This window comes from Macrotis lagotis, chromosome 4, assembly GCF_037893015.1.
Source record: "Macrotis lagotis isolate mMagLag1 chromosome 4, bilby.v1.9.chrom.fasta, whole genome shotgun sequence".
NCBI classification, from domain to species: domain Eukaryota; kingdom Metazoa; phylum Chordata; class Mammalia; order Peramelemorphia; family Peramelidae; genus Macrotis; species Macrotis lagotis.
The window spans coordinates 107,443,057-107,587,235 of NC_133661.1; the positions used below are offsets into that span (position 1 = coordinate 107,443,057).

The following is a 144,179-nucleotide window of genomic DNA, read 5'->3' on the forward strand; positions in this document are numbered from 1 at the left end:
ATGTGGCCCTGGAAATTTTTTACTTTGATGACTTGTTCAATTTCTTTTTCTGAGATCAAGCTATTTAGATATTTAATTTCCTCTTCTTTTAATCTGGACAATATATATTTTTATAAATATTCATCCATTTCACTTGGATCATCAAATCAAAACTTGGGCAAAAACTCCAAATCATTATTTTAATTTTTCTCCTCATTGGTAGAATTCACCTTTTTAATTTTTGATACTCGTAATTTTGTTTTGTTCTTTCTTGTTATTTAATCAGTTTAACCAAATGTTTATCTATTTTATTTTTTCATAAAGTATTTCTTAATTTTATTTATTAGTTCAATAGTTTTCTTACTTTTAATTTTATTATTTTCTCCTTTGATTTTCAGAATTTCTAACTTGGTATTTATTTGGGGATATTTAATTTGTTCCTTCTGCAGTTTTTTTAATTGCATGCCCAATTCATTGAACTCCTCTTTCTCCATTTTGTTCATGTATGCATTTAGAGATATAATATTTCCCCTAAGATCTGCTTTTGTTATATTCCACAAGTTTTCTTTGTATGTCATCTCCTTATTGTCATTGACTTGGATGAAATTATTTGTTATTTATATGCTTTGCTGTTTGACCCACTCATTCTTTAAAGTTAGGTTATTTAGTTTCCAATTATTTTAGATCTATCTCTCCATGCCCTTTATTGCATGTGATTTCCATTGCATCATGAGCTGAACAGTATGCATTTAATATTTTTGCCTTTTTTTTAGTTTTTTGCAAGGTAAATGGGGTTAAGTGGCTTGCCCAAGGTCACACAACTAAGTAATTATTAAGAATCTGAGGCTGGATTTGAACTCAGGTACTCCTGACTCCCAGACTGATGCTCTATCCACTGTGCCACCTAGCCACCCCTATTTTTGCCTTTTTGCACTTGATTTTGAGGTTTATTTAATGACCTAACACATGGTCAGTTTTGTGTATGTTCCTTGATATGTTGAGGAAAAGATAGAGTCCTTTCTATTACTATTCACTTTTCAACAGAGGTCATCATATCTAACTCTTCTAACATTCTAGTCACCTCCTTAACAACCTCCTTGTTTATTTTGTGGTTAGATTTATCTAATTCTGAGAAAGGAAGGTTGAGGCCCCCCCCACCAGTATAGTTTGATGTCTGTGTCTTCTTGTAACTCATTTAAGTTCTCCTCTAAGAATTTGGATGCAATACCACTTGGTACACACACACACACACACACACACACACACACACACACACACACACACACACAAATATTTGTGTGTGTGTGTGTATGTATGTTTAGTATTGAAATTACTTCATTATCTTTGGTAACTTTTAGGAAGATGTAGTTTCCTTCCTTATCTGTTTTAATGAGATTAACTTTTGATTTTGGCTTTGTCTGAGATAAGAGTTGATACCCCTTATTTTTCACTTCAGTTGAAGAATAATATGTTCTACTTCAATCTTTTATCTTTACTCTGTGTATCTCTCTACTTTAGATATGTTTCTTGTAAATACCATGTGGAATTCTGGTTTTTAATCTACTCTGCTATCCACTTCCATTTTATGGGAGAGTTCTTCTCATTCATTTTCACAGTTATAATTACTATCTCTTTATTAACATCCATGCTATCTCCCCTCCATTTGTACTATTTTTTCTCCCTTCAACTTTTACCTTCTTACCATTTTGCTTCTGAATACTGCCTCCCTCAACATGCCCCCCTTCTATAAGTCACTCTCCCTTTTCTTCTCTCCTTTTCCTCCTTCTGTCATTCCTTCTTCCATTCCCACCTTTCCTCTCCTAATACTTGAGTGTATTATTATTCCCTCTTTAAGCCAAAACTGATGAGAATAAGATTCCTTCTTTCCCTATGATACAAAAGGTTATTTGTACCTTTTCATGTGGTATAATTTACCCCATATTGTCTCTCCCTTCTTCCCCCTTGAGTACACCCCTCCCTTTTTAATGTATTAATTTTTTTAAATCATTCTGTCAGAATCAACTTATGTCCTTATCTTCAGCCTAAGTATACTACCTCTAAATAGAGTTACAATTCTCAAGAGTTATGAGGTAGAGATGCAATCAAGTTTAATATTATTGAACAGCAGTCTTTTTCTTTTCTCCTGTTTACCTTTTCATGTGTTTAAATATCATATTCTCTGTTCAACTCTGGTCTTTTCATCAGGAAAGTTTGGAAGTCACCTATTTCATTAAATATCCATCTTTTCAGTTTTGCTGGATAGGTGATTCTTGGTTATAATCCAAACTCCCTTGTCCTCTGGAATATCATATTCCAGGCCCTTCAATCCTTTAATTTGATACAGATAGGTTCTGTGTAGTTCTCATTGTAACTTCTCAGTATTGCTTCTTTCTAGATGTTTACAGAATTTTCTACATGATCTGATAATTCTGAAGTAGACTACAGTATTCCTTGGCATTTTCATTTTGGAATCTCTTCCAGGAGATGATGGGTAGATTCTTTCAATGACTATTTTACCCTCTGCCTCCAAGATGTAAGGGCAGGTCTCCTTGATGATTTCCTGAAGAAAGGTTTCTAGGCTCTTTTCTTGGCCATGGCTTTCTAGTAGCTCAGTTATTCTTAAATGATCTCTCTTGGATCTTTTTTCCAGTTCATTTGCTTTGCATTTTCTTTTTTTTTTTAATTTTTAAAATTGTTTAACTGATTCTTGGTTTCTCATGATATCACTAACTTCTGTTAGACCCATCCTATTTCTCAAATAGAAATTTTCTTTAATTAGCTTTTGCATCTCCTTTTCCATTTTAAAAGAATTGTTACCTTTTTTCTAATTGCCCAATTATATTTTAAAAGGATTTTTCTTCTGTCCTTTTTGTTGCAAGATATTAATTTCCTCTTACATTTCTTTACCCAATTTTTCTATTTGACTTTAAAATCCTTTCTGAGATATTCTAAGATTAATTCATTTTTTTCCTTCATAGCTTCACATGTAACCTTTCTGCTCTCCTTTTCTGAGCTTGTGTTTTGTCCATCCATATCTCCCAGGTAACTTGCTTTTCTCTTACCTTCCTTGTTCCTTTTGAGATTTGTTACCTATACCAAAGTTCTTGTGTTTGAGAAGGGACTTGCTCAGGGTTCTTTAGTCTTTGAGAACACTAGAGACTTACTAACTGGCCTTCAATGTTAGGAATTCTAGATGTTTGTTCAGGGAACTGATTGATAAGTATTGCCTGAGGTTCTCTAATGCCATTTGTGCTGGAGATGTCAGTCTCCCCTTCTCTGGGTCTTGGGCAGGGTGGGAACACCAGGAGATCTCACTGCATTGTCAGCACTGGGGAAGTCTGTAACCCTGGGTCATTGGGAAAGGTGGGACAGCTTGGGTTGTCTTGGGGCTATTTGTGCTAGGATACCAGGCCCTCCTCTCAATTAGGAATGCCAGAGGTTCATTGTCAGGATTGATTATTCAAACCTGCCTTGTTTGGGGTCTGAATGGGGGGTCCTGGGCACTGGTACTGGTGTTTTTCCAGTACACTGGAGATGTCCACTGAACAGTCAAGTTGTAAACCCAAAGCTTCTGCTCCCACAGGAGAAGGTCTCAGGTTAAGTCACTACCTGGCTCACCCTGTCACAGTATGCTGGGTTTTTGTTTTTTGCCCTGGGAATATCCAAAATCCAGACCTTGCTGGAAGATGTTTCACTCTGATATTTTGTGTATTCTGTGACTCCAAAATCTGTTCAGAGGCTTAATCAATTCTGGTTCTGAGGGAAATTCAGTAGATCCTAACAGAGATCTTAATTTCTCTTTGCCATCTTGACCGGAAGTCTAGGAATAAACTTTTGAGGGAAATATCAGAAATAAATAAAAGAGTTTGTCATTTTGTTGTATTGATAGGAAATCTAGGTCTATTAAATAGCTACATAAATATTATTTTGTATTTGAACTGGATCCATTTTTTGGGACATCATCTCCAGTTAGAAGAATTAAAGGAAGGAGAGAAAAAACAGGGGAGGGGAGGGGAAAAAATTGGGGACAAGGAGAAAGAGCAGGAAATGGAGGTAGAAAGAGAGGAAAGGAGGGAAGGAGGAAAAAAGAGAAGGAAGGGGAAAAATAAAGGGATGGAGAGAATGGGAGGGAGGAGGGTAGAGTCATCACAAAGGGAACTTTGAAAGTAGAGTCACAGAAAACAAGGGAGAAGAGACTATTGAGAAGGAAGAAATAATTAACAATTTCAAATGAGGCCTGAGGAAATAACTTAGCTGACAAAGAGATTACTTGTGGCTTTGGAGAAGTTACAGAAGATCAATAGGCATCTAAATCAAACTGCAAAAAGTTGGGGAGATCCATGGTTAGCGAGAAATCATACAAACAGCATGATTATAGAATTTGTTATTATAGAATTATAGTAATGACTATACATCTTAGGAATATCACAATGAAAGAGAGTTGGGCAAAGGGATGTTCATGTCTACTTATTTTTTTTAGGTGAGACCAAATATACACTGAAATAAGAATGATTATGAAGCTGAGTTATAAGACCTCACTGATGAGTCAGAGTCATAGATATTGAGTTGTAAAAAATTTAAAGGTCATTTTAGTTGAGGCAGTTTATGAATAGAAATACCCCCATTCTCTTCAGGGCAAGGATAGGTGAGCTTGTTTGTAAACTGAGCAGAATGAGGCAGAAACAGACAAAGAGATGGATGAAATGCATATAAGAAATGGGTTGATTGATGGAACAAATTTCTGGAGAAACAAATTATGAGAATTAGGATCAATAAAAAGGTTGGTCTTAGCTTTTTTTTAGTAATTGCAGGAAATGAGGAAAAACAAAGATATTAAGAAGTTTAGAGCTGTGGAGGTTGAACTTTTAAAAAGAGTTCATATTGGATGACCATACATATTATAATAAAATGCAATGAGACAAAGTCTGATGACAAAAAGGGTCAAGGCAGAACAGACTACTACCAGGACTAGTAAATTAGAGATGAATATATTCATTGCCTACAGAAGGAATGAAATAGCAATTTCTTAGACTCAGAAAAGTGACATTGTCCTCAACAGTCAAGATATTCAGTCCCTTCAGTTTGCAAATAGTTGACTGAAGTGTAGAAACTCAATGCAATGGAACTAGTTAACTTCAGATGGCAGTGTTTAGGATTCCAGCCCTTCCATTTATTTGTCTAATGTTCTTTCTGCTCAAAGCTAGAAGAGAACCAATAAGAGCTAAAAATGAGAAGCTATTGTTCCAAAGCTTTTGGTTTGCATTCATTGTATTGATATATAGTGAATATGTAGCTTTTCATGCAGAGGAGTTACATGGACTATCTACTCTATAGGCATGCTACATGTTTATAACTGGTCATTCAATGATTTTGTATTTAATAAGTTTTTCCTGTTAGATGGAATTATTTAGAACATTTTTCCATCATAGAATAGAGCTAATATAAATGTATAAGTACTTGTACATATAAGATATTTGGGGCAGCCTCTTGTGGCCTTTACTTTGTGATGCATAATTTATGAGAAATAGGTGGTACAAGACCATTAAATAGCTGATGGTACATCCTTCCCTGGAAGACAAGGGATCTCTGAGTCTATGATATTCTTTTCTCAGTGTAAATCAATTTTGGTGTTTTTCCCTGATGAATCCATTGTCAGAGTGAGCTGAAAGACACAAAAGTCCATCTCCCAGTTCTGAAGGCTGGCAAGGAATGGTGGAACAAGAGAACTCCAGCATAGTTAATGACACTACAGGTTGTGGAGTCTTTTCAGTACTTTCCAGAGGGACTTCTACATTTATTCCCCTAAAACCCAGAATTTTGCTCCTAATTTCTGTTACTCTCACTCTAATTTCCACTGAATATTGGAAACAAGATACATACTATATTTTTCAAATATTCTCAATCTCAGTTTAAGGGAAGGTCTCTAGCTCTTTGCCACTTACGTACTTCTCATTAACTTAAGTTCTGTAGGTTGGCATGTTTATTATATTTTCCCCAGATCTTATGAATTATTAATATGTATAAATATATGTATATATACACATATGTGCATAAATATGTTTGTATATGTAGATATACATAATTTATTGTTATATATGCAAATGTGTATATACACATATGGTTCTTTGCATATACTTACATATGACTATGTTAATAAATTTCTATAACTTAGTCTTGGCTAAATTCCAATTTATAATAGAATATTCTAATCCCATTAATTGGTTTTCCATTTTCCTTTACACAGATACTTCCTTGATTTCTAACTTCTGAAGATCATAAGTAGTGATGTGCTACAGTGCATACAAGAGTCAGAAAGTCATGAGCCCAAATTCTTATGTGTGACTTTGACCAAGTCACTAAATCTCTCTCAACCTCGTCATTCAAAGTGCATCATTATGGCCCCTTCCTCCCAGGGTTGTTATGAGAATCAAATGAGGTAATGTTTGTATAGATTATCATTATCCTCAAACCATTGGACTCCAGAGAGTATTTGAGAAAGTTAAAGAAAAGACTATGACTCTTGGGTCTGCAGTTGTGTATTTTATCCAACCTCCGGGGTAATATAAATCTTATGACTTTAACTTTGTGATGCCCAAGGTATGAGAAAAGAGTGGTATAAAAATGTTAAAGAGCTGAGGTATATTTTTCCCTGAAAGACAAGGATTGTCTGAGACTACGACTCTCTTTCCCCAGTGTTAATCAAATTTTGTTATTGTCCTGGTGAGTAATTGCATATATCATGCATCTATTGTAAATAGTGATATACCTAGTCACTCAGAATTTGGTAGGATTCTCTTTGCTAAAATCCATATCTCCCAGAAACATTGTCAAGTATGTTAAAAAGTTTTCTTCTTCTTTGAAATGTAGGGGACAGTGAAACAAAAAGGTTGGGGAAAATGTCTTAAGTATCAGAACTCTAACATCCCTGCTCCTTTTCTTTTTTCTCTTTCCCCTCATATTTGTACCAATGTTAATGCTTCCATTCTTATGAAGACTAGTGAATTGAAATATAGTTTTTTTTTTAAGAGAGAGATATTCTTGGATTCAGTGCCTAGAATTTGCCTGAAATTTCTCTGTTCTCCCTATTGAGCAAAACTATACTTGAATATTACACCTAATCCTCTTGAACAAGTGATAGACAGATTAACTCAGAACCATACTCTAAGGTAACTCAGAGTATATTCTTGACATTCTTCCCAATTAAAAGTACAAAGATTGCTCTCCATTTTATTGCTTTGTTCCATAAGGCAAAATGCAAAGAGTAATGTACTTGGGGAAGGATGCCTGTTTTCTAGCCCCTACCATACCAAACCCCATATGGATCTGTGCAAATCAAGTAACTCCACAAAACTAGTTTCCTTGTAGGTAAAATTTGACTTCATGCTGTACAGATGTTATAAGGCTTTTGTAAGAAAACATTTTATTTATTGTAAAATGGTATAAAAAGTAGTAATTACTACTATGAATTTTTTAAAGGCATGGAAAAAATTGTGCCATTTAGTTGAAAGAGTACTTACACAGAACTGAAGAAAAGATGTCATAGTACATCATCATTTCCCATGTGTTCTCTGATTATGTGGGGTGTTGCTATGGTTATCCAACCATTTGACCCACCATTCTTTCATTCATTCATTCATCAGTTCAATCATTTGTTCATTTAATAAGCACTAATTAAGGTGTTATTGTTCTCAATATTTAGAGACAAAAATGAAATTGTCACTTATGATAAGGGGGTACCTGCAGATCCCCTCCCCAAATGCCTGAACACAGCTCATAGGACAGATTACTTAGAGCAGTACTATCCAAAATGTGACCTGAAGGCTGCATGCAGTCCATAGTGTGATTTTATGAATCCCCCTGTTGTATGCTTTAGTAAATGAAGTCAGACTATCACAGAACTCTCACCAAAATGTCAAATTAAAATATATTATCTACTATGTCAATAAAACTTTTAAAAGTAAAGTTGGATAGCCCTGACCTAGAGTACAGTTGATCCAAATTTAAGATACTGTTATTTCTGTATTCCTAAAGCTGTAATTCATAAGCTCTCATTGATGTGTTTATTGGGCAGCTGGGTGGATAGAGTACTGATCAGGAGTGATAAGTGAGAAAGGTTTATCTTGTCTTCAAATCTAACCTCAGAACCTGACTGTTGGCTGTTGAGCAGAGGGAGATGGGAAGGGAGGGTAGAAGGAAATTTTGTAACTTAAAAATATACATGTGAATATGGATGAAAAATGAATAAATAAATAAAAAAAAAATCTTACCTCAGTCATTTACCATCTGCAGGGTCTTGGGCAAGTCACTCATCCCTGTTTACCTCAGGTTTCTCATCAGCAAAATGAGCTAGAAAAGGAAATGGCAAATCTCTTCAATATCATTACCAAAAATCCAAAATCCTAAATGGAGTCATGAAGAGTCAGACATGACCGAAATGACTTGATGAAATGTTTTTAGTCAGCTATGGGACACAACTGATCCAAGATCAATGGAATGTATGGGTATTATAAGATATATGGCTGAAAGTAACATGTGTGTATCTTTATTTTAATTTATTTAGTTTAAGTTTTCATTTTCAAAACTTTGAGTTCCAAATTCTCTCCCTTCCTCCCAATCCCCTTCCCCTCATTCAGAAAGAAAGTCACTTGGTATAGGTTAAAAATGAAAAAAAAATTACTACAATAGTTATGTTGTAAAAGTAAACATAACCCCCCCCCAAAACAAGAGAGCCTCAAGTAAAATAAAGTGAATAAAGATCATGCTTCAATCTGTATTTAGACACCATCAGCTCTGCCTTTGGGATGGATAGTATTCATTATCATATACCCTTCAGAGTTCTTTTGGGTTACAGCATTGCAGAGAAAAGGTAGGTTGTTCACAGCTGATCATCCTGCAATATTGCTGTTATTTTGTATATAGTATATTTCCCATTGCATCTGCTCATGTAAGTTTTTTTTTACTGAGAATATCCTGTACATCATTGCTCATAACAGAATAGCATTTCATCTCAATCACATACCAGAATTTGTTCAGCCATTCCTCAACCACTGAGCATTCCCTGTACCTCCAGCTTCCTGATACCAGAAAAGAGCTGCTATAAATATTCCTATACATATAGTTCTTTTCTTCCCATATTTCATCTCTTCTGGAATAGAGACCAATCAATGGCACTGGTAGATCAAAGGATAGGCTTCTATTTTCTCACCCAAATAAAGTCAGATGTAAATAATTGGGAAAAAATGTCAATTGTTCAAGGTTAGGTTGAGCTAATATAACAAAAATAACAATTCTACCCAAATTAAATTACTTATTCAGTGCCATACCAATCAAACTATCAAATAACTACTTTACCAAGCTAAGAAAAAAATAGGAATGTTAGGAACTGTTGTATGTGGGAATGCTGTGAACCTTCATCACCTGGTGTCCTTGAGCACCAGAGCACTTCTTTTATTAAGTGCCATGGGAGTGGAAGTGGTTTAGGGACTAGAAAGGATATTTAAGCACTTGTATTCTGGTGAATAAACAGAGACCTTGGAGACTTTGGTGTACAAAAGGAGAACTTGCCTTCCTTGTATTCCCGCCCCTTCAATCCTCACCTGGGGAAGACTGAGGGAGTCCAGAAAGGGACTTAAAATATGGCACCTGTAGAGGGGCAAGAAGGCAGAGTTATCTGAGTGAAGCCTGGGATAAGGACCAGCAGATACAAGCAATATCCAGGCAATATCCTGAAGCAGAGGACTCTGGAGAAAGTAACATATTGATTTGTTACTGGGGCTGATTTTAAACAAGGAGGTGTAAAGCAAAAAATGAGAAGACAAATAGTGTTCAACATTGAGGAGTCAGTGGAAAATAGAATCTCCAGGGCAGTGCCACAAGGGATGGAGCTTCTTCCTCAGCTGCAGTCCACCACAGAGCACCAACACAATGAACAGGAAGCAGAGAACCTGCTTGCCCTTCTTTTTGGCCGCAGCTGCCTGCTTGATTATGCTATCCATGCTAAGCACAACCCAAACCCCTAAATCTATGGTCAAGTTCAGAGACTTCTTGTGGTTGATACAGACCCTGAAGCAGACCCTGATGCAGACTTTGATGCAGACCCTGTCTCCTACAATGAATTGTAATCCAGAAGCCACAAAAATTTTCACTTTCCAGCATACAGCAGGCTGCACCTCAGCCATTGCTCTGACACCAGAGGGCTGTGAATTGAAGTTGCACTTCCTCTGTTGAAAGCAAAAATGTCAGATGCTATTGGACCATTTATAATGGGGTTGACTACTGTTCAGAAAATACAACAATTCCAAATTGTACTGTTGTCAACAACTCAAGTAATTGCAAATGCTTTCTCTCATTCTCTGCCATTCCTACTCTCTGTTGGGGGAGGGGGGGAAGGGAAATCTTCCTCTTTGGAACTTAGAAACAAAAAGTTTATGTATCAGATGGAATGCACGCTTTGCTACAAGGACAAGACCCCTCCAAAAACTTATGCCAGAAATAAAAGGACCCCCATGCCTTCTTCATGGTTGGGGGAGGGGGGTTGGTCAATAGGCTATTGATTGGAAAGCTTCATGGTTCAATTAGTTAAGAGAAAAGGGGAAAAGTATTTTTTTCTGGGTTTGGGAAATTTAGATTTTGTTTTTCAAATGAAGCTTATGCCTATGGTTTATATTTCTGTTGAATGTTCTTAATTGGTTATGTGTGTATATATATATGTGTATTTAAACATCTATAAGACATTTTACATCTCTCTGCTGTCCTGGAGAGGTGGGAAAATGTTTCTATATTCTGAGGTTTGGTACTAGCCAGGGTATTAGTCTCAGCTTGGTAAATGTGATACAAGACAGGTATTCTCTGTGCTTGTGTTAGGTGTCTAAATTCTGAAATAGGTAAAATTAAAAGTTACTCCTTTTAGTTATGGTTTTGAATTTGATTGCTTTGAAAGGTTTTTTATTGTAAATTTGTAAATTTTTATTGAAAACTGTTAGTTGGGGATAAATTGTATTTCAAGGAATTTGGGAATATTGGTTTTTGCTATTGTTTAATTGACATTTGTTTATACTATTTTGAGCTTTTGTTTACAATTTATGTGGCATTAATTATGTAATAATTTTGTTTCAAAAAAAGAAATGAAGGGGGATATGTTAGGAACTGTTGTGTGTGGGAGTGCTGCGAACCTTCATGATCTGGTGTCCTTGAGCACCAGAGCCTTATTTTACTAAGTGCCATGGGACTAGGAGTCAATTAGGGACTGGAAAGGATATAGCACTTGTATTCTGGTGAATGAACTGAGACCTTGGAGACCTTGGTGTACAAAGGGTGAACTTGTCTTCCTTGTCTCCCACCCCTTCAATCCTTACCTGGGGAAGATTGAGGGAATCCAGAAAGGGACTCAACATATGACATCCAAACAGGGACTCAACATAGGAACAAAATTCATCTGGAGCAGCAAAAGGGCAAGAATAGATGATGAAATGATGAAGAAATGATGAAAAGAAATGTAAAGGAAGGGGGCCTAACTCTACCAGATCTGAAACTATACTGTCATCAAAACTGCCTGTTACTAGTTAAGAAATAGCATAATGGATCAGTGGATTAGGATAGATTTAAAAGAAATTGCAATAAATGAGTCCAGCAATCTATATTTGACAAACCCAAAGACATCAGCTTCTGGGATAAGAACTCACTTTTTGACAAAAATTGTTGGGAGACTGGAAAATAGTATGGAAAATGTAGGCACAGAATCACATTTCATACCTAATACCAAAACAAGGTCAAAATGGGAATGATATCACAGATACATTAATAGACCAAAAAATGCTCTATCTATCAGATCTAAGGAAAGGGGATAAATTTATCACCAAACAAGAATTAGAGCATATTATAAATTGCAAAATGAATGATTTTGACTATATTAAATTAAAAAGTTTTTGCACTAATAAAATCAATGCTGCCAAAATTAGAAGGAAAGCAGAAAGCTGGGAAACAATCTTCACAACTAGGAGTTCTGATAAAAGTCTCATTTCTAAAATATATAGAGAATTGCATCAAATTTATAAGGTCACAAGTCATTCGCCATTTGATAAATGGTCAAAGAATATGAACAGATAGCTTTCCAATGAAGAAATGGAAGCATTTTATAAAATCATATGAAAAAATGCTTCAAATCATTATTGATCAGAGAAATGCAAATTAAAACAACAATGAGGTATCACCTCACATCTATAAGATTGACCAAGATGAGAAAAAGGGGAAATCATCAATATTGGAAAGGTTGTGAGAAGATTGGGACATTATACATTGCTGATGGAGTTGTGAATAGATCCAATCTTTCTGGAAAGCAATATGGAACTATGCACAAAGAGCGATAAAATTGTTCATTCCCTTTGATCCAGAAATTCTAATTCTAGGTCTATATCCAGAAGAATTTATAAAAAAAAAGGGAAAAATCCCACATGTCCCAAAGTATTCATCGCAGCTCTTTTTGTAAGGCAAAGAACTGGAAATTTGAGGGGATGTCCATCAATTGAGGAATGGCTATACAAGTTATGGTACATGAATACTATGGAATACTATTGTTCTATGAGAAACCATGAATAATTGAACTCTAGAGAAGCATGGAATGACTTATTGAATCTGATGCTGAGTGAAGGGAGCAGAACCAAAAGAACAAAGCACACATCAACAAGAACATTGTGAGATGAAGATCCTTGATGGAAGCAACTACTCTTGACATTGCAGAGAGCTAGGACAACTGTATTAGACTGGCTATGTACAAAGTTATCCCCATCCAGAGGAAGAAAAACAAAAAAAAACCAACAACAACCCTTATGAACATGATGAATGCTTTATAAAAATTATCTCTTATGCATCTCTTTTCTTTAATCCTAATTCCTCATAGTGAAAATTACTAATCTGTAAACATGTTTATCAAAAATATGTATGAACAGTGCTAACCTGACTGTTCAGAGGAGGGGGGTGGGAAGGGAGGGTGGAAGGAAATTTTATAACTTAAAAATATACATGTGCATATGGATGAAAATAAATGAGTAAATTTTTAAAAAAAAAGATTTAAAGCTAGAAGGTAGATCAAAAGTAAACTAGTCTAATCTGCTCATTTTACAGAGAAGAAACTGAGACTCAGATGGTTAAATGATTTGTTCAAGGTTGTACACAGAGTAACTGATAAAAGTAGGATTTCAACCTAGGTCTTTTAAACCAGTAGTTTTTGCTTAGTGGATGTCACATTCTTTTTCAGTTATAAAGAGAGTTCTTATACTATGGCAGATGACAGGGCAACAAAGTAGACTCTCATCTCAAGAAGTTTACATCTATTGAGAAAGAAGACAAATACACAGAAATACACATACATGTATGTGTATATATATGAATATATTTTGCATATTTTACTAAATATAGCATATATAATATATAAATATGTATATATACACATATATATGTTATATATCTAGATATCTAGATATATATGCATATGTATATATATATATATATATATATATATATATATATATATATATATATATGTATATATACACACACACACACAAAATGTCCTAACCATAAATATAAAGAAACTTTGGATTAGAAAGCAGTAATAACTAGGAAAACAAATACCACTTATTCAATAAAAACACTAATTAAATACACCTACATAAGGTTGGTGATTGTCTAGGTGAAAATGATGCATGATGGGATAAGAAAACATGTGATTCTATATTACCTTCTAAGAACTTGTAGAGCTATTTGGGAGAGACAGACTGATGCAGTGGATAGAGGGAAAACTTTAGTGTCAAGAAGACCTAGACCGATGTGCTCTAAGTCACAGACAAATTGTTAAACATGGACAAGTTACCCAATGCCTCAGTACCCCCAAGCTGTCTAGGAAAGAGGATTCATGGATTTTTGAAAAAAATATTTCATAGTATATTTCAAAAAATGGTTTCTTTTTTAATCCTTTATATTTTGCTTTATGCATCTAAATGCTTTATTCTGAGAGGAGATCTACAGACTTCCCCATATCAAAGTGGTACAGATGAAGTCTTCATACTCATGAACCTACAGGCTCATATTCAACTTCAAAAAAGAATCACCCATGTACAAAGAACTTTTAAAAGAAAAATTGGTATAAATGTCTCAAGGTAGGTGTACAGAAAGTGCTATCGCAATAAAGAGAACAAGATTAATTTTAGGCTTGGAGTTGGTGAGAGGAAAGGATTGTACCTGAAAGGCTTCTTGGAAAAGGTCGAAACTCAAATTGATCCCTGTATGGTATATAATTGACAGATACAACCTGGATGTATAAGAATATTCTAGGAGAAGGGGCAGCTAGGTGGTGTAGTGGATAAAGCACTGGCCTTGGAGTCAGGAGTACCTGGGTTCAAATCCGGTCTCAGACACTTAATAATTAATTACCTAGCTGTGTGGCCTTGGGCAAGCCACTTAACCCCATTTGCCTTGCAAAAACATAAAACAAAAAGAATATTCTAGGAGAGAGGAAGGGGAAATATAAAAAATTCCTCAATGGATTATTTGGTATTGCCATAGATAATATATTTGAGGTTACCTAAGCCTTTACTTCATGATGGCAATAGAACTCGGAAATGATTTATGAGGAATCTTGGTAGTATAGTAAATTGAACATTGGTCTTAGAATCAGAGTGATCTCGATTCATACTCCTAACTGTTAGACCCTATCCATGCCATTTCATTTCTCTCAACCTGTTTTTCTCATTCATAAAATAGATTTAAAGAGTAGTAGGATTGTTGTAAGGCTCAAATGGGATAATATAGAGACCCTTTTACAAACCTTAAAGATCTTTATAAATGTTTTCCACTACCTAGACAGTTTAAGATGACAAAAGATGGTGGACCAGATTATTATTCCAAGGTTAAGAGTAGAATTACAATAGTACCTGAATCAATGAAAAGGTTCTCAGTGTTCACACAGAATATATGTGAATAAGAATAAGAATGAAACTCATTGCCCAGGACCAGAATCAACATATGTGTAATTGAATGAATTGGCAGTGCTAATTTATATTCATTGAACTATAGATAGACCTGAGTCAGACTTTTATCAATGACCCCAAGGTCTACTATTTGCTTCCTTCACCTTGTGCCCAGTGGGGGGAAAAGTGTTTCTACATAGTGAAAGAACAATAAATCTTCTACCACTTAAATGTCATCCAGTTCCATTAAAACTTATGAATTTATTCTGACTTATTCAGAGAGTGAAGAAAAGCCTCCAGAGGAGTTGGGATATAAAACATTTACTTGCTGATAAAAAAAAAAAGAAAGTACAGGAAAAGGTGGTTCTCTGAAGGACAATGGTTCCACAAAGCACCTGGGACAGTTAAAAGTTTTAAAAACAATAAATTTAGGAAAAGGAATGGGAGTGGGAGGGGGAATCAAATTGGACTGTCATTTTATGATGCATGAGAGACACAATAAAATATGATATGGTGTTTAATGTATGACTCAAAAGAAATGCCAGGGAAAAAGGAATGTCTCGTTAATGTGATAGCTGGCGACATTGCCCAGAAATGTCTAGAATGTGGACATGGGGTTTTAGGGCTGAGGAAAGGAGCTACTGGGCATCTTGTATTCTTGGCAAAAATGTAAGAGAAAACAGGCATTCCTACAGCCCCTTCGAGGCTACCCTGCCTGTTTACAATATGGCATTGAAGAGCTTTTGGAACTCAATCGCTTTGCTCTAAGTTTTCATTTTCTTACTTTGCAGCCATTCCAGATAAACATCTGTGCTTCATATCGTGTCCTGGGCACACTGCTACTAAGCTGCTATCAAATGACTTTCCCTCCATCTGTCGACTTCAGAGGTAATACTTGATTAAATTTTTTTAAAAACAGATCAGTCAAACCTTGACTTCCAATGTGATATGAACCTTAAAATGAGAGAGAGTCTGGTCAAGAACTTATTTTAAATTAAGAGTGTAATGAATCTCATATACTGGAATTGGTATTCTTCTAAGCAATGGGAGTGTGTAGAAATATATTCTCTCATAGGCTAGTCCTATCCTTCAACAGAAGTGACCCTCTTGCCATATATTTTGAATTTGTATATTTTTCCTCCAGCATGAGAGATATTACATTGATCCACTCTGATCTTATATAGGTTATGTCTAATTATGAAAATCCTAAAGCACAGGTGTGTACATGTCACTAGCCTCTTCAATAAGATCCCATGGCTCCTTCTAGCTGCTAGTATAAAATACAAAACCCTCTATTTAGCATTTAGATCCTTTCATAATCTGGTTTCAACCTACTTTTTCAGGCTCAGTTATAATTTACTCCTTTTCACATATTCTATATTCTAGCCAGACTAGTCAATTTTCTATTCTTCCTAAATGACATTCCATTTCCCACCATGCGCTGTCTATATAATTCTAAACTCCCATCAAAGTTCAACTCATGCTGAACTCATGTCACATGTTCTAATGAAATGTTTTCTGATCGTTCTAGTTGCCAGTATTCCACCAAAATTTTTTTGTGATTTTTTTCAATTATTATATATTTACTTAAATTCATACATGTTGCCCAAGATGGAGAAAAGACAGGGACTTACCCAAAGTCTTCCCCAAACCACTGAAAATATCTTTAAATAATGAGTCTAACCAGATTCTAGAGTGAAATAATTTTCTTGTCTAAAACAGCTTGGAAGATCTATGAGAAGGGTTTGTTACATCTGGAGGAAAAAAGATCCCTTATGCAGCCTGGTCACCCAAGGGATGGGGAGCCAGTCATCTAGGAACAAACTGTGGAATGTCCAAGTCAGTGGCCATGGTGACGGTTTCCAATCCCCATAGATTGTCAAGGGCAACCTGAAAGTTCAATAGGAAAACTCTGCTGCACCAGGGTGAGGGGGAACACAGTCCAGTACAGGTCTCAGCATCAGACCCAATCCCAGTGAACTAGGAACAGGTCTAGAGAGTCACCTGGCAGCTATTTCCAGAGTGTTCAGTCTATAGACAATGTCTCATTACTAGCCCTGAGGCTGAACTCTGATGCTTTGCCCAAAGTCAAAATGGAAACCCAGACTCAGGAAAAGAAGTAGAAGGACAACAGAGCTTACTGCAATAATGCAACAAGGACTCTCCTCACAATTCCAGGCAGAAAAGAGTGTTTGTAGTCATCTATGGACAAGGGCATAGGCCGGGAGAGTAGTCATAGCTTCTCAATGACCTTGGAAGAACTGAAAATTTTCAGGTACATGGAGGTATCTCTGAAAACAGTTGCAAAAACCCTTAAAACTTTGAGACAATGTGTTCTCCACCATGGAAGCAAAGCCCCACCTTAACAGAGTAAAAATTATGTCATAGACTAGGCAAATGAGTAAACAGAACTAAAAATATCCAACCACAGACAATTACTTTGGTCTTTTGGAAGATCAAAATATACTCAGAAGAAGATAACAAAGTCAAAATTTCTGCATCCAAAGTCTCCAAGAAAATAAGAATTGGTCTCAGGCTATGGAGAGCTCATAAAAGATTTTTGAAAATCAAGTCAGGGAGGTAGAGGAAAAATTGGGAAGAGAAATGAGAGCACTGCAGGAAAATCATGAATACTGAATCAGCAGTTTGGTAAAGGAGATGTAAAAAGATATTAAAATAAATAATATCTTAAAAACTAGTCTGCCTCAATTGATAAATAATCAAAAACAGTTTTCAAATTAAGAAAACTAAAACTATATATAATCATATGAAAAATGCTCCAAATCATTACTGATTAGAGAAATGCAAATTAAAACAACAATGAGGTATCACTTTACACCTATCAGATTGACCAAGATGAGAAAAAGGGAAAATGATCAATATTGCAGAAGTTGTGGGAGGACTTGGACATTGATGCATTGCTGTTGGAGTTGTGAATGAATCCAACCATTCTGGAGAGCAATATGTAACTATGCCCAAAGAGTAAGAAAAATGTTTATTCCCATTGACACAGCACTTCCAATTCTAGGTCCACATCCAGAAGAAATTATTAAAAATGGGAAAATTCCCACATATTCCAAAATATTCATAGCAGCTCTTTTTTTTAGTGGTAAAGAATTGGAAATTGAGTAAATGTCCATCAATTGGGGGATTGACTAAGCAAGTTATGCTAAATGAATACTACAGAAAATTATTGTTCTATAAGAAACCATAAATGATAAGACTCTAGAGAAGTATTGAATGACTTATGGGATCTGACGCTGAATGAAGGGAGCAGAACCAAGAAAACAAAGTACACATTAACAACAACATTGTGCGATGATCAACCTTAATGGGAGCAGCATCTCTTGGCAGTTCAGAGAACTAGGTAAACCATATTAGAATGGCTATGGACTATGTTATCCCCATCCAGAGAAAGAAAAACAAAACAAAACAAAGTAAAAAATAACCCTTCAAAATCTGATGGACACTTGATAAAAATTCTCTCTTATGTATCTCTTTCCCTTAATCCCAACTCCTCACACAGAAAATTACTAATCTGTAAATATGTTTATCAAAAATATGTATGTACAATACTAACCTGACTGTTTGCCACTGAAGGAAGAGGGATGGGAAGGGACGGTGGAAGGAAATTTTGCAACTTAAAAATATACATGTGCATATGGATAAAAAAATAATATTAAAAAGAAAAAGATAAAAAACAGTCTGGGCCAAATGGAAGGGGTTTAAAAGGCCACTGAAGAGAAGAATGCCTTTAAAAAGTAGAACTGATGAAATTCATAAGGAGGTACAGGTACAAAAGTTCTCTGAAGAAAATAATTTCTTAAAATGTAGAGTGGAACTAAGGGAGCTGATGGTTTATGAGAAACCAAGAAATAATAAAAGAAAACCAAAGGAATGAAAAGCTAGAAGGAAATTTGAAATGTCACACTGGAAAAATAATTGCTCTGGAAAACAGATCCAGAAGAGATCATTTAAAAAGACACAATCATAAAAAAGAGCCTAGACAACATTTTTCAAGAAATTATTAAGGAAAATTTCCTTCATTCTAGAAGTAGATGTTAAAGTAGAAATCAAAAGAATCCACCCATCACCTCCTGAAAGAGATACCAAAATGAAAGCTGCCAAGAATACTGTGATCAAATTTCAGAAGTCCCAAGTCAAGGAGAGTATTTTTAAAAAAAAAATATTTATTTATTTTCATCCATATGACAATATATTTTTAAGTTACAAAATATATTTTAAGTTACAAAATTTCAGGTTAGCATTATACAAACATGTTTTAGATGAATATGTTTACATATTAGTCATTTTCAGTATAAGGAATTAGAATTAAGGGAAAGAGATATATAAGACAAGTTTTATATGGTGTCCATCAGATTCTGAACAGTTGGGTTTTTTTTTTTTTGCTGTTTTGTTTTTCTTCCTCTGGATGGGGACAACATTGTCCATGGTTGATCTAATAGGATTGTCCTAGCTGTCTGAACTGCAATTCTTTGTCACTACAGAAAGAGCTGATATGAATATTTTGGAACATGTAGGACTTTTCCCATTTTAAAAAATTTCTTCTGGATATAGACTTGGAATTGGTATTGTTGGGTCAAAGAGTATGAACAGTTTTATTGCTCTTTGGGCATAGTTTCATATTCCTCTCCAGAATGGTTGAATCCATTCACAACTCCACCAGCAATGCATAAATGTCCCAATCCTCCCATAATCTATCCTACATTGATCATTTTCCCTTTGTCTCATCTTGGCCAGTCTGATAGGGGTAAGGTGATACTTCATTGTCAAGTTAATTTGAATTTATCTAATCAATACTGATTTGGAGCATTTTCATATGATTATATATAGCTTTAATTTTGTCATTTGTCTATTCATATACTTTGACCATATATCAATTGGGGAATGACTTGCAACATAAATTTGATGCAATTCTCTCTATATATTTTAGAAATGAGACCTTTATCAGAACTTCTAGTTATGAAGATTGTTTCCCAGCCTTCTGTTTTCCTTCTAATTTTGGCAGCATTGATTTTATTAGTGCAAATCCTTTTTAATTTAATATAGTTAAAATCATTCATTTTGTATTTTATAATGTACTCGAATTCTTGTTTGACCATAGATTAATCCCCTTTCCATAGATCTGATAGATGAACATTTCTTGGGGTGTCACTCTTTATATCTAAATCCTGTACCCATTTTGACCATTTTTGGTTTAGTATGTGAGATGTGAATCTATGCCTAGATTTTCCATACTATTTTCCAGTTTTCCCAACAACTTTTGTGAAAAAGTGGGTTCTTATCCCAGAAACTGATGTGTTTGGGTTTGTCAAATATGGATTGCTGGATTCATTTACTGCAGTTTCTTTTGAACCTATCCTAATCCAATGATCCATTACTCTATTTCTTAACCAGTAACAGGAAGTTTTGATGACTGCTGATTTATTGTATAGTTTTAGATCTGGTAGAACTTGGCCCCCTTCCTTTACATTTTTTTCATCAATTCCCTTTCTATTCTTGCCCCTTTGTTGCTCCAGATGAATTTTGTTCCTCTTTTTTTCTATCTCAGTAAAGTAGTTATTTGGTAATTTGATTGGTATGGAACTGAATAAGTAATTTAATTTGGGTAGAATTGTTATTTTTGTTATATTAGCTCAACCTAACCATGAGCAATTGACATTTTTCCAATTATTTACATCTGATTTTATTTGGGTGAGAAGTCCTTTATGATGTGTTCATATAATTTCTGGGTTTGCCTTGGGAGGTAGATTCCCAAGTATTTAATGTTGTCTGTAGTTACTTTAAATGGAATTTCTCTTTCTATCTCTTGATATTGGGCTTTGTTGTTTATTTATAGAAATGATGATGATTTATATGGGTCTATTTTATATCCCCCTACTTTGCTGAATTTGTTAATTGCTTCAAGGATTTTTTTAGATGATTTTCTTGGATTTTCTAGGTCCATATCATGTGCAAAGAATCAAAGTTTACTTCCTCATTGATAATTCTATTTCCTTCAATTTATTTTTCTTTTCTTATTGAAATAGCATTTCTAATACTACATTGAATAGTAATAGGGGTAATGGACATCCTTATTTCACCCCTGATTTTATTGGAAATACTCTGAGTTTATTCCCAATATATATATATAAGATTTGTTGATGATTTTAAATAGATACTATTTATTATTTTAAGAAAAACTCCATTTATTCCTAAACTTTCCAGTGTTTTTAAGAGGAATGGATGTTGTATTTTAGCAAAGGCTTTTTCAGCATCTATTGAGATAATATGTTTCTATTGGTTTTGCTCTAGTTTTAAATCTGATGATGATGTTTGTCCTTGATGCCATGATAACCACATGAACTGTATTGGGGGGGGTGGAGGCTATTCTAAGTCAACAATTTTACTTTCTCCTCCAGAGTCATCTGAGTCCAGTGACCAGATATGAATCAGGACAACTGTAGATGGCCCTGGATGTGAGGCATAGTTAAGTGACTTGCTCAAAGTCACCTAGCTAGTAAGTTTCAAGTGTCTGAAGCCAGATTTGAAGTCTTTACTTCCTTTCTCCTACACCAGTGCTCTTTCCACTGAGCCACCTAGCTGCCCAGCTTTAAATTTATTATATTAATAAATCCTGGTTTATTGAATATCTGACTTATCTGTGTGGAAAACTATCTGAATTTTTTATCACAGTCATGGGAAGTAAGATAAAAAAAAGAAATATAACCAATTACAGGAAGTTTTACTGTTTTGTCCTCTGTATATTGAAAAACTATTTTAGTGTCTTGAACCAAAAAATCATATACTTTACTGAGCAGGTAAGGTCACAGCTAGACATTGTAGGGGAGAGCAGAGTGGCATAGCATGGTTGGTTTTCTGAATCAGTTATTAGTAGTGGTGGTGCTATTTTTGTGTGTGTGTATGTGTGTGTGTGTGTGTGTGTGTGTGTGTGTGTGTGTTTATGTGTGTGTGTTGAGTGGAGAGATGGAAATTTTGAGAATTGATGAGTATATACATATATATATATATATATATATATATATATACACACATACTTTATTGATGTAGGTCTATTGTTTCTTAGTGTCTGTTTTCCTATTTCTTCTTATGCAGAAAAAATGAGGGAAGTTGAAATAATTACTTGGGAAATTCAGGTAAAGCACTTGCTAAAAAAGGAAAACAGGGATTTGAGACTTGAGTGACCTAAATATACTGTATCCAGCATGGAGCAAATGCACTGGATAATTGCTCATGTCTCTGCTTCATGGAGCATGGCTACGGGCAGCCTCAAAACTCTGCCTTGTCACTGACACAAAAGTGAATCCACAAGTTAGGTTTTCTTCCCAAGTGGGTCACAGTTACTTCAAAACCTAGACTTCTCATAGGGAGGCTAGGGTACTGAAAGGCATCAAAATAACTTTTCCCTAATGAACCAGGAACACTCACTGTGGGCAATGGGGGCCATTTGTTTTCAGAACAATGATGCATGAAATGGTTTAGGGACTCACTTCAGGCAAACTGGAAAAGGAGTTTTTTCTGTATGATTGACTGAACAGGATGTAGCAGATTATCAGAGATGCCTTCTACAGGGAAATCTTAAAAAACGTCAGAACAAATTTGACCTGCAAAAGTGAAAAACTAACAAACAAACAAAACTGACAGAGGGATTCAATGCATCAGGAAAGAATCTAAGTTATTCTAGTTTAATGAGATGCACAAGAGGATTTCCTTCCTCAACACTCTCTTCCTCTTCTTCTCATACCCTTTCTTTTCTCTCTTGCCCCCTTTCCTCTTTCTCTGTCTCCCCTTTCCCTATCTTTTTATCCCTTCTCCCTTCTCGATTCTGGTTATCTTTTTTTAAAAGCAATTTTATTTTATTACATAAAATGAGATAACTAAAAGACCTGTGTGACTTTGAATTCAAGTACCTCTTTTTGTCTAAACAGGTTTTCTTTTCTCTCTGCCACTACTAATTCAGAAGTTTCTCCTTGTGACTGATAGGGATAATTCAGGCCTGTTCTGCGCTGCTCAGACCTTTGCTTGAAACCTGGGACTATTTTCCCAGGTGGTGAAAGGAAAATGGATAAATATTTTCACCGGCTTTTCACAGATATTTGGTCAACAAAACATCAAGATAAGGTGTAGTCTATGGATCCTGAAGGTGGAAAAAACTCTTGGTCTGCATGGTATTCTTTGCTATGATAACTCTCTTATGATCGGATATAGATTGACATAAATGAGAAGAACAATATTTTGGTTAATACCAAAGAAATATAAATGGAAAAAGGTATGAAAAGAAGTCCAAACACTGAGTTAATAAAAACAAACACTGTTTTTATATACAAGGGGCAGTTCAATTCCAGGGAAGGAAAAGAGTATGTCCAGAAATGTTTATGGTACAAAAACCACAAACAAAATTTAAAAAAATCCTTAGTTAAAATAATAAAATTGCTTTCTATAATATTTCTATCTCATTCCTTTGGGCTCAGCCCAGCTTATTTTGCAATCTCAAATGATGAAGTTATATTGACTGGCATAACACAAAAAGATATGGAAATAAATCAGTGGAGGAATTCTTTACGTCAATCACTTTCAGAACATCTTGAACTTTCTTCTTCATCTAATGTAGAATGGAGTTCTCTTTTGGAGTTTGAGACTTTTGCTATCAGTTTTTAAAATCCCTAATGTTCTCCTTCTTGGCAGGTTATACTAAGAACAGTTCTAAGAAAGAAAAATTTTAAAGAACCAGATTTTTGCGTTCAAAAAATCTGAATTTTCTGTGATTTCTGTCATTAGGGGTGAGATGACTATCTTTTTTGTTGTGGTTCTTACTGATTATTAGAAAAAGAGGATGAATCCAATCCAAAAACTCAAGGAAGTATTTGATGAGTGAAATAAAGAAAACTAAATAATCAATAAAGTACATTTCAAAAGCAAAATGAGTCTGAAAGTAAGGTCGTAGTAATACTGCTTGAAGTTTATTAACTTTGCATTTATAAAAAGGCTTTTACTACTTACTAGCCATGTAACCTTAACCAAGTCCCTTTCTGACTCTGACTAAAATTTCTTCATTTAGAAAATGGAGATAGTAATTCCTGGCCTTCTTACTTACCCCACTTCAAGGTTGTGGCAAAGTTCAAATTAGGTCAAAAATGTGCAAGTCCTTAGAAAACTATAAAGTTTTGGAAAAAATGTGAAGTGATATTAATAATAATGACAGACAGAGGTACACTATCCAAGGTAGGTGCATATAATTTACATTTGGTGACACTGGTCAGAGAGCTAGTTATTTGGGTTCCCCCTACCTCATAATTCCAGCATCAAGGACAGCAGAGGCTTATTTGTGTCTTCTTGCTGCCTTCTGATGTGGCCAGCTGCTTACTGATTGGTGTAGGTGATGAGATTGTTGGCAGTTGTCATTTGAGACCCTTCCCCCCGCCCCACCACTCTCCTTAAGCAGTCTTTCATTATCAAAACCTTTGCCTGGTTTAGTCTGGCCCTCCTTGAGATCTCCTCCTGCAAACACAGCACTTCATGGTGCATGCTTGGCTATTAATATTCTCTTTCCCATTTGCAAACTTGTCACAAAAAAAAATGAATTTATTTTGAATCCTGTTCCATTCGTGCAAATGCCTTTGTCACCGAAGGGTGAAGATATAGGCAGAATTTAAATATGTAATATCTCAAATGCTTTCTTCGAACCCTTTTATTAATGCAGTTCACAGTGCAATTAACATAAATAACATTGTTTTTAGTCCACTGGCTCACAAAAGCATTAAGATGCAAGCAAACCAGGGGGGGAAAGATTCTCAATATGGTGAGAACAGAAGTCTGTAACTGGGCAAAAATCTGGTTCAGCTGTTTATTTTCCTTATTAAAGAGGAAAGAACAGAAATGGTGCAAAATATTTCTTCTCCCTCTACCCTCATCAAGATGGCTGTCTTTTCATTTGAAAACTGCCCTGAGAGCCATCTGTGAAAGCTTTGGTTTGGCTGATGTCTCATTGAATGAAATGACCAATCCACACAGAAAAGTCAAAGACAAGAGTGTCGGCAATCTGTGATATTGCATTCATGGGAAACTTCTAAAGGTAATTTTTTCTCCTACAAATTATTCCCCCCTACTCTCCTTCAAGTTTCAAATTTAATAAGCAGAAGAGCATCTTAGAATACCAGGAATACTTGATAGAAGACCAATGAGGTCAGTGATTATAACATTCAAAAATGGCTCCACAAGGTGAGCAAATATTGAAACACTTATATAAGGACAAGATTATTTGCAAGGACAAAGGTCAGTGAGTAGGTGTAGGAACTGGATGCTTTTTTCCTAAAAGTTGAAATCCTTCAAGTGAACTGATTGGTTCTGAGGGCATTGCCTTCATTCTAGTTATCCAGGTTCATAACCTTGAGGTGCTATTTGGTTATTCTTTATACCTCATCTCTCACATTTAATTAATTTACCAAGTCTAGCTTCTATATCTTTCATGTTCATAGCCTCCCTAAACTCATCTAGCCACCATCCTAATTCAGACTCTCCTCCTCTCAGACTATTGAAAAGCAAACTATCCTCAACATAGTGGCCCAAATGATATTCTCAAGGCATATATATGGATGGGTTATTCCTTTGCTAAAATACCTTCAGTATTTTAGCTCTTTATCCTCCTTAATAAAATGCAGAATCCTCAACTTTTACAGCTCTTCCTAATCTTTCAGTACAACAAACATTTTATATTATTCCCTTTCATGCACTCATATGTTCTAGACAAATGGATTTCTATACTATTCTCTAAATGACACACTTCATTTCCAAACACTTTAGCTTTGCTTGGGCTATCTTGCATGCTTAGAATAGACTCTCCTCATGCCCAATTCTTAGAATTTCTACTTTATTTCAAGATTCAGTTCATAATCTTGAACTATTAGTGATATTTCCTTATTCCTAAAATTATCATATATATTTGCTTTCCTCCTTACATTTATTATACAGCTAAGTCCTGATTTGTTCCAATATGAGTCACCCAAAGTGACCCCATTTCTTATGCAAAGTTAAAATTATATAAAATATGGTCTTTGGTTCCAGCCTTTTAGAAATATGTAGTGCACATTCAAATGATAGTTCAGAGGACCTAGTTGTGTTTATTTGTAGACCCTTCCTAAAGTAGACTATAAACCTCTTGAGGAAAGAAACTTCTAATTTGCCTTTATAATCTCAGCACCTGAGAGAAGCTTTACACAAAGTTGTGCTTCATAAAATTATTTTAGCATATACTGAAAATAACAAATAAGGCATTTTAGATTATTTGTACATGAAAGTAATCTTAAAATCCTTTCCAGCTCTAAATACTATGATTTTCATAAATTTGGTCAACTAAGATTATAGACTAAGAGTTCAAAGAAGGCAAATTGGTTTCAGTGTGAATTCCATATAGCCTAGTTTCCCCAGATTTATGGGAATGATCGTGTAGTTACTCATGTTGTACATGGGGATAAAGATATGTAAGGAAAGAAATTAAAGTGTAACTATAGTATCTTTAATAAATGGATTGAAGCAGTTCCGAGTAAAAGAAAGACTTGCTCCAGTAGGACGGCCAAAAACACTAAGTGGTTTCTCAGATGTTGATCCAGGATTTTTTAAGATGTTCTGTGGAATAAATATTGATCTTTCATAGTAGCTTGCTGCCAAATCGCAGAGCTTCATTAAGCTTGAAATTGAACTAAAACTTAGGTACCAACATGGTTTCTCATTCTTCACTCTCAGATGTCTCACATGGAAAAGCTAAAAGGGTTTCCATCTGTAAGCCTCTTTGTAGCTTGACTTTTATTTGCCATTTAAATAAAGAGATCCATTCAAACAGAAAAAAATAATGGAGGACAAAAAGAGGGTTTGTCCTCATGCCTCTGTTCAAAATGATACCTATTACCATCGTCTCTACCATCACTGCTAGAAAATGTTACAAATTCATAGCTATGATCCTCAATATGGACAACTCTCCTGGAAATTAAGGAGAAAAGCCCAGGTGCTGATGGAATATGTTTGTCTCTTCAAGAGCTTCTTTAAAACCTCTTATCCTGGGAAAATCACTTGTGTCAGTTCAATAGGCAGTTTTCTAAGAAGGTAAGTTAGAGAAGTGTAGCTATTCTTTATTGATAAAGGGAGTTTTCTGGGTCAGGAATTTCCTATACCAATGAAGTTGCAAGTTTAGTTTCAAAATGTATAGATTTTTAATTCTTTAGAAAGATACATATGTGACTATGTAGATACATATATATGTATATATATGTTTGTGTGTGTGTGTGTGTGTGTGTATTTATATATGCAATAGGGATTGAATTAACCTTCCTGACTCCAGTGTTGTTCCTTTTTCTTCTACATCATAGGTCTTTCACTGAATTGCCAGAGAGGATTTTAAGAATACTTTTTTTTATCAGATTTGGTTGTGATATTCTAGGATATGTGAAATCTCCTGCTCAGTGAATGGAAACAATAAGTATATTTGAACTTTCATCTTTTCAAGTTCACTGTAGATTCAAATGCAAATTTTAAAATGACATCAGAAGTTTTAATACAATACTCAAAAGATTGATTTTCTTCCCAAATCTGATAGGGGAAAAATATTGGATTGCAGTTAGGTGGCCTCAAATCTAGTCTGAGCTTTGCTCAGACATGTTTACTTTGGCAAGGGACAAGTTCCTTAACTTTTCCAGGTCATAGTCATTTCATCTTTACAATGGGGCAATACATAACTCATCACAAGGCATGGAGCTCAGACAAAATATCATTTAATAACTTCTGTGTACCTCAATTTCTTCATATGTATAAGAGGAATAATAATTCCTGAGGTACTGATTTCATAAGGTCATTGTGAGGTTAGAATGATGTAATGTTATGGAAAGTATTTGTAATCTTTAAAGTACAATATAATGGTATTAATAATCATTATGTTTATATACATGTTTGTAAGTGATGGAGCATGATGTCTTGAGGAGATATCAATCAATCATGAAAATCTGAGTTAAAGCCAGACAATATTGACTGTATGAGTCACAGAACTCACACTGAAAAAGAAAAAGTATATTAAACATAAATATTTTTAAAGAAGTCACTTAACTTCTTGATGCTCTTGAAATCTTTCCAAAGCTATCAGTCCTGCAGAGAAGATGCCATGTATATTGGTAGAGGAAGTTTCTTTACTGAGTGTTTGTTATACCAAAGACATTGGAGAGCTTATGGAAAAAAATGATCTTTTTGATCACAGCATCTAATATAATACCTTTTTCTTTGGAGGTTCTTAATGCAAATTTTTTAACATTGAGTAAATTGCATCATTGGACAAGATGATCAATTTGATTAGCTTCCAGTGTTTTTCCAAGAGGAGGAAGATGTTTCCCAAAAAAGTGGAGAAAACATGGAGGCAAGAAGGGGCTGTCTTTTCCCTTAAACCATGCACTTTCTCATTAATTTTTCAGCTCCCTGCTGGATTTCTTCATTTCATAGGTTCAACATTTCTCCTCAGTGTCTGCAAGCAGTGAATTCTCCAATTTTTTTCTCTGTAAACAGATTAGCAACTAAACTGGACAAGTTTTCTTATCACTTACTGAAAAGGAGAGGGTTTCTTGGGGGTTGAGGAAACAAATGCTCAGACTGAAGCAGTTTATTTCATTTTATCAAATCTTTATTTTTATGAAGGTTCAAAATATAGCAAGGATCTTTAATACTGTGTCCATAAAATCTCTCTGTCTTTCTGTCTCTTTATATTTTTCTTTCTCATATGCATATGTATATATATATATATATACATTCACACACACAGTTCTATAGTTAAACAAATCTATATTTATAGCTATATATATATGCATATAGCTATATATATATATACATGTAGCTATATATATATATATATATATATATATATATGCATATAAATATTCAGAGGGGCAGAGCCAAGATGGAACAGTGGAAGTAGGAATTACCAGAAACTCTTCCCCTAGACCATTACAAGTATATATAATACACATGCATATATATATATATATATATATATATATATTCATTTGAATGATACACCTTAATATAATTGATTTCTTCATAATTCTGAACATTTGTTTATTTATTTATGGTTTTATAAACATGCTGAGAAGCTCTACAGGTTTTATCACACTGCCAAAGGAGACCATGTAACAAATGCTAAGAATCTCAGTTTGGGGCATGACACAGGACAGTGCCTTGATAATTAGGTTCAATATTTAAATAAAATAGGCTATTAATGAGTCACTCACTTAAAATATATTCAGAAGGGCATATAACAAAGATAGAATTGAGAATACTTGGAATTGAACCAGCTGAGCAATGTTCCTTTGCCCTATTCACTGTGTTCCTCAGCCAACCACCAGAGCAATGCTGGTGCTCTTCCTTGCTACCTTATTCTCAGTTGTTTATGTGTCAGTGGTCTGACATTTTAGTCCTCTGAGCTAATGAAGTCTTCAAGAACACCTAAAATCTTTTAGAGAAAAAAACAGCCTAACTTGCATGAGGAGGGGTTAGAGCATTGAACCTACCAGATCTCTTAATAAGGTATTTATATACACAGGACCTCCTTTCCTACTCTTTGATACTGCCAGCTCTGCATCAAGATGCTTGACCCAGCAATAGGACTTCTAAAGTCTGTGTTCAAAAAAGTATTTTTAAAGGAAAAAGAATCATTTGTGCAGAAATGTTTATAGCAGCTCTTTTTGTGGTGTCAAAGATTGACTGAGAGGATACACATCAGTGGAGGAATAGTTGAAAAACTTGTGATGTGTGATTGTAATAAAAAGTTATTGTGCTATAAGAAATGATGAGGGGTGGCTAGGTGGCACAGTGGATAGAGCGCTGGCCCTGGAGTCAGTAGTACCTGAGTTCAAATCCGACCTCAGACACTTAATAATTACCTAGCTGTGTGGCCTTGGGCAAGCCACTTAACCCCATTTGCCTTGCAAAAACCTAAAAAAAATGATGAAGATGAGAGTTTCAGAAAAACCTGGAAAGAGATAAATGAACTAATATAAAGTGAAGTGAGCAGAACCAGGAGACTATTGTATACAATAAAAGCAATATTGCAATGGTAATCAACTGTGAAATATTTACTTATTCTGATCAATATAATGAACCAAGACAATTCCAAAGGCTCATGATGAAAATTGCTAACTACCGAGAGAGAACTGATGAACTCTGAACGAAGATTGATGCATATTTTTTGCTCTTTTGCTTTTTTGTTTTTTACAACATGATTAATATAGAAATATGTTTTTGATGACTTCACATGTATACTTGAAATCATATTGCTTGCCTTTTTGATTGATAGGAAAAGACAAGAGGGAAATAATTTGGAATTCAAAAACATTTTAAATGAATATTTAAAAACTTTAGTGGCAAAAAATTCTTACAAGAGATAGAGCCAGAGAGAGAACAACAAAATCAACAAAAAAAGAGTATTGTTACCTTAGCAAAACCCATTCTCACTACTATAGAGAGAATTCAAAACTGACATACAGATAGGGACTCAGAAATCTCATCTTTATATAATTCAAGTAAATTCTAAAAAGTATGTTAAGAATCACACATTGAGATAGACAACTAGATATATAGATAAAAGAAGTTTCCTGAACTCAAGAAGAGAATATAATATACCCAGTCTAACTTGAGGATAAGAAAACAAATGAACAATCAAGAAAGTCTACTCATAAGAAGTGGCACTTTAAAAAGTAGAGATGTGGAGGAACTACATTCAAGGCATTTGGGGATATTTTGATCAGAGGCATCAAAGCAAGATATAGAAAGTTAACTTATAATGACAGGATGAATGTGAGTTTGACTTGCACTTAGATTGATTAGAGGAGGGAGAGGGGAGGATAATGTGAACAACTCTGGGAAGGTCACTGGAGCCAATCACATTGGTTGTAAGAGGGAGCTGTTGGGAATTATTGAGTGAGGAAGTTGAGATAAAATGATGTATTTTGAAGTTTTGAAACACAAATGTAGAACATGTGGATGATTGTGATATTATGGTTATATCTATCCTCATGATGACTGAAATACAGATCATGGGAGCTGAAGAGTTGAATTAGGGAGTCAGAATATTTGAGGTGATTTCATTGTATTCCATTACATATGTATGAAAGTAGATATTGGGGTAGAAGAAAAGACTATCAGCCATATATTGAAATTATCAAGAATGGAGGCAGAATCACCTGAGGGACATGTAAATTAATGCTATTGGTTATGAATTGAGTGATATAGACAAATGGGGGGGTGGTAAGCCTCAAAAAACATAACATTATTGAATATTAGTGACAGAGCTAAGGTCTGGAAATGATACTGAGAAGCAATAAGCATGCTTCCTACTTTTTCTCTCCATTGTGTTGGAAGTTATCAGATAAAGTGCATACAGAATTAGAAAAGATGATTTGGGGATGTAATATCATCTGAGGAACTATGTTCCTATGTGAATGAAAATTGGAAAGAATATTCAGGTAAGGAGTCTAAGATAAGAACCTTATTCAGTTGGTATTAATTTTGACTTTTGTGTAACCAGTTGATGACTTTATTATGAATAAATGTGATATAGAAAGAAATATTAAATAATGGGTTGTATGGACCAATGATTGCTTTCAAGTTATTTCTTTTTTAATAGGATCTAGTTAATTTAAATTTTTGTGATATTGCATTGCAGTGCCTTCTGACAACTTTACCCTTTCCCAGTCTTTCCATCTCCTACTTCCATTCTATAAGGGTGGTACCCCATGACTGGAGAGGGTGCTCAACTTATCTATTAAAATCCTTAACTTTCTACAAATCACAGCTCATGTGCCACATCCTATATGAACACTTCCCTACAAATTATGGTAGATGATTTATATGCATTGAGCTGTGTAAGTTTTATCTCGTTAGAAGAATATAAACTTGTTTATGAATTGCTTTATTTTTTGGCCTAGAACTTAACACAGTTCTTTGCAGAGAGGATGTACTGTTGTTTGGTGAACTAAAGTAAATTCTGATTTCCTTCTAGGAGGAAAAAAAATGATGTATAGGCACCTTTGAAATTTTTTTTCTTATTCTAAAACCATAGTTTCCACAAGTTTTATCATTTTCTATACCTATACTTTCATTGAAATTACCAAATATAAAATTATTTAATAACTTGGTCTGAAGATCTTGGTATCTTTAGAATTATTCTATTTTTTCAACCTCTAGGACTTACTGGAATATGAGAAACAATTATCTTAATGGTGGTGTCCTTAAAGTTACTCACTCTGTCAACAAGCATTTATTAAGACTTTACTAGGTTCCAGGCAGGGAAATAATGTGCTAAGCACAGGAAATACAAAGAAAGGTAAAAACATAAAGCTTGTTTTCAAGAATCTCACAATTTACTAAGGGAGGTGAAATGCAAACAAGTATATACCTATAAGATGAATTCATTATAAATTACAGACAATCGCAAATGTGAAAAGGTATTAAGAGGAATGGGGTATGGAGACCTCCTTTAGAATATAGAATTGGTTTTAATTTATCATGAATCCTGTAAGGCGAGTGCCAAATTTTCTAAGAAATTATATTTCTCAGTCTTCCGAGGATGTATAATGGAACCAAGGCTACAGACTTTTTTTTTATTTGCCTCTCAGAGCAGAAACTGTGCGATAGCCTTCAGTTTTTCAAGAACTTCCATATGGTTCTGGTTTCATTTATAGTGGCAATAATTTAAGTTAGCTATTTATAGATAAACTATACACTTAATAAAGATGAGAGCAGGATATTATTTATATAAATAGATAATTCTAAGGATAGGGACTGAATTAATGACTTCCTTTTTAAAATAACATTATTGTTTTCTTCAATTCTGCTCTCAATCCCTCCCACCCCACTGGGAAAAAAAAGAAAAGAAAAACAAGCCCCCTGCAACAAAGTTACATACTAAGTAAAACACATTCTCCATACTGTCTATGTCCAAAAATATGTGACACACTGCATATCTGGGCCATCACTTTTCAAGACATAGACAGCATTTTGAGACTTCAGTCCTTTGGAATCATGGCTGATGGCATTGATTAGAGCTCTTAAATTTTTCTAAATTGCTCATTTTTTTTGCAACATTGTTGAAGAATCTATTTCTCCATCCTTGTCATCTTTGCAGATGTAAGCATTAACTAGTGGTATGGGAAACTTCCTATTCTAATTCAGGTGAGAATTTTTCTCTGCAATTTACAATCTTCGGAAGTTGCCTAGAAATTGTTATTATTTAGTCATATACGACTCTTTGTGACTCCATTTAGATTTTTTCTTGACAAAGATATGGAGTAGGTTTCCATTTCCTTCTTTAACACATTTTGCTGATGAGTAATTTGAGGCAAGCCAGGTTAGATGACTTCCCCAGGAACATACAACTAGTAAGTGTCTGAGGTTGGATTTGAACTCAGATTTTCCTGATTCCAGTGCATCACTTTATCCACTGTACCACTTTGCTGTCCTTGCCTAGAGCACTGAGATGTTAAGTAACTTGTCCAGGGTCATACAGACAGAATTTGTCAGAGTAAATACTTGAACCTAGATTTTCCTGGTTCTGAGGCTGACTCTCTATTCACCACAGAAATCTACTTTTCTGATTCTGAAGTAGCATATCATTATGTATATTATGATGATGATGACTATTTGTCTGCCTAGAACATGCCAAAATAATTTGTGAAAGGGTAGATTTCAATCCTACTTTGCATACACACATATACACATTTGTGTACATAAAAATCATAAATGTCAAGAAAAACATTTGTAAATATTTACATGAAAAGGCATTGATTTTTACTGGAAGTGACTATTAATTTATATATCATTTCTATTTACTTATCTCTGTGTAAAGCTAATTATGTGTGTATATCTAGATACACACACACACACACACACACACACACACACACAGTTCTCTTTTTCCTTAAGTGGACCATTCCACAGACTTCTGTGAAAAATAATTTTTAGATAATACAAAATTGTCCACAGAAATGGGGATGGCGGCAGGAAGGGGTCCCACACCTGTAGAGGAAAGAGGAATATGGGGACAAGAAAATGAGAGTCGGGGAGAAACACACACACAGTTTGGGGATAGCCACAAAGAGTTAGATTGGCAGAGTGGGGCAAGGGTAAATATTTCCTCTCTGGGGACCGGCTGTGTCAAGTCAGGCCCTCATCTGTCATTAGCTCCTATTTACCCTTGTATATTTACATTTGAATTAAATGTGTATTTATGCACATATACATATAAACGTAGCACAAACACATGTGTCTTTATGTCTTTTTGTGTGTGTCTATATATGTATACAAATATATATATAAATATGTGTAAAATGTGTGTGTGTATAATTCATGCTAATGGTATCTAAAGTAATCAAAGATTAAGCCAGTAACAACTAGGAAACACAATAGAAGAGAATACTCTTCATTTATTAACACTTTTCCTTGAACAGAATATGAAGATATTTCATGAATCTTTTTCACTCTTTAACCAGCCTTTTGATGGAATGAAAATGTCATGATTCACCCACTTCATTTTCCCTAAAGCAGAGACCAATATGAATGTGATAGACAGTTACAGACCAGTTTTGCTTTAAGATGTCCATAGAACTACAGTATTTTAGATAAGTGGAATATCACTGTTCTTCATTTTACAAAGGAAGAAACTGAGGTCCTGAAAGTCAAAATGCCTTTGCCTTTCCTATATGATCTTGAAAGCAGTGGAGGAAAATGCATTGGAAAAAATGCAATAATAACACACACATTCTTGATTTCATGAATTTTAAGATGGTCTCTCATTTTCATCATTGCCAATTAATATTTATCAAGCACCCCTGAGTGCATAGCTCTGCTCTCAGCATTTGATTTGCAAAGTGTCCCTTTGGCTAACACAAGTTCTTTCAGATTTCTTGTCAAGACTATTCAAATCCCCTCTAGCATCATCAGTTCTCAACATCCCTGTTCTGAATAGGCTTCATTTTCTTTTGTTGCAGTGTACAAATTTCCTCCCTTCATCATATTCCCTCCCCGACAATGAATCCAAGACACAGGCAACACCGGACTGTTAATATACCAGGTCCTCTACTTATTGACTGCCTATTTTTTTTCATTTAAATGAAGTTTCTGAAAATGCATATTAAGCAGCCACTGGGCACAGAACCCTACAGGTGTAATTGTGGGCATTACAAATGAAGGCAATCATCTTGTCAGCTTGTAGGTCCACTTGATGAAGCCATGGAATAAGATTGATTCCCTAAGGCAAAATCTGATAGATGTGACACATATCATGATTTAAGGGAAAGGGTAATATTCTAGGATACAAAAGACCTGGGTTCAAATTCTGGTTTTGACACAATACACTTTGTGATTGGAATGTTTTTGAGGAGCAATATGACAAAAGTAGATAAAGTTCTCAACTTGTACTTGAGAAATCATGAATTCAAATCTAGGCTTACATATTTATAATTTTTTTCAAGTAGATAATTCATTTTAACTCATTAAGGCTCAATTTGCTCATCTGTAAAATGAGAATGGTGAACTAGATGTTTCTTCAAGCTTTAAATTCATTACCATGACATTCTGCCTCTAGGAGCCACAGTTTCCTCATCTATTAAGTGAAGATGGAGAGAAGTATAATTGTTCATTCATTCAACAAATGGATGCAAGGTAAAATTCTGGGAAAATACAAAGATAAATAAATGTATATACATTTGAGAAGCTGATAATAGGAGAAAATGAAATTATAGTTATTATATTTTAGTGCTCTCAATTATATGTGATTTCTTTAGTAAATATATTCTACCCATTGTTGTAGAACAACAATCTTTTTGGTTTAGTGTATGTTTGCACAATTTCCTGTGTTCAGAAATTTCAATGATTGGTATATATTCTAGTAATCAAGGTCACTAATGGTTGATTGGGTCCATCATTATCAAAAAAGACCAAAATGACAGCACAATGTTTGAGACAAATTACAGTGTGTCTGACGGTGACTGATCAGAACAATGCAACCTTGGAATGCTCTATCACAGGTGGGCACAAATAGTCCATGTGATCACCTGAGGTGAGTACTCTAAACTTATATGTGTCAAAATTTCTTTGAGCTACTTCAATTCTGCCTTGCTCATAGAATACAGTCCCCTCACTGATGAAGGCATGCCATGCTGGGTGGTTTTGTGCCAGTGTCTCCCATGCTTTTCAACCAATTCTAAAATTAAGAGAGGCCATGAGGTATGCCAGTATCACTTCTTCTGACCCTCTTGTGGGCACTTGCCCTGTGTGAGTTCTTTATAAAATATTTTTTTTTGGCAAGCATACATCTGTCATTCTAACATGTCCAGGCCATTATAATTGCACTCTCTGTAGTAATATTGCAATGCTAGACAATTTAGCTTGAGAAACGATCTCAGTGTCTGGTATCTTCTCATGGTAAATGATTTTTCAGAATATTCCCAAGACCATTTAAATGAAAGCAATTCAGTTTCCTAACATGGAGCTGGTAGACTTCCAGATTTCACAGGCATATAGCAATGAGGTCAGCACAACAGCTCAGTAGACCTTCAGTTTCATGGTCAGTCTAATACCTCTTTTGTCCCACACTTTCTTTTGTAGCTTCCCAGATACTGAGCTAGCTCTGGCAATGTATGTGTCAACTTCATTGTCAATGTGTAGCTCCTTGGGAAGGACGCTGCCAAGGTAAGTGAACTTGTCCACAATATCCAAAACTTCTCCATTTGCTGTAATTGATCATTCCACATATGGATGGTGTGTTGCTGGCTGATGGAACACCTGTGTTTTCTTGGTAGTAATTGTTGGATTGAAATTAGCACAAACAGAGAATTGAACCATATTGTGATACATCTTAAATTCAGAGGCTGCATTGAGTGCACTAATATAATCACTATCATGATTCTTACCATCAGCAATGCTATTATAATTAGTGACAGTAACAGGAGTAACAGTAGCAACAGAATAGAAAAATTTTTTTTATTATTCCTCTGATATCGTATTCCAAATTGGAAAGCCTGATAACTAAACCATCTTTAATCAAAGGAGCAGCACAATTAAATTCAGAGAATGTAAAGGGCCAGCCCCAGGGAGTGATATTCACATATCCTTGGTGATCTTCTTCATCAAAGGTATGTATGGATTATTGGTCATTGTATGGATCCGTTGGCTCACCAGTGAACCCTGACCTAGGATAATCTGTAGCTCCAGGATGGTTGTAAAAGATTTCTTTGATAGAGAAGCATGCACTTTTCTAAGAACAAATATTGTAAATTTACCCAGGAACTTGTAAAACTGGGTATCCTTTAACTGGTAATTCCTGAGATAAGTTTTTGCTATAAAAAGTCTGAGTTTCCAAAAATAAAGTTGGTAAATTTTCACTTCTCAGCCTTTTGTGTTTGGATATGTTTGTCTACCTGATCTAACTCTCAGAAATTCATGTTCAGACCCACACCAGAGCTATTGCGGGCGATAAGAGAATGTAATGATCTGAAAGTTGTCATGAGGTATATAGAGGAATTGTGTACTATATAAGTGGAAGGAGAAGCCATGTAATCATAGATCATTTAAGTATTAGATGAATTCTATAGCAATTAGTCCTTACACAGAAAATGGATTAAGAAAGCCTATAATTATAGAGCATTAATCATTAACAGTTTTGAACACACAACCATTTTGATGAAGATTTTTAAGCAAACCTTTACTCAATATAGTAATACTTATAACATATATGTGTGCTTTTATATAAGAATTATTTATATTATAAAACATACATCAAAATACAAAAGATGTGATAAGGCTGAAATAAGTGTTTATAAAATTATGTAATTTTGTTCATTCATTATACAATTATTTTGCAATATGGTTAAATATAACTCATTATTTTTGAAAATCTTAAATAATTTTGTAATGTAGCATGTGAAGGTATGGTTCTAAGTTCAATCTATTTCAATATTTAGTTTTAATAACTGCAATAGCTGAAAAAAAGATACCTCAGAAAGATATATAGATACAAAGTAGAAAAGGCTCTATTAGATTCACTCATTAAATCATTTAATTTTTTATAAAACTACAAATTCAAATTAACCAAAAGTTTTTGTAAAAACTGGAAAATAGATCTTCATCTTCCCTGATGTTAGTTGATTTTTTTTGCAAACTGTCAGAAGATATTGCATTTTTATAATTTCAAAAAATGAGCTAAAAACCCACTGAGACATTTCATTTGGAAAATTTTTAGACAAGATAGAATATTTGATTTCCAAGACTGTTAAGTAGTCAGATATATGAGGTTTTTTTTTTTCTATAGGCATACTTCATTTTTGGCAGAAAAGTTCAGTTTAAAAATATCTTGGGGGCGGCTAGGTGGTGGAGTGGATAAAGCACCGGCCCTGGAGTCAGGAGTAGCTGGGTTCAAATCCGGTCTCAGACACTTAATAATTACCTAGCTGTGTGGCCTTGGACAAACCACTTAACCCCATTTGCCTTGCACAAGCCTTAAAAAAAAATAAAAAATAAAAATATCTTGATATTTGTGATGGCTTTATTTACTAAATTAGTGAATAATATCTTATGATGCAATATATATTTAGGATATGGTTCATTATTAAGGATTATGAATTTAATCCCAAATCCATATAGTCCTGACAATTTTTAGATTTTTTTGACAAACTACTTATCTGATCACATTAGATTATCATTATTTTTAACCCTGCAAAGAAAGTGTTTGAAGAATTTACACAGGAATAGGAAAAATAAATGTTAGCTCTTCCATTTTCTTGTTTTCTCTCATGTTCATATTATTTTGTATTATCTTCAAACCATGTTGTACAGGTATCTTGTTTAAGATATTTACCTGTGCAGGTAAAGCTATGAGTCCATTTTCTGAGCATTAATATAGTTTAAGATAAATATTATCTGCAAATCCATTTAACTAGTCAATTGTAAACTAACAGAATGAAATATGCTGCGTATGAAATGAACTAGTGACAACACCTTCAATGTTGATGAATTCCAAATCTTCCTTCAAGAATGAATCTCACCTACCAAACACATGGCCTTCTGACAAACAGACCAAATGAGGATATTGGTGTCAATTTGTACATTAAATATTAGTAAAACTGATTATTTTCTTATTTTTGTAAAATGAAATAGAAATGGAGTTTATATAACATTTACTTTCAAAAAGTCCAGTGTATGTTTTTTGGGGGGTGGTACTCTCTATGATATATGCAATCCACTTTGGAGATCACTGATCTAGAGACGGGAACTAAATTTTAAAAATTCATATCCACAAAAGTGGCAGAATTGGTATTCAAAATCCCCATCTACTGAATCCTAGTAAAGTTCTCTTTCCATTGTTCCACCTAGCTTTCCAATTGACCTAAAAGTATGAGGAATTAGGACCTGTGAACCACTCTTTAATGGCCCTTCTAATAAGAATTTTGTCAGTGCTCCAGTTTTGCTGAGATTGGAACTTGCAGTGATGAGACCTTATTCTAGTTGATATATCTGACTTGTAAAAATCTGTTTCTTTAGAGATGATTTATCAGATGACTTGATTTTACTTACTATCTGCTTCTGAGTATTCTTCAATTAAGGGATTACAAAATCATAACAGAATGTTCTAGTAGTGGTTTACCTAAGGTAGAGTGCTGAGGAACCATCATACATTTAGTGTTGTGTATTATGCCTCAAGTAATGGAGAACAAAAAACATAATAACTTTGTTTTGTTTCGTTTTGATTTTTTGCTGCAATAATGCACTACTGATTTGTTTTAACTTTGTGTGTTGCTAAAATCCCCCTTATTTCCCAGCATTGCTTATAGAAATCCTACCCTTTCTTCACTGTATAGTTCAAATTCTTTATGAGAGTTGACCACAAGATTTCTCCTTTGGAATTTTCCATAAGAATGACTAGGAAGAATGATAAAACAATCCAGGATAAGTCTTGCAGAAACTCCAGAGAGCAAGGTTTAGTTAGCAAGTATCTGGAGAAATAGTGTAGCATTTTAATTTAAATCTTCCTGCTTCTTATTCTAGTGTCTAGTCAATGATATTAGACTGCCTCTCTTACTTTTATGTCTATTGTGACCTTACCTTTTTCCCTTTTATTGTCTTGGACCAATAATTTCCCTGTTCATCTATACATTCTTCTCTGTTTTAAATCCCTTACCCCTTCTCATATTTCTGCTTTTGCCTTGGCACAATCCAATTTATGCTATGTAGATATAGCCTACTTTATTCCCCATGGTATTCCATGAAAGATGGTATTCCATTAACTCTTTTTAGCCTCACAACAACCCTGAAAACTAGAAGCCATTATTATCCCCACTTTTCAGATGAGGAAACTGGAGCATACAAAATTTAAGTGATTTAACCAGAGTCACAACCCTAGTAAATATGTTTTTCCTTACTTCCATATCTCAGATTCTTTGTTTGCTTTAAATCTTGGGATTCCTACCTCCTATTCAATCATTTATTGATTATCCTAGCTACTGCTGTTCTCTTACTCCTTAACTTATCTTGTATTTATGTGTCTATGTATATGTTGTATAACTTAACAGAACGCAAACTCCTAAGGGCAGGGGATGATTTTTTCTTTCTGTGTTTGCATTTTCTAAGACAGTATCTTGCAGATCATAGGTATTATAAATGTTTTTTGAATTGTTTAAAGAGGGATACCTTATTGATGGTGAATTTCTACAGATGTTCTTGTCTTCAAAAATCTCAACTGATTTTATTGACTTAAAATACTATAAGGTCTACTCATTATTAAATACAATGATTCAAGAGATTTCTAAAATCTACATAGGTTATTTGCCTTGGTTGCTACAAAATCATTAGATTGAACAACTTTCAGATTTAATCTTCTTTTAAATTTTGGTTCATCAAGTATTATTTAGGGAAATAAAATGACTGATCTGAAGAGTCTGAATATCTTAATTGGAATCTCTCCATCTATATATATATATATATATATATATATATATATATATCTACATATGTGCAGTTACTTTCATAAACAGCTGCTTGTTCCTTTTATCATGTATATATTCATATATACATGATTATATAATGATAACAGATACATGATGAAATATAATAATAAATGCACATGATAGCATATATACATATTTCATCATGTATATATATATATATAAGAATACATGATAAGAGGAGCTAGAAGCTACTAAAATCAAAAGTTCATTTTATTTGAAGTTTCGTATTCAAATACATTTTCACCAGCATTTTTCCTTCTTTTGATGTAGGGTACATAATTGAGGCTCAAGATCTAGATTTTTGAAGAACTGGAGTTAGTAGTGAGCAGCTTGAGGTTCAAGGTCAAGGTGGATTAAAGTAACATTAGTTTTTCAAAATTTTTCCGTTTAAAGTAGCATGGTTGGAGCAGGTTACTAATAAAAGTGAAAGTGGTACATAGGGACAACAGTTTGCTGGACAAATTGGGATACATTTAGCTTTAGAACAACTGCTATGGTAAACAATTCTTGCCTTCAGTATCATAATTCAAGCTGATATTTCTCTCTTGTTTATTCCTTTTGTAAACCTATGTACCAGGTTTGTTAAATTAGGCTGTAATTCTTCGATTATGTAGTGTCATCCTAATGGTTACTATCTTTTTCAGGACTCTTAACAGATTACAAATATGATGGGAGTCTGGAAGATTTACTAGTGGTGCTGAGACAGGTGGAAATCAGCAAAAATTTATTGAAAGAGAGATACTGCCATAGTTGGCTAGAAGGAGCAGAGACAGTATAAGGGGAAGAATCAAATATCAGTGACTCTTTCTGGAAATAAAATGTACAGTGAATCTCTTTTTAAAAAAAAATTTCTTCTAGAGGCAGCTAGGTGCTGCAGTGGATAGAGCACCAGCCCTGGAGTCAGGAGGACCTGAGTTCAAATCCAGTCTCAGACAAATAATAATTACCTAGTTGTGTGACCTTGGGCAAGTCACTTTACCCCATTTCCTTATAAAAACTAAAAAAAAGTCTTCTTAAGTAAGTAATTTTATTTAGTCTCTTCTTAATCATCTTCCTCTTCACCTCTTCTTCTCCTCTTCCTTTTTGTCATTGTCTTTTTCTTCCTCCTCTTCCTTCTTTCCCCCATCCTCTTCTTTTTTCCTTTTGTTCCTCTTGTTCTTATTCTTCTCAAATTTGAGATAGGCAGGCCAAATGAAGGGCCAATCATGCTATTGACATGGGAAAGCTTTTCCCTTTGTTAGTCTTTTCCAAACCTGCCTTATTTTCAGGTATTGATTATTTAATTTTTATAATGTGTCATTTTTAAATTAATTGGCATTAAACCTTCAGAAATGATAAAAATATTACACATAAAATAATATTACATATAAAATACACAATATAATTATGACATAACATAAAATACATAATACATAAAATATTGCATATAAAATAATAATTCAACTTGTTATGAATCCTGAGTTGCTTAGATTTTCTTACACATAACAGACACTTAAAATTTGTGTTAAATTGAATTGCATATTGGGATATTTAAGTAGGACTTAGGTCCTACGATTTCTTCTTCCAGCTTACTATGAAAACAATTTAGGGAGGGTAGGGTGGATGCATAGCTGTACCCAAATTAGGGATGTCTAAATGCATGCCATAAGGAAGTATAAGAAGGGGCACAAACCTTGTTGCATTTGAGCAACTTTGTAAATCTGTTTTGTATTTCTTTGAAATGAGACACAATTCAATTAATAAAAAAGCATTTATTAAGATCCTACTAAGTTTCAGAAACTATGCTGGGCATGCTAGCTTTCAAGACAATAAAAGAAATAGTTCTTGCTCTTGAATTTATATATTCTATTGAGGGAGACAACCTCTATTATATATAAGCATATGCAACCAATACATATATATATATATATATATATATATATATATATATACACATATATGTGAAGAGATATGTATACATATGTATACCTACACATATACAGAATACATCCAAAATAAATGCATGACAGTCAAATGCTAAATAGTTTGGAAAAGGAACTGCTAGTTGTAAGTAGGATTGAGAAAAGCTTTGTGTAGAAAATGGAGTGTAAACTGTATCTTAAAGGAATACTAAAATCTGAGGTAGTTGTGAGGAAGTAAATGAATTTTATACCCAGGGGCAGAGATGGCTAGTATGGAACTAGGGACAGCCATAGAATGGAAAGTGATGAAATGGGAGAAGACAATTTGACTGAAGAGTAGAGTGTGAGAAGAGGAATATTTTAATATGAGACTAGAAAGAGAGGTTAGGACCAAGTTGTGAAGGATTTTAAAAGACCAATGGAAACATGCATAATTTGATTTTAGAATCAAGAGGGACCCACTGGAGATTAGTGAGAAAGGGAATGATATTGTCAGACTTTTGCTTATGTAAAGTCACCTCAATAGCTCTGTGAAAAATAGATTGGGCTGAAGAGGCATAAGACAGGAAGAATAATTAGCATATCAGGGTCACACAACCTCATTTATAGGACTAATCCAGAATCAAAGATCTCCTGACTCCTAGTTTTTGTGTATCTAATTAACATAGTACAACAGATATTGAAATGGCTTACTCATAACTACATGAAACTTTCTAAAGATTCCAGGGGATTTGTTACTCTACATTTGGATATCAAAGATGATGAGTAACCTGACTGCTTCTAACCATGTGATGGTCCATGCTGAGAAAAAAATAAGGGCACAATTTGAAATTGTCTCTACATTAGCTGCCAAGATATAGGAGTTGATGACTTGATGAACCTATTAAAAGTGGAAACAGCTTACTTCTTATTCTTTTCCTTTGATCTGCTAGCTGGCATGGAATAATGAAATTTTGTAATGAAAAGTGGGAATACTGGCTCTTCTCCACTGTGGCAATCACATCTGTTTTGGTAGATTAGGGGTCTCAACTAAGTTTACTCTTTTTTTTAGGTTTTTGCAAGGCAAATGGGGTTAAGTGGCTTGCCCAAGGCCACACAGCTAGGTAATTATTAAGTGTCTGAGATGGGAATTGAACCCAGGTACTCCTGACTTCAGGGCCGGTGCTTTATCCACTGCTCCACCTAGCCGCTCCCTCAACTAAGTTTACTCTTATGTGAACTCCTGGTTCCCTCTTCCTCTTTGGATAGAGTCCATGTGCTCTAAGTTACTTCCAGTTTTAACTTTCTGACCATACTATCACAAATATTCATCTTGAGATGGACTTGTCCAGGTTATAGAAGACCTTGTGAGTTCAGGAAGAAGTCCTGCATCCTTTGATGAGAAATGTGATGTGGCTCAGGGAGGAGTTCCTGGAAATTATTCCATTGCTGTCAGAGAATTTGTTCATCAACAAAGGATTGAACCCAAGTTAGTATTTTACCAACAGAATACACTGAGTTATTTAGTTAGTTAGGCAAAATTTAAAACATCTGATTGGCAATCTCATAAACTGTTTTGTGTTTTGCTCATTGTAACTATCACCTTTAGGTGAAGTTCAACAGTGTTATCACCATTTAGTTTGCTTTAGGGGAAAACTATGTGATAGTATAGGAAGAGTGCTGAACCTGAAGTCAGGAAGACCTGAGTTCAAATTTGGTCTTAGACTATGGGACCTTGGACAAGTCAATTAATCTCCATCTGTCCTAGTTTCTTCCATCTGTAAAATAGTATAATTGGGATATTAGTAGCATCTACCTCCCAAGGTTGTTGAGCGGAAAAATGAGATAATGTTTTTAAAATACCTTGCAAATCTTAAAGCATTGTTTAAATGCTAGCAATTATTGCTGTTGTTATTTATATTATTATCATTATTACCATGAATGAGCATATATGAGACTCTCTTATAGTTACATCTCTTTCATGTGTATGAAATCAATACATTTCCCATTTCTCATTGAAATTGTACAATGAATATTTCCCAATCCAGACCCTCTCCTTTTTTTGGAAATGTATAAATTTTCAGTTGGGCCAGCTGAGTGGAGTAATGGATAGAGTATTAGACCTGGAGTGAGAAAGATTGATCTTTCTAACTTCAAATTTGACCTCAAACACATGCTAGCTGTATGATCTTAAATTAAGTCACTTAACCCTGTTGGCCTCAGTTTCTTCATTTGTAAAATGAGCTGGAGAAGCAAAGCACTCCAGAATCTCTGCCAAGAAAAACAAAATGGGACCGTGACTGAAAAATGACTGAACTCAAACTTCAAATAAGTTTTCCCCGAAGCCTAGAAAGTGGGTTGAATGAGCTGATAAGTGAGAGAAAAGAGAGTGTAGCCCCTTACTCCTGGAAGCTCCCTTCAGACTGAACTCATTTTAGACTATTTCTGAATCCAAGGAAGATGATCTACATGGGAAAAAGTGTTGACATAGTGCCACTGAATTTGTGCGATCCAACAGTAGAATCTTAAAATTAGAATAGGATTATGGATTTATTTTGTGCTAAAAGGAACTTAGGAGGTCATCTTATGTAGCACTTACTTTTATTTTGAAAAAAAAGAGGGGCAGCTGGGTGGCACAGTGGATAGAGCACCAGTCCTGGAGTCAGGAGGTCCTGAGATCAAATTCCATCTCAAATACTTAAAACATACCTAACTGTGTGAACTTGGGCAAGTCACTTAACCCCATTGCTTTACAAAAAAAAAATGAGGCACTCCCCTAAATACTTCAGAATTATTTTTTTTAAAAAAGGAAACAGTTACAGAGGGGTGAAATAAATTGTCTAATGTCACAAAAATATTAAGGGATGGTATCAGAATTTTGACTCCCCAACTAGCATCATTTTCATTCTGCCAAAAAATTTAGCATTCACTAAAGAAATTTTATATTTAGTTAATTTAGTATTTGCTAGATATAGATATCCTAAAACAGTTGCTTCCCCTTATTTCCTATTTGGTTTCCTCATGTTCCTTTACAATTTTTAGTCCTATCACTTTGGTTACCTTGGTACTATGCACAAGACTCTTGAATATCCTAACCTCATGTCTCCTCTGATCATCTTATTGTGAAACATTTTAATTTTATTTGTGTGTTTGTGTGTGTGTGTGTGTGTGTGTGTGTGTGTGTGTGTGTGTAGAGGGAGAAATACTGTGAAGAGGCCATTTTTGAGTTTACCATTCCCAAGGTACTCCTAAATTCATTGTAACTATTGTCCCTTGAACTGATTTTTGACCTCTCTTCATAGAAAATCTTTTATCCATATTTTTAAATTTATCTTTATCTCCGGATCTCTTCCTTAGGAATCTAGTTTTTTCTCAAAGTCAGAAGACAAGAGTTCGTAATTTTTGTTGTTGCCACAGCATAGACACTTAAGAAACTTAAGATATGGGAATTCAGTACAACAGCTGGACCTGACCAAGTCCTTACAGAAGCAACTTCTCAGAAATCAATTTTCATGATATCTCATAGAAGATATTCCAAAAATATAGAAAAATAATTATGAATGATACTTTTACTAACACCATCACCACCACCACAACAAAATGGTAGTTAAGATATCAACAGCTACTCACTCATATACCCAAATTTTCATCTCTATCAAATCATGAAAATAGTTTAAGCAAGCATCATCTCCATCTTCATTGAAAATATGAGAATAGGGGCGGCTAGGTGGCGTAGTGGATAAAGCACCGGCCTTGGAGTCAGGAGTATCTGGGTTCAAATCTGATCTCAGACACTTAATAATTACCTAGCTGTGTGGCCTCGGGCAAGTCACTTAGCCCCATTTGCCTTGCAAAAACCTAAAAAAAAATATGAGAATAGAATACAGGCAACATTATTCAAAAATTGTTTTTGTATATTTTTCCAACTTCATATGAAGATTGTTTACTACAATCATTTTTAGGTTTGATTTGCACATTTTTCTCCCCACCTTCCTTTTTAACCCCCTCGCCTTGACATTAGAGTAATCTAGTATAGGTTTTATATGTACTAAACAGATAACTATATATATATATATATATATATATATATATATATATATATATATATATATATATAAAACTATTTCCATATTAATCATGTTGTAAAAGAAAAACAAACTATGAGGAAGAAAAACTAAAACATAAATTTTAAAAATTGAAAACAGTATATCTGGTCTCCATAGTTTCTTCTCTGGATATGGATGGTATTTTCCATCACAAGTTCTTTAGAATTGTCATTGATTATTGTACTAATAAGAAGAGTAAAGTCCGTCTTAGTTGATCATCACATAATATTGCTGCTAAGGTAATGTGTACATTGTTCTTCTGGTTATGTTCACTTGACTCAGAATCAGTTCTTGCAAGTCTTTTCATGTTTTTCTGAAGTCCTGCTGCTCATAATTTCTTACAGAACTCCACCACATTCACAAAGTACAATACTCCAAATGATGAGCATCCCATCAATTTCCAATTTTTTGTCACTACAAAAAAGAGTTGCTATAAATTTTTTGTGCATGTGAATTTTTTACCCTTTCTGATGATTTATTTGCAATATAGAATTAATATTGGCATTGCTGGTATGCACAGTATACTCTTTAAGCATAATTACAAATTGCTCTCCAGAAAGGTTGAATCGGTTCACACCAATAATGCATTTTTGTTCCAGCTTTCCTACATCCTCTCCAACATCGATCTTTTTCCTTTTTTTGTCATATTGATCAGTCTGATAGGTATGAGGTGACATCTCAGAGTTGTTTTAATTTGAGGCAACTTTTTATAAGTGGTTTTATTTTGGTGTTAGAACATATCATTACAGTCTTACCATTTACTCAGAGTCATTACAAATAGAAGACTGATTTTTTGGCATCATTTTTACTTTCAAGAAACCATTTGATTGGGTAAAGTAAAGTGTAGTCTTAAAAGCTCTCCTTAGATCTAGAGTCTCTCAAGTATGTGTCAAAATAGGACAAGAATCTAATATATAGCAATAGAATTAGCTTTGTTCAGTGACCCACTAAGTGCTGATATTATGCCAAATCTTATAAATTTAGAGAGAAAATTTAAAAGAGTTAGAAGGATGCTACATTTAGTATCCCAAAAGATCCAAATATGAATTAAACCTCAGAGATGTAGCTGTATGACTTTGTACAAAACCTCTGCCCACCTCAGTTTTCTCATCTATAATATGGGGGATTATAATAGATTCTATCACTCAGAGTTGTCATGGGAATCAAATAAACTGAAATATGTTTGTATATGTGTGTGCATGTCTATACACACATACACCTATAATATACAAACTTCTCTATGATATACATTGGGGCAACTATGTGGTGAGTGGATAGAGCACTGGCCTTGGACTTAGGAGGACCAGAGTTTGAATCTGGTCTCAGACAACTGACTCAAACTAGCTGTGTGACCCTGGGCAAGTCACTTAAACTTGATTGCCTTGCATCCAGGTTCATCTCCAGTTGTCCTGATTCATATAAGGCCACTTGTTCCATATGACTCTGTAGGAAAAAGTGAGCCTAATGACTTAGCATAGATCCCCTCACTGAAATCCATGGCATCACCTCCCTAATATCATGGTCTTCTTTGAGAATGAAGGATAGGGATGGCTAGGTGGCGTAGTGGGTAAAGCAGCGGCCTTGGAGTCAGGAGTACCTGGGTTCAAATCTGGTCTCCGATGCTTAATAATTGCCTAGCTGTATGGCCTTGGGCAAGCCACTTAACCCCATTTGCTTTGCAAAAACCTAAAAAAAAAAAGAGAATGAAGGATAAACATTATTATTATTATTTTATTAATCATTATATACACTGCTAACTCTGTATCTCCCTCTCCTTCTCCTCCACCTTTATATCTATGTATATATGTATATATAAAAGTGTCCTTCTCCTGCCTTGTACATTATGTTTATCATAATGAATAATATGCTGTGCAATAACATTTGCCTCTTCCAGAACCATTTCCCCCCATGACCTGATCTGATAGAAAACAAGGACTTCTGGGCATGGTCTGAATGCTTCTTGGTCTTGGAGTGTCTTGGCCTTTGAGGATGGTTTCCTCTCTTCTATCAGCAATGCACCTTGGTGCTCCAGTGGTATTTGATATCTGAAGACAAAATGTTGACTCAAGACAAACAAGGCACCACGATGGTTCAGACACATTGGGTAGATTCAAACCTGTCTCTCAATGGGTAAATTGTCAATAATTCAAACATACTCTTCCCTCTCCTGCTTCCCCCTCAACCTCCCAACACAAAAGCTTTGATTTCTCAAAAACTGCCAAACTGATAATGGAAATAACATCACAGGACTGCTAATCAACATAGTTCATGGTCAGAACAATAAGGTTATCTCATCATCTGAAAACCTCCAACTTACATTCTTGATTAATGAAAACATTCCTGGAAATTCTTCCACTCTAGTCTTTTTTGCACCTGTCCAAGAATTTCACCTCTAGTGACATATTATGTTCCTCTTAATCATGACCCTAGTTGCTGAAAAGCAGTAAATAGAACTTGATGGGAAATCATAGTTGGGAGGGTATAAGGGAACTCCATGCTAGGCCCATTACTCCTCTTCCCTGACTGATGGACTGTCTGAAGTTTGACTGTGTGAAGAAGTGTCACTGTTCATTTCCTTGGGGGTGCAAGAGACAGAAAGCTAGACACACAACCCCTCTTGGAGCAGAAGTATATGCATGTGTGTGTGTGTGTGTGTGTGTGTGTGTGTGTGTGTGTGTGTGTGTGTGTGGAGAGAGACAGAGAGAAAGAGAGAAGAATCATGGGTCAGAGAGTCTCCACCTTCAACAGAAGCTTTGGAAAAAAAAAGGACAAACATGAAGATTAAGATTATTATATATAAATCAGTCAAATCATGACACAGTAAATAGAGTTCTGGGTTTAAAGTCAGGAAGACTTATCTTCCTGAGTTTAAATCTGGCCTCAGACACTTAATAGCAGTGTGATCCTGGACTAGTCCCCTAACCGTTTTTGCCTGTTTCCTCATCTGTAAAATAATCTGTGGAATAAAATGACAAGTCACTGTAATTTATCTTTGCCAAGAAGATCCTATATAGGGTTACAAATAGTTGGATATGACTGAAAAATAACACCACCAAAATACATTTGCAAATATATACCAATACAAAAATAATCGCTATTATTGTTATTTCAAATTGAGTGGGGTCTTCCCAATACTTGTAGTGAGAGATTATTTCATATTGATTGTGTCCAGAACCATTGACTCAAAGTTGTTTTAGTGAAATATATAATCAAGCCAAAAGGAATAAGCTAGCCGTCTGTGTTAGAAAGGCAAGGTGGCTAATCAAATATATATTGTCCTGGTTATGATCTGGTAGCAATAGACAACTAGTTCAATTAGTCAATTGACATGAATAACTAAGAAGAGATGATTCTCATGAATAATAAATCATGTAAAAAGTGAGTGGCAAGAACGGATTGAGCTGGATTGTATTTGGACACCTCACAATGCTTCAATGATTCCCAAATCACTTCTACTGCAAAAGTAAATCTCAATATTCTGACAATGCTATATACAGCATTCTTATTTGGATGCTCTTTTATTTATTTATTTTTTGAGATCTCAGTTTTTAGGACAAAAAAAAAATTAAAAAACTACAAATACTTAAAAGACATGTAGAGATGCAAGATGAGAGGAAAAATGTTCCAACAAATTACTAATAATGACTTGGTCATGATAATCAGTATATGACAATATGGAGAATATATGTGACTGGAAAAGGAAGTATGCTAGTTTATAAAAAGTCTAACAAGAATAAGTAAAGCCAATGAGTGGTATGTGAATACCCTGAAGACTTTATAAGGACTAGAACAAGACTTTGAATGATAGAAATATCTTTTAAAGAGGTTGTAAGAAAATATATGTATATATATATATATATGTATATATATAGATATATATATATATAAATGGTATCATATGACACTAGGTATGTCATGAGTATATGATTATATAAATAAAAATATCATAGACTGAGTAACAATGATTCATTAGTCATATTGGTGGAGGGACACCTACATTCTGGGATCCAAACTGTAGATCATAACCTAAATTGGGAGAGATGTCCAGTGCAGGTACAAAATGTAGGATAGTTTTAATAATATTCTATTTACCTCATAAGTTTTTTTTTGAAGAATGTGTTTTATAAACCTTAAAATGCTATTTAAATGCAATTTATCATTTTATTTTAGCTAAATCAGAATAATAAACATTTTCTAGTTAGATGCTTTTGTTGGTAAAGTAAATATTACCTGTGAATACAAATGTGTGATCTTGGACAAGTCAGTTAACTTTGTTCTCCTGTTTCCTCATCTGTAAAATAAGTTAAAGTTAACTTTTTGATACACTTAATATAAGTATTTGTTTCTTCCTCTTTCTGCACTATATACATGTTGTCTTATGTTTGGAATTATCTCTCTTCTCACTTTCTATATTCTTTGCTTGAAAATCTCCTCTCCTATGGTTACCATGGTGCTGTGCAGATGACCTTTAAATATTTGGTCTTTATTTACACTCCGAATTCTTCATTTCCAATTAGCTGACCACCAGTTACATGGAGATGTTGCTTTTGACTCTTTAACTCAACATATTGAATATTGAACTCCTAAATCTTGTCCCCAAACTAGAATCCCTGTCCCAAATTGACTGGTTTATATTGATAGTATCATAGCATCATAGCATCATAAGCCTATCACTAAACCAAACTTCAAATTTTGGTATCATCTTTTATTCTTTCTACCTTACCTTTCACATCTAATTCATTTACCTCTCCTATACATTTTACCCACAATTACTTGGCCCTTTTTCCATTCACACTGCTACCCCCCTCCCTTTTTGGTTCCTAGTTGTCTTTTTGCTCTAGTCAATTTAATATTACAACTCATCATTTATTAAATGTGTATGACACAACACTGATTATAAAAGGCACTGAGCATATCAAGACTCAAATAAAAACTTCCCAACCATCAAGGAGTTTGTTTTGGTGAGATGATACAACAAATGTACATATAAGTGATTAAAAATAAATGCACACCAGATAGAGGAGAGGTACTAACAATTGTAGGAATGAAGAAAGATCTCTTGTAAGAAATATTTACAGGGGTGGCTAGGTAGTGCAGTGAATAAAGCACCAGCCCTGGAGTCAGGAGTACCTGGATTCAAATCCGGTCTCAGACACTTAATAATTACCTAGCTGTGTGGCTTTGGGCAAACCACTTAACGCCATTTGCCTTGCAAAATCCAAAGAAAAATATTTAAAGTTTAATTTCACACTCTTCCTGTTCACATAATTTATTTTTCAGCCAAATAGGGGTATCATCTTTTTTTTTTTTATTTCATTTCATCCTTACTTCTTTTCTTTATGAAGAGAAAAATCTCTTTTCCTTCAGTCCTTCCTGGGGTACCAATTATTCCATGAATTTTTCTCTTACTCTAGTATGTTTGGTACTTACATTTGTCCCCTTGGTCACATTCATCTATATGATTCTCCCCATTTATCAGCAAGTGATTTTTTCTCCTCTCATTTCTCCCAATAGTTTATCTGGACTTCTCATTTGAACTTAAAACATCCTGCTTTGTATTAAATTTATTTATAGGTGTGTCTTATTCTTTCCAACTTATTGAACAATAAATTATTTTAAGACCTCTTTTTATCTTTCTGGGGGAGCTAGGTGGAAAAGTAGACAGAGCTCCTGGTTTTAACAAGTCAAGAATACCTAAGTTCAAATATGGCCTAAAACTCTTACTAGCTATGTGTCCCTGGACAACTACTTGCCTTCTCTTTGCCTCAGTTTTCTCAAATGTGGAACGAGAGTAATAATAGCATCAATATCACAGTTTCGTGAGAATCAAATATTTGTAGAGTGCTCAGCACAGTGTCTGCCACATATTAGGTGCCATATGAATGCCTATTCTTTTTCCTTTCCAAAACATATCCTTTTTCTTTAGATTTCCAGTGCCTATCTCAGTACCTTTAATACAGTACAAGTTTAATATATATGTACATATAAATATATGTATATGAATTAATCAAGAGAACAATGTACACATCAACAACATTATGAGATGAATAACCTTGAAAGAAGCAGCTCCTCTCAACAATACAGAGAGCTAGGACAACTGCATTTGACTGGTTATGAATTATATTATCCCCAAGAAAAACAAAACAAAAAAACACAGAAAAAAAAACCCTTCCAAATCTGATGGACACTTTATAAAATTATCTCTTTTGTATCTCTTTCCCTTAGTCCTAATTCCTCATGCCAAAAAATTGTAATTTGTAAATATGTTTAGTAAAATATGTATATAAAATGCTAACCTGACTGTTCCCTGATGAGGGGAGGGGGGTGGTGGAAGGGAGGGTGGAAGGAAATTTTGTAACGTGGAAATATGCATGTACAAATGGATGAAAATAAATACATTTAAAATATATATATATAAAATATATATATATATAATATATATAATATATATAATAAATATATAATATATATATAAATATATACAATAAATATATATGTTAAAATATATATAAAATATATACATTTAAATATATATATGTATAAATTAAATCAAACTGAATTTTAAATACTCCACTAACAACAAATAAAGGAACTACTATTTTTTTGTGAAGATCTGTTCAAAGAACACTGTTATAAGTGAATGTTTTCCCTCCAGAATATTCCCTTTTAACTGATGCATATTGAAAGTATTAGGGCAAGGGTGAACTTTTTAAATATGGCATCATACTCAAAATTAGTTATTTATGAAGAGAAATCTACTTAAATCTGCTACACCCAAGTAGTAACAGCTTTACTAAACAAGGTTAAGAGAGAGAGTGCTGACTCCAGGGAACAATTCCTTCCACCTAGTCCTCAAACAGATCAAATGGATTGCAGCAGGAGGGCTTATTTCCATACCTCCCTTGCTTTTTAAATCATGTTAAGTTCTTATTCCTTATGCAGATGAAATGTGCTGTATTATAAATATTTTTCTTTATAAACCTAACTGGTAAAGGTACCCAAGGGCAAATAGCTTCTTATTTCTTTTGGAGCAGCTTATCCAGAGCTTAACCTATTGCCAAGACTAGGGAATAAAATGTAAAGACTACTTAAAGTGCTATACAATCTTATCCCAACTTACTTCTCCATTTTTACTTAACAGTAATCTATGATCCAAATGGATGGAGATAATTTCCGTTCTCTGAACTTGACATTCTAACTATGGCTTCTGATTTTACACTTATGGTTCCCCATGCCAGTTATGTGAATAAAGTCATAGACCTGGAGTCAGAAAGCCTTATCTTCCTGAGTTCAAATCTGGCCCTGGACACTTATTGGCAGGGTGTCTCTGGGCAAGTCACTTAGTTCTGTTTGCCTTAGTTTCTTCATCTGTAAAATGAATTGGAGAAGGAAATGGCAAACTGACACAGTAACTCTGCCAGGAAAACCCCAAGGAAGTCCTGAAGAAGTAAACATATCTGAAAAATAATGAAAAAAATGTTAATTTATGTTATTGCCCTACTGTCTCAAAGAGAAAAAAAAATCTTTAGTTTGATTTTTAAAACCTTAACTAATATAGAACCAATGTCCCTCTCCAATCTCATTTCATGCTGTTCCCCTTCATACAATCTGCATTATGGCCACTGAAATCCAGTTGCTTTTCTCAGAAGTCAGCATCCTATCTCTTGCCACCATGTATGTTTAGGAATATGAATGATGTTTAGAATTCTTCTTTGTTTTCTTTGTTTTCTTTCCAGTTCATGGACTGTCTTTTCTGTGCTGATTATTCTAAGATCTCAGTTGTTAAGACTAGTCAGGCCTACCTGGTCAATGCTAGTCAATTTTTGATTGCTGCAGGCTATTCTGCCCTTCTTACCTTCTTGATATTGTTCAGTTTTGTCTGATTTTTCTTAGCAAAGATTCTAGATTAGTTTGTCATTTTCTTCTCCAGTTCATTTTAACATATGGGAAAACTGAGACAAAGCGCATTAAAGTTATTTGCCTTGGGTCACAGCACTAAGTGTCTGAGGCTAGATTTGAATTCATGAAGATGAGTTTTTCTACCCTTCAGACCACCTACCCGTACCTTACATCATACTGTCTGAGTTTCTTTAGTCTTCATTTCCCATCCCATTGTAAACTACTGAGACAATCTATTTTGCTTTATGTGTGTGTGTGTGTGTGTGTGTGTGTGTGTGTATGTGCGCCCAAGCAACTAGAAAAGAACCTAGAAAAAAGAAGGTACTTAATAAAAAATATGATGGATTACATTAAACCTAATCACAAGGATGCCCCCAGGTAAATTAAGGTCTACAGCCACTGCTAGCTCTTGGCAGTTTTAAGCCAATTCAGAATTTCTATTAAGTCGAAGACATTAATTGGTGAAGTAGAACATTTTCAATACTTTAGGTTTAATGCAATTTGTTCTTTTTCATTTTACACAAAGAGCTCCCTCCTGGAAGGAAGGTGTGAATGTTCTTTAAATATTTGGAAATGGTCTCTTGTGCTCTCTTTTCTTGAAAATTTCTCCTTAGGTAGATGTCACAAAGACATCTAATTAGAATAAGTTGATATATGGATCTTAGCTGGGTTCTAGAGAATCAGGGAAATAGTGTTATTTGCATAGAAGTCTGATTTACATTTTATTTAAGCAACTTACCTTTTTAAAAAGAATCTCACATCTTAATTAAAAGAGAAATGGAATTTGTAGAAATGACTATCAGAATTGTGGTTCTGTCTTAACTATCAGTATGCAATAGAATAAAAAACAATGAATTGGACAGAAAAACCTAAGGTCTGTTCCTGACTTTGTCCATAGCTATTTACATATCCTTTAGTACCTCCCTGGGTCTCAGTTTCTTTCTATCATAATGAAAACATTAGATCCAATTATCTCTAAGGTTCCTTCAATTTTGTAAATTCTATATTATTGGTAGATATTTTCTTGTATTTTAGACTACTGATTTTCTCTACCTTGTTGGCATAGAAATTTCAGATAATTTCTACTTAAAAAAGTAATGTACTTCATTTCTTTCTCAAAGAATTTTAAAATGGTGATGCATTTTTGATGATTTTTTAAAATTAAAAAAATATTTTTAGATTTTTGCAAGGCAAATGTGGGGTTAAGTAGCTTGCCCAAGGCCACATAACAAGGTAATTATTAAGAGTCTGAGGTCAGATTTGAACTCAGGTGCTCCTGACTCCAGGACCAGTGCTCTATCCACTGTGACACCCAGCTGCCCCAAGAATTTTTTTTAATAGAGTTAAAATATGTGCTCTATTCAGAAGAAAAATTTTAACAATCTCTATGGAATAGAATAGGGCAGCTGTTTTAACAGCTGGAAAACCCAGTCACCAGATAAGTTAGGGGGAAAAAAAATTAGTTGTAGACTGCTGACCCCAGTAGAAATTGAACCAAAATTTTTGCGAAATCATTTCTTCTAGCAGGCTTCCTTCTTAATGGATAACAAATATGTTATCTAAAAATATAAAGTTATGAAGATAGCTCTAATTTGTGAGCATTCTTAGTCTTAAACCAAAAGAAAAGCTTCTATTGGTTCATTATCTATACTTGGAACAAGATTTAATACTACTCAACCTATCAGGTGCTATGAAGAAAGAGATCTTGTGAGGCATTCCATGCAATAAACACTTAATGATTACCCACTCTGTAAAGCATTTTGCTAGAAACAAAGAAGAGAATGCTGTCTCCGTCTTTATGGAATGTGTTATTTAGAGAAAGAGTTGTCAGAAACCAAATAAATGTGGTATAAGGCAGGAGATGCTAAATGTAATTTAAGATTAAACCAAAGTGTCTTGCACATTCAAAAGGAGATCTTCCAATATCCATTGACACTAGAAGCTCCTGTGTAATTTTAGACCAAAGTATCCTGGAAAAGTATAATTTCGCTCTCCTCCAATAAATATATGATACCTCTTTCACTGAAGGGATGGGTGGTAGGAAATGGAGAAGAGAGGCTAAAGAAAAGCTCTCTTACATGTTTTCTATAGGTTAGATTCTATCAGATTTTAAAAGGACATGAATGTTTACCTAGAGATTTTATTCTCTAAGGCGAGACAAAAGTATTTTCAAGAAACTTTGTGTACTAAATAAAGTGATACAAAATGCCAGGGTATGCACCAGATTTTACTCTAATAAGACAAACTTGGGACATTGTTGGAGAAAAGCTGGCATGTGACTGCATACTAATGTGAGGGGTAAAGGTGGCACAAAACTTTGGAGAGAAGAATTATTCTTCATCCTTTGAAACAGAGAACATAGGGTTCTAGATTTTCTTTAGGAATGACTTTAGAGAAAAAAAAGAGTTCTTTTCAGATGAATAGGCTATTCCATCTATTCCTTCTCTCACTAGAGACTTTTCAAAATTTGTCCTTGAATGAGATTTAGGCTGAGCTAACATATCTTGCTGCTAGTAATAGAGTTTATTCATTCTGTATCAATCATGTTATATTTGCTATATTATACAATTCATACAAATACTCATATATTTTATTAAGTTAATTGCATGCTATTTGCTATTTTTAATGTTCTTTGTTCTGTTTTGTTTTTTTTTTGCAAGGGATCAAAATAGAGGATGTAAGCTTGAGTTACCCCGTTATTTGTAAGATATTGTTAAAACATATATTAATAGATAAAAGTTAAGAAAGCAGCTTGTTCTTCTGTACTAATTGTTCTTCTTAATTTATATTATTCTGAGAAACAAGTAGAAAAAAATTCTTAGGGGTGCTAGGTGGCGCAGTGGATAAAGCACTGGCCCTGCAGTCAGGAGTACCTGGGTTCAAATGTGGTCTCAGACACTTAATAATTACCTAGCTGTGTGGCCTTGGGCAAACCACTTAACCCCATTTGCCTTGTAAAAAATAAAATTCTTACTCCTTTACTCCATTACTGAGTGGCCAGATTCACAGACCTTTTGCCTATATCCTGAAGGCAGAATTAATCTTTTTTTTTTAAAAGAGTGTTGACTAAATAAGCTGGTTTGCTATCATGGGGAGGAGGGAGGGAAAGGAGGGTGGTTGAAAAATGTGGAGCTCAAAAGTTTGCAAAAGGATAAATGTAGAAAACTACCTTTGCCTGTAATTGGAAAAATAAAATAAAAACAAAGAAAAAGTTGGACAACATTTAAGATGTATCTATCCCTGCCTTCCCACAAGACTCATTTAAAAAGTCCAGTGAGGGTCAGCTAGGTGGCACAGTGGATATAGCATCAGCCCTGTAGTCAGGAGGACCTGAGTTCAAATTCAACCTCAGACTCTTAATTATTACATAGCTATGTGACCTTGGGCAATTCACTTAACCCTATTGTTTTGCAAAAAAACAAAAAACCAAAAACAAGTGAACATACATAACCAACAATGAATACTCACACCTTACTGACAAATGAGAAAATTAAATCTAGAGTTAAAATAGTTAAGTAGCAGAAATAGGATTTGAAGACATCCCTCTTAACCATAATTTTTGTCTATATTTTATCATATTTCCTCTTTTCTTTAAATTTAATATTTATTTCCCCCAAATTACATGCAAAAAAGATTTTAGCATTCCTTTTTTTAAAATGAGTTCCAAATTATCTCCCTTCCTCTCTTCCCTCCCCTCACATTGAGAAAACACACAATTTGATATTTATACATTTGTAGTCAAGCAAAACATATTTTCATATTATTCATGTGATGGGAAAAATTATGCTCAAAAACAAGAAAAATAAAGTAAAGAAAAACTATCCTTTGATCTTCAGTTCTTTCTTTGGAGTGGATGACATTTTTTATTATAAGTCCTTCTAATTTGTCTTGTGTCATTATATGGCTCAGAGTAGCTAAGTCATTTGCAAGTAATCATCATACAATGTTGCTATTATTGTAAACAATGTTGTGCTGGTTCAGTTCATTACATTTTGCATGAGTTCAAATAAGTCTTTCCAGCTTTTTCTGAGAGCCTGCTGGTCATTCTCTCTTTTATCATAATAATATTATATAGCACAATCATATACAAAAACTTGTTTAGTCATTCCCCAATTGATGGAAATCCCTTCCATTTCCAATTATTTCCTATCATTAAAAGAGATGCTATAAATTATTTTATACACAAAGATATTTTTCCCATTTTTATCTCTTTGGAATACGGATCTAGTAGCATTGTTATTTAGTTAAAGAGTATGTTTTATAGCCCTTTGGACATAATTCCAAACTGCTCCTCAGAAGTTGAATCATTAGACCCTTTCACCAATATTGTGCTAGTGAACTGCTTTTTTCCACTTCTTTTAATTTTGCCAGTTTCTTTTTCTGTCTTAAGAACTAATTTGTTATTATTTTTTTGTTTGTTTTTTTAAGTTTTTGCAAGGCAATGGGGTTATGTAGCTTGCCCAAGGCCACACAAGTAGGTAATTATTAAGTGTTTGAGGCTGGATTTGAACTCAGGTACTCCTGACTCCAGGGCCAGTGCTCTATTCACTGTGCCACCTAGCTGCCTCGATGAACTAATTTGATAGGGTTAAGGTGGTACCCTAGAGCTGTTTAATCTTCATTTCTCTAATCAATAGTGATTTAGAACATTTTTTTCAAATGACTATAGATAACATTACTTCATCTGAAAACTGCCTGATAATATCCTCTCCTTTGCTTGAGGAATTGGCTCTTATTTCAATAAATTTGACTCAGTTCTCTGTATATTTGAAAAATATAACTTTTACACATAAACTGATTGTAAAACTTTTCACCAAATTATTTTCCTTAATCTTATTTCTCTTCTGTATATCCTTCTTTCTCTCTTTCTCTCTCTCTTCACCATGTCAGTTCTCAAAAGTGTTTTACTTCTGATCTTTACCTCCTATGATCATTCCTCCCTTCTATTAGCACCCTCATTCTTTTATCCTGTTCTCCTACTTTCATATATGGTAAGATATACTTCTATACCTAAATGGGAGTGAATATTATTTGTTCTCTGAGTCAGTTCTGATAACAGTGAGGTACATACACTCTCCCTCATCTTTCTCTCACTTATAAACTTTTTGTCCTGTTTTGTCAGGACCTCTTGCTTTCCCATTCTCTCAGTGAGTTCCTTTTTCTCACCTCTTTTCTAGATAATAATCCCTGCATATTCAATTCACAGCAAAGTCTTCTTTCTATGTGCAGTATTTCTGTGACCTCAGAAAGACCTAGCTTTAAAAAGTAAAGGTCTCTCCAATATAAAATACTTGGGAGTCTATCTGCCAAGGCAAACTCAAAACTTTTTAAAACAATTAGAAAACACTTCTCATGCAAATATCAGATTTAAATAAGTGGGCAAATATGAACTTCTTAAAGGATAGACCAAACTAATAAAATTAAAAAAATGACAATTCTACCAAAATTGAACTACTTGTTAGTGCTCCACCAATCAAAATTCCAAAAAATTACTTTAATGAGTTAGAAAAAATTGTAATTAAATTCATTTGGAGAAATGAAAAGTCAAGAATTTCCAGGGATTTAATGAAAAAAGTGTAAAAGAAGGTGGCTTAGTCTATCAGATGTAAAATTATATTTTAAAGCATAAGTCATCAAAGTTGTCTGGTATTGGCTAAGAAATAGAGTGATGGATCAGTGGAATGGACTAGGTGCAATAGTAGAAAATGATTATAGTAATCTGCTGTTTGATAAACCCAAAGAGTCCAGCTATTGAGATATGAACTGTTGGGAAAATTGGAAGCTGGTATGGCAGCAACTTGGATAAGACCAACACCTCACACCCTATACCAAGATCAGATCAAAAGGGACACAGGATTTAGTAATAAAAAAACAAGATTATAAGCAAATTTAGAGATTAAGGAATAGTTTACCTGTCGGATCTATTGAAAGGGAAGCAGTTTATGACAAAAGAAGAGATGGAGAACATCATTAAAAACAAACTAGACAATTTTGATTACATTAAATTAAAAAGGTTTTTGCACAGACAAAATCACTGTAACCAAGATCAAAAGAAATGTAGTACACTGGGAAACAATTTTTACAGTAGTATTTCTGACACAGGACTCATTTCTAAAATATACAGAGAACTAAGTCAAATTTTTTAAAAAACAAGCCATTCTCCAATTGATAAATGGTCAAAGGATATTCTAAGGCAATTTACAGATGAGGAAATCAAAGCAATCCATAGTCATATGAAAAATTGCTCTATATCACTACTTATTAGAGAAATGTAAATTAAAGTACCTCTGAGGTACCATCTCACATCTCTCAGACTGGCCAATATGGCCAGAAAGGATAATGATCGATGTTGGAAGGGATGTGAGAAATCTGGGTCACTAATGCATTGTTGGTGGAGCTGTGAACTCATCCAACCTTTTTAGAGAGCAATTTGGAATTGTGCCCAAAGGGCAACAGAAATGTGCATACCCTTTGATCAAGCAATACTTTTACTGGTCTATACCCTGAAGAGATTATGAAAAATGGCAAAAACATCACTTGTACAAAAATATTCATAGTAGTCCTGTTTATGGTTGGCAAAGTGCGGGGGTCCAGCCTCTGTGGGATTCTTGGAACCTGACAGGAGGGATAGAGTTGACAAAATGAGTTAAGTCAACAAGTGGGTAAAGGCAGGAGCAGGTTGACTGACTGTCAGCTTCTTGAATTTATTTTTATAGTTTCAGAATCATGTATGTTTCAAGCAAGCAAGGTGAGATCATTTCCTTGGTTACAAGAGTGTACAATTTTCATCAACAATCATATAGTTCATATGGTTACAAGTTTTAATCATGTGATTACAAGTTTAAGTAATAATCATATAGTTAATTGATTTCTTATCCCTACTCAGACCACGATGACCTCAACCTGTCTGTTACCATATTTATTACTACATTGTATAATTGTTAATTCATTTAAAGTTACTAATTAAGCAATTCTTTTAGTGGAAAGTTTTTTATATTTTTTGTGTAGGTAATGTTTTTTGATACACTTCCTTAACAGTCTGTAGTGAGGGTCTTTATGCTTGTCCACCCATCCATTAACTCTTACAATAACCAATTTTTCTTTCTGGCCTAGTTGGTAGAAGCCACAGTTTCTGTGACTTTTTTATTCTTTCCCTTGAAACTAAGGCTGCTGGAGTTCACATATCGGTCACCTGTACTATTTTCTCACCATCTTTTTCATATAGTCCTGTATGTGGTAAGGGGGGCAAAACTATTAATTTCCCTGGAATTCTATCTGACCCATTTTCTATATGTTTTCCCTGTATATATTCTGGTATCTCCTTGGAATTCCCAGTGTTGGGTTTTCCAGAGATTTCATAATGTTGAAGCCTTTTGTATGCCTCAGAGAGAGGCAGTCCTGTTTAATTTGGACAGAGTTCATAATCTGTTTTATTCAAGGAATTTTTCTGAAATCCTTCCTTTATAGTCATTCCAGTATTAGGGTGAGTAAATATTGTAATCAATAATAAACCTATAAATATTGGTATGCATGAAATCCCTATAAATATTGAAAAAGGAAATGTTGTTCTATCAGGCAGTGTGACTGCCTTGAGTCTTCTTGCTGTGATTGTGTCAAACAGCTTAGAGACCCTGGCTCCCAACAGGAGAGAATTGGAAATTAAGTGAATGTCCTTCAATTGGGAAATTGCTTAACAAACTGTGTATGTGTATGTGATGGAACACTATTGTCCTATTAGACACCAGGAGGGATGGGAATTCAGGAAAGCTTGGAAGGATTTGCATGGACTGATGAGTAGAATCAGAAGAACATTGTATACCCTGACAGCAACATGGGAGTGATGATCAGCCTTAACCGACCCGCTCGTTCCGTCAGTACAACAATCAGGCACAATTTAGGGGTTTCTGTGATGGAGAATGCCATCTGTATACAGAGAAAAATTTGTGGAGTTTGAACAAAAACCAAAGAGTATTACCTTTAATTTTTTTTAAAAAAAGTTTATTATGTAATTTTACTATCTCTTATATTTTATTTTTCTTCCTTAAGGATATGATTTCTCTCTCATCACATTCAACTTAGATCAATGTATACCATGGAAACAATGTAAAAACTAACAGACTGCCTTCTGTGGGGGGTGGGGGGAGGGAAGTAAGATTAGGGGGAAAATTGTACAATTCAAAATACATAAAATGTTTCTTTTACAAAAAAAATAAAAAAAGTAAAAGTCCCACACTGCATCCATGGCCATCCCCAGTCATCCTGATCTATATCTGGACATGGATAAAATGATTCTGAAGGAAAAAGTGGTGACTGGTGACTGGTGACTGCACAGCACTCTCACACTTAAATTCAATCCACTAATATGTTATGATATCACCTTCCTAATGTCAAGATCTTTGAAAACAAAGGACAAACAACAAAAATTCCTTGTAACAACCATAATAATGAAAAAGTTCTTGTTACAAATATTTTCCCAAGTGTGAATGTAAACAATTTATTCTTATTAAATCCCTTATGATTTCTCTTTCCTGATCATTTCAGGAAATTATCAGGGAAAACTGTCCAAATCTGATAGCTCAAGAAGAAAAAATAGCCTTTGATTAAATAAACAGAACTCCTCCAGAAAGAGACCCTGGGATAAAAACTCTAAGTACTCTCATAGCCAAATACCAGAATTCTCAAATAAATGAGAAGGTACTGCAAGTAGCCAACAAGAAGCAATTTAAATATATAGGAGACAGAATATAAAGGACACAGAACTTATCAGCTTCAAAATTGAAGGATTGGCAGAATACCTGGAAACTGGTATTTCAGAGGGCAGAAAACCCTAAATTATAATAAATAATTTTTTACCTGAAAAATTCAGCATATTCTGTCTGGGGAAAAGATGGCTGTTCAACAAAATAGAGAACTTCCAAAATTTCCTGATAAAAAGTCCAGAACTGAACTGGGATTTCAATCATCAAACACAAGACTCAAGAGATACATAAAAAGGTAAACATAAAGGGGAATAAAAGCAAAACAAACATTAGTCAAGAACATTAAATTGTATACCAACCCGATAAGTCCTGGCTCTTTTTGGTTCATATGGAATAATGCTTTACTCACTTACTTGCATAATCTGTACAAACTAGAAGATGAAAAGTGTGAATAACATTGTATGAAATAAACCTGGTCTTGTGTTTTCTTTAAGAAAAAAAAATATGTACAACCCTACAAGGGAAGGTAATACTTGTAACTTTTGAGAATTGTATTTCTCTTAGGATAGTTAAAGGGTTGAATATAATTGAAGAGATTGTACTTAGAGAAAATGGATATGGTTGGTTCTTGTCCTATTGAAGAAGACCAAAGGACATCACTATGTTTGAGACAAATTACAGGGAGTCTGTCTGTGGGTGATCAGACCATTACCAACTGAGAATGGTCTACCACAGGTCATAAACAAAAAGTTCAGGTGAAAAGCTGGGGTGTTTAAATTTATGTCTCATGTTTCCTTTGGCCTACTTTAACTCTGTCTTGCTCATAGAGCTAACACTTTCTTTGATGAGGGCATGTTACACTGGGTAGTTCTGTGCCAATGTCTCCCACACCCTACAATCAATTTTAAAGCTTTTAAGAGGGACTTTCAGAGTGTCCTAGTACTTAAAGAACTGAGAGGCTTTATATTTAATTCAGAAGTGACTTTAATTTACTAGATACTTGAAAGTTTGTTGTACCTTAGGGGCAGAGGATGGGAACTTACTTAGAAGTATTGAACATAAAGAGATTAGGAAGTAATTTTGTCTTCATTCTTTAGTTAAAAAGGGTTTTAGTACCATGGTGGGGAGCTAAAGGGGGGGGGGGAGGGAAAGAGTTTGCTTGGGAGGTGTACATAATGAAATGATTTGACTTTATGTGATACTTTGCCTCATGAGGATTGTGTATCCATGAAGGGAACTTGAAAAGAGGGTAAAGTATAAAGTGATTATAATTTGATGTGATTCATCACTCCTGAGAATTGTATTTCAAATTAGACAGAAGACGGGAGGATACTTAGTGACTGTGACCACTTATCAATCAATCTAGCAATCAATCCATCAACCTTTAATTGATTATATATTGATAATTCTTTGAGCTTATCAATCAAGCAAGCAACCATCAACCTTTGATTGACTCTACATTGATTGACAGGTATTTTGAGCTTATCAATCAACTTTGATTGATTGCACTTTGATTGAAAGTCCTTTGAAAACAATAAAAAACATAAAAAGAAGTTGAAGGCTAGGCATTAATTGATAATTAATACCAGGTGAAAAGGCACAAATTAAACTATTATAGTAGAGGGAAAAAAGGGAGGGTATGAACACTGAGAACAACCTTTTCAATAGATTTGGTTAGGAGAGGGAATAGGATACATTCCCAATTGGGTTTAAAAGTCTATCTCCTCTCCAGGGAAGTAGTGGGGGAAAGGGTAAGTAAAGGAAAAAGGAACTGTGAAAGGGAAGGCAAAGGTATAAGTGAAAGTAAAGTGAAAATTAAAATTTAAAAGAAAAGTTAAAGAGGATTTGGGGTATAACATTGGTGAAGAGGAATAAGAAGGAAGGAAACAGAAAAGTACAAATGAGGAAAGCTAACATGGAGGGAAATAAAGAATTAGTAATCTTAAATATAAATGTGAATGGGATGAATGGTCCAATAAAGTGACAGTGGAAGGCAGAATGGATTAAAAAAATGAATCCTACAATATGTTGTTTACAAGAAACACTTTTGAAGCAGAGTGCTACACACAAAAGTAAAAGGCTGGAGCAAAATAAATGATGCTTTAGTTAAAGTAAAAAAATAAAAATCAGGGGTCAGCAATCCTGTCTCAGGCAAAGCAAAAAACAAAAATAGATCTCATTAAAAAGGGTAAGGAAGGAAACTACATTTTCTTAAAAGGTACTATTTGCAATGAAATTATATCATTGTTAAACATATTTAGCCAGTGGTGTAGAGTTCAAATTCTTAGAGCAGGAGCTGAGTGAATTACAAGGAGACATAGACAGCAAAACTGTAATAATGGGGGACCTTAATTCTCCCTCTTTCAGATTTAGATAAATTTAACCACACAATAACAAGAAGGAAGCTAAGAAGGTGAACAAAATCTTAGGAAACTTAGGTAAGATAGAACTCTGGAGAAAACTGAATGGGGATAGAAAAGAATATAACTTTTTTTCCCTACAGTACACAGCAGCTATAACAAAAGTGACCATGTAATAAGGCATAAAAACCTAACAAATGCAGAGAGGCAGAAATAATAAATGTATCCTTTTCAGATCATGATGCAATAAAAATTACATGTAATACACTTCCATGGAAAAATAAATCAAAAATTAATTGGAAACTAAAAAAAACCTTAATTTTAAATAATGAGTGAATCAAACAACGAATGATAGACATAATCAATCATTTCATTCAAGAAAATGATAACACTGAGATATACCAGATGGGATGGCATACCAAAATTTTTGGGATATAGCCAAAACAGTTTTTAAGGGGAAATTTTGTCTCTAAATGCTTATATGAATAAAATAGAGAAAAAGTTGATCAATGAATTGGGTTTACAACTAAAAACACCAGAAAAAAAGTACAAATTAAAGATCCTGAATTAAATACCAAATTAGAAATTGTGAAAATCATGGGAGAGATTAATAAAATTAAGAGCAAGAAAAGCATTGATATAGTAAATAAAACTAAGAGTTTTATGAAAAAACCAATAAATCTCATTAATTAATTAGTTAATCTGATTTAAAAAAAGGAAAAGAAGAAATTATCAGTAACACATTATCAGTATCAAAAATGAAAAGGGTGAATTCACCACCAATGGAGAGGAAATTAAAGAGATAATTCAGAGCTATTTTGACCTAATGTATGCCAATAAATTTGATAACCTTAGTGAAATGGATGAATGCTTGCAAAAATACAATCCCCAGATTGACAGAAGAGGGAATAAAATACTTCAATAGCCCTATTTCAGAAAAAAACAATTGAAGAAACCATCAATAAATATCCTAAGAAAATGTCTCCAGGCCACATGGACTTACAAGTGATTTCAACTAAATATTTAAGGAATGATTAATTCCAATCATACATAAATTGTTTTAAAAAATAGGAGAAGGAATTCTGTCAAATTTCTTTTATGATACCAATATGGTGCTTATTCCTAAACCAGGAATAATGAAACAAAGAAAATTAATTGACCAATTCCTCCAATGAATATTGATGCAAAATAATACATTGTGATCAGGTATGATTTATACCAGATAGGCAGATATGGTTTGATAGTAGGAAAATCCTCAACATAACTGAATATATCAATAACATAACCAACAGAAAACATTTGATTATCTCAATAGATACTGAAAAAAATTGCACAAAATTCAACATTCATTCCGATTAAAACACTAGAGAGTGTAGCAAAAAACGTAGTTTTCCTTAAAATAAGCAGTATCTATCCAAAAACCATAAAAAAAATATCAAATGCAATGGGGATAAACGAGGAGTATTTCCAGTAAGATCAGGGGTGAAACAACAATGCCCATTATCACCATTACTATTCACTAGAGTATTAGAAATATTAGCTTTAGCAGTTAGAAAAGAAAAAGAAATTGGAGGAATTAGAATTGACAATGAGGAAGCAAAACTTTCACTCTTTGCAGATGTTATGATGGTATATTTTGAGAATCTGAGAAAATCATCTTAAAAAAATCACTTGAAAAAATAATATAGCAAGATAAAAATAAATCCACACAAATCATTAGCATTTCTATATAACAGCAAAGCCTAACTGCAAGAGATAGAAAAGAACAAGTTCATTTAAAGTAATAACAGACAATATAAAATACACAGGCATCTGTATCCCTCAACAAACCCAGAACCTGTATGTTCACAATTACAAAGCATTTTTCACGCAAATAAAGTCAGATCTAAACAATTGGGAAACTCTCAGTTGCCCATGGTTTGTTTGAGCTAATATAATAAAAATGATACTTTTACTTAAATTAAATAATTTAGTACCATATCAATCAAACTACCAAATAATAAATAACTACCAAAAATAAGAACAAAATTCAGCTGCAGCAACAGAAGGTCAAGTATATATTAAGGGAAATGATGAAAAAAATTTAAATAAGTTGACCTTGCTCTACCTAATCTAAAACTAGAATTGTAAAATGATTAGATTATAAAATGACAATCATCAAAAATTCCTGGCACTGGTTAAGACTTGGAGTAATAGCAGAATGGATTAGGGTAGGTTTAAAAGAAATAGTAGTAAATGACTATAATAATCTACTATTTGACAAATTCAAAGATATTAGTTTGACAAAAATTGTTGAGAAAATTGGAAAATGTTTATGACAAACACGAGGCATATACCCACATCTCATACCCTATACTAAAATAAGGTCAAAATGGGAATAGGATTTAGACTTAAAGGATGATATCATAAATCAATTAATAGATCAAGAAATGCTTTATTGGATCTAAGGAAAATAGAGAAGTTTATGACCAAACAAGAATTAGAGTACATTATAAATTGCAAAACTGGATGATTTTTACTATATTAAATTAAAAAGATTTTGCAATAATAAAACCAATGCTACCAAGATTAGATGGAAAACAGAAACCTGGGACACAATTTTCACAGCTAGGGTAAAGGTCCCATTTCTAAAATATATATATACATATATATATGTATATATGTATATATATATATATGTATATATATATATATATATATATATATATATATATATATATATAGAGAGAGAGAGAGAGAGAGAGAGAGAGAGAGAGAGAGAATTGATTTAAATTTATAAGGCTGCAAGTCATTCCCCAATTAATAGATGGTCAAAGGATATGAACAGGCACTTTTTAAATGAAGAAATTAAAGCTATATATAATCATATAAAAGTGTTTAAAATCATTGATTAGGGAAATGCAAATTAAAACAGCTATGAGATACCATCTCATAACTATTAGATTGTCTAAGATACAAAAAGGGAAATCAATTAATGTTGGAGATTAGGGGATGATTGGGACATTAATGTGCTGTTGGCAGAGTTATGACCTAATTCAGCCACTCTGGAAAGCAATATGGAACTATACCCAAAGAACAGTAAAACTCATTGTAACAATTGACCCAAGTGTTTGACTTCTCTCTGCTATCTTTGTTGAAAGTCGATTAATTTCTTAAAAGATGATGTCTATACTCTATTTTTTTGACCATGACTTTAAGGTTGTCACAGAATTTTAAAATCATTTCTTCTGGATCTATAATCTGATTTTCCATGAGATATTTCATATTTTTCTGTTTTCTCATTCTTTTGATATTGTTTTATTGTTCTTTAATTTCTCATAAATATATTACATTCCCCTTGCCCAATTCAAATTTTTAAGGAATTGTTTTCTTCTGTGAGCTCTTTTGTGTCTCCTTTTCCATCTGTCTAGTTATGCCTTTTAAGGAGATTTTCCTCAGTGGTGATTTTTTAAAATATCTTTTTTCATTTGACCGATTCTCTTTTTACAAGGCATTCTTGTCTTCTTTGAATTTTTGTGTCTCTTTTAAACTTTGGTCTACTTTGTTTTATCAGATGGTAATTTCTTTAGTATTTTTGTGTTTTACCAAATTGTTGACTCTTTTTTTCATGATTTGCATCACTCTCACTTCTCTCAATTTTTTTCTCTACCTTCCTTATTTGATTTTTGAAATTCTATTTTGAGCTCTTCCAAAGTTTGAGACCAGTTCTTATTTTTCTTTGGACCTTTGCTGTAGCAGTTTTGACTTAGTTGTTTTCATCTGAGTTTGTGTCGTAATCATTTTATATAGTCAGAATTTTTTCTACTATTTGCTCAATTTTCAGTTTTTAATTTAGTGACTTTTGACTCTATGGTAAAGTGTGGCTCTTTTTCTGGAGTCAAGGAGGCATTGTCACAAGGTTCAGTTTTGTGCAGCTGTTTTCAGAAATAAGTTTTTGGTTCTTCCAACAGGTATGATTTAAGGAGATGAGTGTTTACTATTCTCTTGACCTGTGCCCTGGTTTGTGAGCAACTGTATGAATTCTTTTTTATGACCAGGCTCCTAGCTCCCCTGTAACTGCAAACTCTGATTCCCTAGTGTTTCTCCTTACCCTGAAACTGAAATCCAAGATTGTGACTCAAATATGAGCAATGCAACAGAGTACTGCCCCTATTGCCAGTAAAGAAATCTCTGTAATCTTCTGACTAGCTCTCTGACCCCTGTACCATCTGTGGACTGAGAGGTTTGGAAACCACCACTGCTGCTGCTGACTCAGTCCCACCCCCACCCCCACCCCCCACCCACAAAGGCTAATAACGTTTCGTTAGGGCTTGGTCTTTTATGAGGTGCTTTTCATTCTTATCCCAGTACAAATGACCTTTCTTACTAACCTTTTAAGTTGTCTTGGGCCAGAAAATTGTCTCATCCTATTCTTTTGTGTGCTCTGCTATTTCAGATATTTTGAGGCATTGTTTAAAGTTGATTGGAATGGTTTGAGGAATAGCCCAGATGAATTCCTGCCATTTTCTACCATCTTGGTTCTATTTCAATACTTCCCCTTTTCTATACAATGGAAGAAATAGCGGTAATAATTATGCTTTTATTTCCCAGATACATCTCAAAATTTGCCTGAAATATAAAGAATATGGAGGTAAACTACTGGATGAAATGTGAGTTATTCTAAAGTTATTCTAAAACTGTGAGTAACTAAGAATTTTTGCTTAGATAAACTTTGAAAACCAAAATATCAAAGACAAGAAAAATGCTGTAAGAACAGCAAAAATATTGTAAAGTATTTAAAACAACTAAAATAGCAGAAATAAGGGAATTGAAATAAAGAACTTATGTGTCAAATTTCAAGAGATATTCTCAAATAAATGAAATGATCAAATAAATATGTTTAGCATTGTTGGAAAATTAGAATAGAAAATTCAAACTTGTAGAAAAGTAAAAATCATAGAGAGTGCATGTTGCTGAGGATTGGTGTTACAAATTAAATCTTTTTTAATTCTAGGCTGAGACTTGGACAAGTCTGTGCACCATGAGGGGAATCCAGGTCAGGCTTTTATGGTCTTACCCATTCTCTGGCTATAGTAGTCTGGACTCCTCCCCCTCAATATGACTGAAAGCAAGTAAAAGACTAGAATCTGGGAGTTGGGAAAGGAGGTGATTTACAAATTTACATTTAACAATGGAACAATAAGAGTCAATTTACATTTACAGGAGCAGGTAACATTTTTCTAACTAGACAAAATTTAACAGTATAAGTGATTACAGAATCTGTTTCCAATTACAAATCTCCTATGTCCATAACTCCCTGCATCAAACCCAAATAAAAATTAAAGGATGTTTAAAATATTGGCAGGAAGAAAAGGGCCAATATGGAGAAACCTGAAACAGTCAATTGAAAAAGTAACAACTGAGTGGAATGTAAGCTATTTTGGGGAGAAGTAACTTTTTTTTCATATTCATATATATATATATATATATATATATATATATATATATATATATATATATATATACATACATATATAATAGTGTCTGGACCTGTAATTTCATTGGAATATGGTAAATATGAATTTTAGGATACTCCATTGATGTACATTGACAACTTTTCTGTAACTTGACTCTCAATAAATAAATAATCATTAAAGTAAGACTTCTTCTAGGAAGGAAAATGCATTAACCCCTCTTAGTTCTCTCAGTACTGACTCATTGTGAGGAATGTAAGGTGTTGGTCTTCACAAGATGTGGAGGGGAGCCTCAGGGAATCCTTTACAAAAGGGGAATGGCCCAGCCAATCACAAGACTGGAAGAGTTTTCCTACTCCCATTCCAAGGATACCAAACACCAAACCTATTCTCAACTGGTCAAGAGTGACCTAAAGATCTTGACCTAATGCTACTGAGTTTGCAATTAGCTAATTGAATATTAACCACCCCCCCCTGACAATTGGGGTTCATTAGCATATCATGCTTCCTTGATGTGGGGGGAGGGATCATATAAGGGGCATATCATGGAATGGGTGGACCTTTTAGATTGTAACTCAAACTCTGAGAGCCTATGAACATCCAAGAGGGAGGGGAAAGAGTTTCTAAGGTGTATCTTGCAAGATTTGTGAATAAAATGTATAATTTTTTTTCTCACTCTAGTAGGTTTTTCTTTTCATTCATTTATAACACTGATTTATTTCAAATATTTTTGGGAGAAGATATTGAGCAGTTGGGAGAAACTTGAATGAGCAGTTTATTTTATGCATCACAATATGTTTTCTGTGATACAATATTTTTCACTTTATATTATTGAAGACTAGTTAACCTGCTTTTTGTTGTTAGTAAAATTTATTATGTTCCCTAAATACTGAGAGGTTTTGTGATGTTGGTTAAAATTCTGCCATCAAATTGAGGAGAGATTTTTATTTTGGGGTATCTTTGTGTCCCCCATAGGCTTCTCATCTTGGTTACTAATTATGAGACTGTTACCAATGTCATTTCAATTTGAATGGATTTCTCCAAAAACAAAAAAAAAATTAGTTTTGAATTAGCTTCTTTTTAACCAAATGGCTTTCACAAAGCATGAAATTACCTCAGCAGAGAGAATCACCAATTGAAATTACACCCTTGTCAGAATTTTCCTAGTTAGTCATTACTCATGGAAATCAGTTCTACTTCTCATCTATTCCTATCCCTAGAACTCAAGAATTCACATAGACAACTGGAACTTTTTGCACTGAATAGAAATCCAGATTGGGCCCCCCCCAAAGGCTCCCCACTTATTATACCTATTATTGACTTGATGAAATCTTTCAGGAAACCTGGAATGATCCTTTTGGAGTAAAGTTTGAATTTCTTTGAGGTATGGAAGATAACAGGAAACACAATTTCTTTCTCATTTATGTGTATACATATGCATTTGTAAATATAGAGTAATTTTTAGATATTTAAACAGTAAAAATATAGTGATATGGTTATTGCTGTTTTCCTATTTTAAAAAAATAAAGAAGAGGGGCAGCTAGGTGGCGCAGTGGATAGGGCACTTGAGTTCAAATTCATTCTCAGACAATAATTACCTAGCTGTGTGTGGCCTTGGGCAAGCCATTTAACCTCATTAGCCTTGCAAAAACCTAAACACACACACACACACACACACACACACACACACACACACACAAACACACACATACACACATGTATGGGAAGATATCTAATAGGACTAATTATGTTCTGTGTAACTTCTATAGACTGAATCCTAGACTCTGACTCTGGGAAATCCAAAGAAATAATTACAAATTGCTTTAGGAAAGGGCAAGGGATTTAAATTCAGACTAAATACTCTGAATTTTTTTTTATTAAAAGTAAATATTAGGGGCGGCTAGGTAGCATAGTGGATAAAGCACCAGCCCTGGAGTCAGGAGTACCTGGGTTCAAATCCGGTGGCCTTGGGCAAGCCACTTAACCCCGTTTGCCTTGCAAAAACATAAAAAAAAAAGTAAATATTATAGCAAGAATGGGTTTGGTTCTGTTTATGAGGAGTCATTATTCAGACTCGGGAAAGCATGGGTGCAAAAAAACAAAAATGCATTAAAAATTTACAAGACATAGGAAGGTTAGAGGTGGGGGGGAGGAAGAGAGAGAGAGAGAGAGAGAGAGAGAGAGAGAGAGAGAGAGAGAGAGACTGAGGTGGCTCAGGTTTTTATGTCTTGCCTCTCATGCAGAAGGCAAAAGGCAAACTCCCTTCCTCTTACTAGACCCAGATCCAGAATTAGGTAGAGGGTAAAACCAAAGGATATCAGGATACAAATTTTACATGGAAAATGATACTTTAAGGAGGGGGAGGGTCCCAACCCAAGATTACAATAGTTTCTGTTAAAATCATAATTCTCTATTTCAAGTCAATTTACATCTCAAGAACTAATTTACATCTCCACCCAAATTCTTTGTTACATTCAAATTCTCTATATCTTCCCCTGCATCAAGGTCAGTTGTCTGGATTCAGGAGCAATTGAGTATCCTTCTACCATAGATATCTTGCTATTCACTGGATCTCCTACCTTTTTACTACTCTGACTATGGAAAATTCAAAGAAATCAGTGCAGTAGTAGGGGGAAAAGGCAAGGTAATTATTTGTCCTTTGACTCTACTCACCATTTTTTTTAGGTCTTTGCAAGGCAATGGGTTAAGTGACTTGCCCAAAGCCTCACAACTAGGCAATTATTAAGTGACTGAGGGCATATTTGAACTCAGGTCCTCCTGACTCCATGGCCAGTGCTCTATTAACTGTGCCACCTAGCTGCCCCTCTACTCACCACTTCTAGGGCTTCAGTTCTCTTTCCAGGCCACCAGTCCCTTGTCCTCCAGTACAATGAAAACTTCTTAAGGTCAGACACTCTCAGTAGTTCCAAAAAAAAAAATGTCTGGCAGTCAGCTGACCCTGAAAATGCTCTTTAATTAATTCATTTAATGGAACTGTTGCTGGAGATTGGTGTCACCAATTTAAGATTGAAAGGCCTTGGAAGAATTCACATACAGCCCAGGGATTTTAAAACCCCTCAGGATTTATTATACAAGCCTGCAAAGAATAGAGATTAAAATCTTTTCTACTTCTAGAGGAAGAGCAAGCAATTTGTAAACTGCTTGAGGGCAGGAGAATAATAAAGGCTAGGAGAGGTTTGAGTGAGAGTAAAGAATGTGAAAAGGAAAAAGCCTGGAGACCTGTCTAAAAGGGAAAGGATAGACAGCCATAAGGACTGGTTTAGACCTGCCACATGGCATGGAAGTCCATGGTTCTCCAGTGGGCCCAGTCCCAGAGCACATGACCTAATGTAGAAAGAGAGAGAGAGACAGAAAAAGAGACTAAGAGAGACAGAGAGAGCCACCCTTGCAAGGTGAAGATAGGATGAAGAAAAAAAGGAAGGGCACTTCTCTTATGATCAATTTAAATGCACTGCTGTAGAGGGTTGAATAAGGGTGGCACTTGGGGAGTGGTCTAGCCTCTGGCTCCGGGTATTCTTCAAAAGGCAAGCCAGGTACAATTCTTTTCTGTCCTAAGATGTGTACCTCTAAGTCCCATATATCCTTTCCTTTTGCACCAACTTGACCCTTAAGAGACCAAGGTCAGGTAGACTGAAACTGGGAAGCTGAAGGAAGGGGTGGGAGCAAAGTTGGCTCCCATCTTAAGAATTTCATATTTAATAAAGGAACAATAGTGTTTCCGCTAGTTTGTTTCTTGGGTTTGGTTCTTCCCCGTGATGAATTGTGACTCAGACACAGGAATGCAGATTTTTGGAAAGAAAATAGAGATTTGTTAAAGGAAGTTAAGAAAGTAATAGAAAAGTTAAAAAAAAGTTTAAAGAGAAGACCATGTGAATTGCTTATTGGATTGGTCAGGTCAGCTGGCCAGGGTTCTGAAGGAGACTGAAAGGTAAAAGAGAGTGAGACCCTCCTTTGATCTCCTTAAATTCTCTCCCAGAATCCATGGGAGGGGGTGGTGACCTGAGAATGACCCAAGTCCCTCTTTTGGGTGGTCTTCCAGCACCCTGGCTCCCTGGCTGCCCCCACCCCAGAAAATAATACAATCCAAATCAGGTTGAAGGTCAGACCCTCAGGTGTGGAAGGATGAGGGAAGATTCCCTTTACAATGCAAACAAAAGATTTACAAAGTTTATCTCCAACTGTTCTCATCACTCCTATGCCCAGATTTCCCTGCATCTTTAGGAGTCACTTTAAATCACAGGAGCAGATAACATTTTTCTAACTAGACTCCTCAGAAATTAACAGTGTAAAAATGCAAAATTTGTTTCCTATAACAGCATCATTATATCCATAACTCCCTACATCAGAACCATCACTGAAATGTCTCTTAAGTTATTTTCCTTTGTAATTTGATTTCTATAAATTTTATTTTGGCTTGAAACATGGGAAGGAAGCAAAAGAAGAAAGGAGGGAGGGAAGGAAGGAAGGAAGGAGAGGGGTGGGAGGGAGGGAAGGAAGGAAGGAAGGAAAGAAGGAAGCAAGCAAACAAGCAAGCACCTACTCTGTACCAGGCACTGTGCTAAGCGTTTGACAAATATTATTTTATTTGATTCTCACAGTCACCCTGTGAGGCAGTAGGTGCTATCATTATCCCCATTTTATATTTCAAGAAACTGAGGCAGAAAGAGTTTAAGAGATTTGACCAAAGTCATACAGCTAGTTTGTGTATAAGGTCAAATTTGAATTCAGGTTTTCCTGAATCTAGGCTCAGCATTAGCTGCTTCTTTCTCTGTCTCTAGCTCATTCTCTATCTCCCCCTTTTCTCCTCTCTTTTATAAAGAGAGATCTAAAGTTATAGCTACAAACACACAAATACATAGGTGTGTTTGTCTAGAAAATGTGAAGATTAGCAACAAGATAAATCTAGATCATGAAAATTTATGTTCAGAAACTTGGTACACAAATGTGTCCTTTTTTTTGAATGTAAAGTTTTAATGGTATAATTATATCTTGGAAAAGGCATCCAAAATTTTATTTAGGTCAATAAATTTAGGAGACACTAATAGAAATAGTTTTTCCTTCAGCACACTAGAACCCAAAACACCCAAAACTAAGCACCTGGTTCAAAATAAAATTCAGCAAACTGTAAATGGTGGACCTGGAGTAAGCTTTTTACGCTATTCTGCAACTACAGCACCCAATAATAATAATAATAATAATAATAATAATAATAATAATAATAATAGCTGGGGAGGCTGAGTCAAGTCGGTAGAGAAGGCAGGGACTCAACTGAGCTATGGCTTAAGACCTTGTAAATTCCCTTAGATAATGACTCTAAACAAATTCTAGAGTGGAAAAATCCACAAGAAGATGGAGTAAAACAATTTTTGAATCGAAGACAACTTAGAAGGAAAGGTCTGATGCAACAGGGTGAGAGAGAAATGCAGTTCAATGGACCCCACAAAAGTAGGAGCAGACCTCAGGGCAACTGGAGGGGCAGCAGTAGTGATTTCAAGACGCCTCAGGCCACAGATACCAAAGCCAACACTGAAAGGTCAACAGGAAAGGTCTATTGCACAGTCCAGCATTAGCCACACCAGCACAGATCTGGTCAGAACAAACCAGGAAAAGGCTTTGGGTGACTGAACCAGCAGCTGCTTCCAGAGCTCTCAGTCTACAGATGATAAGGGGGTGGAACAACTGGTCAGAAGCAGATTATAGAGGTCTATATTTTGGTAACAAGGCAAAACTCTTTTGCTTTGCCCAAACTCAGATCCAAGTCATAGTCCTGGCTATTAGTCCCAGGGCAAGGTGGAGCATTAACACACCAAAGCTTGCAATTGCAGTGGAACAGGACTTCTCACAGTTTTGGGGCAGAAAACAGTACTTCTGATCATTCAGAATCCAGACCACAAGCCAGAAAAGTAGTAAATACACTTTTCTTTAGATCATATCACCTTAGGAACATCAAAAGGGCAAGAATAGCAAGGGAACTGATGAAAAAAAAACATAAAGGAAGGTGGCCTAGCTCTACCAGATCTAAACTATACCATAAAGCAACAATCATCAAAATTGCCTGGTCCTGGTTAAGAAATAGAGTAATGGATCAGTGAATTAGGATGGGTTCAAAAGCAACTGCAGTAAATGACTATAGCAATCTACTATTTGACAAACCCAAAGACATCAACCTCTGGGATAAGAACTTCCTACTTGACAAAAATTATTGGGAAAACTGGAAACAGAATGGCAAAAATTAGACATAGACCCACATCTCACACCCTATACCAAAATAAGGTCAAAATGGGTACAGGATTTAGGCATAAAGAGTGATACCATAGATAAATTAATAGACCAAAAAATACTCTATTTGATCTATGGAAATGGGATCAATTTACGACCAAACTAGAATTAGAGCACATTATAAACTGCAAGATAATGATTTTGTCTATATTAAATTGAAAAGGTTTTGCACTAATAAAAATAATGCTGCCAAAATTAGAAAAAAAAAAGCAGAAAGCTGGGAAACAATCTTCACAACCAAGAATTCTGATTAAGGTCTCATTTCTAAAATATATAGAGAATTGCATCAAATTCCCCAATTGATAAATAGTCAAAGGCTATGAATAGAAAGTTTTCAAATGAAGAAATTAAAGCTATATCTAATCATAGGAAAAAAATGCCCCAAATCACTATTTTTTTGTTTTTTTACAAGGCAATGGCATTAAGTGGCTTGCCCAAGGCCACACAGCTAGATAATTATTAAGTGTCTGAGGCTGAACTTGAACTCAGGTACTCCTGACTCCAGGGCTGGTGCTCTATCCACTGCACCACCTAGCCAGTCCCCAAATCACTATTGATTAGAAAAATGCAAATTAAAACAACAATGAGGTATCATGTCACACCTATTAGACTGACTCATATGAGAAAAAAGTAAAGATGATCAATGTTGGAGAGCTCATGGGAGGATTGGGACATTGATGCATTGCTGGCAGAGTTGTGAACGAATCCAACCTTTCTAGGTAGCAATATGGAACTGTGCCCAAGAGCAATAAAATTTCTGACCCAGTAATTCCAATTCCAAGACTATGTCCAGAAGAAATTATAAAAAAAATGGGAAAAGTCCCACATGTTCCAAAATACTCATAGCAGCTCTTTTTTTTAGTGACAAAGAATTGGAAATTGAGGGGATGTCCATTAATTGGGGAATGGCTAAACAAGTTATGCCAAGTTATACTATGGAATATTATTGTTCTATAAGAAACCATGAATGGTTGGACTCTAGAGAAGCATGGAATGGTTTGCAGGATCTGATGCTAAGCAAAGGGAGTAGAGCCAAGAGAACATCAATAACATTATGAGATGAATGGCCTTAATGGAAGCAACTCCTCTCAACAGTCCAGTTCGAAGCAACTCCTCTCAACAGTCCAGAGAACTGGAGCTGAGACAACTGTATTCGACTGGTTATAGACTATATTATCCCCAGCCAGAGGAAGAAAAGCAAAACAAAACACACAGAAAAAACAACCCTTCCAAATCTGCTGAATACTTTATAAAAATTATCTCTTATGTTTCTCTTTTCTTTAATCCTAATTCCACATATAAAAATGACTAATCTGTAAATATATTTGACAAAATATGTATGTAAAATGCTAACCTGAGTAGTCCTTCCTGGGGGGAGGGGGGGTGGGAAGGAAGGGTGGAGGGAAATTTTTTAACTTGGAAATATGCATGCACAAATGGATGCAAACAAATAAATAAATAAATAATTTTTTAAAAAAAAGATCTTATCACCTTGGAACAACCAAAAGCTTACAGGTCCTTAAAAGCGCCTCTGAAAATAATTACATAGGGGCAGCTAGGTGGCACAGTGGATAAAGCACTGGCCCTGGAGTCAGGAGTACCTGGGTTCAAATCCGGTCTCAGACACTTAATAATTACCTAGCTGTGTGGCCTTGGGCAAGCCACTTAACCCCATTTGCCTTGCAAAAACCTTAAAAAAAATAATTACATAAAACCCTTGAGACTTGGGACAGCACGCTCTCCACCCTGGAAGCAGTATTCTATTTTAACAAAGTGATAAAATCAAGTAATAGGTTGGCAAAATGAGCAAACAACAGGAAAAGAAATCTGATCATAGAAAGTTACTATGATGACAAGGAAGAGTAAACTCACACTCAGAAGAAGATAACAAAGTCAAAGTTCCTATATCCAAAGCCTCCCAAGAAAAAGAGAAACTGGTTTCAGGTCATCAAAGGTCCCAAAAAAGTATTTTAAAAATCAAGTAAGAAAGTTAGAAGAAAAATTGGGAAGAAAATTGAGAATCTAGGCTGGATCCAGGGGGAATGGCACCCAAGATAAATTCTCAAACTTCTGCAGACTGCCACAAGTCCAACATTTAGCCACACCACAACATTGGGCAATGACCTCTCTCAGCTAGATTCTCCTCCCACCATAAATAATACCCATTCTCTAAATCAGAGATAGGACCCTCCTTACATAGGATATACAGACTCATGTAGGATATAATCATGCCACCCAATAATCTCGCGACGTTCTTTTCTTTTAATGGAAAATGTCTTCACTCTGCCCCTCCTCCTCCTTGTCATCAAAACCTTCATTACCTATAAGGATAGGGAAGGGGTGTCACACTTATAGATTCAAGAGGAAGTTACAGGTATCAAAAGGGACACATCCCCTGCTAAACAATGTCAACATAGGTGAGAGATGGTGGGGATGGATTGGTCCAGTGTCTCTGCTTTTTTCTCTTCTCCCCTGGAGACATCAGATGTCCTTCTGCATCTTCTGAATCAGTTCCAAAAAGTCATCTTCAACTCAGGTGACTAATTGAGACCTTGTCTTGTACAGAGAATCCAGCACTCACATTCCAAAAATCATACACTATATTGGATCCAATCAGCTTCCTTCCTTCCAGCTACAGCCATGAGGCTCCCTTGCCCTCCAAGTCTGCCAATAATCTTCCGCATGGTGAGCTTTAAATTTCGTTTGGGGAAATTCCTGAGAGGGACCCTCAAATCCCCCTCTCTCCCTTCAGGGCACACTATTATCCTCTGATTTCTCCTTTGGGATTGATCTCCTGCCTAGAGGACTTTTCAGTCATCCCAGGGCTACTCTTGCCACTACCCCACAACCCTGGAGATCATCCCTTACGGTTCTTAACCCCAGACATTTTAATCACTCTTGGCTCCAAACCCTGGGCCAATCTTCACAGGAATCTCTGAGATATTTTCCCCCTGAAAAGAACACCAAGAAAGTGTGCTTGAGATGAAGTCATTTGCACACATTATTTTCTTGTTTTTCTGGGAAAGTACTGAAAAAAAAATACTGAAACAATTTACATTATATCATGGAAGAGCCCCGAATCTGTTATTAATGGCTTCTGAATACTTAGTCCAGAGTGATTAAAATGTTTTTTTAATTAACACATCTTAATAAATGGCACACCTCTCTCTTAAGGAGAGAGAGGCCTACAGAAATGTTTTAAATGACTGCACATGTATACTTTTATTGATTGCTTGTCTTCTCAGTTGGGGATGGTGGGCTGGCCAGGAAGGAAGGGAGAACAATTGAAACGCAAAATTTTAAAAATTAATGTTAATAGTTATTTTTATATGTAATTGGAGAAAAATAAAATACTAAGCTTTAAAAAATGAATAGAATTACAGCTGATATTTCTATAGCACCATCATGCACCAAATACAATATTAAGCACATTACAATTATTTTCTTATTTGATCCTCACAACCACCCTGGAATGTAGGTTTTTTCTTTTTTTAGGTTTTTGCAAGACAGTGGGGTTAAGTGGCTTGCCCAAGGCCACATAGCTAGGTAATTATTAAGTGTCTGAGGTCGGATTTGAATTCAGGTACTCCTGACTCCAGGGCTGGTGCTCTATCCACTGTGCCACCTAGCTGCCCTCTGTAGGTGGTGTTTTTAGCTTCATATTAGAGATAAGGAAACTGAAATAAATAGAAATTAAATGTTTTGCTCAGGTTCACACAGCTATTATGTCTGAGACTACATTTGATCTCAGGTTTTCTTGACTCCAGGTCCAGCAGTGCACCATTTAGCTACTCAACTGAGAATTGGATTGGTGATATTCCTACAATCCAAAACTTTTCTGATTGATAGCAAGGATTATTTATTTGTTTTGTCTTTGTTTACTCTTTGAGAAAAAAAGAACAAAAATCATCATCATCATCACTATGTATAATATATGTACTCAATTAAAGTTAGATTAAACTGAATGGCTAAAAATGATTATTATTGCACAAAATGCTTCCAAAAACCCCCACTCATGCTGTGGTCAAAATATGTTTTATTAAAGCCTTTTATCCTCATGTGATCACCCTGGTTACAGAAGCTGGAATAGTTCCATATTTTCTACTCCATTTTAGGGACCCAGGGATACAGTGATGGACTTGGAGTCATAAGACTGAAAGGAGTTCACACAAATAATAAGTGATCTTGGGGAAGTCATATAATGTTTCTTAGTCTTGATTTCCTGATTTGTAAAGTAGGGATTTTAGACTAAATGATTTATTAATTTCCAACTCTAGATAAACAATTCTTTACTGAAACTTCTCTGGCTTTCAATGCTTTTCATAATTTTTCACATTCTAATTGTGTGACCTAATTTCTTAATACTTCACATCTGTTCTAGCCCTCTTATGTTTTTTTTCAGTTCTCTATTTGCTTGTGCTGATTTGCCAGTCTGGAACATCTCCCCTTTCCCCTTCCTACATGTCCTTCAAGGCTCAAAGAAAGTCATTTTTCTCCCAATTTTATCTCAAGGACTGTGAATATGAAGGAAACAAAAGATGGAATATTGCATGGCTCCTAATAAAATATTCTGCCAAAGGATTTTTTCCAAGACAATTATTGAAAAATAGGATTTGTGCTGGGAAGGAAAATTAATTAGTCCTTACTCTTAAAAAGGTAATTTAGAACCTGTATAATCATGATTCATTGAATGTTACTGAAGTAAAGAAGTGTGATGTCTTAAGACAGAAAAAGGGAAAGATAAATTTTTTCCTTCTTATGAAGATTTATTTGGCTCACCAATTATGCCAGAATTAATTGAGTTGAAATATTTAATCTCTTTTAAATTTTGAAAGACACATGATCTCATCATGGGTGGATAATCTTTCTTCCAATGAAAATTGTTGCTTCTCATAAATTCTAGAGTTATCAGGTTTATAAAATTCAGCATCTGTTTTAAGTCTTCTGAAAATACTCATCTTCTGGTCCTCATTTGATTGATATAATTTCTATTATCACACCTATACTAGGACTCTACCTAGCTAAAAGTGGCTTAACAGAATTTATGTTTCAATGGTCTAGCCTTTTTGAACTTACTGTCACTTTGGGTTGTTATTAGAAGATGTTAGTAAAGAATGAATTTATTTATTATTAGTAGAAGTTGTAATAGTATTATTAGCAGTAGCAGCAGCAAGAGTAGTAGTAGTACTCATAGTACTAATCTTTAAAGACTTCTAATGTTTGTTTTGTTTTTTCCTGTTAATAGTCTTTCATAGAACATGTGAGGCGTGTTCATATTCCCAATAGTGTATGTGATTTGCTTTTTAAAATCTATTGTTTCTTTATAGGTATTACTATTTTAAAGCAATTTTAAACTAGTTTTACTTTCTCATTTAAAGGAAATTGTTCAATTTTTGGGGTAATTAGAATTATATAAATATTAAAAGTGTTTTAGTTTTACTTTAAGGACAAAAGGTTGTCTGAATTCATTATGGAAAGTGAATAGTTTTCTTGTATTATAAAACTTGTCTTGGAAATGGATGTCAGAAAAGAATTTGTGATATCATCTTCAAACTTTCTGACTTTTAGATAGACCCCTGTCAACTCAATCATTTCTTATTTTTAATCATATTACTTATGATAATTTTCTTTCTTTTCTAGGACTATTAGATTATTGAAGTTTTTTTAATTAAAAAAATTCCATTAAAGACAAATAAAGAAATGTTAGACTTCATAGTTTTAAACAGAAACAAAACTTACTTTTGACTAAAAAAAGCAAGATCTTATAATTCTCAAATTAAATATTTAACTATTTAAATAAATGTAAACTGCTTAAAATTAAAATTCAAGAAGAGAAATGTAATATCCCTCTTAGAAAAAGGATTGTCATAATAAAAGTACCAAAATATTCTTAGATGCAGCTGAGTGCCATTATAGATAGAGATCTGGGCCTGAAGCAAGGTAGAAAAGTATAAACCCTTTATAAATGTATAATTAAAAAAAAACAAATTCACTTATTGTTCAAATTTTTTTTTAAAAAAATGTCTCCTTTTGGTACTCTGGGTCCATCAGCTTTGCATATGAAGGTAAGTAACATATTTTAAAATTAGTCATTTTCTTTTTCTATTTTCTTTCTTAAGAGTATTTTATTCCCCCCTCCAATTATGTGAGGGTTTATAGCATTCATTTTTACAAAATTTTGAGTTTTAAATTTCACCCCCTTCCCATTCCCTCCCCTTTTCTGAAATTACTAGATAATTTGAAAATAAAAATGTATATCCTTCATTTTCAAAGAAGACCATGACTCTGACTAGGTTGATCTTAGTTTCCAAACCTGAGTGACTAGAACAATTTGGCAGAAACAGAGAAGTTTGGAAGAACAGGTTTTATGGAAGAAATTTGGTTTAGAGGATAAAGGGGGAGGAATAAATAAATATGCAGTGCTTATTACGTACCAGACATCAGCTAACCACTTTACGAATTATCTCCTTTGATCCTCACAACCTTCAGATTTCAATTTTACAGTTGAAGAAATGAAGGCAGAAATTAAGATACCCACCCAGCACCTAGGTAATACAGCTATTAAGCGTTTGAGGTGGGTTTGAACATGGGTCTTCTTTTTTTTTTTTCTTTTTTTTCAAAGTATTTTATTTTTTCCCCACTTAATAGTATTTTCTTTTAAATTACATGTAAAGATAGTTTACAACATTTCCATTTATAAGATTCTGAGTTCTACATCTTTCTCTATCTCTTCTCTCCCCTTTCCCCAAGACAGTAAGCAATCTGATATAAATTATAGTATAATGAATGTCCTGATTCCAAAGCTAGTGCTCTAGCCACTGTACCACCTAGCTGCCCAGCTAGGTGATATAGGTTGTACATGTGCTTTTATTGTTATTTCTTCTTCATTCTTTTTTTATTTTTAGGTTTTTGCAAGGCAAATGGGGTTAAGTGGCTTGCCCAAGGCCACACAGTTAGGTAATTATTAAGTGTCTGAGGCCGGATTTGAACCCAGGTACTCCTGACTCCAGGGCTGGTGCTTTATCCACTGTACCACCTAGCTACCCCTTCTTCTTCATTCTTAAAGAAGACCATGGCATTATGGTGGTGATGCCATGATAGCAAATTAATTGGATTTTCCTGGTTCTGTTCATTTCCCTCCAGGTTTTTTTCTGAAATTTATCTAATCATCATTTCTTATTGCACAATAGTATTCTATTGCATTTATATACTGAAGTACAATATCAATGGTTGTGAAATTCCTGTATAGAAAGGGATCCCTGACATCCTTCTGGGCCCTGAGAAATTCCTTAGAAATATAACTTTGGCTAGGCATCTTTAGGTCTGAAAATATTCTGAATAGGACCCAAGGGGTCATGGATATACCATAAAATTGTCTAAAGATTTACAAAACATCCTTGTTAGCCTAATTATCTTGCTGTATCTGTTAAATTCCAGGACTGCCTCCCCCTTCCCCAGATACAGCTGGAACCATAAGATAGTAAATTTCACTCCCTCAAACTTGTGGGAAGCCCGAGGTGAATATGTGTCTCCCTCTGTCTCAGGAAACTAGTTCAGACATAACACAAAGACCTTGACCCTTTTCCTACTCTGTCTAGCCCCCTATCTATACTGAGCCATACGTTTACATGTGTTTGTATTATTATGACAAGACAATATATCTAACTGCTGTCTTTGCTTCTGTATCCTGCTTGCTCTCAGTAGACCCTACTCAAAACACTATAAAAATGCTAACCCCTGAACACTCAAGTACTGTCTGATTTAGGTATTCTTTATCCCCAGACAGTCACCAGGAATAAAGATCTCCAAACTTATCAAATTCTGGTCTCCATCTCACTCTTTGCGTTCAACATACCACAGCTTTTCAGTTATTCTTTAATTAATGAATACCCTCTTATTTCCAATATTTTGATACCACAAAAAGGGCTGGTATTTTACCCATGTAGGCCCTTTTTGCTTTTCTTTTCTTTTCCTTTCTTTTTTTTTTTTAAATAACCACTTTGTGATACAGAGGTAGTAATGCCATTATTGGAGCAAAGGATATAGTTTCAAATTGTTGGGTATAGTTCAAAATTGTTCTTCAGAATAGTTGGATCAGTTCAGAACTCCCACAATAGTGCATTACAAAAGAAAGACAGGAGGAAGAGAGAGAGAGAGAGAGAGAGAGAGAGAGAGAAGAAATGAACAAAGGAATGAAGGAAGGGAAAAGAGAAAGAAAGAGCACCGTGTTGCCCATCTGGTCTGAAGTGAGGCAGCCCTGACTACAGGCAAAGATTATTGTTTTTCCTTTGTTCTTAAAGAAGATCATGACATTGGGATGTGATTCTATCACATGAATGTGAATTGGACTTAAATTTGGGAGTACTATGCAAATTCATCAGACTTATTTTCTTTTTAGGAGCCATCTAATTTCAGTGACTACATATGGATGATAGTAAGGGAACATGGCTTTGGATGAAGTTGGAAACCTTGACCTTTTTAAGTTAAGGTCTTTTAACAGGTCTCAGAGACAATGCCCATTCAGTGATTAAGGCAAGTAAGAAAGAAGTTGTGAGGAATGAAGGGCATTGTTGGTCTTCACAGGGTATGGAGGGGGGCCACTTTGAAATCCATTACAAAGGGGGAATGAACCCAGTCAATCACAAAACTGGGAGAGTTCTCCTGATCCCATTCCAAAAATGACAAACTAGATTAGAAGAAACTAGTCCTTAACCTGACCTTCTCCTTTGCACATGCTCAAAGAGATCTATCTGTTCTTGCTCATTAGTATAATGAGCAGGGTGGGGAAACATAGGAACCAATGCATCAATTAGATTTGTAACCCCAGCCTATGACTGGCATGAATGGGGCAGGAATAAAGTCTTTCAAAGTGCATAAAAGAGCTTGAATGTTGGGATTTCCATGCCTCTCTCTCCCACCATGAGAGAGCTGTGATATTTTGTTAAGATATCTTAATAAAAACCATTTTAATCACTCTGGACTAAGTATTCTCAAGCTATTTATAACAAAATGAAACAAATAATGACCTTCTATGACTAGACCAAAAAAAAAATTCTGGAAGGGAAGACCCTCAGGGTTCTTCCTGGTCTAATGGTCAAAATTGTTATTTACATTCACTGTAAGGCAATTAGGACCCAAATAATGAGCAAGTGGGGCTGGGTCTAGGAACTATTGTTGGTCAGTCAAATGAACCAGAAAGATTTGGGGTAGTAAATACCAAGATAACTTGCTAGGATTCACCAATCAAAACTGTATTGCTGTTAATTTCTATGTAGTACATTTCATTTGGCATCAGTTCTTGTCTTTCCAAGTCTTTCTAAAATCATTGAACTCATCTTATGGAGAAGAATTCTTCTTATGGAAGAATAATATTCCATCATAATCACATACAACTATTTGTTCAACTAATCCCCAATTGATAGGTATCTCCTCAATTTCCAATCTTTTTCTTTTTTACAATCTCTTTTGGGATACAGACATAGTAGTATTAATGCTATGTTAAAGTATATGCTTGGTTTAATAGCCATTTGGGCATAGTTCCAAATTGCTTTACAGAACAGTTAAATCAGTTTACAACTCCACCAGCATTAGTCTCATTTCCCCCACATCTCCAACATTTGTTATTTTCCTTTTCTTTCCTATTAGGTTATCTAACAGGCATGAGATAGTACTTCAGAATTGTTTCAATCAGTAGTAAGTTATAATATAATTTTATGTGACTATAGATAGCTTTGCTTCATCTGAAGGCTGTTCATATCTTTTGACCATTTATGAATAGGAGAATGGCTTTTTTTTGTTGTTTTTGCAAGGCAATAGTGTTAAAGTGACTTGCCCAAGGTAACACAGCTAGGTAATTATTAAGTGTCTGAGGCTGGATTTGAACTCAGGTACTCCTGACTCCAAGATCAATTCTCTATCCACTGTGCCGCCTAGCTACTCCATGACTTTTATTTTTATAAATTTGAATCATTTCTCTAAATGTTTGAAAGAGAAGGTTTTTATTAGAGAAAATTCTCTTGCTTTTTAACCTCTCTCTCTCTCCTCAATGTTTTGCTTATAACTGCCTCTTCCTCCAATCTGCACTTCCTTCTATCACTACCACCCTCTTCTCTTTTCCCCTTTTCTTCTTGCCTTACTATAGGATAAGATAGATTTCTATACTAATAGAGTAAGTATTTTTCCCTCTTTGAATCAAATATGATGAGATTAAGGTTTATACACTACCCCCTCTTCCTCTCTCTGTTCCCCTTCATTGTAAAAGCTTTTTTCTTGCCTCATTTAGTAGAGATAATTCTCCCTATTTTATATTTCTTTCTCTTAGTATATTCCTCTATCAACCCTTAATTTTATTTTTAAGATATCATCCCTTTATATTCAACTCATGTCTATATACTCTCTTTCCATACATATAAATGTATATATAATATATATATATACATTTTATATATGGAGTATAATTTATGTGCTATATACATAAATTATATACATAAATTATACTCCTTATAACTACCCTAATCATGAGAAAATTCTTGTGAGTTACAAATATGATCTTCCCATGTAGGAATGTAAACAGTTTAACCTTATTAAATGTCTTATGATTTCACTTTCCTGGGGAAATAGTTTGAGCAGTTCAGAGCCACTCCAAATTTTCCCACTACTACACTGATTTGTGGGAAGGAGAAATTGGCTCTAAATAGCAAAAGAAAGGAGACTATGCTTACTGGAATGTGGGAAGAATTAATCCTTTCATTAACAGCTCTTGCAAGACATAGGTGCCCCTTAGCATGAGACACCCCCAAATCCTCTTTGCATATAATATTATATAGTTTTATATAACACACACTCACACACACACACACACACACACACACACACACACACACACACACACACACACACACACACACACACACACACACATATATATTTTCACCCCCTGCCCCTTTTCCCCACCTTGCTCATTATACTAATGAACAAGACCTGCTACTTCCTTCTGCAGATATAAGGGACAATAGCACAGACATTTTCATTCAACCTAGGGAAAGTTATTTGACCTTTTCCTTTTGTCTTAGCTCTGTCCTTACTGTAAACAGGTTGGCATCTCTTGAGTTGCCACAAAGACCAAGCATCCTGGTTTTTGTAAAGTATTATCCAAAAAGACATCTGTGAAATTCTGGCAATAACCTTTCCACCTTTGTAAAAGCAAAACATTTGATTCTTTCCCACAATATTTTTATGCTTCTTTTGAGTCTTGTACTTAAAGATCATATTTTGTATTTATCGCCTGTCTTTTCATCAAGAATACTTGAACATAAATTTCATTGTATATCAATTTTTTTCCTTTGAAGGATGATATTGTTTTTTTTTATATACTTGGTTTTGATGTGTAGGTGATTCTTTGTTGTAATCTAAGCTCTTGTCTTCTGAAAACTCATATTCCAAGCCCTTCTGTTGCTGATGGGATTTGGGGTTGCCAATTCAAGAAAGAAATTGAGGGTTACTGAAAAATGAAGGAATTAACGTGCTCCTGGGATTTTAAAATTGCTCAGATTTATTGTAAAATATTGCAGAGTAATAGATTAAAACTTCTAAAAAAACAATTAGTATCTTGAGGACAGGTAAGGTGAAGTTAGAGTGAGGGAGAGAGAGAGAGAGAGAGAGAGAGAGAGAGAGAGAGAGAGAGAGAGGAGAGAGAGAGAGACAGCCCTGACAACATGACATGGGGGCCCATGGTAACCCACTAGAGTTTAGCAGGGTAGCATATGGTCTTGGAAGGAAAGAGAGATGCAGACATACTGCAGGGTAGAAGGTAGAATCAAGAAGAAAGTTCCCAAGAAGAGACAGTGCTTCTTCTTAAATACATTTCTGTAGTAGTTTAGACAAGAGGTGGCTCTTGGGGAGTGGTCTAGCACCCAGGCCAGGTATTCTCCAATAGGAAGTGATGTACTGGTCCTTCTTTTCCCAAGATACATGACCTCTAAGTTCAACATATCATTTCCTGTCATGCCAGCATCATGGGCACTGAGGACAAACAGAAAAATCCCTCCCCACTCCAAGTGACTGAAACCAGGAAGAAGGATGGAAGCTGGGGGATGGGAATGAGGAGATGGGATACAAATTTTACATTTGTCAGTGAAATAATACGAGTCAATTTATATCTCAAGAGTAAAGAGCTAGGGGCAGCTAGGTGGCACAGTGGATAGAGCACCGGCCATGAAGTCAGGAGTACCTGAGTTCAAATCCAGCCTCAGACACTTAATAATTACCTAGCTGTGTGGCCTTGGGCAAGCCACTTAACCCTGTTTGCCTTGCAAAAACCTAAAAAAAATGCAGGAAAAGAGTAAAGAACTAAGACATCTAGATGGTGCAGTGGATAGAGCACCGACCCTGCAATCAGGAGTACCTGAGTTCAAATCTGGCCTCAGATACTTAATAATTACCTAGCTGTATGGCCTTGGGCAAGCCACTCAACGCCATTGCCTTGCAAAAAAAAAATTTAAAAAAGAGTAAAGAGTCTTCCACCCATTAATAACATTTAACACATTAAAGATTACAAAAATTTGATTTTGGTTATAAATTTTCTATATTCATAATTCTCTTCATCACTTTCTTTCTTTAATATAGAAGCTGCTAAATCTTGTGTCATCCTGACTATGTCTCCATAATAATTCAATTCTTCCTTTCTATCTGCTGGCTCTCTCTCTCTCTCTCTCTCTCTTTCTCTTGCTCTTGCTCTCTCTCTCACTCTTGCTCTCTCTCTCCTTAACTTCACAGTTTGACCAAATTAGTCTCTCTTTGCTCTTCATACAAAATTCCCAATAGCTAGCCCTACCTCTATGGTTTCATTAGCCAACCCATATGTCCGTAATGCACTCCCTCCTCATCTAGAATCCCTCTCTTCAAGATACTTTTTCTTACCCTCTATCCCATCTTCCCTCTGTTTCTACTTTTCTTTCTCCTTTCCACTTATTTCTCTTCACCAAAACCAAAAGTTCTGTTTTAGAATGCTGTCTACCTCACTCTTCCCTCCTAGTTCCCTATAGGGTAAGACAAATTTCTAAACTCAATTGGGAATGTATATCATTTTTCTCTTTAAGTCAGATCTATTGAGAGTAAGATTTACTTAGTGTTTACACTTTTCCTTCTTTTCCTCTCCTATAATAGGGTTTATCAGCTTCAACATTAAAGGATCAAAAGGCATGAAATTAGGTCCTTTGTGTCTCTTCATGTGCTGCTAATTATCCTCTACTGCTTCCACCTTTTTCTCCCATTATAATTCTTTTTTTTCAAGTCTTGTTTTAAACTTGTCTTCTACCACACTCTCTGTCAAGGTATATTCCTTTCAACTGTTTTGATAGAAGTACAATTCTCAAGAATCATAAACAATGTCATATCATAATGAATTTATACTTATATACTCTGTATCCTCCCTCCAGCTGTTCCAATAGAAATACAACCCTCAAGTTAAAGTACCCTCACATGTTGATCAATTTGCCCCCACAGTTTTTGTCTGAGTGTTCTCCCTCCAGTTGTCCCAGTAGAAATACCCATATCCTCTGTCTAATTGTTTTCATTTCAACTGTCCAAAGAGAAATACCTTTCTCAAGAGTTATACATCTTGTCTTCCCATTTAGTCTTATTGACTAACATTTTTTTTCTTCTGTTTACTTTTTTATGCATGTCTTGAGTCTCATACTGAAGCTAAAATTTTCTCATCAGTTCTGGTCTTTTTATCGAATAAGTTGGAAAGTCCTGTATTTTACTTAAATTCATATTTTCCCTGATAGAATCGGCTGACTTTTTCAGGGAAACTTCTTTGTCCTCTGGAATGTCAGATTTCATATCCTTTGATCCTTTAATGTTGAAGCTGATAAACCCTGTGTAATTCTGACTCTGGTTCCCTGGTGATTAAATTGCTTCTTTTTTGACATCTTGCAGTATTTTCCTTCTTTAACTGAGAGTTCTGATATTTGCTTACAATTTTCCATGAAGGTTTTATTTGGGGATTTTTTTGGGGGGTGGGGTTGAGTGATTCCTTCAAGGACTATTTTATCTTCCCGTTCTAGGATATTTGGGTAGTTTTTCCATCATAATGTCCATAATTTTCTATCATAATAATGATTTTGTCCAAGCTCTTTTTCTGATCATGACTCTCAGGTAGATCAATAATTCAAAACTTATCTCTTTTGGATCTATTTTCCAGGTTGGCCATTTTCACTAAGAGCTAATTTACATTTTCTTCTATTTTTTTCAGTCTTTTGGATTTGTTTGATAGAACCTTGGTATATCATAAACTCTTTAGTTTCTATTTATCCAATTCTAATTTTTAGGGTTTTTATTATCTTCAGTTAACCTTTGTGTTTCCTTTTCCAGGTTAATTTTATTTTCAGATGTATTTTTCCAGTTGGTTAATTTTGATGAGTTATATTCCTTTTCTAGTTGTTTTTATTTTTAAAGGTATTGATTTCTTCAGTCAATTTTTCATACTTCTGCATGACACATCTTTTTTTCCATTTATCTTCTTCTCTTCTTTGGTTATTTTTAAAAAAAAATTTTCATCCATTTGTACATGTGTATTTCCAAGTTACAAAATTTGTCTCTACCCTTCCTTCCCAACCCCCAACCCACCCCACCTCCTCAATAGGGAACAGTCAGGTTAGCATTTTACAAACATGTCTTGATAAACATGTTTACAAATTAGTGATTTTTGTCATGAAGAATTAGGATTAAGGGAATGAGATACATAAGAGATATTTTTTATAAAGTATTTTATAAAGCGTTCATTAGATTTGGTAGGGACATTTGGTTTTGTTTTTCTTGCTCTGGTTGGGGATAATATAGTCCATAGACAGTCTAATACAGTTGTCCAAGCTCTCTGGTCTGTCAAGAGAAATTGTGTCTATCAAGGTTGTTCATCTCAATAATGTTGATGTTCTCTCAACTCAACTCCCTTTGCTCAGCATCAGATCCCATAAGTCATTCCATGCTTCTCTAGAGTCCAGCCATTTATGGTTTTCTTATAGAACAATAATATTCTATAGTATTCATGTACAATAACTTATTTAGCCATCCCCCAGTTGCTGGGCATCCCCTCAATTTACAATTCTTCATCACTACAAAAAAGCTGCTATGAAAATTTAGAACTTATAGTACTTTTCCCATTTTTTACAATTTCTTCTGGATATAGTGCTAGATTGGAATTGCTGGGTCAAAGGGTATGAACAATTTTATTATTTTTTTAGGCATAGTTCCATATTGCTCTCCAGAACGTTTGAATCCATTCACAACTCCACTAGCAATGCATTGTCCCAATCCTCCCCATCATCTCCAATATTGATCATCTTTTTTTTTTCTCATCTGGACTAATCCAATAGGTGTGAGATGATACCTCGTTGTTGTTTTAATTGGAATTTCTCTAATCAATAGTGATTTGGAGCAAGGTGAGATTCCAGCTAATAAAGTTACTACCTGTATCTCTCTTTAAGTCATTCAACTTTTCATTCTAAATTTCTTAATTCTAAATCACTATATGTTCACTATTGATATTAATTCCTTTTCTATGACACATTTCAGGAAAATTATAATTTCCCTGTTTCTCTTTTTAAGTCCTGCTTTTTTGATCTCAGTTGAAACACATTAGATTTTGATATAGTCATATAGCTTAACCCCTGTATGCATTTCTCTGCTTTTGGTATTTCTTTTTATATGACATATTATTGGATTCCATTTTATAATTTATTTTTAAATTTTCTTCTGCTTTATGAGTCCATTTCATTCACAGTCAAAATTATGTATACTAATCATATCTATCCTTACATTCTATTCTGTTGTCTGTAGAGGGCCAGCCCCAGGGAGTGATATTCACATATACTTGATGACTTTTTCCATCAAAGAGAAGTATGGATTATTTCTCATTGTATGGCTCTGTTGGCTCACCAGTGAACCTGATTTAGGATAATCTGTGACTCCAGAGGTGGTTGTAAAAGGCTTCTTTGATAGAGAAGTATGCATATTTCGAAGAGCAAATATTGTAAATTTATCCAGGAAATTGTAAAACTGGGTCTTCTTTAACTGGTCATTCCTGAGATAAGTTTTTGCTATAAAAAGTCTGGGTCGGGTGATTTTCAGTTCCCAACCTTTTGTGTTTGGATGTTTGTCTACCAGACCTGACTCTCAGAAATTCATGTCCAGACCCATGCTACTGGGGGCAATAGTTGTCCATTTCTTCCTCTTTATCTCTCATTCACTTTTTTAATAAATATAAGATGGTAGTGAGATAGAAGTGAAGTCTGCACAAGCACCACAGTTTTAGTGTAATATTCTTCTGTTCTCTTGTCCTTTTCTCTTTCTCTTAAACTGAGTCTAATAACAATATTGTGGTTTCTTTTCTTTTAATGTTCTCTTCAAAATCTACTTTCCTTAGAGTTGTTTTACTTCAGATTTCTGTCTTAAATTGGCTCCTTTTAAATTGGCTCTTCCTTCCTTTCTCTTATATTTCTCTGTTGTGTGAAATATTTTTATATGCATTTGTTTATATTTTTCTTCCTTTAAATAGTTTAAATGAAAAAATGCAACTATGCGGTATCCATCACCTCATACCTATCAGATTGGCCAAGATGAGAAAAAGGGAAAATGATCATTGTTGGAGAGGTTATGCAAGTATTGGGACATTGATACATTGCTGTCAGAGTTGTGAATGGATCCAATTATTCTGGAGAGTAATATGGAACTATGCCCAAAGAGCAATAATGCTGTTCATTTCCTTTGACCCAACAATTCCAATTCTAAGCCTATATCCAGAAGAAATCATTAAAAATGGGAAAAGGTCCAAATGTTGTAAAATATTCATAACAGTTCTTTTTGTAGTGGCAAAGAATTAGAAATTGAAGGAATGCTCATCAATTGGGGAATGATTAAACAAGTTATGATCATGGATACTATGGAATATTATTGTTCTATAAGAAATATAAATGGTTGGACTCTAGAGAAGTATGGAATGAGTTACAGGATCTGATGCTGAATGAAAGGAGTACAACCAAGAGAAGAATGTACACATTAACAACAAGCAGTTCCTCTCAGCACTTCAGAAAGCTAGGACAACCATATTAGACCAGCCATGGACAATGTTATCCCCATCCAGAGGAAGAAAAACAAGAAAAAAAAAACCAAAAACAAAAAACACTTCAGAATCTGATAAACACTTTATAAAAATTATTTTTATGTATGTCTTTCCCTTAATTTTACTACCTCATACCAAAAATGACTAATCTGTAAACATTTTATCAAAAATATGTATATACAGTGCTCACCTGACTGTTTGTCACTGAGGGGGAAGGGAGTGGGAAGGGAGAATGGAAGGATATTTTGTAACTTAAAAGTATGCATGTGCTTATGGATGAAAAAAAATAAGAATAAATAAAATAAAAAAACAGTTTAAATGAGAAAATGGTTTACTACCAACTATTGCCTCCAAAGTTCTCTTCCTTATCTATCCATCCACCTATTTATCTGTCTATCTATCTATCTATCTATCTATCTATCTACTTGAATAACTTAATTATATACAATAATTTCTCCTCATTCTTTATTTCCTTCTCTCAAGGGTGTTCCCCTTTCCCTCTCTTTCCATTCTTCTTTTAGGATAATCAAAATGTAATTGAACCACCACTCCCCAATACTGCTAGTCTTCTAAACATATATAGAGGTGAGAACACTAGAATAAGGTGGAAGAGGGACTTTTAGAGGGGTGTATGGATTGAACTCTAGGATGGTGGGGAAGAGCATGGGAAATTTTTGGAGAAGTGTGTGGAATGAAATGAGGGAGTGGTGGCAGGGCATAGAGTACTCTTGAAGGGGTAATAGGGATAAGGTAAAATGAGAGCTTGAGAAAGAATATGGTGAGTAAAAATAAGAAGGAAATTTGCATGTAGCAATATATATGAAGTGAATGCTTATGGTGGTGCTCTCTTTGTGGTAGCAAGGAACTGGAAATTTCAGGGACATCTGTTGTCTTGTGAAATGGATGGATAAATTGTGTTATATGATTGTGATGGAATAAAACTGTGCTATATGAAATGATGAACTCAGTGATCTTAGAAAAATGTGGAAAGGTTAGCATGAAATGAAGAGCAAAGGGAGCAGAACCAAAAGAACATTGTATACAATAGCAATATTCTCTTAGGTATGACTTTGAATGACATTTTGATTTTTATAAATACACAAATTAAAAATAAAGGCTAAGATGTAAGACAATATCTGCATCCAGAGTAAAAATTTGATAAATAGAAGTATGCATAGAACTTTTTATAAATATACAAATGTTCACATATGTGCAAATGGGTGTATGGAGAGCTCAAGTTGTGCCATCAAGTCCTATAAGCATCTGAAAAAAAGAGTACTCAGGTTGAAACCATCAGTACTCACATCTAAATTTAGAAATGCTCTACCTCCCAAAAGAGAGTAATTTCTTTGCTAACTTCCCCTATCCAAACAAGTAATGGACTTTGTAAAATAATCTGCTTGTTTCTTTCATTGGAATATTGCCTCTATCCTGATCTTTTTTTTTGCCTCGAACTTGAAGATGATTAGGGTTTCAATAAATAAGATTAATAATTAAAATCACATCAGAAAACCAATCTCTGTATGAATATTAGGACTTCTACTAATTTGAGTTTCTGATTGCATGATTGTGATTACACTAATAGAATTTTATTTTTTACAAACTTCACAAAATAGAAATGGATAAGGGTCAAAAAGACCTGAGGACAGTTATGTTGCTTTTAGATCAAGAATAAATTAGCTGTTTTAACAGAATAACTAAAACATTTTGCTTCTTTTTTGAGAAAAGAAAGGATTGGTTGGAAGTAGTTGGTACCTGGGTGATATTCAGCTCTTTATTTTCCAGAAGATAGGTGGGAGCAGAAAGAATCAAGAATCTTCCACAGTACCAAATGTGTTATACCTATAAGGAAGTCATGGGGGATTTTGTCAACCATCTTGATGAAATCCAAATATTCTGTGTCTATACTACTTTCTTCATGCAACAGTCTAGAAATTCTGTCAAAAAGAAAAAAAGAAAAATGACGTTAGTTAAAGCTTTTACTTGGAAAATCCATGCTGGTACAGAGAGGTTGCATCTTTCCTTTAAGTACTTAAGAAACTATGTTTAATAACATATCACACAATTTGATCAGGGGACAATATAAACCTTACCATCAGTGTAGGTTCTGGAATCCATCATTTTTCCCTTTTATCTGAAAGGGAAGTCTACCTTAAATATTCTAGAACCTTTTTCATTCTTTCTGATTGATCAAAGATTTATAACAGTAAATTTTCCAATATTCCATTTCTGATTCATTTGACTACCATAGCTACAGGGTCTTTCAGTAATCTAGGATATAAGTCATCTTGACTTGAACTTGTTTATAGTAACTGTGTTGTTATACTCCTTACTTGATCTGGACCTTAGTAACTTCTTTTTAGCATTCTAATTTTTTTCAGTGTATTTACTTTTCCAGAGCATGAGAAGAATCATATAGAATATATCATCATCATTATAATAAATTCATAAGAATTGTAATATACATATATTAATTTTAAAGTTTGCAAAACACTTTTTTGACTCTCTCTCTGTATGTGTATATGTGTATATGTGTGTGTATGTGTGTGTGTGATCTTGAGCAGTTCAGTTAGCCTTTTTGAATCTTTGCTTCCCCATCTATAAGGTGAGAAGTTCCTTCTTTCTCCAGACCTGTCTTATGAGTCTATAGTTTTCTGTATTAATCACTTACCAAGAAGGACAGCCCAGTTTCCTGAATTAAAGTAAGATTTCCATCACTAATCATAGGATTCTCATTTAGGGATGGAAGTGGTATATTAGGTCATCTAGTTCAGAGGTTTCTATCATGGCCAGTGTCCCAATTGCTATCCTAATTCTCCTAAATGGGGTCAGAGACAGATTAAAATGTAATTGGAAAATATTTAACAACATAAATTTTAAAAAAGGAGTAGAACATTGAAAATGTAAATGCGTGGTTTTCTAAATCAACATGGAATATAAAGGGATGCTTAAGTATGGTTTAGTGGTCCCCAGTTTCTATTTGAGTTTGACAACACTACACTAGTTTAACCTCTTAATTTCATAGGTGAGGAAAATAACAGTCAGTCTTAAGTACCCTGCCCTAGGTGATAAGCAAATGAAAACAAAAACAAAACTTTAGATTGCATCCATCTTTGATGTTCTGAAACAACCAGATCATGAATTTTGAGAAGGCATTATTATTATTATTATTATTATTATTATTCTTATTATTATTATTCTTTTTTGAGCAGGATGAGCTGTGTAAAATGCCTGATAACTGGTCTGGCTGACTGTTCTCATCTCACTTAATTGTCTGCTGAATGTGGTATCAGGTAAACACAGCATCAACAATGTGTTGATAGGTATAAGGGATTCAGACTGCATATTGATTAAAACTCAATTAAAATAAAACAAGGTTTTAAAATGAAGGAGGAAAGTGTTCAGAATCTAAGTGATGTGGGATTGCATTGAACTCAGAGGACTTAAAATAATTTGTCATGTTCCTTATGCTTTCAGTGTGACTGATGTTACCCATAATTTAGCAGAGAAACAAAGGGAATATTCTGTCTCAGCATGCTATAGATATCAGATTATTTATAGTGAGTGTTGATTTTTAAGGAAAGAATCTTTTTTAAGCATAGATTTTTTCTCATTTTATCTTTTAGTATCTTTATAATTTTTGGATCATTATTAGAAATCGTCTAATATACCTTTTGGTCTCAGATGCATAATTATATTTAATTGCAGCTGTTAAACTGTTCCTTCATGGATTCAGTCAGTTTTTCAAATGAAATCTTGGAATATGGATTAATTTTAAGAATCAGCTACAAAGTCAGATGTTTTTGCAGTTTTACAGTCAGTGGAGTGTGTGGTGGGATAGAAAAGTCAAATTGGAGTCAAATGATATGGTCCTCAAATTTTGGTTCTCATCCTTTTCCCTCTGTTACCTCAGACAAGTTGCTTTAGCTCACAGTACCTCAGTTTCCTCCTGTGTGATTATTAAGTTGATTATTTGTGGTTCCTTCTAACCCTAAATCTGGTGATCATGAATTTAGAACTGGGAGAGAATTTAGAGGCTTTCAAGTCTATTGCCTCCATTGACAGATTAAGAAACTGAGGCAGTTATAGAGGAAAAAATGTCTTAGGTAGAAGAAAAATCCAGATCTTTGTGATTCTAACCATGATGTCTTATGCTCTTTACCCATGTTTCTTTTACACATTTGATCCTAAGTATTCTATAACTATTCAAGCCAGAAGTGACAAAAAAATTGCTGGTATCTCTTTTATTTACTTGTTGCATTCAACATTATATTCTACATTTTCATGTGCATGTCTTTGTTTATGTTCCTCTTCCTTACCCCAACTATAAATTCTTTGAAGAAAGAGGAAAGTTATGATCATATTTATATTCCCTTACCCTATCTCCTTTATCCTTTGTGGGGAATTAAAAGGCAAGGTGTGTATCATCAATATAGAAAGATTAGAGATGGATGGGACAGCAGGATGGTGTAGTGGATAAACCATTCATCATGGAATCAGGAAGACCTGAGGTCATATCAGATCTCACACACTTAAGCTGTATGATCCTGGGCAAATTACTTAACACTGTTTGCCTCAGTTTCCTTACTTGTAAAATGAACCAGAGAAGGAGATGGAAAACTACTCCATATCTTTGCCTAGAAAACCTCATTTGAGGCTACAAAGAGTTGGTCTTGACTAATTGACAGACAAAAAGAGTGGATACATTAATGTACAAATACATGCACATATATAGATAGAATACACCTCTATATACATACATCCACATATCAGGTATTGGGAAAAACAGAAGACTAAGGTAATGAAATCACAATGATCTAAGCTGAAATGGAAAAATAAAGATATTGGGAATGATTTCACAATCGATTGAGGAGGCCCTTTAATTGGAGGGAAAGTCTATTGAAACCAAAATCAGGAAATCTTAAAGTAGATATTTTAGCACAGTTTGTCAAAAAACAACAGAGTTATTAAGTTTCTTTCCTTTTTCCCCAAGCAATTCATGAAAAGCTGACACCATTTCACAGAGAAAAGGAATAACTTTTAGAGAATATCTATTAAGGAGAATCAGACAATGATGAGAAGGACCAGGAAGGGGAAAACCAAACCAAACCAAAATACCACTAACATAGAAATTATAGTAAGAAGGATATAGCAGGAAGAGATAGTGACAGTAAAAGAATGGAGTATCCAAACTAGGAAATCTTGGAGAAGAGCATTAAGGCATAAAATAGAAAATTCTCAGAGAATGATGGATATTAAGGTAGCAGAGTCATGGTGACCAATGAGAAAGAGGCAGAGTCATGGCAGTGAATCATAGTGAGGATGAGTAATGAGACAAGAAAGAGAATTTTGACTCTGTCACTTCATGAAATCATGCCATTGTTCAGTCACTTTTCAGTTGTGTCTGACTCTTTGTGATCCCCCTTTATTTGTTGATAATGATACTGGAATGATTTCTCCTTTCCTTCTCCAGTTCATTTTAAAGATGAAGAAACTGAGGCAAAAGTATAAAGTGACTCAGGATCCCGGATCCATAGCTGATAACTGTCTGAGGTTGAATTTGAATTAGTAAGATGAGCTTCTTGACTTCAGATTTGGTGCTCTTTCCACTTGCCACATAGCTGCCCCTTATATTATATGATTTATTAATGAAGTTGAGAATGGGCTAACCTTGCCCCAATCCCAAAGTTATCAATTATCTTATTCAACCAGATAGTAGAAATAAATTTAAACAAAGCAAAACCCTTTCCACATTGATCCTGCTGTTCTGCCCAACCTCTTCAACTTCTGACTATGTTTTGTAACAAACATCACTCTCTTTAGTTGCCCCTCCCAAACATCCTTAGTTTTCTGTATGGACCTTTCCTTGTTTTGCAAAAGAACTTTAGCAACAACTTCATGTACCTTTCTTCAGATTCCCTCCATGCAGAAATCTATTTATACTCTCTCTCTCCTATCCCTTGTGGCCACTCATACCAGATGTTGTGTGGTCACCCAAGATTGCAATCAATTTGCTACTTTAGTAGTCCTCTTAGAACTGTACTCTGAGGGACTGACCATATCTCTGGCAATGGCAGAAGAATACTGGAAAGCAGAGAAGATTATTTTAATTGTCTCACTTCCATAACCTTTACTGTTTATATAAAACTTGTCCTATATTTGATACTTTGTGAGCCTGAGTGCTTATAAGAGGGCAGTGATGGCCATCTTTGGAAATCCAACAATTCCAAGCTTCTATCCAATACCACTAGGTCCCTTGAGACTTTAAATACAAAAACCTTTATTTGGAGTTCAAAATTCTTCATAACTTAGTTGCATCTTACATTTCAGTCTTTTTACACCTTATTTCTTGCCAAGCACTCTTCCAGACCAAGACCAACTCTGTTGTTCCACAGATAAAATACTTCATCTTTTGGTCTGTCTCTCATACCTGAAATGCTCTCCCTTTTCATTTCCATCTTCTGGCTTTCCTGGCTTCTTGTAAATCCCATAGAAGACTTCTATAGGAAACCTTTCCCAACCTCTCTTAATACTAGTTCCTTCCCTCTATTAATAGGTTTAGGTATATGTAATTGCTAGCCCTCTATCCTGTAGATATGTGAACATAGTTGTTTCCCTGTCAATCCCCTTACTAGATTGCTAGCTCTGTAAGGGCAGGAAATGTCTTTTTACTTTTTGTATCCCAGGGCTTAGTGCAATGTATTTTTTATTTTATTGTTATTTTATTTTATTTTTTGCAAGGCAATGGGTTAAGTGGCTTGCCCAAGGCCACACAGCTAGGTAATTATCAAATATCTTTGGTCAGATTTGAACTCAGTTACTCTTGACTCCAGGTCTGGTGCTCTATCCACTGCACCACCTAGCCACCCCTAGTACAATGTAACAGATACAAAGTACCTGTTCATGAAATGTTTATTAACTTACTATTTGAGAGGAATTTCATTGCTCACATTAACAAATAGTTCTTTAGGAGATCAGATAAGTCAGAAAATCAGAAAGATTCCTCCCCCCCGCAAGGTATATCTAGAATATTCCTTTTTGAGAGGGAGTTCTGGCTCAGATTTACAGGTCTGTTATGGATGACTACTTACTGCCTAAACCTGTGTGACAGACAGCTTCCATTCCAAAGTACTTCTACACCTTGGGTTATTTCCTACTCTTATAATCAAGAGAAAGGAAGTTGAGATAGATTTCTTTTTTAAAGACCTATTGGAAGTTTTTTAAACCTTTGTTATCTGTAGGAATAGTTGTTTTCATGTCAGTCAACTGGTATCTAAGAGGTCTGGGTTTCAGTCCTGTCATCATCCCTAATATTTTATGTCACCTTGGACAACTCATTTATATTCTCCTTGCCTCAGTTTATTCATCTGTAAAATGAACATGTTAGATTAGATGATTGCTAAAACCCTTTATATCTCTAATAAAATATTATTCTTTTCAACTTTTTTCCTATTGAAACTCTAAAAGAATGTGAGTGGAAAGTCTTTTAATGTGGAAAATAGATTAAGTTCACTGTGAAGGATAGGATAACATCTCTATACACATGGGTAAATTACATACATTTAATTCCCTAAATTTTCCATTCATCTTAACTCATCTTAAACATCAAATGGATCTATTAAGGAGTGATTAAGGTTTTTGCACCAAAATTAGAAAACTAGCATGTAAATGTATTTTGTAAACTTAAACCAGTGGATAAAGATTTATTACTCTTGTCATTATTATTATCATCATAATAAACATTTTGTCCATATCCTTTTTTCTTTTGTTCTTTTTAGTTTTTGCAAGGCAATGGGCTTAAGTGGCTTGCCCAAGGCCACACAGCTAGGTAATTATTAAGTGTCTGAAGCCAGATTTGAACTCAGGCACTTCTGACTCCAGGGCCAGTGCTCTATCCACTGCACCACCTAGCTTCCCCATCCATATCCTTTTTGATGGGCCTTGGAACAAAATGATTATTTTGTGGTAGTTCAATCATTTCAGTTGCATTTTACTTGATGACTTTATTTTGCATGTACTTGGTAAAGATAGTGATTTATCAATTCCTTTTACAATTCATCTTTAACAAATGAGGAAACTGAGATAAATAGGGTTGAGCAGCTTGCTCAGTGACAAACAACTAGTAAGGATCTGAGGTCAGATTTGACTCAGGTCTTACTAACTTGGGGTCTGGTCTTTATCCACCGGGCCACCTAGCTCTCCAGATGAGATGATAACCTTTTATTATTCTTTTATATTTAATGTTGCAAGAACTAATCCACTGGTAGATGAAATAGCTACTTTTTGTAGTTGAATACATGCAAGATATAAATTCATCCTGAGAACACTTACTAAAATCACCTTTAATACAATCACAATATTAGACAGAACAATAAAGGTGGAATGTCTCTTCTTTTTATATCTAATTTTAATCTCCTCTGCAAGGCCTTTTTATTTTGAAAGCTTTCCTTTTATGCAGCTTGAATATTATGAATATTTGTTATGTGACATCTGTTAAAAATGTTGTTCTTAAGTTTTTATGGATCAATGTTATGTATGGGCAATTGTGGGCAACAATTCCATCTGTGATAATGGTCTGAATTCAGTAAAGTTTATCGGTTCAGTTCTCCACTATATTTTGAGGTTTGCATTTGTAGTATAGGAATTTGTCATCTGTCAGGTCATAAAAGATAGTGAGCTTTTGTTAAATAATTCTACCCATCAGGTCATGTCTTCCTAGGTATTTGCTAAATACTAAATTTTTACAGCCTGTAGTGACAGGATACACATTTTAAAAAATTCCCTTGTATAATCTACATTTATTTGCTTAACCTAGGCTCCTTAAGGATAGTCCTTCTGTAATTTCTGGCACCAATGACTTGGTACTGAGTTGCTCTCATAAACCATTATTTCTAGTAACAACTTTCCGTACTTTAGTCATGTATTTAACTCTTCTTTGTCAACATATTGCTTTCTGAATTAATGATCATGTTTTACATGGAAAGTCTTTTGATACCTTTATTGGGTCTTATATATTTCCAGACTTCAAATTTAATGTATGCTATTTTTTAGTAGAGTGAGGACTACTTGTTCCCAAATATTTCCATGGGAGTTTAAATTTTTTTTTATTATACGGTTTATTATTCTCTCTAAAAATATCTATAAATCTTCTTTTTTGGATAGGAAGTGTTAATCTATCTTTAGTTGTCTTAAGTTCATGGGCTCTGTATTTTGATAATATAGTACAGTTTTCATTTTGTGAAAATACTTTGCCAATCTATTATAGTTGATTTTACAATTTGGAAAGTATTCATTAAGGCCAAATTGTAGAAGGGTTTGGTTGTTTTAAGCATGTTCTTCCAATTGAACTTTGATTTTGGGTTTTTAGTAAATCTATTTAGTGGGGCTTCAAACTCAAATAGAAACACATCCCTACGGGATGTATATTAATTTAGAAAACCACAAATTAACATTATCTATGTAATATTGTATTTTCATTTATTTTGTAAACCTTTCCCAATTACATTTAAATCTGGTTTGAATCTCAGTCAGGAGTTGTGAGGTAAGAGTTTATTAACTCTATCTTACTCTTTTCATTCAGTCTTCTCCTGTATAATTTCATACTTGATGTCTTGCTTAGATGAGAACAAGATATTTTTAGTATTATATTCACTAACTGGTTCAATGTAACATACATTTGAACTCAAAGTATTCAATGCTTTTGTTTCCTTGGTGTATGTTAAGAATTTTATACCTATAGAATACAAATGGCATTTCAAAATCCTTGGAAAAAATTTTCATGAGATTGAATTTTTTGGTTTTTAGTAGAGCCATATAGCTTGAAGTCATCCATATGCATCAACTGATTAATAAAATGTTTTAGTATAAATTCCTCTTTAACTTCTATTTATAAGATACTTAGACAAAACATTTAAATATTATTTTTTGTCATTTTTATGTTGGTGACTTTTTTTCATCCATATGCACATATATATTTTGATGTTACAAAATTTCCTGATCTGGTTAGCATTGTACATAAACATGCTTACAGATTGCTTATTTTCATTATGAGGATTTAGGATTAAAGGAAAGAGACATCAGATGCCAAAGGATTGTATGTGTTTGTGTGTGTGTGTGTGTGTGTGTGTGTGTGTGTGTGTTGTTTTTCTTACTCTGGATGGGGATAACATTGTCCATAGCTGGTCCAAAACAATTGTCCTAGCTCTGAATTGCTGAGATGAGCTGCTTCTATCAAGGTTGTAAATCTCACAATGTTGTTGTTAATGTGTACATTAGTCTCATGGTTATACTCCCTTTGCTCAGCATCATATCCCATGTCATTTTTTCAAATTTGCCCCAAATATTCCAGTGTTCTTACTTTCTTTGGATTATAATATCTATATACATAAGGTTACATATATATATATATATGTACACATAAATATGATGAAATATAAGTGTGAAACTGAGTCAATGGCTTTGTGATAATCAACAAAGGCATTATAGATTTTATAGCATTTTCAGATGACTTGTTTAAAAATTGTCAAATTAATACTAAGTAATTCTTTATATTGGAGATTTTTTTTGTCATATGCATTTATTACTCAAATAATATATTATTTTCTTGTAACCTTTCCTTCTGCTTCCTCCCATGGCAAAAGCTGTTAAAACATTACAAAAATAGACAAACACATTTTGTTCTACATTTTATAGATTCAATAGGGTTCTCATCTTTGAGTAATAAATATGTGATGCCTTCAATGAAGAAAGCAGAGTTGAGGCTTGTTTTTCAGAGGATGCTATTTAAGTTCTTTGCTAATAATTCACACATCTTTGTGAGGTGTTTAATAGTAATGGAGCTCAGATGCCCCTATTGCTTTACTATTTTGCAAAGGAACTTTTGTTTTAATTACCTCCTTGATATAACTTTTTCATTCATTATAGTAAAGGTGCATAAGATTTCTTTCTCTTTTGATTCAACTTATCTTTTTTTTTTGTTTTATTAGGCTTTTTGTTGCCTGACATTTTCTACAATCTTCTTCAAGATTTTTTTTCTCCTCTGAATTATTTCCTTGTCAATACTCTATAGTAAAGTTTTTGATTGGTATGGTATTATTATGTTTTATATTAGTAGGAGTAGTAGTAAGAGGAAGAGGAGTACTTGTTGCTGTCATTGCTTTGACTCTGTCTTCATTTTTTTTTCCACTTGGTCCAATGGATTTTTTTTCTATTTGTGGTATATGACCATGATCTAATACTTCTTGTTTTGAAATGCTCTGTGTCAAGTTGATCATCAAGCTTCACCTGGGGCCAGTTTTCAACCATATGATACCCCATTTCTTTTTTTTTTAATTTTAAATTCATGGAATAAAACAAACATTCCCATAATACAATATAATAAAAAAGATGATTGCACATGAAATTGCAAATTTACCATGTATGTACAAATTGCTATTCCTTTAAAAAATGCAACAAAGTTATTATATAAATATGATACTATCTATTAAGAACATTGTTCTTAGACTTCCGGCCAAGATGGCGGAGAGAAGACAGGCACAGTTCTAAAGTCTCCTGATCTCTTCCCCATCTATCACATGAAACAAACCTCTTAAAAGAATTCTGAACCAGGAAACCCAGAAAGAAAAGCCAGTAGAGGAAAATCTACCTCAGGATTTGTCTCCCGCAACAGCCTTGGCTGAGTACCTGCAGGTGAGTCTGGGCTCCGAGGGAAGATCAGCCCGGAATCAGCCAGATTGACAGCTGAATTGGAACCAGGAGTCTGAGGGCCCGAGAGCCAGTCCTGCTGGATCAGCGGTGGGGCTGGACAAAAGGGGCTTGGGTCCGCGGGGAAGCAGAGGCTCTGGTGTTGGTGCTGTCCCCCTGGAGCTTGGGGAAGGGGCTGCTGGGAGAGGTCTGGTGCAGGAGAGCTGCAGACGCCATCCCTGGGCTCCTCAGGTCAGAGAAACTCTGAGCCCACGCCTCCATTGCACTGAGGCCTCTTCTCAAACAAATGCAAACTAATTCTACCTCAGGCCCAGGTGTGTGAGCAGAAGAACCAGCCCAGCTGAGGAATGACCTCAGGCCAGGGTAAAGCCCACCATTGATTGAAGGCAAAAGAATTCAATAGTTCCAACTCCTCCCTTTGGGCAAAGGGAGAAGGCCTCCCAACCAAGGTCACAGACACTCCAGAGAGGGCAACCAGCACCTCCTACTGGCCAGCCAGAGAAACTGCACTCAGTAAAGCCTTTAGCGATCCCAAGCCCAGGTGAACCAGCCCCCCCAACTCAAGGTCTTAGCATAAAGAAGGGTCAGCGGAAAGGTGGATCCATAGAAAAATTCCTGGAAGGGAAAGATCCAACTCAGAGAGACCTGGAACCTCTGAGGAGAATACAATGTGGTCTCCAGCACAGAAATACTTCCTTGAAGAAATAAGGAAGGAGCTTAAAAATTTGGGAGAGACAATTAATACCTTGCAACAAGAAAAAAAATCCTTAGAAAGTACAATTGGACAAACACAAAAGGAGAATAAATCTCTCAGATCCTCAAATGAGCAAATGCAAAAAGAAATTAATTCTCTCAAAACCTCAATTGGTCAAATGGAAAGCTCTTTCAAAAGTAGAATTGACCAATTGGAAAAGGAGTTGCAAAAGGTTAATGAAGAAAACTCCTCCCCCCAAAAAAGAACAGAGTCTACAGAAACTAACAACTCCATGCGACAGCAAGAGTCAGTTAAACAAAATCAAAAAATAGAAAAAATAGAAGCAAATGTAAAATACCTCATCAACAAAATTACTGGTCTGGAGAATAGATCGAGGAGGGGCAACCTGAAAATTATAGGACTTCCTGAAAACATTGAAGAGAATAAAAGCCTGGACTTATTATTACAGGATCTAGTGATGGAAAACTGCCCTGATATCATGGAATCAGAGGGCAAAGTAGTTATTGAAAGAGTACATCGATCCCCACCAGAAAAAGATCCTAAAATGAAAACATCAAGGAATGTGGTGGCCAAACTGCAGAACTATCAGATAAAAGAGAAAATCCTGCAAGCAGCCAGAAAGAAGCAATTTAAATATCAAGGAGCCACAGTAAGGATCACGCAGGACCTGGCTGCATCAACTTTAAGGGATTGAAGGGCCTGGAATGAGATATTTCGAAGAGCATGGGAGCCTGGAATGCAGCCAAGAATCTACTTTCCTGCAAAGCTGAGCCTTCTCTTCCAGGGAAAAAGATAGACATTTAACAAAATGGAAGAGTTCCAAAAATTTCTGATGAAAAGACCAGAGCTAAAAAGAAAATTTGGATATCAAACAGGAGGTTCAAGAGACACATGAAAAGGTAAAAGAAAAAAGGGTGCAGTAAAAGGAAAAAAATGTAATCCAGTAAATTGAAACTGGCTATATTCTAGCATGGGAGGGGGGAGACTCTCATAAATCCTTAGAAATGTAATTCTAACAGAGAGAATACACCTAGCCAGAAATGATGGACATCCATGACCTATCCATGAGACTGATATCTAATGGGATGTAACTGGCTTTAACCCCACTTGGGAGAAAGACTCTAATAACTCTCAGGAATTTTGACTCTATCCAATAGAATATACTGAACTAGAAGGGACAGACACTCAGAATTTTCTATGACCTAGATAGAATGATCAAAAAAATACACTACCTCCCTAAAAAGGGGGACAGGAAAGAGATGGGAGGTGGGAGGGGATTGAATGGGACAAATCTCATTACACTAAGAGGTAGAAAAAACCTATGGTAATAGAGGGGAAGAAGGGAGCAGAGGAGAAACACCTGAATGTTCATCAGACTTGGCTTAAAGTCAACCTACACATACTCAGTTAACTTATAAAACATCTAACCTTTCAATTATTAAAAGGGGAAAAGGGGAGGGGGGATGGAGAAAGGGAAGGGGAGTGGGGGAAATAAGGGGAAATACCAAAAGGAAGGGAAGGGAAAAGGGAAAGGGGAAAGAAAGGGGAGGGTGTGATATAGGAGGACAAACATACTGAAGGGGGTGGTATTCAAAAACAAAATACTGGGGAATATGGATAAAAGGGGGGGAAAGGGGGTAAAGTACAAACAGAGGGAAGATAGCACAGAGGGCAATAAAGAATTAGTAATCATAACCTTGAATGTGAATGGCATGAACTCTCCCATAAAACATAAGCAAATAGCAGAGTGGATTAAAAACCAGAATCCTACAATATGCTGCTTACAAGAAACTCATTTGAAGCAGAGAGATACATATAGAGTAAAGGTAAAAGGTTGGAGCAAAATATATTTTGCTTCAGCTGAAGTAAAAAAAGCAGGGGTAGCAATCCTTATCTCAGACAAAGCAGCAGCAAAAATAGATAGCATTAAAAGAGATAAGGAAGGAAACATTATTCTCCTAAAAGGTACCATAGACAATAAAGTCATTTCAATATTGAATGTATATGCACCCAGTGGGACAGCACCCAAATTCTTAGAGGAGAAGCTGAAAGAATTACAGGAAGACATAGACAGGAAAACTCTACTAGTAGGAGACCTCAACCTCCCGCTATCAGATCTAGATAAATCAAATCATAAAATAAACAAGAAAGAAATTAGGGAGGTAAATAGATTGTTAGAAAAATTAGCTATGGTAGACTTATGGAGGAAACTGAATGGGGATAGAAAGGTATATACCTTTTTCTCTGCAGTACATGGAACTTATACAAAAATTGACCATGTACTAGGACATAAAAACCTAATGATCAACCGCAGAAAGGCAGAAATAGTGAATACATCTTTCTCAGATCACAATGCAATAAAAGTCATATGCAATACTGGGCCAAGGAGATAGAGACCCAGAGCAAATTGGAAACTGAATAACCTCATCTTAAAAAATGAGTGTACCAAAAAACAAATTAGAGAAAGAATTAACCATTTTATCCTAGATAATGATAATAATGAAACAACATACCAAAACCTATGGGATTCATTCAAAGCAACTCTCAGGGGATATATTATAGCTCTAAATGCTTATATGAATAAATTGGAGAAAGAGGAAATCAATGAACTAAACATGCAACTAAAAAATTAGAGAAAGAGCAAATCAAAAATCCCCAATCAAATACCAAATTAGAAATTTTAAAAAGTAAAGGAGAAATTAATAAAATTGAAAGCAAAAAAACTACTGAATTAATAAATAAAACCAAAAGTTGGTATTATGAAAAAACTAATAAAATTGATAAACCTCTGGTCAATTTGATTAAAAAAAAGAAAGAAGAAAACCAAATTGCTAGTATTATAAATGAAAAAGGTGAACTCACCACCAATGAGGAGGAAATTAAGTAATAATTCAAAATTATTTTGCCCAAGTCTATGCCAATAAATTTGATAATCTAAGTGAAATGGATGAATATTTACAAAAATATAAGTTGCCCAGGTTAAATGAAGAAGAGATTAAATACCTAAACAACCCTATCTCAGAAAAAGAAATTCAACAAACCATTATTGAACTCCCTAAAAAAAATCTCCAGGGCCTGATGGATTCACAAGTGAATTCTACCAAACATTTAAGGAACAATTGGTTCCAATCCTATATAAACTCTTTGGAAAAATAGGGAAATATGGAACTCTGCCTAACTCTTTCTATGAAACCAATATGGTACTGTTACCTAAACCAGGAAGAGTTAAAACAGAGAAAGAAAATTATAGACCTATTTCCCTGATGAATATAGATGCAAAAATCCTAAATAAAATCTTAGCAAAATGACTACAACAAGTCATCACTAGGATAATACATTATGATCAAGTAGGATTTATTCCAGGAATGCAGGGTTGGTTCAATATTAGGAAAACTGTTAGTATACTCAATTATATCAATAACAAACCTATCAGAAATCATATGATCATATCAATAGATGCTGAAAAAGCTTTTGTCAAAATACAGCATCCATTCCTATTAAAAACACTAGAGAGTGTAGGAATAAATGGACTGTTCCTTAACATAATTAGCAGTATCTATCTGAAACCATCAACAAGCATTATATTCAATGGGGAGAGGCTAGAGGAATTTCCAATAAGATCAGGGGTCAAACAAGGGTGCCCATTATCACCACTACTATTCAATATTGTATTAGAAATGTTAACATCATCAATTAGAGAAGAAAAAGAAATTGAAGGAATTAGAATTGGGAAGGAAGAGACAAAACTCTTACTCTTCGCAGATGACATGATGGTCTACCTAGAGAATTCCAAGAAATCATCTAAAAAACTACTGGAAACAATTAGCAATTTTAGCAAAGTTGCAGGTTATAAAATAAACCCCCATAAATCCTCAACTTTTCTATACATGTCTAGCAAGAAACAGCAGGAAGTGCTAGAAAGAGAAATCCCATTCAAAGTAACCTCAGACAGTGTAAAATATTTGGGAGTCTATTTGCCAAGACAGACTCAGAATCTTTTTGAAAACAATTATAAAACACTTCTCACACAAATTAAATCAGATTTAAATAACTGGGCAAATATCAACTGCTCATGGATAGGGAGAGCTAATATAATAAAAAATGACAATTCTACCAAAACTAAACCATCTGTTTAGTGCCCTACCAATCAAACTTCCAAAAAAATTACTTTAATGAGTTAGAAAAAATTTTAAGTAAATTCATATGGAGAAATAAAAAGTCAAGAATTGCCAGGAGCTTAATGAAAAAAAATGCAAACGAAAGTGGCTTAGCATTACCTGATCTAAAATTATATTATAAAGCATCAGTCATCAAAACTGTTTGGTATTGGCTAAGAAATAGAGTGGTGGACCAGTGGAATAGACTAGGTGTAAAAGCAGGAGAGGAGTATAGTAATCTGCTGTTTGATAAACCCAAGGAGTCTGGCCACTGGGATAAAAACTCCCTCTTTGATAAAAACTGCTGGGATAATTGGAAGTTAGTATGGAAGAAACTGAGATTAGACCAAAACCTCACACCCTTTACCAAGATAAGATCCAAATGGTTACAGGACATAGACATAAAAAACAATACTATAAGCAAATTAGAAGATCAAGGACTAGTCTACCTGTCAGATCTATGGAAAGGGGACCAGTTTATGACTAAGGAAGAGCTGGAGAACATCACTAAAAACCAATTAGATGATTTCGATTACATTAAATTAAAAAGCTTTTGCACAGATAAAACCAATGTAATCAAGATCAAAAGAAAAGTAGTAAATTGGGAAACAATCTTTAAAATTAATGATTCTGACAAAGGACTCATTTCTAAAATATACAGAGAACTGAGTCATATTTTTAAAACAAAAAGCCATTCCCCAATTGACAAATGGTCAAAGGATATGCAAAGGCAATTTACAGATGAGGAGATCAAAGCAATCCATAGCCATATGAAAAAATGCTCTAAATCATTAATTATTAGAGAAATGCAAATTAAAGCTTCTCTGAGGTACCACCTCACACCTCTCAGATTAGCCAGTATGACCAGGAAGGATAATAATCATTGTTGGAAGGGTTGTGGGAAATCTGGGACACTATTACACTGTAGGTGGATCTGTGAACTCATCCAACCCTTCTGGAGAGCTATTTGGAACTATGCCCAAAGGGCAACAAAAATGTGCATACCCTTTGACCCAGCAATACCACTACTGGGTCTATACCCTGAAGAGATGAGGAAAAAGGGTAAAAACATTACTTGTACAAAAATATTTATAGCAGCCCTGTTTGTGGTGGCAAAGAATTGGAAATCCAGTAAATGTCCTTCAGTTGGGGAATGGCTTAGCAAACTGTGGTATATGTATGTCATGGAACACTATTGTTCTATTAGAAACCAGGAGGGACAGGATTTCAGGGAAACCTCGAGGGATTTGCATGAACTGATGCTGAGTGAGATGAGTAGAACCAGAAAAGCACTGTATACCCTAACAGCAACATGGGAGTGATGTTCAACCTTGTAGGACTTGCTCATTCCATCAGTGCAACAATTGGGAACAAGTTTGGGCTGTCTGCAAAGGAGAGTACCATCTGTATCCAGATAAGGAGCTGTGGAGTTTGAACAAAGTACAAGGACTATTCCCTTTAATTTGGGAAAAAACCCAGATATCTTATTGTCTGATCTGGTTACCTCTGAGAATTCTGTTCTCTTTAAGGATATGATTTCTCTCTCATCACACCCAATTTGGAGCACGGTACAACATGGAAACAAAGTAAAGACTGATGGAGTGCTATCTGTGGGGTGGGGGTGGGGAGAGGGAAGCAAGATTGGGAGAAAATTGTAAAATTCAAATAATATCTTTAATAAAAAAAAAAACATTGTTTTTGCCAAGATGAAAAAAAGAGGAAAATTATCATTGTTAGAGAAGTTCTGGAAGGACTGGGACATTGATGCATTGCTGGTGGAGATGTGAATGCATCTAACCTTTCTGGAGAGCAATATGGAACTATACCCAAAGAGCAATAAAACTGTTCATACTCTTTGACCCAACAATTACAATTCTAGGTCTATATCCAGAAGAAATTATTTTTTTTTTAGGTTTTTTTTTTTTTTGCAAGGCAAATGGGGTTAAGTGGCTTACCCAAGGCCACACAGCTAGGATTTGAATTCAGGGATGACTCCAGGGCCAGTGCTCTATCAACTGGACCACCTAGCTGCCCCAAGAAATTATTTTAAAAAAGGTAAAAGTCCTACATGTTCCAAAATATTCATAGCAGCTTTTTTTGCAGTGGCAAAGAATTGAAATCAAGGGGATGTTCATCAATTGAGGAATGGCTAAAAAAGTTATGGTACTTGTATACTATGGAATATTATTGATCTATAAGAAACCATAAATGGTCAATCTCCAGAGATACATGGAATGATTTATGGGATCTGATGTTAAATGAAGGGAGTAGAACCAAGAGAACAATATACACATCAACAACAACATTGTGAGATGAACACCTTAATAGAAGCAGCTCTTCCTAGTTCAAAGAGTTAGAACAACTGTATTAGACCAGCTATCGCAATGTTGTCCCCATCCAGAGAAAGAAAAACAACACACACACACACACACAGAAACACACACACCCTTCACCATCAGATGAACACTTTAAAAAAATTATCTCTTATATATTTTTCCCCTTAATACTAATTCATCATACTGAAAATAACTAATCTGTAAACATGTTTATCAAAATATGTATGATGCTAACCTGCTGCTGAAGGAAGGGAGGCAGGTAGGGAGGGTGGAAAGAAATTTTATAACTTAAAAATACACATGTGTATATGCATGAAAATGAATAATTAATTTTTTAAAAAGAACATTGTTCTTGATATTTGTGGATCAATATTTTTTGGACAACAGTTCTATCTGTATTTATATGCTGACACAATTTTACTTGATTTGTTGAATTCTCAAGGTTATTTTGTGACTCTGTAGGAAGGAGAGCTATCAAATATTAGTCTTCAAAGGATACCAATCTTCTAGTCTTTCCTTCTTGCCATATAAATGACTTTCTAAGGTGTCTAATAAATACTCAGGTTCTTCAAAATGAAGTTCATTATTTCTGGTATTTCTTTGTTCAATCTTCATTGTTCAAGAAACTCCTTAAATATATTCCATCTGTAATTTCTGGCGGTAGTGATCTGATCCTAAATTTCTGACATAATCTTTTCTGTTTCTATAAATAAATAAATTTTATAAATAAATTTTATTAATGAGTCAACTTCTTTGACATCATTCTGCTCCTTTAGTCCATGAGGTTTTCCACTGTGGAGATGCTTTTGATTCCTCTCTTAGATATTAGTCATTTCATCTGAGTAATTCATCAGTAAACCACTTTGTGCTTCATTTGAGGTTGTACTTGTGAAAGGGATAATTTGAACTCAAGTATAAGACTACATTTATTCCTATTCTTATGTCCAACTTCCCATGACTCTTTTTGGGTTTTCCTTGTCAGATACTGGAATGTTTTGCACATTCTTTCATCAGATAATTTTGCAGGTGAGGAAACTGAGGCAAACAGAGTTAAGTGTCTTTCCTAAAGGTCACATAGCTAGTAAATGTCTCAGGACAGATTTGTAATCCAGAAGAGGAGTAGTCCTTACTCCAGGACCAGTACTTTACTATGCCACCTAGTTTCAGCCCATTGCTCCATCCTATCAGTATCTTTTTGGATCCTGACTCTTCTAGTGTATTAGCTATCCCTTCTACCTTTGTGTTTCCAGCAAATTTGGTTAGCATAGATCAATGCCCCCATTGAAGTAAAACACTAAAATTTTTACCAGATTGATATAGGCACCATTTCCCATTTCCATTCCTTTTTTTTTATAAACTCTTCCCAGTTCCTAGAAGGCATATCCTTTTCCACTCTGCCTCTTAGAACGTCTAGTGTTATTCAGAACTTAGTTCAAGAACAATTTTCTTTATGAGATCTTTTTTTTTAGGTTTCTTTTTTTTTTTGCAAAGCAAACGGGGTTAAGCGGCTTGCCCAAGGCCACACAGCTAGGTAATTATTAAGTGTCTTAGACCAGATTTGAACCCAGGTACTCCTGACTCCAGGGCTGCTGCTTTATCCACTATGCCACCTAGCTGCTCCTATGAGATCTTTTCTAATCACCTCCAGTGCCTCTTCTCTCTAAATTCCCTTGTATTTCTTTCATATATACTTATATATTTGTGTGTGCTCCTCCCAGGTAGAACATGAATTTCTTTTTTGACAGAGTTTCATTCTTGTCTTCAGTATTTCCAAGCCTAGTAAATCTAAGTGGATAGAATGGACCTGGAAATAGGAAAACATAAGTTAAAATTGAACCTCAGATACTAGTTGTGTCACTGTGAACAAATCACTTAACCTTTGTCTGCTTCAGTTTCCTCAGATGTAAAATGAATATAATAATAATATCACCTACATTATAAAATTCTTGTGAGAATCATATCAGGTAACTTTTGTTCAAGTGTTTGGCAAAGTGCTTAGGTATTGAAATGTTTATTCTTCATTTTCATAGAGCTTGCCACATGGTCAAGGAGGCTTAATAAATGCTTTTAAACTTATTGGAGAAGCTCCAGTTTCTGGGCTTTGAAATAAACTTAAGTCCTTATTGTTCAATAGACTCAGTTGATGAGAGCTTGAGCAGGCAGTCCGTGGTAAAAAGATAGGATCAGTTCTATGATTTAAGAATGCTATTAATTACAGGAAGTACATGTCAAATGAGTACTTACCAAACAGATGCATAGAAGTAAAATGACTAAATGTTGCCAGAGATGATACTTTCATCATTGTCACCCCCTGGCTGCCACTTTCACTTACCCTGAAAATTCTAGTCCAGGTACCTCATCTTCAAAAGGATTATGATGGAGAGGGAAATGAGTACCCTTGTCTTGTACTATCTTGAATTGATGGGCTCCTTTACCACATAATTTGTGAACCATTTACCATATCTCCCTGATCTGCTATAATCAACAGAATACTATCATCAAAAGGAATTCTATCACTTTATAATTGGGAAACTACTGTTCTAATCCCTTTGATTCAATATCATTGCTAAATGAAGCATGAACACCTTTTCCCTAGTGCCTTTTTCTATTCCTGTTGTTGTTTTTCAGTTATGTCTGATTCTTTGTGACATCATTTGGAATTTTCTTGGCAAAGATATTGGACTGGTTTGCCATTTCCTTCTCTACCTCACTTTACAGATGAAGAAAATGAGGTAAAAAAAAAGATCTAGTGATTTGTTCAGGGCCACATAACTAGTATCTGAGGCCAAATTTGAATTCAGGTCTCACTGATTCCAGTTCTGTAACTCTATTCACTGCATCTCCTAGTTGTTCCTGTCTTTCCATATTTTCATCTTTTCCCTTTTCCAGTCTAGTTCTTTCTCTTCTGAGGCAATATTTCCACTGAAGATTCTGGTATCCTTACTCTATCATTAATAAAATCTCCATAAATATTAGACCTTTTCTTTTGATGGTCTCTCTATCTTTTGATATTCATAGAGACTCCCAAATACCCGGAATGCTTTATACCCTTCTCTAATGATGGTTGTTTTTTTTCTTCCTGTCTGCTTAATATAATTGACCTCAATAAGGAAATGGCATACTCTATGTTTCCCATTGCCACTCCAGAGCCTCCTCATAGAGAAATAACTGTTTGTTAGAGACCTAAGATCTATTGCTTGCCCCCTTCTTTAGTTCCTCTTTTGCATTGTCTTTACCTGTCACTTTTTTCAGTGATGAAAGTTCATTGAAGACAAAAGACCAAGATTATTTCGATTTGGTTTTTTTATATGCTCAGTAAATTGCATATTATCTGTGTTTATAAATAGTCGTGTTGGGGGCAGCTAGATGGTTCAGTGGATAGATCACTGGCCCCGGAGTCAGGAGGACCTGAGTTCAAATTTGACCTCAGACACTTAATAATTACCTATGTGACCTTGGGCAAATCATTTAATCCCATTGCCTTAAGTAAATATTTTAAAAAATGGTCATGAATATCATAAAGTTGATGGAGTGCTGACTTAGCAATATTGGGAAGACTTGAGTTTGAATCCTCCCTCAGACACTTATTAGTTGCCTGACTGTGGAAAACGCTCAACTTCTCTCAACCTCATTTATTTCATCAGTAAAATTGGTATAATAAAAGCACCTACTTCAGAGAGTTATTTTGAGTATCAAATCTAGAGATTTTACACAAAATACCTTTGAAATCTTATTTAAAATTGCAAATGTAAATTCCTTTACACTATAAAGCTTTTCTTTCATTTGGTATTGTTAGCCTTGCTCTAAGTGGAGAACCCATCAGTCACAAGACTCTGGTTGATGGGAAGACAAGTCTGCTGCCCCCAAGGTCACTAGCAGCCAAACCAACCCTGAATAAATCTGGGAGCAATTTGCTTGCAGAACAGATTTGGGGAAATGCCTTGGGGACAGCAGTATTTGATGATACTCAAAACAACTCTGTGAATAGGTCATATATGTATATATATATATATGCATAATAACAACAGCAGCACATACATACAGATTCATACATGTATTCACAGTTAATATGTATCTGAGATGTGATTCAAATTTATATCTTCCTGACTCCAAGTAAATACTCTATCTCCTATGCAACCTATCTTCCCATTTACAAAAGAGTATAAAACAATGAAAATGTATTAAATGCAATAAAATACAAAAAAAGCATTACAATGAAATAATTGATATTGAAATAATAAATATGATATGTTGAATAATGATGAGTACACACATGCATGTATATTTTGTGTATTTGTATATTTGAAAACATTACAGGTCTATAAAAACATCAGATATTTTTATAGCAAAATGAGAAAGAGGAGGATACAAAAGAATGTTTGCAACAATGTTGAAATATTCCAATAGGGGTGAGGAAAAAAAAGGTTGTCAATAATTATCTATGAGGCTAATTCTATTTGACCTCTGCTTAGTCTCTAGCCCCTCTGTGAAAGACTGAGGAATTGGGTCTTCATCCCCAAAGTGAAGGGCTAAGCATTGCAACCTGGTCAATTGAGTGTAAATGTGCTTAAAGGTGTCTCAGACTTACTTCAGTTCTTATGGTTAAGCTTCATCATGAGGACTGACTGTGAGGTCAATTCCTCTCTGCTATTTCCTGACACATCAGAGGGAGGGGAATGAGGGAATAAATCTCTCCCAGGAATGTGCAGGGTCATAGATTCTCCTTTCTCTGTGGTGTAGAATTGACTAGTTTACCTGCAGAGCCCCGGAGTCCATGGATCTCCTACCTGACATGTAGGATTTACTGCCTGCAGCTGGTATTGCAGCCCTGTGGATGCAGTAATAGAATGTGCTTCTCTGCTGGGCTCCTCACACCAACCTTTCTTTTCTTCAGATTAAAATATTTGAAGGTGGTCATGCTGCCAATCAAGGACAAACCGATCATGGAAAGGGTCTCAAGATAAACAGCCAAACTCTTAATCTTCAGGCATTTCCCCAAATCTGTTCTGCAAGCAAATTGTTCCCAGATTTATTCAGGGTTGGTTTGGCTGCTAGTGACCTTTGGGGCAGGAGACTTGTCTTCCAATCAACCAGAGTCTTGTGACTGATGTGTTCTCCACTTAGAGCAAGGCTAACAATAACAAATGAAAGAAAAGCTTTATAGTGTAAAGGAATTTACATTTGCAATTTTGAATAACATTTCAAGGACAGACATAGAATTCTTTTGAATGCCATTATGAGGTTGGACAGGACCTTCTGGCTCCATCTTCGAGGACCTTTTGATTTTTACAGAGGCCTTGTATTATGAATAAAATGTTCTGTTACAATACTAATAATGATTTTTTTGGGGGAAGTCATTCATATGAAGAACTCAGTTCCTACTGATTGCATTCCAGATAGAAGAAAACAATCCTCCTTAAATTTACTTTTCTCTAACTCCTGTATTTATTATTCTTTCCAAATAGAAGGGGAAAAATCATGCTAACATTATTGTGAACTTTGGGGTAACAATAACTCAAAAAATCTGCATTCACCCATTATGTTTTTTAGACCTGTGTATCATCATTAGAATCACACAGGCTCATTTTTTTTTTTTTTTGGTATTTGGATAGTAATGGAATGGAATGATGGGATAATTTGTGGGGGATTTTTCACATGTATACAATTCAGAGAGAGAGAAAAACTGCTGAAATTTAATTCACTGGGGAAGTTGACACTGTAGCCTAGATATTAGAGTACAACTAACTTTATTTTTTGGCATGTGGATTCCCTGTGGGAAGTAATTTTTTTTTTAAGTTAAAAGCTGATGTTAATTAACATGAGAGCCCTTCTGCACTGAACTTGAAGTTTGGAGAGATTTTGGTTCCATTCCTCCTCTGAAATATGCAAGTTATACCACAGTGAATGAATCATTTAATCTCTCTGAGCTTCAACTTCCTCATTTATAAATTGGAAAGGTTAGAGAAACTGATCTCTCAAGTCAGCTCTTAATTCTTTGATTGTATGGCATATGAATCGAACCTACATATAGAAGACATAGAGGAAGTAAAGTAACATTTAAAACACTATTTAAATGTGAATTATTATATTTTATTTGACTTCATTTGATGGAAATACCTGTCTTTTATTAACAATTACAATCAGGATTGTGGAAAGCATACCATTAAGAATATTTGTTCAGTCACTAAAAATATTTGCTCAATTTTCCATATATTTGAGCAATTTTCCATATATTTGAGCAATATGTCTTATTCATTATGAGTCATCAAGGTACAATGGAAAGAGCATTAATTCTGGAATCAGAGGGCATGGGTTCAAATTTTCTCAGCGATGCATCTTCCAAAGTGACCTTAGATAAATCATTTAAGTATCTGGGCCTCAATTTCCTAATCTGCAAAATAATAGAGTTGTACTAAGTGATCCCAGGAGGCCCTATCATCTCTAGGTTTAGATATTATGATTTGTTTACAGCTAAAACTGATTTGAGTTTTATTTTCACTTAGCCCTACAAAATACATGCACCATAATGACCCCTACCTCTAGTGTCTTCCCTGAGAAGTCCTTGTAGAGAAGTGCTGTGACATCCCTACCATCATCAATATTAACTGACACCAATGAGCAGATGAACCTATGTAGCAGTAGACCCCAAACTTCCAACCCTGATATCAGCCCATTCTCTAATACCATTGCCTCTGGGGGTAACCCTTGTGGAGATGTAATATGTCAAGAACTACTGTGCCTATTTCTCAGTAGAAAGTTCTTATCTTAAATGTAACTGAGACCATCTTTCTATGATATCTCCCTCTCTTAGATTGTATGCTAATTTTAGAGGGAGGAATGGGTTGTTTTTCTATTTGGATCCCTCAGCAATTAGCACAGGTTTTTGTACAGAGTAAATCCTTAATATACTATTTTCTTTTTCATTTATTTCCTTATTTACAATGTCCATTAGCAACCAAGAAATCAGTGGATTATGCTGGATGGGAATTGTGTGTGTGTGTGTGTGTGTGTGTGTGTGTGTGTGTGTGTGTGTGTGTGAAAACAGTATTACTCTTTCTAGAAATGTTGTACTTTGCTCCAACAGGGGAGCAAGCATTATTTCCATTATTGGTACTCAAATGGCCCAATAATTCATGGAGTAGGGAATTCAGTGTTAGTTGTCCTCTTAACAGTTACTCTTTAACTCATGTATTTGTGATGGCCTTAATTGAGAGGGTCAGCAAAGCTTTAGAAGAGATCCTATAGACATTGGCGACAACCTTACCTCTCTGGATGCTTTGAAATAATGTTCACAATCAAAAGAAGTCATACAAGGATAGATCAAAGAACAGAAGTATCAACCAAGACCTTCATTTTTCTGTCCCTTTCTTTTTGTCACTTCCTTTGGAAGATTGTTTACTGTAGCTGTGAGGGATGAAGTAGAGAGAAAAACTTGATTTAATGAAAAGGTTTAGCACAAATCTTCCCCTTGGTAGGATCAGTTACTCTTCTAATGTCTGCAGAAAAGTCACCCTGAAATAATTACACTGTTAACAGAAAGGACCAGGCAGGAGAAGGGAAAACTTACTATTTTTCAGTCCTAGAGGTAAAAGGGAAGTTTATCATTTTGTTTTTTTCCTCAATTATTTTTTTCCTAGACAAATTTTTAATTTTGTCAAATGAAATGGCCAGCAACACTAGTTGTAATCTCAATTAAATCTTCCACTATTGTCCTGGAGCTGACTGGTTATATTCTTTCAAATATGAGTTTTATAAGTGATCCAAAGTTTCAGTCACTCTTAGAGAAACTAGATATTATGCATAATAGCAAGGAAGCAGCAAGTCTTTTACTTGCCAGAGGTTGGGAATACCACCCCCCCCTCCCAATAAATAAAATAAACGGATTTATTTTATTATAATAGAAGACTGTTCACAAAAGGAAACTGAAAAGGATGTGGGAAGGTTTGATCCCCATTTTAGGGAATGGTGCAGAAATCTAGCAAATCAGAAGCAGAGCCAGAAAGGGAATGAAAGTTGACTAGTCTATTATCTTCGCCAAAATGGAGAACCCAGACTAAACTCAATAATTAGAGAAAAGGGTTGTCATGGCAGAGAAATTTCCAGAGTGTCATGGCTGTTGGGGTCCATGAATATTTCATGAGGTTCTAGACATTGAGTCAAGATTGAGGAAGTGAAATCTGCTGAGACAAAGTCTATTAAGTCAGTCAAGAGAGGAACAAAAGTAAGAACATCATAATGCCTTGTTATTCTGTAAATGTCCACAGATACTTGGTGATTTATTAATAGTTTGGATGCTGGTCTATACTTTATTTGGAGAAACAGACTTGGACTTGATGACTTTTTAAAAAATCTATTTATTTATTTAAGCCAATTAAGGTTAAGTGACTTGACCAAGGTCACACAGCTAGGCAAATATTAAGTGTCTGGGGTCACATTTGAACTCAGGTCCTCCTGACTCCAGGGCCAGTGCTCTATCCATTGTGCCACTTAATTGCCCCCAGTTTGATGATTTTTTGAAATTTTGAAAGATTTTTCTAGATTCAGTGAGTTCTGGGTTAAGGCTTTTGCAAAAGACAAAATGATTCTGGATAGTGGCTGCTAGTTTGGAGGATGGGGAGGAGAGAATGTGATGAGAAGTCATTAGAAATGGATTTGAGATAAGGGTTCATCCCTTACTTTATGTGTTCTTGACAAAATGTTCCATTTCTGAGATTCCTTCCTCAATTGCCAAAGCAGGGATTGGTCTTCCTCAGGCTGGAGGAAGCCAGGTAAGTTTTACTTATCTCAGAGGGTTCTTATGGGAATCAAATATACCAACACTTATGTGAGTACTTTCCAAACTTTAAAATTATAATATGATTTTCAGCACTTACAACTTAAAATTTTGGAAAATTCATCACAATTATTATTTCATTCTAACCTCACTACAACCTCAGGAACTAGGTGCAATTTTTATACACATTTTACAAATGAGGAAACTGAGACTGAATAAATTTAAGTGGTTTGCCCAGAATCAGTGAGCCTGATATAGGGTTTGAACTTGAGAGATTTCTGACTCCAAGTGTATCACTCAATCCACTCTGTCACCTAGCTACATCTGAAATACATATTATAAGAAAAGTAATGGATTCAGAATGCAAAATAAAACATTCCCATTTTTGCACAATGGGAATTAGTTTTTTTTAAATTAAAAATATTGTAGTGGTTTTCTTTCTTAAATGAAGATGGGAAGGAGAGAAAATAAATGCTTATCCACTAAAAAAATTTTAATCAATATAATAATAACAATAAGCCAAACCCTTACTCCATAACTCTAATCTTTTCTTTTTGGTGATTAATTTGGGCAATTAATTTTATTTAAAAATTTTTATAAGATGATTATGCAGATATATTCAAATCATCTTTTCTCTATTTGCAAGTGAAGAAAAGACTGCATGTTTTGCTTGTCTGTTTTTTCTTTTCTGAATGTTAAGTCATTTTAGTGACTTATTCTCCCTGCAAATCACTTATTTTCTTGGAAATAATTTTTAAAGGAATAAATAAGTGGCTTTTTCTTAATTCTTTTTCAGTGACCAAGGAAGTAAAATGCCTGCTTATACCAAAAATAATTTAAGTATCTGCTAACTTGATAATCAAGTGGTTGAAATCTATGTTAGATCATTCCTCATTAATAAAGCCAATTTGCAAACATACATACCCACAAACATATATACAGAAAGAAAGAATGTTATTTTGTTGAGAGGTGTGTGTGTTTTTGTGGGTGCATATGCACACTCACGCATGTGTGTAGGAGGAATGAGAGGGGAGCAAGAAACTTTAAAACCCTAGTCTTTGGGGAATTGCTTTGAAGCTTCTAATTTTTAAAATGTCTTTGTCTAATTAGAAAACAAATTCAAATAATGATGTTCATTAGTTCTTATTGATTGGCTGAAGAAAATGGATGGGTGCATGATAACAAACTTATTATTTCTTTCTACATACCCTAACTTCCTTGTGAACCAAGGCTAGACAGGTTGGATCTATGGGATCTTTCCTGGAGGTGTAATGTAGAATAATGGGAAGAGTTCCTAATTAAGAATCAGAGAATTTGAACTTGTACCTCACCTCTGAGACCTTTGGAAAGTCACATTAAAGCTCCATAACCCTTAGTTCCCTCATTTGTAAAATAGGTGTGGGTGGGTGGGGGGGAGGGAAGTTGTATTTATAGTCTCTGGATTCTTTCTTTCCCATTATAGTGCTAAGATCCCAAGACTGTGACACTGGGAGGTGACCCCACCCTAAGCTTTCCCTGTCCTCAGGTTACAGTCTGAGACAGTCTGAGGGTTTGGATGCACTTTCATTCAGGCACATTTTCCTACATCCATGACCTTAGAGATTATCCAGTCAACCAATAAGCACTTATTGAAGTCCTCATATACCAGGTTTATGCACTGTGAATATAAGACCAATAGGGAATTGGCCTTCTCTTTACAAAAGTTATCTTTAATTGTGGGAAACCTCATATAAACTTGCAAATATATTTAATATATGCAATGTAAATTAAAAAAAATCATTTTGCAGGGAAGGGGTACTGGGATGATCATTTCAGGCCTCATGTACAAGGTAGTACGGAATTCAAGCTTTGAAGACAGATAAAGATTTCTGTTTGATGGAATTAACTAAGAAGTACATAACATGTTTAGGAGACAGATAACTTCATGAAAGGCACCAAGAAAAGAATATCCTGTAACCTTTTTTTAAATGACCTTAACCTTGAAAACTACTCTTTAATTTCAAATTTACTGCATTTGGGTACATGGTAGAGCTCTGGGCTGATGTTAGGAAGATAAATTCAAATCAAGCCTCAGATACTTACTGTGTGGCTCTGGGCAAGCCACTAAACCACTGTCTGCCTCTGTTGCCTCAACTCTAAATTGGGGATAATAACAGGATCTACCTCCTAGGGTTGTTGTGAGGATCAAATGAAATATTTATAAAGTTGCTTCTCATAGGACCTGGTTTATAGTAGGTGTGAAAAAAATACTTGTTCTTTTTCCTGCCTTTTCATACATTTCTTCTGTGACACTCAAAACTATTATTCTTCCTTGTTCTATTCTTCCTAGTACTCATAATTTTCCCCAATACATATGAAAAGATAAAACAGCTATGCTCTGGGTCACTTCCAACTCAACTCCAATAAATGGTGAGAATCCTGGATGTTTCCAAGTTTTGCTCACTGTGATTGGGCCAGTCCCAGAGCTATCAGGGGAGAAACTTCAGCTTCCTAACCAATTGCACAAAATGATGATGTTCTATATAAAACCAAGATTCAAAAGAACTTTGCCTCATATTTTTAACTGGATAAAAGAATTTATTGGCAGCCTGCATTAATTCCTATTTTCCAAATTACACAAAATAGCAGCCCAAATGAATTAATTTTCAAAGTTATTGGGATTGGGCATTAAAATGTAAAATTATTGATGTCATTTTGCTTGACTGATTAGGTCCTCAGCAAGTGTGGGTTTTTAATTATTCCACAAAAAGCTGAAGTTTATTAAGTTTGAAAGAAGAGTCCAGCAGGATATGCATCATGCAGTTGGTTTCAGCCTCATTACCTGGACTACTCAATTGCAAGAAAAGAATATTTAAATTCCTATTTATTAACTGATTGCCAAAGTAGCCTGATCATTTCAAGTAGCTTGCTCACTACAAGAGTAAGATGAATTGAGAAGTAACTGAATGATTGATTTGTCTCCTCTGGGGAAAAAAAATACAACATAAATGTGTCATATCCAGTTACAGAAAATTGATGTTTTATGTAACTCCTTTTGAAGTAGAAATTAAATTTCCTTAAAAGGTTATATTAAAAAGTAGATGGGACGGAACCGTGCACCAACACACCATTACTCTAATAAATCTGGGGGAAAAATACGTTTTGAAAAACTTTTCTGAAGTGTAGTGTTAAATTGATTTATGCAGTCCTGAACAGTAATTACGGAATGTGCTTATCTGGACACCCTCTGCTTCTATTGATCCTCCCTGTCTCCTGATGAAAAGCTCATAATTCATTACATTCTTGATGTTTAGAATTGTTGGAATTATTTATGACACACAGTTGTAGGTGCTAGGAGCCAAAGGGAGCCTCAGCTGATCATTTGCACTGCAGCAAAAGCTGTTTTCCTCTGCTGTGTAGGGAGTTGATTTTGGCCAGATATCAGGTAGACAGTGATGTCGGATCTTGTTGAAGGGCATTCACCTAGAAGTACCTCTCCAATTCAAAGACAGAGACTCATTCATAGAATTCCACCTGAAAAAGGTCTTAGAAACAATGTAATTCAACACACTCATCTTACAGATGAAGAGACCAAACACAGGAGAGATAATTTGTCCAAAGTCACCTGGGAATTAAATAAAAGACTTGGAATCTGAACACAGGTCTTTTTGACTCTATAATAACTATCTGAGGTTTCTTGTCACACATTGTTCTGAAGAACATTTTCTCAGTTGTTGGGGAGGTCAATCACTGGTATATCTCTGGAATTTTATAAAATCCCAAGAGAGACTCATATTGTCTGAAGACATACTCATTAAGTTCTTTTTATTTAATCTGCACCCAAATAAACTTGTCTAAAAATGGATTCTCAATTGAATCTTCCATTTTAACTAACATCATGGATTAATATGATTTCATCATATTGTTTTACTTTGTAATAGAAAACAAAACTTCATTGAAAGTAATTTTGAACCATGGATGCATCTCAAACAAGGGACAAATGTGACCAATAATTCCTTTCATAAAGGATTTCATTGAATATTTCATAATAGGAGCCTGATCATTTCTTCTCTCTAAGAGTTTATGTTCTAATGGAAGATAACATTGATGTACTGGATATTCAAATGTCTCAGTGTATGTATTTTTTAATTTATTTTCATCCATATGCACATGCAAATTTCCAAGTTACAAAATTTCCCTCCACCCTCCCTTCCCACTCCCTTGTCCTCAGTGGGGAACAGTCAGGTTAGCATTTTACATACATATTTTGATAAACATGTTTGCAAATTAGTAATTTTGGTCATGAGGAATTCATATTAAGGGAAAAATACATAAGAAATAATGTGTATGTAGTTTTAAGCTATAATTGCTTAAACTGTTAATTTTAATAGTGGTATGTTTTATATTATGTGTTAAATAGCATTATAATATAATAATTATATATGTAGTAATGTGATATTAAAGGTTTAAACAGCACTAAGACTACTGAATGGATATCCAATGTATGGGACATATAGGTAGGTGGATATGTGTATATTCACACAGTTATATGTATAGGTCAACTAGATAGTACAGTGGATAGAGTGCCAGGCCTGGAGTCAGGAAGACTCATCTGATTTCAAATCTAGCCTTAGACACTTCCTGACTGGGTGACACTCAGAAAGTTCCTTATGTTTGCCTCAGTTTCCTTAATTGTATAATAAGTTGGAGAAGGAAATGGCAAACTTATACAGTATCTTTCTCAACAAAAGCCCAAATCTGAAGATTCAGACATGATTGAAAAAACAACTAAACAACAAAAACATAGATATGAATATATCTATGTATATGACCTAGGGATATATATGCATATACACATATATGTAAATAAACATTCACATGTGTGTGAATGTGCTTGTGTGTGTGCAGGTGTATGATTATGAAAGAGATACAGAGAGAGACACCTCCCATTACAATATAAGCCCTTTGAAAAGTCTTTGGTTTTTCTTTGGATTCCTAGCTTTTTTGGATAGTGCCAACATCTAATTGAATGATTAAAGCATTTTTCCCAGTACTTGGCTCATACCTAATTAGAATACTGATTATTCAGGTATTCTGTTTGATAAATTTCTCTTCCCCTGCTGTACCCATCACCCCTTCCATTCACCTTAAGTCCAAAGAAAGCTGAGACAGGGATATCAACTACATGCACAGCTAACATTGTCCCCCTTCCCAGAAAACTATAGGAACTTTCCAACAAAATTTTCTGGCATGATCTGTGTGTGTGTGTGTGTGTGTGTGTGTGTGTGTGTGTGTGTGTGTGTGTGCACTCACGCACCCTTTCTTTTCCTTAATATATAAAGTCCCTTTGAATCTCTGGTTTCATCCTGAGTTGGCCTGTCAATTTCAGCTTTTAAAGACTTAATTATACTGTCTACAGAAAGGATATGGTTTCATGCCTTAAGGATGTCCACAAAATTAAAAAATAGATTTGCAATGCTATTACATTATACTATTAAACCTCAAGCAATGTGCTTTCTTTGTTCCCTCTTTAATTGTTTCTGACTTTCTCATATGGAAGGGACCTAGCTGCCAGATTCTAAAAAGTTCTCCTCCAACTTTTTCCTAGAGAAGCTTATCGTCTGGGCTCAGCCAGAGGTGTCCAAATGTTAGGGGGCCAGAACAAATTTCCAAGCATCCCCATGGATGTTTCAGGTATAGGTAGTATTCAGAAAGTCAAGGGTTTCATGAAGATTAATGGGGTAGAGAAGCAAAGGTGTAGCTGTTTGATAACAGTCAGAATGAATATTATAATGGGTTTCTGTGACTCTGTGTGAAGGTTCTTAGAAAGGATTGTACTCAAATCAGAACATCACAGTTATGAGTTCTTTACAACAGGCTCTGAAACTGGAGTAGAATCAGGGCAGAAATGATAGAGATCTCTTATATAGTTTGAATATCCCTGATTTCTCATTCAAACTGGGAAAGTGTTATTTTGTTTGCCGGAAATGATAGAAGAATACTCCCTACCAGGAGAGGTGAGATGATTCTAAATGAAACCTATAATTCATAAGATTATAGCCACTGCAAATCAATCTGATTTTCTCAGAAACCTAATAATAGGTAGAGCTATGGGGGTAAAATAGCAATCAGGAATAAGTCAAACATTTCATAATTCTCTGGAAAAAAAAAAGTCAGTTTTTTTTTTCCTTGTGGAGAGTCCTGTGGAGAAAGCTAATGCTACTACTCAGGTTGGGTTCTTTGCCTCTAAGCTCAGTCCTACATTTGCATAGATATGGCCCTTACCATTGAAAGTTTATTATGTTGATAATCCCCTTTCATTTGTCTGCATTATTCTCCCATTTGTTTTCTACACTATTTTTTTCCCTTTTGCCCATACCCTTACCTGCTACTATAGGCAGCCAGGTTGTTCTGAGGTTGGAGTGCTGAACTTAGAGTATTCTAAAACTAAGATTGAATCCTTCAAATGTTTTCTAGGTCCCACTGTGTGACTCTGGGCAAGTCACTTAGATCTTATTTTTTTTCATCAGTAAAATAAGAATAATGAAAGCAATACCTCAAAGGACTATTGTGAGGATCTAGTGAGACACATGAAAAAGACTTCACAAAACTTAAAATGCTATGTAAATTCTAGTTCAATATTAATCATTAATATATTGCTTCCCTCAAGGGGCTACATGTTTGTTTTTGCTTTTGCTTTTGTTTTTCCTGGAAATCAGGATACCTTTTTGCCTTTAACCCTTATACTTTGTATGATATTGGATAAATCACATTTTTGTCTCTGAGTCTTTTTTTTTTTCTTTTTCTGCATAGGATCATAGATTCAGAGATAGAAGGGAACTCAGAGGTCAGATCTTTTTTTTTTTAACAGTTGAAGAAATTAAGGTTTAAGGAACATAAATTATCTAAGGGGAGATCATCCAGGTTGTAAGCATCAGAGGTTAGACCTGAGCCAATATCCTCTGACTCCAGAGTGTGTTCTTTCCACCATACCCAGGATTCTCAGATCAGTCCTGTGTAATTATCTCAATATTTAGGGCATTGGCAAGGTTTCCCAGGGCTGGTAAATAATTCTTGGTCAAAAATTTTATTTGATAAACTCGATCACTTCTAATTGTAATGGGCAAATAGTTGAGACAAATCATTAGTTATATGCTCAGAACTTTTTTTAAAGTAATTATTGAGAGAGATATTGGGAATTTTGTTCTAAGTCACTTGTTCAAAGCATTTTAGATAATTAAATCTAGCCTGAGAGTTTATGAATTAGTGGGTGAACAGACATGCCAAAGCACAGAATTTGAGTCCAGATCAGAGATATTTCCAGAAATATAAATAGCCACTTCCCACTTTGTGTGTGTTTTTTTTTTTCTTTGTGATGTTATTCACTCATAATTTCTCTGTTAATCCTTGGACATGTAATGAAAATATTTCTTTTTTCCATTTGAGTTTTTCTTTTCTTTCCATTAATAAATAAATATAGACTCCTACTATAATACCTTTGCCTTGAATGTAATGGAGTACTATTGATTTGTAAAAACATTGTGATTAATGGAAATATTTTAAGCATGATTGTACAAGTACAACCTATATCAGATTACTGGCTGCCATGGGGATGGGGATGGGAAGGGAAGGTTGTAGAAAATGTGGAATTCAAAAGTTTATAAAAAGAAGAATATTGTAAACTATCTTTGCATGTAATTGGAAAAAATGAAATAACATAAATGTAATCTTGCTCAAATATACCCAAAAAGTCATCCAATCTTTGCTTGAAGACCTTTAAGTAGTAGGGAACCCATTACTTCCTAAGGAAGTCTATTCTATTTTCAGGAAAGTTTAATTATTAGACTTTCTTTTCCATTCTGAACAGAATATGTAAAAGTGAACACAGTAGTAGTAGTAGTAGTAGTAGTAGTAGTAGTAATAATAGTAGCAGTAGTAGTAGTACTATAGAAGTAATAGTCATAGACATAGTCATAGTAGTTGTAGTAGTGCTCCGCTATCCTGGGAAATATTATTGATTGGGTATTAGAAGACAAAGTTCCTTGTCACAGCAGTGCTGTTTATTCATTCTATGACCCTCAGCAAGACAGTAAAACTTTCTGGGCTTTAATTGTCCCATCTACAAAATGAGGCTAGCACCTCTCCTCTACATTATATACTATGAAGATCAAGTAAGACCAGTATGCTTTTAAAACTATTAAAGACTATAAATTGTATAATATTATTACTTTATAGTCTCAGAAGATCTATGATGTCATTTTTGACATCTTTTTTATTTGATTTTTAATTTTCATCCATTTGTACATGTATATTTCCAAATTACAAAATTTCCCTCCACCCTTCCATCCCACTCCCATCTCCTCAGTAGGGAACAGTCAGGTTAGCATTTTACATACATATTTTGTTAAACATATTTACAAATTAGTAATTTTTGGCATAAGGAATTAGAATTAAGGGAAAGAGATACATAAGAGATCATTTTTATAAAGTGCTCATTAGATTTGGTAGGGGTGTTATTTTTTTCTGTGTGTGTTGTTTTGTTTTTCTTCCTCCGGTTGGGGATAATATAGACTGTTACCAGTCTAATAAAGTTGTCCTAGTTCCCTGGACTGTCTAGAGGAATTGCTTCGGTTGTTCATCTCACAATGTTGTTGATGTGTACATTGTTCTCTTAGCTCTAACTCCCTTCACTCAGGATCAGATCCTGTAAGTCATTCCATGATTCTCTGGAGTACAACCATTTATGGTTTCTTACAGAACAATGATATTACATAGTATTCATGTACCTTAACTTGTTTAGTCATTCTACAATTGATGGGCATCCCCTCAATTTCCAACTCTTTGCTACTACAAAAGAGCTGCTATGAATATTTTGGATCATGTAGGACTTTTCCCATTTTTTGCTATTTCTTCTGGGTATGGTCCTAGAACTGGAATTACTGGGTCAAAGGGTAAGAATAGTTTTATTGTCCTTTGGGCAGAGTTCCATATTGCAATCTAGAAAGTTGCATCCATTCACAACTCCACCAGCAATGCATCAATGTCCCAATACTACCACAGCCTCTCCATCTTCCTTTTTTCTCATCTGGGTTAATCTAATAGGTGTGAGATGATACCTGACTGTGGTTTTAACTTGCAGTTTTCTAATCAATATGATTTGGAGCATTTTTTTCACATGATTAAATATAGCTTTAATTTCTTCATTTGAAAACTGTTCATCTCCTTTGACCATTGTCAAATGCCTTGTGATCTTATAAATTTGATGTAATTCTTTATGTACTTTAGTTTTTTTTAGATTTTTGCAAGGCAAGTGGGGTTAAGTGACTTGCCAAAGGCCACACAGCTAGGTAATTATTAAATGTCTGAGGCCGGACTTGAACTCAAGTACTCTTGACTTCAGGGCTGTTGCTCTATCCACTGAACAACCTAGCCACCCCTATTTTTTCTTTCTTTAAAAGGAACTTTTAAGAAGGAAGGTAGAATTTTATCTTCCAGTAATGCCATAAGATGACTTTCTAAACTAGTAGAGTATTTAAACTTGTTTCTTTTAAGGTTTTTGGACAAATGGGGTTAAGTAGCTTGCCCAAGGCCACACAACTAGGTAGTTATTAAGTGTCTGAGGTCAGATTTGAACTCAGGTACTCCTGACTCCAGGGCCGCTGCTCTATCCACTGTACCACCTAGCTGCCACCTAGCTGCCCCCTTTATGTACTTTAGAAATGAGATCTTTATCAGAACTCCTGATTGTGAAGATTGATTTGGAAATCTGCTTTTAATTTTTGTAGTATTAATTTTATTAGTGCAAAAACTTTTTAATATTGTCAAAATCATTCATTTTGCAATTTATAATGTGCTCTAATTATGGTTTGGTCATAAATTTATCTCTTTTCCATAGATCAGATAGGGTACTTTTTTGTCTATTAAATTATCTATGTTAGCTCTTTATGTCTAAATCCTGTAACCATTTTGACCTTATTTTGGTATAGGTTGTGAGATGTAGATCTATGCCTAGTGATCTATGATGTCATTAATGTGTATTTTTTCTACCAAAACAAATCCCAAGTCCACCATGCCTTCACAGATAGTCTCCATGAGACATGTTGGTCAAACTTCATAAATAGAGATAGCTAGCCAGCTAGATAAATAGCTAGCTAGCTATCTAGCTAGATCTTCTTTTGAACTAACTTCTCCAGTGATGTATCTCTCAAAAATTACCCAGACTGCTCTTCAGATGAACAATATCTAGTGGAAGGACTATAGGTTTAAATTGGAGGAGACCTCAAAATTTTATTGTTGAAGGGAAGAGGAGGAAGGGAAGAAGGATAGAGAATTAGTATTTGTATGGTACCTTTTATATGCCAGAAATTATGCAATTATCTCATTGGATCATTATAATAATCCTGTGGGGTAGGTGCTATTATTATTCTAATTTCACAATTGAAGAAACTAAGAAGAAGAGGGGGTTAAATGACTTTCAAGACCAGCTTCTTTACATACAGGTAGTCACTATCTGAAACCAGAACATCAGACCCAGTTTTCTACCTATTGTGCCATCTGTATGGCTCCTTTAGTAGAATTAATTCATTTTATAGATGAGAAAACCAAAATTTAGGGAATTTAAATAAATTATTCAAGTTTATAAAAGTAAAAAGCATCAGACTTAGGATTTGAATTCAGCTCTTCTGAATCTGAAGTCAAAGTTTTTTTTCTTCCACTGTGCCAGATAAAGGAATCAGAGTTTATGAACTACAGCAGCCACGGGTATTCAAGTGTATTGTTCTCTTCTATGTATAGCTGAGGTGAAGTGGAGAAGTGCAAAAGTGCAAAAGACTAGGGAAGAAGAAATTTAGTGTATTTAAGAAAGCAGCACTATATATGATGAAGTTCCTTAGTTCCAGGGCAGGATTTAGGGAGGAGAGATGGAACTCATTGAAGAGAGGAAAGTGTCCTTTGGGTAGATAATAGCTGTCAACATCTGAATAATTCTTAAGGCAGCAATACCTCAGTGGTCCAGAACTAGAGATTTTCTCCTATTCTTTCAGCCCATCTTCAACATCTCAGGTCCTCTGATAATAGTGACCAGGGACTGGGAAAAACCACCATACTCCATGTTAACAATCAACCCTTGTGAATTTAAGTATAACAGAACACAGATATTTGATTTCCTGTCCTTCATTTTCCTCTCCTTATTATGTGCCAAGTTTCGGATGGAGTACTGAGAAAATAAATACAAGAAAGCTAGACAAGTCAGTCAAGGACCACTCTGTGGAAAGGCAACTCATAAACAGGGGACTAAAAAGCAGGAAGGGAGGAGTACAACTGGGCAGGTAGGATTTGGAAATGTCTAGGAAGCAAGCAAAAATGAGAGTTCATCAATCAGACCTTGAAATCCAAGGGTTATAATGTCATGGTTTGGAAATGGCTGGTAAGAAATATGATGAGCTTAGATTTTTTTCTGGAGGTGCAGCAATTTTCAGTGATCCTCTAAATTTATCAACATTGGAGAGAAGCCCTAGTCAGACTTCTCTAGTTACAGAACTGGAAGGAGCCACAACTCCCTTTAGGCTCTAATTCTTCCTGTAAAATGGAAGCAAATCCCTTCTGTTGCTAAATACTTACATCTAGTTGTTTAATGCTCCTGAATGTAAAACTTTTTTTGCAAAAACAACACTATTCCTCATTTCTTTGGGAACTCTGAATTGCCATTCAGCTTCATAAGCATGTTCATTCATTTTCACCTTAATGTCTACAGATTGGGGAGGTACCTGGCTACTGGTCCCTCTTTTTTTTTAAACCTATCAAATGCTCTTTCTACTGACAACAACACACATATCTCTACAGGGAAATCTCTTTGGAAGTTGTTTCTCCGCAGGCTGAAAATGAGGGACCCGATTGACATCTCTGTTTTTGCCACCTATAATTGCTTTTAAAGATTCATGTCCTGTAATGATCTGAGGTATTCCTGTTATCTCTTTCCTGCAATTGATCTACAACATCTGTCATCTGTACTTGCCCAGCTTAAAAGAGCTATTTGGCCTGAGAATAATATAGAAAACAGAAGTTGTCATTGTTTTACACCATTGTGGGCTTTCCTGATAGTGAATATTCCAGGACCAGCCAAAGTTTATTCTGTGGTGGTCTCTGGACTGAAATCATTGACTTTTCCCCATTGGCATTTCAATTCAGCTCTGTGATTTGGCTTTATTTCAGGTATGTGTGTATATATGTATATATATATATATATATATATATATATCTATATGTACACACACACACACACACACACACACACACTTGTACATATACTTCCCCAAAAGCTTAGGACTACTTGCATGGAGGAAACCAAGCAGACCCTCCACCAGAATTTCTGGAAGCTGTGGCATGAACAGATAGACCACTTCCTTGGGGAAGGTTGTGTTATGAAGGATTGCAGTTTAAATTCTAGCCACAAACCTAGTCAAGTGTTCTTATTTTGATAAGGTAGTAGGATTTAGAAGTGAAAGAGGGTTTAGAAATTATATTAATCCTTTTGCAATGTTGGCAAAGTCACTTGTAGTCTTTGGACCTCAGTATCCTCATCTATAGGAAAAGAGTATTGGCCTAGATGATGGTCAAGGTCCTTTTCAACTTTTTATGTATATTCCAATCACCCTAATTTAAGTGATAAGGAATATGAGACTAATTAATGATAACATTTATAGATAGATAGATACATACATACATACCCATAGACCCATACAAATATATGGGTTTCTCTCTCTATATATACATTATATATAATCATATTTACATCATATATAATATGTATCATTTATGCATTATATTAATATACATTATATATAATATATTACTTATGCACAAGTTTCCTCATCTATTAAATGAAATTGAAATGAAAATGTCGAACAATTATAGTATCTTTATCGAGACAACCCCAAATGGAATTGCAAAGAGTCAGACATGACTGAACAACAACAACAACAACAATATTTACTCCAGATAATTATTTTAAGGCAATATCTTGTAAACCTTGACAATCTCTATATAAATGTGAGCTATTATTATAAATGTATCTTTGTCAGTGTGTTGGCACTGACCTTGACAAATAATTGTGTACCCCTAGCAGGTGTCAGGTTCTTTCCTTAGAGGAAAAGAAAACAATCCAGCTGATGGACCAGACAGAGTTGCATTCCCATTACCAAAATGTCTTAATTCTGTGTCCTCTTCAACAGAGAAATGAGACCAAAATTATAGTTTGAAAAAAATGTAGACTCAAACTAAATTGAGTGACAAAACAAAGAGTTTAAAAGGTTCCAGAACATCAACCTTCCAAATGATCTAAGAAAATCATTCTTTTTTCTAAAAAAAGGTAAGTGTGACATCCTAGTCTTTTAAAATATAGTTTGAGATTAGGTACACTTTAACAGTAGTTAAAGTGTAAAACAGAATGATGAATTTATGAAACTTGACCCTGTTCCATATAATCTCTGTTATTTTATACAAGTCACTGGACCCTTCCAGCCTCAGGTTCTTAATCTACAAAATGAGGTGGTTGATTATAGATTGTTAAGAACCTTTCCAGATCTTGACTTAATGACAAAGAGGTTTATCAAATATTTTTTAGAATAAAGCAAAAAGAATGTATAGGCTATCAGGATAGTTCTTCCAAGGCACATCTTTCATGAAGCAAACAAAGATTTGTCAGAAATGTTGATGTTTTAAAATCAATGTAATATGATTGGTTTTAATAATTAAAGGGGGAAGGGAAACTTCTTAGGCAAGAAGTATGCTGGGTTAACTATGTAGGCTGAAAGGCCTCTGATATTAGAATTTAGTTTTAGTCATTTTTCCAAGCTTGTCTTTTCTCTGAAATTATATATTCTTAATAGATTCTTTTTCATTCAATTGTACATTGCCAACATTTTAAATTGAGCTGTTCTCTCCGTTAAATAAAAGTGAATATAGTCTGAATTCTTCAGTGTTTGGGAGTTGAAGCTACCTTACACTGGACATAAACTCTGTGTGTGTGTGTGTGTGTGTATGTGTGTGTGTGTGTGTATGTTAATTAGCAAGATCACTTTTCTGGATTATTTACATATGATTTAAGATTAGGTAGTCTTGTTCTTTTCCTGAATAGAGAAATTCAGTTCAAGAAATATTTAGTAAGCATCTATTATTCACCAAGTCAAAGATAGATTTTGGAGATTAAAAAAAAAAGAACTAGTACCTGAGCTCAAGGTCTCTCTATTTTAATAGAGGGGGATATAGTAGTTCACTGAGGAATGGATACTAAGTCTGCACTAAATATTGAGAATTTAGAGAAAGAAATAATATTAGAACTTGGAGCAAAGGAAAAGCTTCCTTTAAGAAATGATGCCTGAATGATGCTTTGAAGGAAGCTATGAATTTTAAGGGGAGGTACAGAAGCATGGGGTAGTGGAAAGATCACTGACTTTACAGTTAAAGGACCAGGGTTCAGATCCTACCTCTAATGGGCAGTACCTTGAGTACGTCATTAAAACTTTTTGGTTTCATTTTTTTCTCATGTATCAAAAATGACAATTGGCCTTCATGACTGTTGAGTTCTCCTCTGGACCTTGATCTAGGATCCTAGAATCTATTATATGAGTAAGATCCAGATATGACATGGGAGGATCACTTATGCAAGGGCATAGAGATGGGAAATGAAATGTCATTATTCCTATAGAAATTCCCCTGAAACACAGAAGAGGGGAAGTGAAATATTTTGAAAGAATACTCAAAAAGTAGATGGGAGATACTTTTACTGGGCCTGTGGTCAAAAGTGCTTTGTTCATTTCCTGGGATGGTCTCATATACCATTCTGACCAGCTCATTCATATTTTCCCATTATCATATTTGTGTAGATCTTCTAAATTAATCAAAACACACCATAGGAAATAACCGTAGGTGCTTCCCCTATTCCTATTTGGAAAAATAGCATTTGTTTTGGGGGTTTGCTTTTGGGGGAGGAGTAACTCAATCTTGTCTTATGCCTCAACACTTGTCACATTATGTCATCAGAAAAAGAAGGCAAATATTTCATTTACAGTACAAAATGTAAGCGTAATATTTACTTTATATGAAATTAGAACTCTCTTCCATGTACTCTTGCATATTAAAAAAATTCAAAAAGTTTTTGGTGAATGAATGATAGCTAGGATACTAAAGGTACTGATTATGGAATCAATAAAATAATAGTACCTCATTTTTCCCAAAAAAGAATGGAGTCCTACCATTTGAATTAAAAGGATCAGGATTCCCTGTGAATGTTAAAGAAAGTGTATTCACAGTAACTGAAAAATACCTGCCTCTGCTGAGTTGATTCACTAACAGTATCACTCCAAGACCAGATTTATTTTTAGTGTTTGCAAAAAGCACTTTCTCATATATTTTTTTCTTCCCAAGTTCCATTGGCCTCCAAAGGGAATTTTTAACCCTTGTAGTTATAGATGAATGAACTCAGGCACTGGAAAGTCTGAATCGCCCAAAGCCACATAACCAGATGAAATCAGAACTAGAAAGTCAGAGTCTCCTGATTCCTAATCCACAGCTCTAAATCATGTAAACCCCATTTCACTGAGCTAGGCACAAGTGTTTTCTTTAACACCTCCTTTGTAGATATCAGGTTTCTTAATCCCCTTCCATTTTTTTCTCCTCCACTCAAAAGGAATACTAAGTTTTAGACAACTGCCTTAGACTATAGCAGGAAAAAAAAATTGAAACTGAATATCAAAGCTATCCATCCTTCAGGTATTCTTTCTTATGACAAGGTACTTACCACCATTCCTTTTAATAGGAATAAATTGCCAGTCTGTGCAGAGTTTTTCTCTTCTTTCTCAGAGTCTATCTTTTGTTCCCTGGCTTGGCTGATATTCTGATATTCCAGATCATTAACTTGATCCATTCTGACGGATATTTATGGTCACGAACTCTTACTCTACAGCCACAGGCAATCTGGAGTTGTTAATGATGTCCTCAGCAAGGAGAGTTTCACTTAATGACCTATGTGGGAGCCATACTTTTTATATTATGGACATTGCAAAAAGATAAAAATTGAAGGTTGTGTATAATCTATGTACATTGAGAAAGGTGTGCAGAATATTCTGTTTACAGATGCAGCTGCAGAGGGAAATGCTTGGTGGGTCTGGAATGATCCCCATATAAAGTAAATGGAGAAAGAACTATGGACATCAGTGATTTGCGTTAAGTGCATTACTCTCAAGCAAGAGAAGTTGCAAGAAAAGATAATCAAACATATTTATTAGGTTGTAAATGGGAAATGCCATTACCATGTCTAGATTAAAGTTTACAAAATGTCACAGGCCACTTTGTAATTCCAAGGACTTTTCAGAATAACACTCTACACTTCCTTTCACAGTGTTTAAGGAGTGAAGAGAAAGCTTTGATAATTCTACTCAAAGGACAAAAAGGAGATGCCAGTATTTGACTGGAGATTTGGTTGTATAGCTCATTTTACTTTGGGATTGCTCTAATTATTAGAAATTACTCTTCCCTTATCCAAATCTAATTTATTCTTTTTCAAATTCAAAATTCCTTTCCATAAATGTCTATTGTATACTCTGGGGCCAAACAGAATAAATCTAATCTCTTTTCCATGCTTCTCTATAATCATGCCCACCTCACCCATCCTCAAGTCTTTTCTTCTCCAGTCTAAGTGTTCTCAAATACTTCAACTATTCATCATGTGACACAAATTCATACCAACCTGGTTGTCTTCCTTCAAGTACCCTCCAGTTTATCAGTGTCCTTCCTAAAATTATTTTCTTAAGAGTTGAATATAATACCCCATAGGTGATTTTTTTTTTTTTAGGTTTTTGTAAGGCAAATGGGGTTAAGTGGCTTGCCCAAGGCCACACAGCTAGGTAATTATTAAGTGTCTGAGGCCAGATTTGAACTCAGGTACTCCTGACTCCAGGGCTGGTGCTCTATCCACTGCACCACCTAGCCACCCCTTTCTTTGACTTCTTCAGAGACCCTTTTTTGCTCATTAACTTTTAGAACTTTTCACACTAGTTTTACCGTCCATCTACCTTGTATCTTTGTATCCTCAGAGCTTAATAAAGAACCTGGTACATATTAGGGACTTTGAAAGACTCTTTATTGATAGATAGGTGAGAATTATTCAGAATAGAAGTTTCCCTTATTGATTTCTTCAACTTTTTGACAAATTTTCTTCAGTAAGTCAGTGGAATAATAACTATTTCCTTTGGTTAGGGAAAGATAGTAGTAGATGTTTGATTAAATGATATTTCTCATCATTAATATATTATTCCTCTCTCATAGGTTTGTGATCTGTTTTATTTATTATCTATTTTCTACATCTTTTCCAAAGATATGAAGCAAACTCCAATGACTGATTTTTTTCTCTATTGGTTCTCCCCTAAATTCTATTGCCTCTTTCCCATAATCTCTCTCTCTCTCTCTCTCTCTCTCTCTCTTTCTCTCTCTCTCTCTCTCTCTCTCTCTCTCTCTCTCTCTCTCTCTCTCTCTCTCTCTCTCTCTCTCTCTCTCTCTCTCCTGAATAAAGTGTATAAAGTGTTACTTCAAAGACTTTACTTATATGGTTCCTTTGGAAAAATAAAAAAAGTCCTCCCAGGGTTTTATTCCTATCATAAGTAATCTTATCAATTACCAGTGATATGCCTGACTTAAAATTTGCCTTTTCTGTACAAGAACTTTTGATTCACCTTGGTTATTAAGTACACTTCTTTATGGACATTTTTTTTGTATTTCTCTTTATTTTTTTCAATTGCATCATCCATTTGCAAGTTTGAGTACAGCATTTTTCTCTCACCCTCCCTTCCTTCCCCATCCCCCTTGGCAGCAAATGATATGGTAAAAATTGAACATGTATAATTATGTTTAACATGTTTCCATATTAATCATATTTTGAAATAGGAATTAGAACTAAGGGGGAAAAACATGAGACAGAAAGAAAAAACATAAAAGAACGTTTAAAAAGTGAACACAGTTTTCTTTGTTCTGCATTTAGACTTCATAATAATTTGCTTTTAATTGGATTATTTTTTTAGGTTATTAAACATGTTAGACCACAGATTTGGGTTCCTTTTTATATTTTGAACTTGATATCTAATGAATTACATATTTTAGTTCAATATGCTTATTATAATTTCTTTAGATTTAGATTACTCTTTTTATTTTTTGGACTTGATCTCTTATGAAACTATAAGCATGTCAAATGTCATTCTTCTTGCATTGTAGCTGCTCTGTATCTAGTTTGATATATATAGGCAGTAACTTTTTTCACTAACCTTTTCCTTTTGCTCTTAAAATAATTTGATTAAGTTTTCAAAATTTGAGCTACATACATTGTTGCTAGTTCTTATTAGGTCTACTCCATCCTTGGCCAGAGACCTGTAATTCTTATATTTTTAGTTCTAATATAGAAATATAATCTAAACTTTTCATTTCCCCTGGTACTAAGCAAAGTGCTCTCTAAATGACATTTCAGGAATGCTTTTTGAATTGAATTAAACTCTTATTATTCTCTATGAGGTGGTTAGGTATGGAAGAAAAAGCATTTTATAAGGAATCAGGTGACCTGGGTTCACTTTTTTCCCTAACTAGCTGTATGACCTATTCACTTTATCTCTCTTGGCCTCATTTCTTCATCCTCAAAATGACCGCGCTAAACTAGGTGTTCCCTTATTGTTCTTACTATCTCTAAAACTTCTATGATTCCAAGATACTTTATTACCTCTGAAGTGGAAAAACATTAAAGTAAATTGACTTATCAAAGGTCATATTGCAGTTGTCTGGTTGCTGCTAACCAATTTCTTTCCTTCAATGAACTATACACAGGATGGCAATTTGATGCAATAAATTGGTTCATGCCCTTGACATATCAAAGAAATTGTCATTCTTTGTGTTAGAGAAACTTACCCTTAAAATTGTTTTGTTTTTGCCAGCAGCTCAGAGTGAGTAAAAATACACAGGTTTAAATGACCACATATGAAATTCTCCTTTCAAAAGAATGGATTGAGAGGACTCACAATATTTGTTCTTGTTGCCCTATAATCAAATGTTTCAATTAAACTCATTCCCATTAACTGGTCAAAATCATTTCGAATCCATTGTCTGGATTGCTGCAGGCTCTTAGACATGAATCAGAAGCTTGCATTTCACATGCATGCTTGGGGACTGTGTGGATCAGGGTTCTTTCTAGATCAGATTAAGGGCTTTCTCATCAATGGCCATAAGCATTTTATGAGAAAAGGCAGAGAACAACAAATGTATATCTGCAGCCAAAAATTAGTTTTATTCCACATATGCCTGTTTAAAGAAGCGTCTGGTTTCATGGAGGATTTTAAATATTCTCTGTAACTACAATTAGATGGATTCTGTGTCCCTCAGGAGAAAGACATAGGAATACAGGGAGAAAATAACTGGGAAACAGGTTTTAGCTCTACTTTAGGAAGAACCTTCTAACAAACCAGAGCTTTTAAAAATTAAATGAATTTATGATGAACTAAATTTTTGTTCCTAAAGCTTTTTAGAGAATGACTGAGTAACCTCTCATCAAAGAAAGTTAGGGTGGTCTAGTGGTTATAATAGCTCATGAAATCACAAGACAAACTTCAATTGGTCAAGATATCAAATCCCCAACTCACCCACAGTTTAATCCTCTGTAAAATGGGCACAATAATTCTTATGCAACTTCCCTCAGAAGGTTGTGTCTCATCTTGTTGATTATCTCCATCTCTTACATTCACAGATGATGAAGCTGAGAGACACAAAGGGACAAAGTAATTTATTAAGATGGCACAGGAAGGAGGTAGAAAAATCAAAGAAGATAAAAAATTATAAAGGGATAAAAGAGAGAAACTCAATTTCCTTCTAGCTCTCAAATTCTATTTTGGGTTATATTCATTTTGTTTCAATTTGACACAAGAAGAGGTGTGATTTGAGAGCAATCTTATCCTTCATAGTATAATTATAGTACTTTTCCAAAAAATGATAATCACAAAACTTTAAACAATATCACTAATTATATCTTATTAATAATAATAATTATTATTATCTTTATTTTAAGATTTTATTTTAAGGCATTATTTTAAGCTTTTCAAAGAACTCAATAGGCATTGTCTCATTTGATCTCTCACAGCAACCCTATGAAAAAAGAATCATTATTATCCCCATTCTACTGATGAGGACATTGAGGTCAGGATAGATTGACTTGCCTAAGGTCAGATAATATGTGTCTGAGGCAGAATGTGACATCCTGACCCCAAATTTAAACACTCTTTCCATTGTGCCAACTTATACAGTCAAATGGAACAACATTTTTTGCCTTTCCTTATCAAAATACATTCACACATTAACTCATACCTAAATCCTCAAGTATGGAAATTTAGGAGTATTTTCTGTTGATCAAGGGATGTGAAAGAACAATCAGTTTAACAGAAATAATCTGGTTTTGTATACATAAGATTAACCAATCAATCAATAAAAATTCATTAGACACCTACTATTTGCCATGTACCTTGCTAAGGACAGGAGATACAAAAATGACAAGAGATAATTCTTGCTTTCAAAAAATTTGTAATCTGCAACATGCAAACAAAATGTATGCAAATCAAGATATACATAGGATAAATTGGAAACAATTGCAGAGGGAAGGTAGACTAGATGAACATTGATCCCTAACAGACTAAATGAATATTCTTTGTGTGATTCCTCTTTATTTGATGGACATCAAACAATATTTTTACAAGTTAATGCTCTTTGATGTCCTTGAACCAGAATGGTTTGGATCAGAATGAAACCTCAGACAATCAAATTCTACTTTACAGATGAAAGTGTGGAAAAGTGCAGGGAAAGAACTAATAGACTTAGAGTTAAGAAAATGTTGAGGTCTTGACTCTGCAACTGATCACCTAGAGGACTGTGAACATTTTTTCCCCTTCTTCCTTCATCTATCAGATGAGGTTGACAGACTTGTTTCTAAGGTCTATACTAATTGTAAATTTAATGTTGGAACACCATATAATTCTTTGGTTTGCACACAAGACACTTAGGTAATAAAGAGAATGACTTGGGAGCCATAAGATCATGTATATAGAGCTAGGAGGGACTGCAGAAGGCATCTCAATTTACTTATGAGGAAAGAGAAGTACAAAGAAGTGAAATGATTTACTCAAGTCTGCCTCTAACTATGCATATAGTAACTGAAGTGAACTTAAGCATGGGTATTTCTGACTTGAAGTTCAATGTTCTATCTACAGTAGCACACTGCCCAGGTCACCTAACTTCTAGTGTATTATCCTCAAACTTCCACTTTGCCATTTTCATTGAAAGTTAAAATGTCTTTATGTGTTGAACTTCCCCCAAAATAAATACTCATTTTTCCTTTCTAGATTAAATAAAAAAAAGCAAAGCCTTTCTGATTTGGCCATAAAAGACCCCCCCCCCCCACAATCATAATCAGAACTTGTCTCCTCCACATAACTGAAGTGGGGAAGTACCTCTGAAACTATATGTATGCTTGGACTATTCAACTTGATTATAAATTTTTCACAGATAGGATTTATTTCTTGCATTTTCTTTCCCATTCTTTTGCTATCCATTTTAGGCAAAGGTCTACTCTGAGTGAATTCTCAATAGTCAGGACTATAACTAGAAATATTTTCACTTTTGGAAAAAAATTATTAATG

General features: G+C 34.8%; 1 long non-coding RNA gene across 2 annotated transcripts; it reads right to left on the bottom strand.

The window, feature by feature from the left end:
* Window positions 1–47,539: 47,539 nt before the first annotated feature.
* LOC141519984 (uncharacterized) lies at window positions 47,540–118,728 on the bottom strand. Of its 2 annotated transcripts, none has more exons than XR_012477496.1 (4): window positions 118,502–118,728; window positions 96,559–96,740; window positions 51,204–51,264; window positions 47,540–48,659 (listed from the first exon to the last, which is right to left on the bottom strand). It is a non-coding gene; the product is annotated as an uncharacterized LOC141519984 (long non-coding RNA). The 2 variants fall into 2 exon arrangements; XR_012477497.1 differs by lacking the exon at window positions 118,502–118,728 and adding an exon at window positions 116,047–116,419.
* Between the last annotated feature and the right edge of the window lie 25,451 nt (window positions 118,729–144,179).